This window comes from Eleutherodactylus coqui, chromosome 2 (assembly GCF_035609145.1).
Source record: "Eleutherodactylus coqui strain aEleCoq1 chromosome 2, aEleCoq1.hap1, whole genome shotgun sequence".
In the NCBI taxonomy this organism is placed as follows: domain Eukaryota; kingdom Metazoa; phylum Chordata; class Amphibia; order Anura; family Eleutherodactylidae; genus Eleutherodactylus; species Eleutherodactylus coqui.
Genome location: NC_089838.1, coordinates 304,998,063 through 305,142,241, shown reverse-complemented (window position 1 = coordinate 305,142,241; position 144,179 = coordinate 304,998,063). Strand labels below are relative to the sequence as shown.

General features: G+C 44.2%; 1 protein-coding gene across 1 annotated transcript; it reads right to left on the bottom strand.

Annotated features, from left to right (window-relative positions):
• Positions 1-59,392: 59,392 nt before the first annotated feature.
• Positions 59,393-124,422, bottom strand: LOC136610252 (olfactory receptor 1G1-like). The gene is made up of 3 exons (XM_066589490.1): positions 124,342-124,422; positions 62,339-62,491; positions 59,393-60,343 (listed from the first exon to the last, which is right to left on the bottom strand). The coding sequence occupies exons 1-3, from the start codon at positions 124,420-124,422 to the stop codon at positions 59,393-59,395; spliced, it is 1,185 nt and encodes a 394-aa protein (XP_066445587.1).
• Between the last annotated feature and the right edge of the window lie 19,757 nt (positions 124,423-144,179).

The following is a 144,179-nucleotide window of genomic DNA, read 5'->3' as shown; positions in this document are numbered from 1 at the left end:
TCCACATTCTGCCACGGTTTGATGGAGCGCATGAAGTGAGTTTTTTCTCTTCCCTAATGCACATCATCTGGAAAATGCTTGCCCTTCAAAAATGACTTCAAAGTCCAATGGTGCGAGGTCAGGTGAATAAGGGGGATGCCGTAGAATTTCATACCCGCAGCAGCGTGCTTCCATCTGGGCAACATGTGAGTTATGAACTAGGGCATTGTCTTGCACAAGGTGGACAGCTTTAGTGAGAATGCCGCATCTCTTAGTTTTGATAGCCTCCCGCAATGTCTGCAGTAGTGAAGCATAGTAAGTCCCAGTAAATTATTTCCTTTGCTAGGAAATACATCAAGACTACTCCGTGCTGGTCCCAAAAAACTGTGCGTATGACCTTGCCTGCGAAGGGTTGGATACGTGCCTTCTTTGGAAGCAGTGAGTCCAGATGCTTCTATTGCATTGACTGGACTTTAGTCTCTGGATAATAGTGATGGACCTAGCTTTCATCCTGTGTGATCAGTCTGCTGAAAAAGTCCTCTTGGTTTGCATGGCACATCATCAAAAGATTCTGGGAGCATTCAACTCTTTCCTGCTTCTGGAAAGGTGTGAGCAGCCAGGGAACTCAGTGAGCAGATACCGTATGCATTTGAAGATGGTTTTGGATGGTTTTTTTTTTTCTATGGACCACTAATCTTGAAATTTTGGGCTAAGTCATGAATGGTTATGCAACAATTTTCCAAAATGGCAGCCTCCACTTGCTGAATTGTGTATTCATCGATAGCGGAGTGGGGTCATACTGCAAATGAAGCCGTTTCCACCGAAGTCCCACCACATTTGAATTGATTATGCCAGTTCTTGACTACATCATTTGATGGGGAATCCTTCCCATAAACCTTTTTCATCTCATCGAACGCCCCCCTTGGTGTGCAGCCATTCAAGTAAAGGAATTTGATGACTGCTCTGTATTCCACTGGGTCCATTATCAGACCTTGCATCACTTCAGCACTTGTAAAAGAAAGACCGATATCAGTTCAGAGTTACAAATTGGCATGTAACCTATAGAAACTTTTATCATTACACATGTGCGGTTTCATCATCCTGCAATAATAGGAAATGGGTCAAGGGACATCTTTAATGAATGCCCCTCATAGAGGACCTCCTATTTATTTGGGAAAGTGAGAGCATCTGGTTGCCATGCCAGATTTACTTTCCCATCTGAACAACAACTACATGAATCTAAATTTTACATAGAATCTGTGAGCAGGAAAAATTCCTTTTCTTGACTTAATACTTATAGACAATGTGCAATGGTAAAAATTGCAGTAACTATACAGGAAACAAGTTACTGGTAATTCATTGTTAGATGCAGAAAGCAGTTACCCTGCTTATATTGTGAAGAACTTGCCTGTAGGGGAATTTATATATGCCAATATATTACCAGGCAAGTTCCGGTAATATATTGGCAAATATATAAATTGGCAGATATTCTGATCTATTGATCCAACGTAGACAACAAGTTGCATCAAATCATTATAGAAAAGGTAATTTACAGTTATCTAAAATTAAAAACAATGGATAATATGCATGTGATATACCCACATTTACAATGCAATATTCCAATAAAGTAATTTTCATAGTCAAGAAATATTTAACTATCCTGCATACAGATGATAAATGAAAAGTTATATTACAATCAGGCTGTAGTTTCTCTACGATCCTGTATTAAGATGGTATATGAAAATGAATGCCGGAGATTAAAATAGAAGAATTAGTCCGTGGCCAGTGCAAAAATCTTCTAGACAAAGAGAAGGAGGAACTGTTGCCCTCCTATGGAAGTCTGTATGGGAAGACTTGACCACCCGCCCTTGTCATTGCTCACTTGGTAGGAATTCTACCTACTTCTCATGTACCCCAGGTACGGCCAGAAGAAGAAGAAAGGGAAGGGGGAGGAGAAGGAGGAAGAAAGGGAGGGCCACAGACATAGACCCAGACGGGGAAGGGTTCACACCACCGGAAACAAGCCTTCATAAAATTGTAGCAAGATGTAAGAATGCAAAGCCCATATTCCCCTTCTGAGAAACTCTTACTGCAGATGGATATACAGCTTTCTTATATGTCCCCTTCACCAGTTCCAACCTTCTGAACTTGAAAAACAGCACTTCTCATTCTCTGAAAAACCGCAGACAATGATAAAGCTGTTGGAAAGTATCATGGGGACTCATAGGCCCACTTATAGTGATTATTAACACCTTCTTCGTATCATGTTCAGTACTGAAGAATGTTGCTGTATTGATGCAAGTATCAGGGAGTACCTGACAGAGCACATTCCACATGATGTAGCAAATCCAGCTACTCATATAACTGCCATATATCCTGATATTGCAAACAAAAATTTGGGGGGGGGGCTCAAGGGGCCACTAGGGTTAATTTGCAACCAATCCCATCACAGCCTTTTCCATAAGCTAAAACCCACAGTTGGGTCCCCTTAAAAGGTAACCTATATTGATATGTAGTAAAATATGTTGTAGCAGCAATTAATTCATCATCTCTATGAGGCTGGATAGAAACTCTGCAAAACTCAGAGATTTCCTTGGAGCTGCTGGATTCTACAGAATATGGATACCTGGCTTCGCTGATATGGCCAAACACTTCTATGAAGTCACAAAGGGAGTTGAAGATGCCCCCTTCTGCTGGCAATAAGAACACACAAGGGCCTATGACAACATCAAGCAAGCTCTCCTAAAGTCACCCACACTTAATCTGGGGAAACCATTTATTCTGTATGTCCATGAAAAGAAGGGACTGGTGAATGGTGTTCTCACCCAGATGATGGGATCATGGCATCAAGCTTGACAATGGTGGCCATGGGGTGGCCTCCCTGCCTAAGAGCACTGGCAGCAACAGTGGCCTTAGTCACAGAAGCTGACAAGCTTACCCTGGGCCAAGATCTCACGGTATGAGTTCCACATTCGGCCCTAACATTAAAAGATGCCAAAGGTCACCACTGGCTGACCAATGCCTGCATGATTAAGTACCAAGGCCATCAATGTGAAAACTCAAGACTGAAGTTGGAAGTGTGCACTAGTCTAAATCCTGCGACCCTGCTGCCTACCAGAACTACAGCCATCTGACCATAACTGCTGTGAAGTGATGAGTGAGGTCTTCAGCAGCCGTCCTGATCTACAAGACACACCTCTTGAAGCTCCTGATGTAGAATACTACATAGATGGTAGCAGCTTTGTGGATGGAGGTTTTATGATATGCTGAATATGCAGTGGTCACCTTACAGACTACTATAGAAGCAAAGCCACTGCCCAAAGGAACTTCAGCTCAAAGGTGAGAGTGTATTGCACTTATTAGTGCCCTACAGCTGGCAGCTGGGGTGAAAGTCAAAATCTTCGGTTAAGAAAATTGTAGATCAATGTATCAGTTAATTGTTCTTTTGTTGGATTGTAGACTAGAAAGATATAGCATGATGCTAGTATAGTAGTGAAGGAGTTAAACAAAACCTTTCTATACCCATGCATGGTGCTGGAGAGACTGACAGAAGATAAGAGTCTCCCAGACCCACCCTTGCATTCCTTTTCACTAAATTCATAACGGTTTCATTGTATGTTATAGTGTAACATATATTAATCATTTTAGTCGTACCCTACGGTGTATTACTATTAATCTTGGAGGTATATACTTTCCTGTGATGTCATTTATGATATATAAACCACATACACCTTAGAATAAATTAGAAATCATCTGATACTGCAAAAAGGCTGGTGTGATTTGTATTTCTCCTGGGTCCAGACTTCTACACAAAATCTGGGATTGTCTTCTCTTTGATAAACACATAAATTCTCCTTACATTTTTGGTCCTTCGAGACGGAAAAACTCACTGCAGAGGGAAAGGACAGTCTGGCTGTGAAAAGGTGGGTCTGAAGTAGTCTCCGATCATTAAAAGACCTCCGTCTTGCTTAAACGTCATTAGAGGTCAGTCGGGCATCCTGTCTGAAACAGTGATGTTTTTTCGAACTAGCCTGAGAATTTAGAAGCCTTCCGGACAGCGTGTAGTAAGTATAACAATGGTTAAACTTTTCTTCTCTCTTCTTCTTTTTCTTCTTCTGTATACTTTAGTGTTAGTAGAATTTACAATGTGTATTGTAAATGGGAAGCAAGTATAGACGAATGGGTTGTCAAGGGGCAATAGCAGTAATTTATGTGAGACCATAGCCATTGTGAGAAGGCTACAGAAAATAATTACTCCGTGCAGCACATTAAAGAAGAGGTTAGATGACATCATGGGACACAGGGGTGTCCAGAAACTTTACTTTTTATCTTCCTACTACTTCTTTTTCTTTCATATGGTGTTATAGAGTAACTAAGAATATATAAAGAGGGCGGCCGCCTACTAACATATTGTAATATTTGTATTGTTGTCTTATACTGCATGAAGCGTTTGTGTGAGTAATTGAGATAAGCGGTTCTGATAAGTGGGGACTGACCTCTTGCACACATTAAGGGCCAACCTCGCTGTGCAGGTTGTTTTCGGACAAGCCCGCTATTGTGTTCAATGTTCACAGGCCCTACTCGTAAAGGCAAGAAGGAGTCTTCATGTATATAGTGAAGCACTGATTCTGGTCAGGAACCTTTGCGTTTTCACTATATATTTTAGTGGCCAAAGTCTTGTTTTACATTGTTTGTCTTTTGAATCAACGTCAAAAACATAATTACTAACAATGGGAAATACAAACTGTAAGGCATTCTCCTGTGCATGTATCTGTTGTTATCAACTACAGGAAGTCTTTGAAGGAGTTAAGAAGTACATGCATAAGTTAAATCCTGACTATGTCAAATATTGTGACAAGTGGGAAAAAAAATATAGTTTGAAAATAAATTAGAAGACCCTAGTTGTAAAAATAATGTGATAAAATATGGACAAAATCAGCTAAAGATTAGCAGAAATACGGATTAACCGCTGCTGAAGCCTGGTTAAAAGAAGCCCCAAACTGTCACGCCCATATAAAAATAAACCCCCGACAGTTTGATGAACAATTCAAAGGGTTAATGAGGAGTTACAAATTGAATGAAAAAAAAAAATAGAGAGAGCAGCTAGAAGAATTCTAGGGGCAGATTGAAGTTCTGCAGAAGGAAATTAGAATGGAAGGGGAGGAGATGGTGAACCCCTTCCATAGGATAATCAGGGGTAAGGAGATGATCCTAATGCTGCATATAATCAGCCATTAAAGAATGCGTTTGTAAGTGGAGTAAAGAAGGAAATAGGAGGTTATATAATGAAACATATGGTTACCCTTGGGACGGGATCATTGCAGGATGTTTTGGAATATGCAAAACATGCAGAAAAGTTTTACAAAGAAAAGGGTGAGAAAGTAAGAGTTTTTATACAGGGAGAAGAATGTGATACGATGGTTCAGGACAGTCAAAGAGGTCATTGGACAGTGAGAGGACGTGGAAGTAGAGGCAGAGGAAGAAGCAGAAGTGGGATGCAGCTCGGGGATTTAAATGTGTGTTTGAATTATGGGAAATTTGATGATTTTGCCCGAGAATGTCCTGAGAAACAATGTTCTCAGGCACCTTAGGGAAAAATGACTAGGAGGGGTGGATGTACAACACTTGGAGGATGAACCTCTGCCTGCAGCTGACAGGATCCAGTGGGATGCGCCCTCTGAGGAAGTCTTTGTCAGGTTAAAACAGACTCTGGTGGGCACATCAGTCTTGGGGGCTGCCGAACAACAACAAGCCCTTTGCACTAACTGTTGACTCAAGGGAAGAATATATGACCTCTGTGTTAACTCCGCAACACATTGGGAAACAGACCGCTGGCATACTACTCTTGCAGACTAGATCCAGTGGCCGAGCATTCCCACCCTGTGTACAAGCGGTAGTAGCGGCAGCGGAAGCAGTCAAACCTTCTGCCACTATAGTGCTGTTCCCCCCACTCACACTGAAAGTACAGCACGCAATTAGTTATACTCATATCTTAGTCCTTCTAGACATCCCTCCTGCATGACACTACTGGTCTCACAGCCACACCTGACAACTGAGGGATGTACTGCACTCCATCCATCTACCTTACTGCCTATTTCCTCAGACGGTCCTCCATTCAACTGTCTAGGAGAGATGGCACATAAAGTGTTACCCAGACCAGATCTGCAGGATGTATCTCTTGTAGATACTGAATAAACTCTCTTTGTAGATGGGTTGTACATCTCCACATAAAAAAAAATATCTTACCTAAATCTTTCTTCAGATATGCAGCAGTTTTGAGCCATGTCCTGTGTCATGTCTCAACGGGGGGGGGGGGGGGGGGGTTGTAGCACTCATATCTAAAGTATTCACAGCCTATGGGTTTACAAACTACTCTAATTTTTTAAAATTTGTTTTGTATTATTTGTGCTAAACACAATGCACAAAGGAATATGAAACCAAGGAGGGGACACTGTCCTATACCTCAGTATCCCTTCCAACATATTTGTATGGACTACATAGAATTAAACAAATGTGAAGGCAAGAAATACTGCCTAGTAGAGATGAGCGAACACGCTCAGATACAGCAGTTACTAGAGCGAGCATCGCTCTTCTTGAGTAACTACTTACTGGTCTGAGCAGGAAATGGTTTGCAGTGGCTTAGGAAATATTACAGTACTGTTTTGCAGTGAGACCTCTGTCTAATGCACTGCAGATTGACAACGGTATAACTGTAATGCTCTGCATAGGCCTAGATGCTTAAAAAAAAGGGTGCACTGCTGCTCCCAGCCAGCCACAACTATAATGCACACAGCGAGGAGTAGCCCTAAGAAGGACTGTTGGGGTTCTTGTAGAGAGGATCCTGACTCTAAAACTTTCGCTATCTCAGCAGCTCTGTCCCTAAACTCTGCGTAATGCACTGCAGACTGACAATGGTATAACTGAAATGATTTGCAGTGGCCCAGGAAATATTATAGTACTGTTTCACGGTGAGACCTCGGTCTAATGCACTGCAGACTGAGAACGGTATAACTGAAATGATTTGCAGTGGCCTAGGAAATATTATAGTACTGTTTCACGGTGAGACCTCGGTCTAATGCACTGCAGACTGAGAACTGTATAACTGAAATGGTTTGCAGTGGCCTAGGAAATATTAGAGTACTGCTTCACAGTGAGACCTCTGTCTAATGCACTGCAGACTGAGAATGGTATAACTGAAATGGTTTGCAGTGGCCTAGGAAATATTAGAGTACTGTTTTACGGTGAGACCTCTGTCTAATGCACTGCAGACTGAGAACGGTATCGCTAAAATGGTTTGCAGTGGCCTAGGAAATATTAGAGTACTGTTTTACGGTGAGATCTCTGTCTAATGCACTGCAGACTGAGAACGGTATAACTGTAATGCTCTGCACAGGCCTAGATGCTTTAAAAAAAAAAAAAGGGTGCACTACTGCTCCCAGCCAGCCACAACTATAATGCACACAGTGAGGAGTAGCCCTAAGAAGGTCTGTTGGGGTTCTTGTAGAGAAGATCCTGACGGTAAAACTTTCCCTATCTCAGCAGCTCTGTCCATAAACTCTGCGTAATGCACTGCAGACTGAGAACGGTATAACTGAAATGGTTTGCAGTGGCCCAGGAAATATTAGAGTATTGTTTCACGGTGAGACCTCGGTCTAATGCACTGCAGACTGAGAATGGTATAACTGTAATGCTCTGCACAGGACTATATGCTTTAAAAAAAAGGGTGCACTACTGCTCCCAGCCAGCCACAACTATAATGCACACGGTGAGGAGTAGCCCTAAGAAGGACCGTTGGGGTTCTTGTAGAGAGGATCCTGACTGTAAAACTTTCCTTATCTCAGCAGCTCTGTCCCTGAACTCTGCCTAATGCACTGCAAACTGAGAATGCTATAGCTGTAATCCTTTGCAGAGGGATAGATGCTTTAAAAAAAAAAAAAAAAATTAGTGCACTACTGCTTCCAGCCAGCCACAGCTGTAATGTACACGGTGAGGAGTAGCCCTAAGAAGGACCGTTGGGGTTCTAGACGAGAGGATCCTACCCTAACACTATCCCTGTATAAGCATCAGCACTTTCCCTAGCCACCGCCTGCATGCGTCTGAGGCGAGCCACGGGAGGGCCCAGTTTAAGTACTCGGCGGTCACCTGATTAGCACAGCCACTCACTGCTGTTGGCGGGCAGAGGGCTGGAACATCACAGCAGGAAGTGGTAATGCCTTCCCCACATGTTTATTGGCTAGAAAAGGGCGCTAAACATGCGGGGAAGAAAATGCAATTGACTCGAGTACCGCGTGGTGTTCGTCTCAAGTAATGAGCATCTCGAGTACCCTAATACTCGAACGAGTAGCAAGCTTGGAAGAGCATGCTTGCTCATCTCTAATCCTCTGGTTTATCAAAGAAATGGGTACTATCATTGTTAACCACTAAGTTCAGCCAGGTACGGCATTGTTTAAACCAGTTGTCTAGTGCACAGGAAATGCTTTACCTCCGCAAATCTCTGCCAATGCTTCTGCATCTCTAGGTAGTAGTCAGGGAAGATTCTCACAAGTTGCCCTTGAACTTTTAAAGGATCCAGACTGCGATTTCTGAACATCCGCACATAGCAGACCAAAATCAGGCTATAGAGCATCAATCTTTCCGGTGAGTGCAGATCGACATTCCATTATGGTCCTAAGTATGTCCACAATAATTAAACTAGGAGTGGTGGGTCCAAGGGGAGACCCCTAAGGTGTATTGGATGCACTGGGCTGAGCAACTTTCATAGCACCAGGTCTCACTTGCACTCTATTAGTGAGCTTAGTTTCTTTAGTAGGGACCATGCAAACAATAGACGTACACGAAATACAAAGAAGCTTAGTCAGAAGCAGAGATGTCACCTGGCCAAAGCTGTTATAGTGTCACAGGGAAGTCCTTAAATGAAGAACTGATTACTACATCATAGAGTTCTTGCACTTAGCAGAGTGTAAGGTATGTATCATTATGAGTCTATCACTTCTGCAGTCATTCACTCACGAGCTATAATTTCAAGAATAATGCTCTGTAAAAAGATATACTGAAGGATATGTCATTTTAGGATAATATATTTTGGTCCCTTTTACTGCTGCAAGCGTCACTGTGCAAGCTGCGCCGCTGCTCTTTGGGCCCGGGTCATGGGAGAACCAACTTCCCCTCCTAGTGATAAGGGGGTATTCCTTGGGATTAAGTCTGCTGCCCTGGGTAGTTAGGGGAGCAATAGGATGTCCTTTCTTCACAGATGAACACTCTGTAGACCCTGCTAGCGGCATCCAGGGCTATGGATTTCAGGACTAAAGACCCACTGGAAGGGCTTCTCACCTCCTCATCCACATCAGAGGGTCACTACAATGGCCTAATCAAGCTGTACAGCAGCTCTGGCATCTCCTGATCTGTGTTGTGATCGTCCATGCGGGACTGGCCGCAAATTTAGTGCGCAGCTCAGCAGGCCTTGCTAGGCCACGCTAAGCCACAGGCTCCCATGGCATCCAGTCAGTCTGCAAAGCCACTCATTCCTCTTCCCAGTGTCGAGTAAGCGGTGGTGGTGGTGGTGAGAGCTACAGATTCTCAAAAACACCAGATCTTCAAACTGTTGTTTGTTAGCCAGGCCCCCAGGGAGTGGTTAATAGATATTTGTAGATAGGATGTGATTTATTACTCTTACTGCTAGTCAATGCTAGTGATTGCACTGTAGAAAGTTACGACAAAGATGAATGGGAGAGATGTGCTGATGAGATGTTGGAGCACATGGATAAATAGTGACAAACTATTGAAGATCATCAGCTCCCTTCGTGTTATGGGAACCCAATTGAATAATAGGCCACTGACTTGTGATTACAGGCAGTGCTTTATGTAGCAGATGACAGATAGCATAAGGGCTTTACTTTCCTCCATAACTGGAAGGGGGCCATTATAAACCAGTTTATTGCACTGCCAGACAGTGATGTAGGCCATCTGCAAGCAAAATGGTTAGTGGATAAAATGACACAATGAATAGTGATCTGCCTCGACTTGAGAGATCGCTTGATCCACTATATACCCTAAGACAAGGATAGTGCAATCTCTTTGAAACATTCAGAAACAAATACATATCTACCTCCTATAATGATCATAGTGTTTTATACTATACTGAACATAGCCCCCCGATGAGACTTGGTACAGTTGAAACGCGTTGGTACCATTCCCATGGTATATTTACAGTGTGATATCTATCTATGAGGGTTTTTGTGTCTAGAGTCCTGCTAAAGCGCCTGTTTTCTATACCTGAATAGAATACCCTCTCTCACCTCAGATTTTTGCTGATATGATACGGGTTGGAAATATCCAGGGGATAACACTATGTTTTTTTGTATGTTCAATGTAGTGCCTAGGACATGGGTTCTTTTAAAGTATTTCATAAAAGTTATATTTTATTTTATATATTTACCCACTTTCTCAGTGAATCTGGGAAATAGACTAAGGATAAATAAAAAATTGTGACTGGTGGGGGCTCCAGTAAAGGTGGAAGGATTGTAACCCCAAAAGTTTTTTGAGGGATGACTGAAATCAACTATTGGGGAAGATACTTTGCTCGCTTTCTTTGTCGTGGAAAAGACTCATAGAGTTCCTGCTAAACTATCTCCAACTGGTGCCATGCTGAAAATTGTTTTAACCCTTTCAGGACCAGGCTGTTTTGTACCTTAAGGACCAGACACTTTTTAGGGATTCTAACCATGTGGTAGTATTACTGCTCTATTTTTTTTCTTTTAGCTACCAAAATTATTTTTGCTGCATTTTTTTCCTGTGACATATAGGGCGATTTTTTAAAATATCTTTTTAACTGACTTTTTTTCTCCGTTTTTTAGTTTTATTGGAGGCAAAAAGCTAAATTTATTTTAAAACATTTATAGTTATCTTTTTCAATTTAGTATATTTATGCTAAAATAAAGTATGGAAACGGGTTCCTCTATTTGTTTTGGACGTCTTGATATATAATATGTATGGTTTTGGATTACAGGGCGCATACGTCTGCGGTTTTGGGTTATTTTCTTTCTTATGTATGTATTGTTTTATTCTGTAATTTTGTTTTACTTATGTATGTAATTATGTTTTTTACTATCTATGTCCTCCATGACGTAAGCCAAGTCTTTCCAGACTCCAGTCTGGCAATTGGAAGAATTCCTGGATCAACAATCCTTTGAAGTTATTAATGATTATAACATAGAATATTGTATTGCTCTAGAAACATGTCCAGGCCCCTCTTGAACTCTTTTATTGAATTTGCTATCACCACATCCTCAGGTTCCATAGTCTCACTGTTCTTACAGTAAAGAACCCCCTTTTATGTCCTGTAGAAACCTTCTTTCCTCTTGACACAGAGGATGACCCCTTGTTACTGTCTCAGTCATGAGTATAAATAGATCATGGGAGAGATCTCTGTATTGTCCCTAATATATTTATTAGGTCACCACTCAGCTGTCTTTTTTCTAAACTTAAAGGGGTTGTCCCGTGAAAGCAAGTGGGGTTATATACTTCTGTATGGCCATATTAATGCACTTTGTAATATACATCGTGCATTAAATATGTGTCATACAGAAGTTATATATTCACCTTCCCTGCGTTGGCCTCCCCGTCGCCATGGTCCCGCCTAATTTCTGCGTCTAATCTCCTGATTAGACGCGCTTGCGCAGAAGGGTCTTCTCCCATCTGCTCTGTCCCGGCACGAGCGGCGTTCTGGCTCCGCCCCTTGCACGCGTCATCGCGTAGCTCCGCCCCCTCATGTGTGCTGATTCCAGCCTCCTGATTGGCTGGAATCGGCACACGTGAGGGGGCAGAGCTACGCGATGACGCGTACAAGGGGCGGAGCCAGAACGCCGCTCGTGCCGGGACAGAGCAGATGGGAGAAGACCCTTCTGCGTAAGCGCGTCTAATCGGGAGATTAGACGCAGAAATTAGGCGGGATCATGGCGACGGGGAGGCCAACGCAGGGAAGGTGAGTATATAACTTCTGTATGACACATATTTAATGCACGATGTATATTACAAAGTGCATTAATATGGCCATACATAAGTATATAACCCCACTTGCTTTCACGGGACAACCCCTTTAATACTGAAGTCCACCCATTCCATTTATTACTTTAGTTGCCCACCTTTGTACCCACTCTACCTCTGATATGCTTTTCTTTATGTGTTTCAACTAGACTTGGTTATAGTCTAGTTTTTATCTCATTTGCATGACATTTAGCTTGCTGTGAGGTGGGAGAGTTGTAATACCTATATAACAATGAATTTGAAAACTAACTTGATCAGTTTACATACCTGAGGAAAAGTGTAGTCCAGACTACAAATGCATTGTGAAGTGTTTACTAAAAAAAAAGACATAAATCTATTATGGGTGATTCCAGTGTAGTCCACAAATTGGTGGCAGCAGGTCCTAGAATCATAGAATAGTAGAGTTGGAAGGGACCTCCAGGGTCATCAGGTCTAACTCCTTGCTTAATGCAGGGTTCACTGAATAATCTCATGCAGATGTCTGTCTAGCCACTGTTTGAAGACTTTCATTGAAGGAGAGCTGTTTTCTAATATGTAATCTGTGTCTCCTCCTTTTCAGTTTCATCCCATTGCTTCTAGTCTTTGCTTTTACAAATAAGAATAGGCCTGATTCCTCTGCACTGTGACAGCCCTTCAGATATTTGTAGACCACTATTAAGTCTCTTCTCAGCCTCTATTTTTGCAAGCTAAACATTCCAAGATCCTATAACCATTCCTCATGGGACATGGGACAGGGTTTGCAGACTCCTCACCATCCTGGTAATTCTTCTATGAATTTGCTCTTGTTTGCCAATAACTGGGCACAATATTCCAGATAAGGTCTAAATAAAGAAGACTAGAGGGGAATAAGTACTTTACATGGTCTAAACTCTGTGCTTTTAATACATCCCAGAATTGTGTTTGCCTTTTTCCTACTGCATTGCATTGTTGACTCATGTTCAGTCTGTGATCTATTAATATACCCAAGTTCCCATTCGGCATGTGTTTTTTTTTTTCATATTTTTGCCCAGATGTAGTATCTTACATTTCTCCATGTTAAATACCATTCTGTTAGTCACTGCCCACTGTTCAAGCATGTCTAGATCTTAAACAGTTGACTCTACATTATCGGGAATAGAACCACCATTGGTACTATCAAAAATGGTTTGAATCTCAGTAAGAGGTTTTTACATCAGTGGAGATTATGAGATATGAGAAACCCAGAGCAGAGGTAAAATGCTAGCCTGTTGACCCCCTAAAATCAATTTTGAGACTATAAACTTTCACATTCCTTGTCACTGAAATAATTATTTACTGCTATGGTCACCCCTCCCTGGTATTTATCTAAGTACTATTAGTTACAATGCCTGTGCCCTCTTACCCAGTCTCTGGTATTTATCTAAAAAAAAAAAAATCATAGAGGTGAGAGAAAAAATAAGGACATTATTCCCGTGTGAATTTATTATATTTAACAGTGAGATAGCCTAGCTTCTGACAGATGAGTGGTGGCCTTGCCGTTGGCCCGCCAGCTTATGTGTCTTGGCAAAAATGCAGAACTAACACCCACATTTATCAGTAATTATCAGTATTTTTTGCATGCAGTTTGCTATACATTTGGGTGAGCCCAAGATGTCAGCCAGTGTGACCCACTGTGGAGATACAGGGTGATCCACTACTTTGCCAGTAGGGGTTGCACTCCTGTATAGTGTGGCACACCTATCTGTGGTTGGTGTCTTTGGTATCCGTTTACATGTGCAGAATATGTTTGTTTTCAGACCCTCCTCCCTAATCTGGGCTGGGTTGAGTGAGTGGCTTACATTATTAGTCTGCATTGAACAAGTAGCTCCTTCAAATTATTGTATGGCCCACTGCATTCTACTAGGGTCTATGGCGATTGTGCCTGGCCTGCAGTCTATCAGGTGTTGCATTACTGGCTTCCTTTTCAGTGAATAACTGGTATTTATCTGAGTGCAAATTAAGTTCACCATGGTTGTGCCTTCCCATGTAATCATATGTATATGTTTTAATATAAATACATATTTATATTTGTTCCATTATGCCTGAGGAAGAGTCCTGAGAGGTTCGAAATCTGGTTATAACAATGTGTATTTGTTTTACTTGGTTTCTCTTACTGAGAATAATGAATCTATATATATAAAGGTGAAAGCCCTCACTGACTGACTCACTGACTGACTCGCCACTAATTCTCTAACTTCTCAATGTCGTATAAACATGAAATTTGGCAGGAGCATTCTTTAGGTCCCAAATAGGAAAAGTAAAGGGGTCGCAACTTGATTAATCAATGCTAAGTGCAACATTATTAGCACCCCTATGTAATGTAACTTCCCAATGTTGTACAAACATGAAATTTGGCCTGACCATTCTTTAGATCTTAAATAGGAAAAGTAAAGGAGTCACAACTTGACAATTCAATGCTAAGTGCAAAAGTATTGGTGCCCCTGTGTAAAGTACCCAATCTAATTCTCTAACTTCCTGGTGTCGTGCAAACCTGATATTTGGCACAACCATTCTTTAGGTCCTAAATAGGAAAAGTTATGGGGTCACAACACAATTATTCAATGCTAAGTGCAAAAATATTGGCACCCCTATATAATGAACCTAATCTAATTCTCTAACTTCTCGGTGTCATGCAAACATGAAGTTTGACATGACCATTCTTTGGTCCTAAATAGGAAAAAGTAAAGTAATTTCACAGAGGCAGACCAATCTACTATAATTTAGAACCCTTCACATAGTAGACATGGTTAAAACTTATACTTTATTAATACTATTAAAATAGGGCTCAAGACAAACACATAACGAAAAACCGTCGCATAAAAATGTGGCCGTTAATTGGGAAAGAGAGGCTAGTATTATAAGGTTTTGGATGTCCCTTAAATTATAGGGGAACCATACACCTTCACATTTCCCAATAACTGTAGAAGACTTTAGAAAAAGTTGAACTAACACCCAAGGGAAAAAAAATTCGTATAGGGTGTTTCTTATCAGACACAAGTAAATGATAAGTGATTAATGGTTCGTGGTTTAAGAAATAGTTCGTAGTTTGCAGTTTAGTAGTTCGTAGTTTACGGTTCTACGCATTTTGCTGATCATGTAGCAACTCATCAGGAACCATTAAGAACGGCAGAAAAAAGAATAATATTTTTTTTGGAATCAAGTATCAAGTTGTGGTCACCGGAAATTTTTAAGAGTAAAGAGCTGCCTCATTAATAAGAGGACCAGCACATTGATACGAAGAAAAATATACAGCGTTGCCATGGTCTAAGAAAGGACCATCCAGATTGGGGAAATGGTAATACAATGCATTACCCCATGAGGTCAAAAGCATGCAAAAAATTATGCCATGCAAGGACGACAACCAAAGAGCCAAAGTCTTTGTCTAGTATTAAGTTCAAAATTCTAATCTAGCAGCAGCTGTAGAAAATCTCTATCTAAAGTCTATGATGCAAAGCGATACAAAAATAATAAACGTAGAGTCTAGCCGTGTAACCCTGATGGTGGGTCACAACTCAATTATTCAATGCTAATTGCAAAAGTTAGTGCACCCCTGTGTAATGTAACTTCTCGGTGTTGTAAAAGCATGACATTTAGCACGAGCATTCTTTACCTTCTAAGTATGAAGAGTGGGAGGAGCAGAACATTCTGCAGAAGGACATTGGTACGTGCAGCCTGAGGATAATCTAATGCTCCTCTATGTGTATACATATTTAATTCTCCATTACTCTAAAGTAAACTTGACTTCATAAAAATTTCTGTGCAAACAGCACATTAACTCGGGCGAGGCCGGGTATATCAGCTAGTATCTAATAAAGTTGATTTTAGTATCTAAACTGTGAAGGGGCTAATTCTGAACATAACCACATCTATAAATATAAGAGTATGTTCACACTTATGCAACCACATCATTTAAATTGCTATTTTTATTTTTACACCCTAAATTAATTCCTTTTTAGTGTTTCTTGTGATTTTTTTGACAAATTTTCTAACCGCTCCCAAGACTTCTTTGTTCCTCAGGCTATATACAAATGGATTTAACATTGGGACCACAGCCATATATAACATTGAGAGAAGTTTTTCTTCTGTGTCAGATTGCTTAGACTCAGGTTTCAAGTATATAAAAATAATTGGTCCATAGAATAATAAAACAGTTATAATATGGGATGAGCAACTAGAAAATGCTTTCAGCTGACCTTTTGCTGAGCGGATTGCTAAAATTGAGGAGAAAATTCTTGCATATGAGATCAAAATAAATAGAAAAGTAAAAACTACAAAACAGATGTTTTCTGCAAAAAAGACAATTTCTCTGCCTGTGATGTCACTAGAAGAGAGTGCCGTTAAAGCTCTGGACTCACAAATGAAATGGTTGATCTTGTGAGAGTAACAGAATGATAATGTAGATATAAGTAATATTAACATTAGGGAATTCAAAGCAGTGAGAACCATGCAGGAAGTCACTATAAGAAAACAAACTTTCCTTGTCATGATCAAAGAATAATGTAGAGGAGAACAAACTGCCACATAGCGATCATAAGCCATAGAGGTCAAAATAGAATCCTCAGCAGTAGTGCAGAATATATAAAAGTACAGTTGAGTGATACATCCGTAGTAGGAAATTGTCTTGTCTTTTGTTACAGTGATAGATAAAATCTTTGGGATGGTAGAAGAGACAGACATGATGTCAACAGAAGACAGATTACACAAGAAGAAGTACATGGGAGTGTGAAGTTGGGGTGCACTACATATCAGGAAAACGATAATCAGATTTCCCACCACTGCTAGCAGATACATGAATAAAAACCCAGTAAATGTAAGAATTGCGTTAATTTTGGAGGTGGATAATGGGGTCAGGGAGAATTCCGTCACTGTCATGTTTCCACATAAATCCATTGTGCGAAGTTGCAAAAAAGAGGACATCCGAATAAACTGTGTTGAAGTTATCTGATTAAATCTACGCAGTTCAATCAATCAATCAATTGAAATCAATATGTCGTTTAAAATATCACATTTCATTCATTGCGAGTTTGTGCATTTTGTCCAAAACTCATGTTTATTATTTATGTATAACATGATTTTAAAATGTTATAAGAAATTGTGGCAAATTAGTATAATCTGTTAAATGACATAATCTAATTAACATGTTTTTATAATTCCTAGAATAAGTGTTAGACATATTTTTAAATCAAGTTTTATATTAAACCTAATTTTTAAAATATTATTTTTTTAAAATATTTTACTATGATCCGAGCCTGATTCCGGGTCTATTGATCCAATCTAATAGCTTCATGAAAAGTTAGAACTTTATTTTTGTTCTGTGAAACTGGTTTTATGCTTATTTCAAAAACATTATAAGGCTGCCTGTCCACGGGCATTGCGATATCCCAAGGCGAAGATCCGCCACCGGGGAGCAGGAGCCAGCTGACGGATCTCCGCTCTAAACCTATCTGACAGATAGGCTCATCGCGGAGAATCACGGCAATTCGCAGCATGCTGCGATTTGCCGCCCACAAGCAGAGAATTGCTATGATTTTTCACTCATGGACAAGGGGGGTGCTGCGCTTTCCACAGCAACGCTATGACCGGATTATCGTCGCGGGGAAAACAATGCTAAAACGCCTGTGTACAGACAGCTTAAAGGTACCTAAGAATTTGTGGTATAAGATCTTGACAAGGAAATTAACTTTAACAGTTGACAAAAACCTGTGAAGATGATAGACTTGCCGAGGACACTGAAGCACACGGCCACCGTTATATCTCATCATCGGATACCACTTTAGAAGGAATTCTTGACATAGTCCTTTCCTGCACCCAACACATATGGATTCGGATAGATATTTTTCAGTTTGTTCATGATTATAAAGGTGTGTGAATACCTTAGAGAAAAAATTAATATTTCTCCTGTGGCATCTTATCTAATTTTAACTAATATAATCTAGTTATTAAAAACAATATTTAGAATAGATCTAAAAAATGTATTGTAAAATGTAGATCTTTCTAGAAGAAGTAAAAAAAAAAAAAAATTAAACCTGAATATGAATTTAGAGGGATTGTCTGGTTACTCGACAACATACACCCTGATGTGAATGAACCCATAACCCCTTAGTGACCACCCCATAGTGTTTTTACTTCCTAGCTTGCTGGGCTTTAATCCCCAGGGACGTGAAACATTCTCCCTGCGGGGATTCAAACTCTGCAAGCTTAGGACGTGACAGCTTGCAGGGTTTGGGGTAGTCAACAACCTGGAGCTGTCATCCCGCGCCACAGTAAGCCCCCCTTGGTCATGCAATCGCTGGTACCCACAGGATACCGGTGATCGTGTTAAAGTCGATGAGAAGTTTAAAAAAAGTTAAAATTTCAGTTTGGATTGGATCCATAAGGGGAGCTGAGCATACTCACCCCATCGCTTGTGATGTCCCACAGCATTCTTGTCCTCCAGGACTTGACACCGGCGTCTGTGCATGTGCACCAAATGGCGTTACATCACGCGTATGTGCAGAAGCCCGGTATGCCCAGGAAACTAACAAACTCCCTACTCCTGGGTAGTATGAGTAGCCGAGAGTACGATGCTGTCACCGGGAGCTGCTGTATGCGGTTCCTGATCACATGATCACTGTTATCCAATGGATAACAGCAATCATGTAAAAGTTAAAAAAAAGTGTAAAAAAAGAAAAAAGTTTGATTAATCTCCGCTAAGCTTTTTTCAGTTTCGGCCCTTGCGCCTGTTGTCAAAGTGGCGAAACGCAAGTGCAGAAGCTGGGGTGGGCCTGGGAAATTTAAAATCTCCTTGCTCCTGGATAATAAATGTAGCAGAGAGCCTGGAGCAGTGACCGATGAACGGGGTGAATGGTCTCTGGTCATGTGATTGCTGTTATCCAATGGATAATGGTGATCACATAAAAGTTAAAAGACAGTTGAAGTTTGATGCTCCATTGAGTTTCGGCCCCATTGTGCAGCCAGACATAGGATTAGGGCCACAGTGGGTATGTTTCTGAACACAGGACAAATACAGGTAACCATTCCTGGGTGAAAGTCTTCATTCAGATGTGTGCTGTAGAAAGAAGACTGTTTTTAAAATTGCCAAAAAAGTGTAACTATTTTCCTTCGGCTTTGCTTAGATTCATTCAAAAAAGGTGGTGTCAAAATACACAGTTAGCCCCAGATGAATTCGTTAAGGGGTCTAGTTTTCAAAATGGGGTTATTTGTGGGGGTTCTCTGACATTTTGGCTGCTCAAGGGCGCTACAAGTGTGCAATGGGGCCTAAATCACCTTCAGGCAAAATGTCTATTTTGAAAGCCACATGCTGCTCCTTTCGGTTTGGGCCCCGTTGTTCACACTGGCATAAGATTAGGGCCACAATGGGTATGTTTCTTAACAAAGGACAAACGTGTACTATAGAAAATAAAACTGTCTTTAAAATGACATTTTCAAAAATATGAATCTTTATTTTTTTCTCTAAATTGCATTAATTCCTGAAAAGAAACTGTGGGGTCAAAATACTCATGACCCCCCTGAGTGAATACATTAGAAGTGTAGATTTTTTTAAATGGGATCATTCCTGGGGGTATCTATCATCCTGACACCTCTGAGTCTTTGCAATCTTGGCCTGGAGTAGGAAAACAAAATGTTCCTCAAAATGTTAATACTGTAATGAATGTTACATTTGCACGTCTCCTAAATAATTAAAAAAAACAACAAAAGTTTTTTAAATGTGTGCCCAGAATAAAGAAAACAGATTGAGATATGTATCTCATTAAAAATTTGTACAGTATGTTTGCACATATTTGAGATATTGCATTTGAAAATGTGAAAAAAAAAAAAATTAAAACATTTCCCAATTTTGGCACTTTTAATAAATCATAGAATAATAAAATGTTATAGTTCGAAGGGACCTCCAGGGTCACCGGGTCCAACCCCCTGCTCAGTGCAGGATTTACTAAATCATCCAAGACAGATATTTCTTCAGCCTTTGTTTGAACACTTCCATTGAAGGAGAACTCACCACCTCCCGTGGTAACCTGCTACACTTATTGATCACATATACACAAATTCTATTGGTCTGTTTCTACCACCTGAATGAAGTAAAATATGTGGCAAAAAACAATGTCAGAATCACTTGGCTATGCAAAACCTTTACAGAGTTATTCTATGTTAAAGTGACACGTCAGATTTCCAAAATTTGGCCTGGTCATTAAGGCGCAAACAGGCTGTGGGGGGGGGGGGGGGGGGGCACTGATGCTGCTGCGACTACTATGGTGGGGATATTGATGCTGCTGTGGCTTCTATTGGGGAGGGCACTGTTGCTGCTCAGGGCTACTATTGTGGGGGCACTGATGCTGCTGAGACTACTGTCGTGCGGGCACAGATTCTGCTGGGGCTACTATTGTGAGGGCACTGATGCTGCTGCAGCTTAAATTGTGGTGGCACTGTTGCTGCTGCAGCTACTGTTGTGGGGGCACTGATGCTGCTTGGGGCTACTATTGTGGGGGCACTAATGCTGCTGCAGCTACTATTTTGGAGGCGCTGATGCTGCTGTGGCTATAATTGTGAGGGCACTGTTGCTGCTGCAGCTATTGGTCTGTTTTTACTACCTGAATGAAGTACAATATGTGACAAAAAAAAACAAAAAACAATGTCAATATCACTTGGATATGCAAAACCTTTATGGAGTTATTGTATGTTAAAGTGACACATGTCAGATTTTTAAAATTTGGCCTGGTCATTAAGGCGCAAACAGGCTTGGGGGGGCACTGATGCTGCTGTGACCACTATCGTGGGGATATTGATGCTGCTGTGGCTCCTATTGTGGGGGTACTGATGCTGCTCAGGGCTACTATTGTGGCGACACTGCCGCTGCTGCGACTACTATCGTGGGGGCACTGATGCTGCTGTGGCTACTATTGTGGGGGCACTGATGCTGCTGTGATTACTATCGTAGAGGAACTGATGCTATCGTGGGTGCACTGATGCTGCTGTGGCTATAATTGTCGGGGCACTGTTGCTGCTGTGGCTACTATTGTGGGGGCACTGATGCTGCTGCGGCTACTATTGTGGGGGCACTGATGCTGCTGTGGCTACTATCGTGGGGGCACTAATGCTGTTGCGGCTACTATTGTGGGGGCACTAATGCTGTTGCGGCTACTATTGTGGGGGCACTGATGCTGCTGTGGCTACTATCGTGGGGGGCACTAATACTGCTGCGGCTACTATTGTGGGGGCACTGATGCTGCTGGGGCTACTACTGTGGGGGCACTGATGCTGCTGGAGCTACTATCGTGGAGGCATTGATGCTGCTTGGGGCTACTATTGTGGGGGCACTGACGCTGCTGTGGCTGTAATTGTGGGGGAACTATGTTATGTGGGGGTACTGTGATGGAACACCATGTGTAGGCACTGTGGGGGCTCCATGTGTGGGCACTGTAGGACCACCATGTGTGGGCACTATGTCGGAGTACTGTGTGGGGGCCTTGTGGGAGCACCATATGGGGGCCTTGTGGAAGCACCGTGTGATGGCACTGTGCGGGAGCATGTGGGGTCGCTTTTTATTACTTTCAATGGGAGGGGATCATGATCTTCTGCTACAGCTATGACAGCTGTAGCAGGAGATTCCTTCATCTCCGTGGCATGTCCCCATATCACTGGACACTGTGAGCTCATTGTCAAAGTGTTCAGTGATGAGGGGACATGCCAGGGAGAAGAAAGAATCTTCTGTCAGAGTAGCGGCAGGAGATCGCGTTCTTTTATCAATATTTTTAAAGGCAGAACATCGGGGTCTCGTGCCACTGCTGGTGACAGCTCTGACAGGAGATTCCTTCTTCTCCATGGCATGTCCCTTCACCACTGAACATTGTGACAATCATGTCACAGTGTCCAGTGATATGGGGACATGCCATGGAGAAGAAGGAATCTCCTGCTAAAGCTGTCACAGCTGTAGCAGGAGATCGTGATACTTTCCTATTGCGATCGCCAGTGGGAATTTTTTGTTAATTCCCGCAGCATAAATTTGCAGGTGAATCACGTATTGTCCGTGGCCATGAGCCCTTAGTGCGTTGCACCATGTGTGGTTATTTCATTATGGTGGAATCTTTGTTGGGGTCACTTTCAGTATGGATGGCACCATGTAGGGGAAACATTTGGTTATGAAGGCGCTCTTTTTGGAAATTAATAGGGCTAACACCTTGTTGGCTTCTAATACTTACTATGGCTGCCAGCATGTTTGGTAATTCTTAAAAGGTCTTGCTCTGCCTTACGTAATATTTACTATTGATAGCACCATATGTGGATCATTGTTACCAATGATGCCACCACCACTGGTGTAAACACAGGTGTTCGAGTCTCTCTTGTCGCCACTGTTGAGGACACTGACACTCGTGGTGACATTGATGAGAGTCTTCTCTTGGTAGTTCAATGGTAGTTGTGAGTCTTATGCTAACATGTAGCTTAGCTTCAGGTGTGCGGTGATAAACAGCTTTCTTACCTCCGCTCTTGCAAATTGTGCTATGCTACATTCTCATACTTGGCTTTTGTACGCAATTATATAGTAATGAATTTGTAACATTTAGCAGTTTTGATGCAGAGTTTTAACTTGGTTTAAAGACCATACCGGAAACATATTGCCAACTACATAGGAAATTTTAATGAAAAGGTTGAAAATAGAAACCAAACCAGCTAGAACATTCTCTTGAAAAAAAAAATTACGGTTACCAAATACCAGTAGCATATGTTTGAAGGGGTAGTTTTAATAATTCAGTTGTAAATCGACTGCACACCTCCGGATTCCAAGGCTATCCTTTGTGACACTGTCGGATGAGTGGTGTATGTAAAACTGTTGGTCTAGACATTGTCTTCTCACTAATGTTGCTGCTTTAGAGAAACAATTATTATTATGACAAGAAAGCTGTACACTGTCACTCCTGTGGCCAATAATGGGGAACCTATCAGTATAGGTTCTCAGTAGAGATGAGCGAGCACACTCATCCGAGCCTGAGATGCTCGTTAATTGAGACTAACACCACGAGGTACTCGAGTCAATTGCATTTCCTTCCCCGCATGTTTAGCGCAATTTTCTAGCTAATAAATATGCGGGGAAGGCATTACCACATCCTGTTGTGCCAGCCCTCTGCCCGTCAACAGCAGTGAGTGGCTGGCAGGATCAAGTGACCGTCGAGTACTTAAAATGGTCCTGCCCGCGGCTCGCCTCAGACGCATGCTGGCAGAGGTTAGGGAAAGTGCTGCTTCTTATACAGGGATAGTGTTAGCGTAAGATTCTGTCGTCAAGAACCCCAACAGTTCTTCTTAGGACTACTCCTCCTAGTGTGCATTACTGTTGTGGCTGGCTGGGAGCAGTAGTGCACCAATTTTTTTAAGCATCTAGGGCTGTGCAGGCGATTTCAGCTATACTGGTTTGTGTGTGCAGTGTATAGCGCAGAGTTTAGGGACACAGCTACTTATATAGGGAACGTTTTACTGTCCTGATCCTCGATACAAGAACCCCAATGCTCCTTCTTAGGGCTACATCTCACTGTGTGCATTACAGTTGTGGCTGGTTGGGAGCAGTAGTGCACCAACTTTTGTATTACGCATCTAGGCCTGTTCCCAGCCTTTCAGTAATAGAGTTCTCAACCTGCAGTGCCATACAATGAGCTCTCACCGTGAAACTGCACTCATTTTCTAGCCTGATGCAAAGTAGTTGTTATACCGTTCTGTGTGTGCAGTGCATAACGCAGAGTTTAGGGACATAGCTGCTTCTATAGGGAAAGTTGTACAGTCCTGATCCTCCATACAAGAACCCCAAAACTCCTTCTTAGGGTTACATCTCACCGTGTGCATTACAGTTGTGCCTGGCTGGAAGTAGTAGTGCACTAATTTTTGTATTACGCATCTAGGCCTGTTCCCAGCCTTTCAGTAAAAGTGTGCACAGCCAGCAATGCATTACACCGAGGTCATTTAACACTAAACTATTTCAGCTCTGCCACTGTGCAGAGCGTCTTACGATACCCTTTCCTGTGGGGGTTGAGATAGCCACAGTTACCAGCACTATCCAGTGGCTTTACTGTCTTCTCCCACTACATATAGCCTCTCTTATCTACAACTCTCTGTGAGCGGTAAATTACCCCTAGGTATCAGCGCAAGACAGCGGGTTAATTTTTCAAGTCACAGCATAGAGCCTCCGCTATCTACATGTCTCTGTGTGCGGTGAATTAGCCACAGTTGTCAGCACTGTACAGTGGGGTAATTTATTTGGGCCTTGCTCTATTCTTAATCCACCATGATGAGAAGTTGGGGTAAGGGTCGAGGACGTGGGCGTCCAAGTGAGAGTGTGGGCACAGGCCGAGTTCCGGGCGTGGCGAATCACAGTCGGCTGCTGAGGGATTAGGAGAGAGGTAAGTTTCTGGGGTCCCCAGCTTCATATCACAATTTGCTGGTCCGCATGGTAGACCTTTATTGCAAACTTAGTAGTGCGAGCAGGTCTTGTCATGGATGGCAGAAAGCGCATTCAGCAATGTATTGACCACCCAGTCTTCTACGCAGTCCACTACTCCCGGCCTAGGGACTGCAACTCTGAATCCTCTGGCTGCTCCTCCTTCCTCCAAGTCTCCTCACTCCATGAAAATGACATATTCTGAGCAGGCAGACTCCCAGGAACTGTTCTTGTGGCCCTGCCCTGAGTGGAAAAAAATGGTTCCTCTCTCACCAGAGGAGTTTGTCGTGACAGATGCCCAACCTTTGGAAAATTCAGTTGAGGCTGGGAACTTCCGGCAACTGTCTCAAGAGCTTTCTGTGGATAAGGATGATGAGACACAGTGGTATGTCAGTGAGGTAGTAGTAAGGGCAGTAAGTCCGAGGGAGGAGCGCACAGAGGATTTGGAGGAAGAGCTGCTCGACGATGAGGTGACTGACCCCATCTGGTTTGCTTAGCCTACTGAGGACAGGGCTTCAGAGGGGGAGGCAAGTGCAGCAGCAGGACAGGTTGGAAGAGGTAGTGGAGTGGCCAGGGGTAGAGGCAGGGCCAGAGCAAAGAATCTTCCAACTGTTTCCCGTGGCAAGCCTCCATGCAGAGGGCTAAGTGTTCAAAGGTGTGGATGTTTTTTAGTGAGAGCGCGGATGACCAACGAACAGTGGTGTGCAACTTATGTTGCACCAAGATCAGCAGTGGAGTCACCACTACTAGCCTCACCAACAACAGCATGCGCAAGCATATGATGGCCAAGCACCCCACAAGATGGGATGAAGGACATTCACTGCCTCCGGGTCACACCACTGCTTCTTCCCCTTTGCCCAAACCTGCCACACAGATCCAATCCCCCTCCCAGGACGCAGGCACGAGCACCTCTTGGCCTGCACCCACACCCTCACCTTCACCGTCCTCCACTCCATCCAGCAATGTCTCTCAGCACAGCATTCAGCTTTCGCTAACACAAGCGCTGGAGCGAAAGCAGAAATAGGCCACCACCCACCCGCATGCACAAGCTTTAAACGTGCACATTGCCAAATTGATCAGCCTGGAGATGCTGCCGTACATTCTTGTGGAAACGGAGGCTTTCAAAAACATGATGGCGGCGGCAGTCCCACGCTACTTGGTGCCTAGTCGCCACTATTTTTCACGGTATGCCGTCCCGGACCTACACCAGCACGTTTCCCGCAACATAAATTGTGCCCTCACCAACGCGGTTACTGGGAAGGTCCACTTAACCACGGACACGTGGACAAGTACTGGCAGGCAGGGCCACTATATCCCCCTGACGGCACATTGGGTGAATTTGGTGGAGGCTGGGACCGAGTCAGAGCCTGGGACCACACACGTCCTACCCACACCCAGAATAGTGGGTCCTACCTAGTTGCTGGTATCTGCAGCGTTTTATGCTACCTCCTCCAAATCCTCCCCCTCCTCCTCCTCCGCCAAGTCTACCTCTCAATTAAGAAGTGTGAGCACGTTGCCAGCAGTCGGTAGCATATGGCAGCACAGCGGTGGGTAAGCGTTAGCAAGCCGTGCAGAAACTAATCAGCTTAGGTGACAAGAGGCACATGGCCCCCGAGCTGCTGCAGGGTCTGACAGAGCAGACAGACCTCTGGTTTTCGCTGTTGAGCCTCCAACCGGGCATGGTCGTGTGTGACAATGGCCGTAACCTGGTGGCAGCTCTGCAGCTTGGCAGCCTCACGCACGTGCCATACCTGGCCTACGTCTTCAATCTGGTGGTTCAGCGGTTTCTGAAAAACTACCCCCACTTGTCTGACCTGCTCGGCAAGGTGCGCCGCATCTGCGCACATTTCCGCAAGTCAGCCACGGACTCTGCCACCCTGAGGGCCCTGCAACATTGGTTTCAGCTGCCAGAGCACCGACTGCTGTGCGACGTGCCCACACGCTGGAATTCTACGCTGCACATGTTGGCCAGGCTGTACGAGCAGCGTAGAGCAATAGGGGAATACCAGCTGCAACATTGGCGGTGGAGTGATAGTTTAGCCTCCCCAATTCTTTACTGAGGAGTGAGCATGGATGGCAGATATCTGCCAGGTCCTCGGAAACTTTAGGAGGAGTCTACCCAGATGGTGAGCGGCGATGTGGCAATCATTAGCGTTACCATCCTGCTGCTTTGTCTGCTGAGAAGTTTGCTGCTAAGCATAAAGGCCGACGCTTTGCGGTTGGAACAGGAGACGGGGGATGATGGTATGTCGCTTGATAGCCAGACCACCCTAATGTCTATATCTCAGCGCGTTTTGGAGAAGGAGGAGGGGAGGGACGAGGAGGAGGGGAAGAGACAGCTGGCCACACTGCAGAGGGTACCCATGCTGCTTGCCTCTCATCTGTTCAGCGTGTATGGGCTGAAGAGGTGGAGGAGGAGGATCCTGATAGTCATCTTTCTAGTGAGGACAGTAATGTGTTGCGTACTGGGACCCAGGCACACATGGCTGACTTCATGTTAGGCTGCCTTTCCGGATTACTGGGTGTACACCCTTCTAGACCCACGGTATAAGGTGAACCTTTCCACTCTCATTCCCGAAGAGGAAAGGGGTTTGAGAGTTATGCAATACCCCAAGGCCCTGGTGGAAAAAGTGATGCTAAACTTCCCATTTGACAGCCCTAGTGGCAGAAGACGCAGTAAAGATGAACAAAGGCTGGATATCCCCAGACTTCTCTTCTCCACTGTCGGAAAGCAGCGGAACCTAATGATTCTTTTCACTACAACAGGAGAAAAATGTATCCTCTATCACCACTAAAAAAGGGGGAATTAGCTTCGTCAATCACTCTCGCATATTATTACTCCTCCTACTACTACTCCTCCTCCTAAAACAGCATGTCATCACACTGAACTGCCAATTTTTCTGCGGCCCAAAAGGCTCTGTTTAAAAGTTTTTTACAATTTTTCAAAGTTTCAAAAGTATTTATACTTTAACGTAAACCAATTTTTTTCACAGGGCTGCCTCCAGGCTCTGTTACAAATTAAGCAACAGCGAGCTATAACTTTAAAAAAATGTTTATGGGTTTCACCTGCCTTCGCAGTTGAGCAATTTTTCAGGGGGAACACTTGTACTCTTGGTACACCAATTTTTCAGGCCCTTGCCTATACTGTTATTTAACAAATTTTTCCGGCCTTCGCCTACACTCTTGGTAATCAAATTTTTTCAGCTGTTCGCCTATACTCTTGCTACAGAAATGTTACAGGGGTCCGCCTATACACTTGGTACTGAAAGGCATGAGGGGTTAACCTATTCTCTTGCTACAGAAATGTTACTGGGGTCCGCCTATACACTTGGTACTGAAAGGCGTGAGGGGTTCACCTATACTCTTGCTACAGAAATGTTACTGGGGTCCGCCTATACTCTTGTTACAGAAATGTTACAGGGGTTCGCCTATACTCTTGCTACAGAAATGTTACTGGAGTCCGCCTATACTCTTGCTACAGAAATGTTGCAGGGGTCCGCCTATACTCTTGCTACAGAAATGTTACTGGGGTCCGCCTATACTCTTACTACAGAAATGTTACTGGGGTCCCCCTATACTCTTGCTACAGAAATGTTACTAGGGTATGCCTCTACTCTTGCTACAGACATGTTACTGGGGTCCACCTATATTCTTGCTACAGAAATGTTACAGGGGTCCGCCTATACTCTTGCTACATAAATGTTACTGGGGTCCGCCTATACTCTTGCTACAGAAATGTTACTGGGGTCTGCCTATACACTTGGTACTGAAAGGTTTGAGGGGTTCACCTATACTCTTGCTACAGAAATGTTACAGGGGTATGCCTATACACTTGGTACTGAAAGGTTTGAGGGGTTCGCCTATACTCTTGGTACAGAAATGTTACTGGGGTCCGCCTTTACTGTGGGTGCACAAAGGTTTCCCATTGTGGTGTTCAGTTGCCTGAGACATACACAGAATGAAGTGTGTGGGGACACATGGATATCCCATAGCTATTTAACTCACGGCACTTTGGGTTACTCAAGGTGGAGGCTGGGAAAGAGCCTGACCCAGGGCACGCTCACGTACTTCCCACTTTCTCGGCCTTATTATGCCACCTCCTCCTCCTGCTTGGGCTCTGGGGATCAGTGCTGGGCAACATGTATTTTCTCTCGTGTTACCACAGTTATCTGAGACACTGGTTTGGACCAAACAAAAGGAGCGTTACTGCGTTAATGAGAAGTTCACAGCTGCACTAGCATCCGAGTCCGCTTACGGGCCCACAATTACTGAGGGTGTGGGCAAAGACCAAGGTCCTGGGAGGGAAGAATTAACTGCACCAGGTTTGGCCTGTGGAACTTCTTTGTGGTTCATCCAGTCTTTGGAGCGATGAAAGCAACCGTAACTGATTTAAGAGACGTTCACAGCTGTACTAGCATCCAACTCCGCTTTATGCTCATGATTATTGAGCGTGTGAGCTTAGGTCGAGGTCCTTGGTGGGGTGAAACTGCCTTGTTTGGGCGCTCTGATTTCTTTATGTGTAATACTTTTCTTGGGTTCCAGGGGCTCGAATATGCTGTGGGTGCACAAAGACGTCCGATTGCGTTGTTTTACCTGTCTGGCAGAAATACACTGACTGACTTGGCTAGGGTGCAGATGGCTTTACCATTGCGGTGATTTACCTATCTGGCAGAAATACACTGAATGACTAGGGCAGAAGTGTGGGCTGAGGTCCTGGGCGAAGTGAAACTGCCATGTTTTGGCACTCTGATTTCTTTAGGTGTAATACTGTCTTTGAGTTTCATGGGCTCGCCTATGCTGTGGGTGCACAAAGGCTTTCCCATTGCATTGTTCAGCTATCTGACACATACGAAGAATGAATTGGGCAGAAATGTGGGCCAAGGCGGAGGTCCTGGGCAGAGTGAAACTCTGCCATGTTTGGACACTCTCTTTTCATCCTGTTTATTACTGTCCCTGGGTTACAGGCGTTCGTCTATACTGTGGGTGCACAAAGGCTTCCCCATTGCATTGTTCAGCTATCTGACACATACTAAGAATGAATTGGGCAGAAATGTGGACCGAAATCAGAGTGCCATGTATGGGCACTCTGATTTCCTTATGTGTAATACCATGTTTGAGTTCCTTGGGCTCGCCTATGCTGTGGGTGCACAAAGGCTTTCCCATTGCATTGTTCAGCTATCTGACACATACGAAGAATGAATTGGGCAGAAATGTGGGCCAAGGCGGAGGTCCTGGGCAGAGTGAAACTCTGCCATGTTTGGACACTCTCTTTTCATCCTGTTTATTACTGTCCCTGGGTTACAGGCGTTCGTCTATACTGTGGGTGCACAAAGGCTTCCCCATTGCATTGTTCAGCTATCTGACACATTCTAAGAATGAATTGGGCAGAAATGTGGACCGAAATCAGAGTGCCATGTATGGGCACTCTGATTTCCTTATGTGTAATACCATGTTTGAGTTCCTTGGGCTCGCCTATGCTGTGGGTGCACAAAGGCTTTCCCATTGCATTGTTCAGCTATCTGACACATACGAAGAATGAATTGGGCAGAAATGTGGGCCAAGGCGGAGGTCCTGGGCAGAGTGAAACTCTGCCATGTTTGGACACTCTCTTTTCATCCTGTTTATTACTGTCCCTGGGTTACAGGCGTTCGTCTATACTGTGGGTGCACAAAGGCTTCCCCATTGCATTGTTCAGCTATCTGACACATACTAAGAATGAATTGGGCAGAAATGTGGACCGAAATCAGAGTGCCATGTATGGGCACTCTGATTTCCTTATGTGTAATACCATGTTTGAGTTCCTTGGGCTCGCCTATGCTGTGGGTGCACAAAGACTTCCCATCGTGGTGTTTTACCTGTCTGGCACAATACACTGACTATAGGGCAGAAATGTGGACCGAGGCTGAGGTCTTTGGCGGGGTAAACTCTGCCATGTTCGGGCACTCTTATTTCTTCCTGTGTAATACCATCTTTGTGCACCCACAGCATAGGCAAGCCCAAGGAACTCAAATACTTCCTATTGGGGTGTTGAGCTATCTGAAACCTAAACAGAATGAATTGTGTGGGGACACATGGATTTCCCATTGCTATGTAACTTGCGGCACCTTGGGTCACACAAGGTGGAGGCTGGGACCGAGCCTGACCTTGGGCCTGCGCACGTGCTTCTCACACAATGTATTGCTGCATTGTGGAGATGTGTAGAAGTGCTGGCACTTGAGTCACCTTTATGCCCACGTTTTTGGCTCCTGACAATTTAGTGATGAAGGTGGCACGGGACTGGAGTGATGATCGTACATCAATTTATCATCAATTTTAAACAGCACTGTGGGCTAGCGCCCACACTTTCAAGGAGGGTCGCTGCCTAGCCCTGCCAACCCACTGCAGTGTGTGCCTCCAGTTCCTCCTCATCCAGTACGCACTTATAAATAGACAAGAGGGTGGTGTGGCTATCAAGCGAGTGTGTGGCATGAGGCCAGCTGAACGCTGTGCAGGGACACTTTTGTGTGCGCTGTGGACGCAGGGTTGTGCGGGGGGGGGGGGTTGGACTGCAATGCCAGCATGTAACCCAGGAGAAAAGGCAGTGGTCTCACCCGCAAGCAGTGATTGTCCTTGGTTGCAGGTAATGTGGTGCTTAGCTAAGATATGCCAGCACGTGTGCCTTGATAATGAGGGTTTGTCCCAAGTAAATTATTAGGGGGGTGACCGCCAAGCTCTTGCCCCCATTTTGGCTTAATAGTGGGACCTGGGAGCCTCAAATGCAGCCATGCATACTGCCCCTGCCCTTACCTATCCATTTCTGTGGTGTTTCTATGACTTTTTGATGTTTTCTGGTGTTTCACAAGTCATCACCTATGCAGAGCATCGGTCCCATACAAAAATGCTCGAGTCCCCTATTGACTTCAATGGGGTTCGTTACTCGAAACAAGCTCTCGAGCATTATGAAAAGTTCGACTCGATCAATGAGCACCAGAGCATTTTGGTGCTTGCTCATCTCTAATGCTTACCTGTTTTTGTAAGGTGCAACCCGTCTCTAGCAAATAGTCCATCATATAGGTAATTTACTCCATGGTCTAGAAATCCAAATCTTTGCTGATGGTACCATCGACGTAGCCAGTTGCTCACCTCTAGAATCCTGTTTCATCTTCTCATTCCATGGCCATCCACTGAGAGGATGGATGAGAAGATCACCTGTGGTCCTAGTTCCTTCACCTTTTTTCCAAGGCCTTCAAAGCCTCTGGAGATAGTTGGAAGGTCCTTTTTTGCAGTGTTTGTCCCTACATGTATTATTAGGAATAGGTGGTATTCTGTAGGACTAAAGAGTTTTGACAGCCTATCAGACACATCTTTGATTTGTGCACCTGGAAGACAGCACACCTCTCGTGAGGTCTCAGGTCTGCAGACAGCAGCCTCTGTTCCTCTCAATAGGGAATCCCTCACAACACAACTTTCCTTTTCTTCTTCACAACAGTATTTTTCTTTTCTCCATTCAAGAGGCCTCTGTGTGCTGTAGCAACACGGGGGTTACTGAGTACGCCAAGGGTCACTTTTACTTCTCTGTTAGTTTATTCAACGTAAGTTTTAGCAGAACAGAAACGTCTGGGTCTCCAAAAAAATAATAACATTTGCAAAGTCCTTTCAATTTAATCCTCTACAGTCCCCAGGAGGAGCAATTTAGTCCACAGCTGCCAAACAGTAACAAGTCTGTTCACCTTCACAGACCTGTAGTAGTCCAGAAGCGCAGCTCATCGCTATGCCGTAGTGTTTCCAGATCTCAATCCCAGGGTCAGAGTTCCCCAAGCAGCTCTCCCCAGTCACAGCGTCTCTCTCTGCTTACAACAGGAGTCAGTTTAACCAGAAGTCTGGTCACAACACAAGTCTGGTTCTCCCAGACACACACACCTTCAGCCTCACTTCCACTTGTCTCTTTATATAGCTTGCTGGTTCAGATGGAAGATCTGGCCGGGAGTAATATTGGACCGATCTATATCACAAAAGCTAACAACCTCTGTGACATATATCTTCCATTCCATACCATACCTGTGGATGTTTTTCCTTTTTCCCCCGACACCAGAATGCCTGTGTATTGCCCCCTACAGGCCATTCCTATAGTGCACCTCTACAGTGCTTACTACACAGTTCTTTATGGGTAAAGTCATTTTTTTGCTGTACCTCTTTCTTCTCTGCTCTGTTCTTTGTGGGTAGAGTTGTTTCTTGCTGTACCTCTTTCTTTTTCTGCTCAGGAACCTGTACCAGGCCCCCCTGCGTGAGAACCTGGTGCCGATTCCCGAGCAGTATGGGTGCTGTCTGACCCCTGATTCTCCTCCTTCTTTGATTATGGGTGATTCCACTGTAGTCCACAAATTGATGGCAGAGGATGCTAGAATCATAGAATAGTAGACTTGGAAGAGACATCCAGGATCATCTGGTCTAACCCCTTGTTCAATGCAGAATTCACTAAATAATCCCATGCAGGTGTCTGGCCAGCCTCTGTTTGAAGACTTCCATTGAAAGAGAACTGTTTTCAAATATCTATTCTGTGTCTCTTCTCTTTTAGTTTCATTCCATTGCTTCTAGTCTTTCCTGGTGCAAATGAAAATAGTACTGATTAGAGATGAGCGAACGTACTCGTCCGAGCTTGATACTCGTTCGAGTATTAGCGTGTTCGAGATGCTCGTTACTTGTGACGAGTACCACGCGATATTCGGGTTACTTTCACTTTCATCTCTGAGACGTTAGCGCGCTTTTCTGGCCAATAGAAAGACAGGGAAGGCATTACAACTTCCCCCTGCGACGTTCAAGCCCTATACCACCCCCCTGCAGTGAGTGGCTGGCGAGATCAGGTGTCACCGGAGTATAAAAATCGGCCCCTCCCGCGGCTCGCCACAGATGCGTTGTGACATAGAGGAGGGAAAGTGCTATCTTGGTGGAGCTGCTATAGGGAGAGTGTTAGGAGTATTTTAGGCTTCAAGAACCCCAACGGTCCTTCTTAGGGCCACATCTAACCGTGTGCAGTACTGTGGAGGCTGCTTTTTGCAGTGTTGCACATTTTTTTTTTTGGGTATATCGGCCGTGCAGAGCATTGCGCCCTGCAGTAATTAGATATAGTGCAGGGCCAGTAGTGGTGAGGCAGGGACAGAAGACATATATTGTGAGGCAGGGACAGAACACATATATTGTGAGGCAGGGACAGAAGACATATTGATTGAATATAGGCAGTGGGTCTTTGCAAAAACATTTGGGGAAAAAAATCTATTTGGGCTGCCTGTGACTGTCCTCAGTGTTTTGGGTCTGTGCTGGGTGTAGTAGTCCTCCTAATTCATACGCAGCCAGCTAAGTGTTACAGCAGGCTTGCGCAAAATTATTTCCTGGCTCTGTCGGGGCTGTTAAATCACCACTGTATTGCAGTCCACAGTGCAACACTCTGCAGTTCTTTGACATACTCCAGGGCCAGAAGCGGTTAGGCAGGGACAGAAGACATATTGATTGAATATAGGCAGTGGGCCTTTGCAAAAACATTTGGGGAAAAAAATCTATTTGGGCTGCCTGTGACTGTCCTCAGTGTTCTGGGTCTCTGCTGGGTGTAGTAGTTCTCCAAATTCATACGCAGCCAGCTAAGTGTTACAGCAGGCTTGCGCAAAATTATTTCCTGGCTCTGTCTGGGCTGTTAAATCACCGCTGTATTGCAGTCCACAGTGCCACACTCTGCAGTTCTTTGACATACTCCTGGGCCAGAAGCGGTTAGGCAGGGACAGAAGACATATTGATTGAATATAGGCAGTGGGCCTTTGCAAAAACATTTGGGGAAAAAAATCTATTTGGGCTGCCTGTGACTGTCCTCAGTGTTCTGGGTCTCTGCTGGGTGTAGTAGTTCTCCAAATTCATACGCAGCCAGCTAAGTGTTACAGCAGGCTTGCACAAAATTATTTCCTGGCGTTCCGTAAGCGAAGTCAGCCTCCAACCACAGGCCAATAAGCGGCACATTTAATTACAGCGTTCTGTTTCTGCATTACTGGTAATACAGCATGCTGATGGGTAGAGGTAGGCCTAGAGGACGTGGACGCAGCCGAGGACGCGGGGGCCCAAGTCAGGGTGTGGGCACAGGCCGAGCTCCTGATCCAGGTGTATCGCAGCCGACTGCTGCGGGATTAGGAGAGAGGCACGTTTCTGGCGTCCCCACATTCATCGCACAATTAATGGATCCACACGGTAGACCTTTATTAGAAAATGAGCAGTGTGAGCAGGTCCTGTCGTGGATGGCAGAAAGTGCATCCAGCAATCTATCATCCACCCACAGTTCTGCGCTGTCCACTGCTGCAACTCAGAATCCTCTGGCTGCTGCTCCTCCTTCCTCCCAGCCTCCCCACTCCATTACAATGACACATTCTGAGGAGCGGGCAGACTCCCAGGAACTGTTCTCGGGCCCCTGCTCAGATTGGGCAGCAGTGGTTCCTCTCCCACCAGAGGAGTTTATCGTGACTGATTCCCAACCATTGGAAAGTTCCCGGGGTCCGGGAGATGAGGCTGGGGACTTCCGGCAACTGTCTCAAGACCTTTCAGTGGGTGAGGAGGACGATGACGATGAGACACAGTTGTCTATCAGTGAGGTAGTAGTAAGGGCAGTAAGTCTGAGAGAGGTGCGCAAAGAGGATTTGGAGGAAGAGTAGCAGGACAATGAGGTGACTGACCCCACCTGGTTTGCTAAGCCTACTGAGGAGAGGTCTTCAGAGGGGGAGGCAAGGGCAGCAGCAGGGCAGGTTGCAAGAGGCAGTGCGGTGTGCAGGGGTAGAGGCAGGGCCAGACCGAATAATCCACCAACTGTTTCCCAAAGCTCCCCCTCGCGCCATGCCACCCTGCAGAGGCCGAGGTGCTCAAAGGTCTGGCAGTTTTTCACTGAGAGTGCAGACGACCGACGAACAGTGGTGTGCAACCTTTTTTGCGCCAAGATCAGCCGGGGAGCCACCACCACCAGCCTCACCACCACCAGCATGCGCAGACATATGATGGCCAAGCACCCCACAAGGTGGGACGAAGGCCATTCACCGCCTCCGGTTTGCACCGCTGCCTCTCCCCCTGTGCCCCAACCTGCCACTGAGATCCAACCCCCCTCTCAGGGCACAGGCACTACCGTCTCCTGGCCTGCACCCACACCCTCACCTCCGCTGTCCTCGGCCCCATCCACCAATGTCTGTCAGCGCACCGTCCAGCCGTCGCTAGCGCAAGTACGCCGCCACGCACCCGCACGCTCAAGCGTTAAACGTGCACATAGCCAAATTTATCAGCCTGGAGATGCTGCCGTATAGGGTTGTGGAAACGGAGTCTTTCAAAAGTATGATGGCGGCGGCGGCCCCGCGCTACTCAGTTCCCAGTCGCCACTACTTTTCCCGATGTGCTGTCCCAGCCCTGCACGACCACGTCTCCCGCAACATTGTACGCGCCCTCACCAATGCGGTTACTGGCAAGGTCCACTTAACAACGGACACATGGACAAGCACAGGAGGGCAGGGCCACTATATCTCCCTGACGGCACATTGGGTGAATTTAGTGGAGGCTGGGACAGAGTCAGAGCCTGGGACCGCTCACGTCCTACCCACCCCCAGAATTGCGGGCCCCAGCTCCACTAAACCACCCTCCTCCTCCTCCTCCTACGCAACCTCTGTCTCGCAATCAAGATGTGTCAGCAGCAGCAGCACGTCGCCAGTAGTCGGTGTCACGCGGCGTGGCAGCACAGCGGTGGGAAAGCGTCAGCAAGCCGTGCTGAAACTACTCAGCTTAGGAGAGAAGAGGCACACGGCCCACAAACTGCTGCAGGGTCTGACGGAGCAGACCGACCGCTGACTTGCGCCGCTGAGCCTCCAACCGGGCATGGTCGTGTGTGACAACGGCCCTAACCTGGTGGCGGCTCTGCAGCTCGGCAGCCTCACGCACGTGCCATGCCAGGCCCACGTCTTTAATTTGGTGGTTCAGCGCTTTCTGAAAAGCTACCCACGCTTGTCACACCTGCTCGGAAAGGTGCGCTGGCTCTGCGCACATTTCCGCAAGTCCCACACGGACGCTGCCACCCTGCGCACCCTGCAACATCGGTTTCATCTGCCAGTGCACCGACTGCTGTGCGACGTGCCCATACTGTGGAACTCTACGCTCCACATGTTGGCCAGGCTCTATGAGCAGCGTAGAGCTATAGTGGAATACCAACTCCAACATGGGCGGCGCAGTGGGAGTCAGCCTCCTCAATTCTTTACAGAAGAGTGGGCCTGGTTGGCAGACATCTGCCAGGTCCTTAGAAACTTTGAGGAGTCTACCCAGATGGTGAGCGGCGATGCTGCAATCATTAGCGTCACCATTCCTCTGCTATGCCTCTTGAGAAGTTCCCTGCAATGCATAAAGGCAGACGCTTTGCGCTCGGAAACAGAGCCAGGGGAAGACAGTATGTCGCTGGATAGTCAGAGCACCCTCCTGTCTATATCTCAGCGCGTTGAGGAGGAGGAGCATGAGGAGGATGAGGAGGAGGGGGAAGAGACAGCTTGGCCCACTGCTGAGGGTACACATGCTGTTTGCCTGTCATCCTTTCAGCGTGTATGGCCTGAGGAGGAGGAGGAGGAGGAGGAGGAGGATCCTGAAAGTGATCTTCCTAGTGAGGACAGCCATGTGTTGCGTACAGGTACCCTGGCACACATGGCTGACTTCATGTTAGGATGCCTTTATCGTGACCCTCACGTTACACGCATTCTGGCCACTACGGATTACTGGGTGTACACACTGCTTGACCCACGGTATAAGGAGAACCTTTCCACTCTCATACCCGAAGAGGAAAGGGGTTTGAGAGTGATACTATACCACAGGACCCTGGCGGACAAACTGATGGTAAAATTCCCATCCGACAGCGCTAGTGGCCGAAGGCGCAGTTCCGAGGGCCAGGTAGCAGGGGAGGCGCGGAGATCAGGCACCATGCACAGCACAGGCAGGGGAACACTCTCTAAGGCCCTTGACAGCTTCATGGCTCCCCAGCAAGACTGTGTCACCGCTCCCCAGTCAAGGCTGAGTTGGCGGGAGCACTGTAAAAGGATGGTGAGGGAGTACGTAGCCGATCGCACGGCCGTCCTCCGTGACGCCTCTGCCCCCTACAAGTACTGGGTGTCGAAGCTGGACATGTGGCCTGAACTTGCACTGTATGCCCTGGAGGTGCTTGCTTGTCCTCCGGCTAGCGTCCTGTAAGAGAGGGTGTTTAGTGCGGTTGGGGGAATCATCACAGATAAGCGTACCCGCCTGTCAACCGACAGTGCCGACAGGCTTACACTCATCAAGATGAACAAAGCCTGGATTTCCCCAGACTTCTCTTCTCCACCAGCGGACAGCAGCTATTCCTAAGCAATACGTAGGCTGCACCCGCGGATGGAAGCATCGTTCTCTATCCCCATCAAAAACGGGGACCTTTTTGCTTCATCAATCTGTGTATAATATTCCTCCTCCTCCTCCTCCTGAAACCTCACAGAATCACGCCGAACGGGCAATTTTTCTTAGGCCCACAAGGCTCAGTCATATAATTTTTGTAAACAATTTTTATACGTTTCAATGCTCATTAAAGCGTTGAAACTTTCACCTGAACCAATTTTTATTTTAACTGGGCTGCCTCCAGGCCTAGTTACCAATTAAGCCACATTAACCAAAGCGATTAATGGGTTTCACCTGCCCTCTTGGTTGGGCATGGGCAATTTTTCTCAGGTACATTAGTACTGTTGGTACACCAATTTTTGGGGGCCCTCGCCTACAGTGTAATCAAATTAATTTTTAGCCCACCTGCATTACAGCTGACGTTACATCACCTGTGTTGGGCACTGCAATGGGATATATTTATGTACTGCCGGTGGGTTCCAGGGAGCCACCCATGCTGTGGGTCCACAGGGAGTTGTAACTGCATGTGTCTACTTCTAAAGAACCCCAGTCTGACTGGGGCATGCAGTGTGGGCCGAAGCCCACCTGCATTAAACATGACATTACCTCAGCTGTGTTGGGCACTGCAATGGGATATATTTATGTACCGCCGGTGGCTTTCTGGCACCCACCCATGCTGTCGGTCCACAGGGAGTTGTAACTGCATGTGTCCACTTCTAAGGAGCCCCAGTCTGACTGGGGTATGCAGTGTGGGCCGAAGCCCACCTGCATTAAACATGACATTACCTCAGCTGTGATGGGAAATGCAATGGGATATATTTATGTCCGCCGGTGGCTTCCTGGCACCCACCCATGCTGTCGGTCCACAGGGACTTCACAATAGGGAGTTGTACCTGCCTGTGTCTATGAATTAAAAACCCCGGTCAGGTTGGGGCATGCGGTGTGGGCCGAAGCCCACTTGCATTTAATCTGACGTTAGCTCAGCTGTGATGGGCACTGCAATGGGATACATTTATGTACAGCCGGTGGGTTCCAGGGAGCCACCCATGCTGTGGGTGCACACGGAATTCCCATTGCGGAGTTGTACCTGCCTGTGACTATTTATAAAAAACCGCGGTCTGACTGGGGCATGCAGACACCTTGACAGAATGAATAGTGTGTGGCACATAGGTTCCCCATTGCTATGCCCACGTGTGCAGCTCCAGATGGAGGTGGCACAGGATTGGATTTCTCATTGCTTCTGTACAGCATTGTGGACTATCGCCCCGCCCCTTTTAAAGAGGGTCGCTGCCTAGCCGTGCCAACCCTCTGCAGTGTGTGCCTGCTTTTCCTCTGGCAGACGCACTTATAAATAGACATGAGGGTGGCGTGGCAGGAGGGCAGCTGAAGGCTGGGCAGGGACAGTTTGGTGTGCGCTGTGGACACTGGGTCGTGGGGGGGGGGGGGTTGGTCAGCATGTAACCCAGGAGAAGTGGCAGCGGAGTGTCATGCAGGCAGTGATTGTGCTTTGTTGGAGGTAGTGTGGTGCTTAGCTAAGGTATGCATTGCTAATGAGGGCTTTTCAGGAGTAAAAGTTGTTGGGAGGGGGGGTGGCACTCTTGCCGCTATTGTGGCTGAATAGTGGGACCTGGGAACTTGAGATGCAGCCCAACATGTAGCCCCTCGCCTGCCCTATCTGTTTCTGTGTCGTTCCCATCACTTTCTTGAATTGCCCAGATTTTCACAAATGAAAACCTTAGCGAGCATCGGCGATATACAAAAATGCTCGGGTCGCCCATTGACTTCAATGGGGTTCGTTATTCGAAACTAACCCTCGAGCATCGCGAAAAATTCGTCCCGAGTAACGAGCATCCGAGCATTTTGGTGCTCGCTCATCTCTAGTACTGATCCATCTGCACTGTAACAGCCCTTCAGATAGTTGTCGACAGCTATTAAGTCTCTACTTAGCCTTCATTTTTGCTAGCTAAACATTCCCAGATCCCTTAACCATTCCTCATGGGACATGGTTTGCAGACCACTCACCATCTTGGTAACTCTTCTCTGAACTTACTCCAGTTTGTCAACAGCTTTTTTAAATCGGGGTGCCCATAACTATACACAATATTCCAGGTGAGGTCTGACTAAGGAAGAGTAGAGGCGAATAAATACTTCACGTGATCTAAACTCTATGCTTCTTTTAATACATCCCAGAATTGTCTTTGCCTTTTTCCTGCTGCATTACATTGTTGACTCATCTTAAGTCTGTGATCTATTTGTATACCTAAGTTTTTTTGTGCTGCTGCTTAGCCCAAATCCTCCCATTGTGTATGTGCTTTTTACATTTTGCTAACCCAGATGTAGGACCCTACATTTCTCAGTGTTAAATACCATTCTGTTAGTTACTGCCCATTGTTCAAGCTTTTCTAGATCCTTCTCTGCTTTTTGAATCCTTCTCTCTCTTCTCAAGTGTTAGCTGTCTCTCCTAGATTGTGTCATATACAAATTTGATCAGTTTCCCCTCAATATCCTCCTCTAGGTCATTTTTAAAAATGTTAAACAACACTGGGCCCAAGACAGAGCCTTGTGGTACCCCACTTGATACATTGTGATAAGTGGATGTGCAGCCATTTATGACCACTCTTTGAGTACGATTACTTAGCCAGTTGCGAATCCACCACAATTGCCTTGTCAATCTCATATTTGGTCATTTTTTCAATAAGTATGGTATTAGATACTTTATCAAATGCTTTACTAAAGTTAAGATGTACTATAGCTACGGAATTTTCCTGATCAACACAGTCTGTGATTTTGTTAAAGAAGGAAATTAGATTCATCTGGCATGACTTGTTGTAAACCCATGCTGGCTCTGGTTAATTACCCCATTTTTATCTAAGTACTTGCAGATATGCTGTTTAATAATGTGTTCAAAGATCTTTCCTGGTATAGAAGTCAGGCTCACAGTCCTGTAGTTTCCTGGGTCCACTGTCTTCCCTTTTTTGAAAAAAGGATTAACATTTGCCCTTTTCCAATCTTCTGGGACTTCTCCTGTTCTCCAGGAATTTTCAAAGATTATGGCGAGTCATTTAGCAATTACCTCTGCTGCTTACTTTACTATCCTAGGATGCAATTCTTCTAGACCTTGAGACTTGAATTCAATTAAGTTAGCTTCCTGTTCCTTCACCATTTCTCTGCTTATAGAGAACCTGTATTTTTGTAGTCCCGCAATAGCACAGGGAAGATCAGCTGATGTTATACTCTCCAATCCAACTAATATCAGTGATGACAAACTACATGTCATCAATCTATCAAAATGCATCCTGACCTCGGGAGAGGTTAGAATATTGGAGAGGGGTCTGTCTTTTGTTCCGACAACTCGCTTTGATCGATTTGTCTGGACTAAGCACATTGCCCTGTTTGTCCAAAAACTCAGGTGGAGAAAAAATATTTTGCCATGTGGTACAAAAACACTGCCGCTGAACTAGGTCTCCACATGAATGGTCTACTTGGGCTACATACCCTTCAAGATCTAGAAAACGAATCATCTAGACCACTTGGTCTAGGTCCCTTCACAGAACTTAAACCTAAAAATGTGACTAATCCCCCTCCAATTCATTCACCTCTGGTTGATGTTTTTGAGAAATTCGTTTTTGCTGAACTAAAGAAGCTCCCTTTGCCTCGGAACAAATTTTGCAGTTTGCCCCAAACTGGAATGGCTGCTCTTGATTCTCTAGAGTCCGATCTAAACATAGTCATTAAACCCTCTGATAAAGGAGAGAACATCATGATCATAGAGTTACACACTACATCATTTTTTGTAAAAGTTTACTACTTATTGCATTCTGGATATGGACCCAACAGTGATGTTCCTCACTGGTCTAACAAAAATCCTGATGTTGGGGAAAGAGTCTAGTTGCATCAGTTGTTCAGAACATCAATTTATGCTCCCATGCACTCCATGTAGCCACATTTTATGCACTCCCAAAGATTCACAAAGGGGTCAATCCGGTGCAGGGTAGACTTATCATGTCAGGAGTCAATAACCTTACACACAATACCAGCATTTACATCGATAAGATACTCCCCCCTTCTCACATCTTTGCGTTTATATGTTCATATGTTGGGAATATAGGTTTATAACCACCTTTGGTACTATCAGAAATGGTATGAATCTCGGAGAGGGGTTTTTACATCGGTGGAGATTATAAGATATGAGAAACCCAGAGCAGAGGTAAAATGGTAGCCTGTTGACCTCCTAACATCAATTTAAAGACTATAAACTTTCATACTCCTTGTCACTGGACTAATTATTAACTTTTATGGCCATCCCTTCTTTGTATTAATCTAAGTGCTATTAATCACAACATGTCTGTGCCCTCATACCCTGTCTATGGTATTTATCAAACTGCAAATTAAGTTCACCATGGTTGTGCCCTCTCATGTGATCATGTGTATATGTTTTAATATAAATAGGTTTTAGATTTGTTCCATTATGCCCGAGGAAGAATCCTGAGAGGTTTGAAAGCTTGCTATAACATCATGTATTTTTGTTAGCCATTAAATGGTATCATATATACAAGATTGGCTTCTCTTACTTAGGACAATGAATATCTAATAAAGTTGATTTTAGTGTCTATACTGTGAAGGGGCTAATCCTGAACAGGACCACATCTTTAAATATAAGAGGATGTTCACATTTATGCAACCACATTATTTCAATTGTTATTTTCTTTCTATCCTAAATTATTTCTGTTTTAGTGTGTCTTGTGATTTTTTTGACAAATTTTCTAATCGCTCCCAAGACTTCTTTGTTCCTTAGGCTATATACAAATGGATTTAACATTGGGACCACAGCCATGTATAACATTGAGAGAAGTTTTTCTTCTTTGTCAGATTGTTTAGAATCAGGTTTTAAGTATATAAAAATAATTGGTCCATAGAATAATAAAACAGTTATAATATGGGATGAACAGCTAGAAAATGCTTTCAGCTGACCTTTTGCTGAGCGGATTGCTAAAATTGAGGAGAAAATTCTTGCATATGAGATCAAAATAAATAGAAAAGAAAAAACTACCAAACAGATGTCTTCTGCAAAAAAGACAATTTCTCTGCCTGTGATGTCACTAGAAGAGATTACCATTAATGCTCTGGACTCACAAAAGAAATGATTGATCTTGTGAGAGTAACAGAATGATAATGTAGATATCAGTAATATTACCATTATTGAATTCAAAGCAATGAGAACCATGCAGGAAGTCACTATAATAAAACAAACTTTCCTTGTCATGATCAAAGAATAATGTAGAGGAGAACAAACTGCCACATAGCGATCATAAGCCATAGAGGTCAAAATAGAATCCTCAGCAGTAGTGCAGAATATAGAGAAGTACAGTTGAGTGATACAGCCGTAGTAGGAAATTGTCTTGTCTTTTGTTATAGTGATAGATAACATCTTTGGGAGAGTAGTAGAGACATAGATGATGTCAACAGAAGACAGATTACACAAGAAGAAATACATGGGAGTGCGAAGTTGGGTTGCAGTGCATATCAGGAGAATGATAATCAGATTTCCCACCACTGCTAGCAGATACATGAATAAAAACCCAGTAAATATAAGAATTTCATTAATTTTGGAGGTGGATAATGGGGTCAGGGAGAATTCCGTCACTGTCATGTTTCTACATAAATCCATTGTGCGAACTTGCAAAAAAGAGGACATCTCAATAAAAGGTATTGAAGTTATCTGATTAAATCTACACAGTTGCTCAGTCAATTAACAGAACTCAATATGTCGTTGAAAATATCATATTTCATTCATTGTGAGTTTGTGCATTTTGGCCAAAACTCAGGTTTATTATTTATATGTAACATGATTTTAAAATGTTGTAAGACATTGTGATAAATTAGTATAATCTGTTAAATGACATAATATAAAAGACATGTTTTAAAATTCCTAGAATAAGTGTGAGACGTGTTTTTAAATCAAGTTTAATATTAAGCCTATTTTTAAAAATATTCCGAGATTAATGATCCAATCTAATAGCTTCATGAAAAGTTAGAACTTTATTTTCCTTCTGTGAAACTGGTATTATACTTAGTTCAGAAATATTATAAAGGTACCTGAGAATTCATGGTATAAGATCTCGACAAGGAAATTAACTTCAAAAGTTGACAAAAACCCATGAAGAAGATAGACTTGCCAAGGATGCTGAAGCACACGGCCACCGTTATATCTCATCATAGGATACCAGTGTGGAAGGAATTCTTGACATAGTCTTTTGCTGTTTCCAGTACATATAGATGTAGATAGATATTTTTCAGTTTGTTCATGATTATAAAGGTGTGTAAATACCTTAGAGAAAAATTAATATTTCTCCTGTGGCATCTTATCTGATTTTAGCTAATATAATCTAATTATTTAAAAAAATATTAAGAATAGTGTAGCATGGCAGTATCAGAATGGCCTATGGAGGATGCTAAATAGGCAGTCTGATACCTGGAAAGGGCAAAAGAGGGTTAACACCTGATGGGTGTAGCAGGAATTGGTTGCATATAAGCCAGTTCCTGCCAGAAGCAAAGGGGAGAGACACAGCACAGCAGGGCTGAGGTGCTACTGGCTGGTGGTCAAATAAAGGCCTGAGTCCGACAGGGATGACAACCCTGGACTCATACTCAAGTCGGGGAGATGTTGGCTGAGAGAGCCAGAGGAACAGCTCAGTGGAGCTAGAAGAACTGCTAGCCTAAGGTCTGGTGCAGACCAGGAAAGGCAGGAGTCAGACAGGGACTACAACCCCTTACTCACACTCAGATGGGGTGCTTATATGACCTTTATGATTTGCTAAAGGATGTCATATAGACTATGTTTACATTGATGCTGTGAATAAATACTGGCAGGCGCCAGATTATAAAAGAAAGATCACGTCTCAAGAGTCTTTCTACACGGTTGGTGCCCGATCCGGTCTCAAACTTGGCGATCCACAGAGACAAGTGAACCCCGCTTGCTTACAATAGATATAAAAAATATTGGAAAAGGTAGACATTTCTTACAGAAAGAAAAACACCACTTTTTATTGAAACCTGAATATGAATTTAAAGGGGTTGTCTGGTTACTCAACCACATACCCCCTTAACGTGAATGGCCCCTTCAAGGCTTTGGTGCCACTTCATTCAAAACATATTTTCTAATGTTTTGACCTAGTACAATATATTCCTATGTAGAAGGAAATGCACTCCTGGCTTCATGGTGCCCACAATGTGAGCGTAGATGGCAAGAGAATGAGCAGTGATGCTGCAGCTTCTGTCACAGCAAATGCCGTGACTACAGTGGGGCTGCAGCTCTGGATAGCAACGCCAGAGGATGGATAAGCACACAATTTTTTCTTTTTTAAGCACAGTAGGCACTAAAAGAGGCATGTTGTCTGGTAATCGTACCACTTATTTAACCCATTTAGGACCAGCCACTGTATATATACGGCGGCTGGTCCTGGGCTTAGAGGACCGCTGATAGTAAAAATACGGCGGTGCTCTAAGTCTCCTGCCTCTGCAATCAGTCAGAGGCAGGAACGGGTTATCAGCTGTTAGTGACAGCTGATAACCTGGAGCAGAAGGTAGGAGGGGTTTTTAACCCTTACTGCCTTCTGCTTCCCCGATATACAGTGCTCAATGAGCACGGTATAGGCAAAGTGAAAGTAAGAAGTACTTTCAGTACGGGAGCCTCGGGGGGTCATGTGACCTCCTGGGATTCCCTGCTATGCAGAGCTGGAGGGTCCGACTTAGACCCTGGCAGCTCTGCAGGTGACTAATGTCACCACACGGGTTGCTTTCCCCTATAATTAGGGCTCCTATGGACGTCCTAGCTATAGTGGGAAAGTGTCACATAAAGTTAAAAAAAAAAAAGGGGAATGTCCCCTAGAGGTCTTATATGACGTCATGGGGGACATAGATAGTAAAAAACACAATTACATAAATAAATAAAACAAAACAACAGAATAAAACAACAATACATACAAAAGAAAGAGAATAACACAAAGCAGACGCCAATAAAAACCATCGCCGTATGCGCCCTGTAAACCAAAACCATACATACTATATATCAAAACGTCCAAAATAAATAGAGGAACCCATTTCCATACTTTATTTTAGTGTAAATATAAAAATAATTTTTAAAAAAACTGTAAATGTTAAAAAAATCATTTTTTAAGCATTTTACCCCCAATAAAACTAAAAAACGGAAAAAAAAGTCAGTGAAAAAGATATTAAAAAAATAGTTCTATATGTCGCGGGAAAAAAAACGCAGCAAAAATAATTTTGGTAGCTAAAGGAAAAAAATGGAGCAGTAAAACCGCCACATGGGTAAAATCCCTAAAAAGTGTCTGGTCCTTAGGCCTTAGTCAGACGGGCGATTTTTCGCGTGATTTGCGCATGCGGCCGGCGATTTTATAAAACCATTGCTTTGCAATGGTATCGGACACATGAGCGCTTTTTATGCGCTCGTCCGATAAATTATAGAACAAAAAATCGCAGATCGCACCTATCTGCGATCTGCGATTCCTGTTCTCTTCTCTATATGCGCTCAATGGGGCCGGCGGCAGCAGCGCCGACCCCATTGAGAACATATAGAAGACAAATCATTCTTCTCTGCCACAGCTGTAACAGCTGTGACAGAGAAGAACGATGTTTGCTCATTGAATTCAATGGAGCGGCAATACAGCCGCTCCATTGAAAGCAATGGGCTGCCGGCGTGCGCGGGGTGAATTGTCGGGAAGGGGTTAAATATATAAACCCTTCCCTGCAATTCATTCTAAAATGTGTTAAAATAAAAAAAAATTGTATACTCACCTTTCCGCTGCAGCCGGAGTCCAGCCACGGCCGCTGTCAGTTCTCCTGAACTGCTTCTTGGCACTATTCAGCTGGCGGGGCTTTAAAATCCCCGCCTGCTGAATGATCTGCCTCTGATTGGTCACAGCCCTGACCAATCAGAGGCTGGTTTCACTCACACACCCATTCTTGAATTCATGAATGGGTGAGTGACTGCTGCCTCTCAGCGCTGAGCCAATCAGGGGCAGGTCTGACTCACATCCATTCATGAATTCATGAATGGGTGTGAGTGAGGCATGCCTCTGATTGGCTCAGCGCTGAGCCAATCAGGGGGCAGATTTGACTCACACCCCCTTCACACCCACTGCAGGACGGCCGCACGGAGCTCCGGCTGCCGGCAGAAGGTGAGTATACAATTTTTTTTTATTTTAACACATTTTAGGATGGATTGTAGGGAAGGGCTTATATATTTAAGCCCTTACCGACAATTCATCCCGGGCTTGCCCGCAGCGCATTGCTTTCAATGGAGACGGCTGTATTGCCGTCTCCATTGAATGCAATGCGCTGGACAGCTCCGGCCCGTTTCTAATGAAACGCGGCTAGGAGCAGATTTTCGGGCGATTTGCGGGCGACTTGCGCACCGGTCACGTGATTTGCGGATGCGCATCCGTCATGCGATCCGCAAATCCCGCGAAAAATCGCCCGTCTGACTAAGGCCTTAAGGTACAAAACAACCTGGTCCTTAAGGGGTTAAACTAATATCATTGTAATACTAATATCCAGATGTGTTACAATATACTCGTAGGAAACTGGCCTAAATCATTTTTTTTAGTTTTTCTAGTATGTAATGTATATGTATTTTGATTTTGGTGCTTTTTTTATATGATTATTCACATGAAAATGGCAAATTTTGAAATATGGCAGTTTTCATTGTGCCCACTAGAGCAGTCACAATAGACTGATACTTCTTATTTTGTATGACTCTCTTGTCAGCTTTGCTGTATATAGGTCCAATGTACACATGCAGATTTTAATTATAAAATCTGCACATGTATCCCACATTGGAGATCCATAGCTCCAGAAGCCCATAGGGCAAATAAATGCATGCAGATGTGATTTTTGTTCTGGTGTGCGGATCACACGCATGGGAAGAAATCGTAGCATGCTACATTTTCCTGCGAATCTCCTGCATGGACGGCTTTCGCGGCTTCCATTGATATCAACAGCTGTCATTGTGCTGTGCCACGGGACAGCAGGAGATTAAAAATAGTGTGCACGGCGCATGCGCGTGGCATGCTGCCAGCGTGCTGAGCACATCCGCCGGGCAGAAGAAAGAAGATCCCGCAGTGACAGAGGGAAGACCTGCAGCATCCGGACGGGTGAGTATAATGACATTTTTGGCCTCATGTCCACGCCGAAAATCAGGCCCGCTACGGATTCTCCATGGAGAATCCGTAGCGGGTCCCTCCTGCCCCGTGGACATGAGGGCTGAAAATAAGAATTACTCACCTCTCCGCACACTCCGGATCTTCCCTTCTTCACGGCCTGATCTTCTCTCCGTCGCGGCCGGATCTTCTTTCTTCAGCCTGGCGGATGTGCACATTCACCGGGCCGAAGAAAGAAGATCCGGCCGCGAAGAAGGGAAGACCCGTACCGTCCGGAGCAGGTGAGTTTAATTCAGGTGCGGGTCTCCCGCGGATCCGGACGGCTTCCATAGGCTGCAATAGAAGCCTGCGGGAGCCGTCCCCGCGAGAGACCCGCACTAAAATGGAGCATGTCCGGATTTTTTCCTGCACACGGGACCCGCGCCTGACGGGAAAAATGACATCCGCAGGTATTTAACTACCTGCGGGTGTCTAATGCATCGCTATGAGGCGCAGATCCGCGTGCAGGAAAAACGCTGCGGATTGTAATTCTTAATTTGCCCGTGGACATGAGGCCTAAAACAGGTTGAAAATAATCTGTTTATTATTAGACAAACACAATCTAACTAAATAAATAACACCTAAACAGTTGTACTGTACATGTCTTTTTGAGTAATCTGAGTAAACATCCACAGTGCAAGAAGAAAAAGTAAGTGAACCTGTGTGTTAATATCTTCGCTAAGAGCTACTGGGAAAAAGGTGTTTCTCTTAGGCCTCATTTAGATGAGCGCTGTTTTAGCGCATGCGTGGTGCGCATAGAAAGTGCTTCTGTAGGATCCAATGGCCTACATCTAAGGTCATCCACCCCTCTATTAATGCTTTGTAGCCCTACCCCTCTCTAGCCCCTCAGGGATCCCCATAGAAAGGAGAGCCAGAGTGGGGCTATGGGTTAATCCCTTATAGCAGGGAGAGAGAGCGAAGCTATGGGGAATTAACCCATAGCAGGGACAGACAGAGCAGGGGTTAATCCCCCATAGCCCCACTCTCTCTCTCCCTGCTATGGGAAAGTCCCAAGCCCTGCGGGGCTTCTTCTCGCTCTCCTCCTGGAGAAGCTGCCCATTCACACGATTTTAGTGCAGTATAGATGCGATTTTTTTCGCCCACCTATACTGCGCCAAAACAGCGCTCGTGTGAATGAGGCCTTAAGGAGATGAGATTGGAAGTGAAAGTTTCACAAGTGCTTTTCCTGTTTAATGAAGGCACACACAGCCTGGTGAAAAAAAAATGTGTTTCTTGGTTACTATGAACCATGTTACAATGGAAACAACTTTAAGAAGACCTTAGAAAACATGTTACAGATATGCATGAAGCTGGTAAAAGTGCCGTTGCTCAAGACCTGGGTATACCTCAACCCATGGCTAGACAAGTTATCTACAAATAGAGAAAATTTAGGATTGTTGCTACTCTTCTTAGAAGTGAGTGTTCTGTTAAGATTTGTCTATCAGCAGAAAGTTCCACAAGCTGCAAAAATCTTTGTTCATGTGTCCACTATTAGCAAAACATTGAATGAGAAGAGTGTACATGAAAGGACACCAAGGTCATTACAAAGGAAGCTGGTAGAGTCCAGAAAAAAACCTTTGCAACCCATCTGAAGTTTGTCTCAGTACAGTCTCTTAAATTTCCTTAAAGGGGTATTCTGTTTACACAAAGTTACTATCAAATCAATGCTAATAGAAAGTTATTAAAGTCTGCAATATGGTTTTGCTTTGGATTTTCTGTTTGTAGCTTTAAGAACCTTTAACTTCTCCTGGTACTTCAGAAGTCTTTGTTCATAGGTTGCCCTGGGTATGACCTGATGGCATTTGTTTTCAGCTCTTGGGACCAGATTTCTGACCAATAACAGAGCAGGGCTTAGTGGGGACATGCACAGGATGGAAATATAGAGCAGGGAATTGTGCTAAGTATAATTTCAAGCTTTCATATCTGGAATTTTTAAAAATTCACTTAATCACCAGAGTATCACTTTAACTTGTTGGTGATTGACAATCAAGGCTGGTCTTAGTAATGCAGAAACTATGGAGACATGAAAAAAATGTATGCACAGGTAACCTGCTTTTTCACGCCTTACAAGAATGTTGAGTGCATATGCCTTTAAGAGAATTGCACTTTTTTGGCTGTATATATACACCCATTTCTCCAGTGGAGTTATTGGGGTGAGCTCGTGTGCAGCTCTCTGGATCTATAGATATATTGTGGGACTGAGGATCAAGGCTTGTCCGGACTTCAGGTGCCAGAGGGTGGGCTCATTTCATTGGGACCCATTTCTCTGGTGCCAGGTGAGTCTTCTTTCATATTTGAAATATGAAGGTGCTGCCCATCTGATTTGTATTTTGTTTTCCTGTAAGAGAAATGTAACATTTTGCTATGGTCAATATAGGGACAGATTTTGCAAGATCTACTTAACAAGCAAATGGGATGAGTATCCAATGAAGAAACCATTTAAGCTCTTCCAGTCTGGAATTAAAACATACTATTGGCTGGCTTTCAGATGGAAGTAGGCAAACACTCAAGAAGTGACTTGAATCCACGAACCTTTGCTTAGGAGAGCATTGTCTTATTTATTATGCCACTGGGCTGGGCATTTTGTGCAAGTTTTTTTTTTTTAATGTGGTTTTCTGGACTAAGATACTGATGGTATATCCTCCGGATAGGCCATCATTATCAGATCCTTGGGGATCTGCTTCTCAGGACCGACAATAATCAGTTTATTAAAGAGTTTGCAGTGCTCAGATGAGCGTTACGGCCTTTTCTCAGGCATGTTACATCACCTTCATCTGTCACAAAGCCAACAAACAGCTTTTAGGACTGAGTACAGACAGTCCTACTTAACTAGAGCAGCTTTGAGGACTGAGCACAGTCACTCTGAAATGTAGAGTGCAGCATTTGGTATGCAGTGCAGTGGCCGTGGTGCTGTAGCCACTTCAGATAGCTGATCAGCAGGAGTCACAAGTGGCAGATACCGTGATCTGATATGGATAAACTACACTGAGGATATAAATGCTTGAAATACAAGCTCACCAAACCAGTACTGCAGTCACTTAGGCAGGAAATCAATGAATGCATGGTCAGCTTGATGACTGTACAGGTAACAAGAAACTCCAGCACCTCCACAGTTAAAATTAAAATATTCTTATTCCATATTTAAAAATGGTAGTGGAAAGAGTCCATTTGATATTATGTACTCTACATGCTTTAAGCTGCCACTGTTCCTGTTCATAGCATAAGTACATATCAGACTGAATCCCATTTAAAACAACAATAAGCCAATTGTGGTAACACAATGAGGCGAAACCCCAATTAATTACATTCAATAAATATACCAATGCGTTGTGACTACAAAGATACAACTTAGTGAACGCAAAGGCAATTCACAAGAAAGGAACTGAATTTGATTCCTGATGAAAATGTGTTCTGCTTTATTATAAGAGTGCCATAAAATCAGGAGAACGCGTTTCGAACTCTACACTGAGTTCTTGTTCACCTCAATGTTCCTTATTCACGGGATTTCTTAAATGGACAAACTAAACATATTAATTAAAAACAACTTCATAAGGGTTTTTTTCCCCCTCTACTTCGTCCCATAGTTGCAGGGATCGATTCACCCAGTGAGCACCTTAGCCCGTGGGTGGATTGATCCCTGCAACCATTTGTTAAACATGTTCCAGGTTTCCTGCAGGACAGCAAAGATGTTGTGCAGCAGCTGAGTAATTTAAAATGGAAAAATAATTTTGGATGGGTGAACAAGAACTTAGTGTAGAGTTCGAAACGTGTTCTCTGTATCCCTATTAATCATCCGTGGCCTGTTTACCTATTCTGACAAGCATTGCTGGATATTCAAATGCATATGTCTGAAATCAGATTCTGTTTAAAGTGCCCTCCTAGCTCTAGATTCTTCTCATACAAGGTTAGCCTATACTGTGTGGTGCAGATAATAACTGTCAGCACTTAAGATGTTATTGCCTATCATCAGCTTGTAGTATAAGGAGGTAAAAACCTAATCCAAATCCACATTTCTTGCTAGATTGATTTCCAATAGACTACACAGGAAGAGCTTATAGTGCCCATGATTTTTATATTATACGGGTTGCTATTAACATACCCTAAAAAGTCCAAAAGCCACTTCTCAACATCCACCGGACCATCATGGCTGGATGCCATATCATGACCTTAATGCAACAGGATGTTGTTGATGTAGCATATGATTGGTTCATTGTTTCTTTAAATGGGATTCAGTCTTATATTTACTTATGCTGTCACCCATGGCAGCTTGAAACATGTATAAGTGCACACTGTCATTTGGACTCTTTCCTGTACCATTTTCAAATAGAGAATTAACAAGAATTGCAATTTAATTGCGGTGGTGCTCAATTTTCTTCTTTCCTGTATATCCCAAGGACAGGTCATGAAAGTCTTAGTCCCAGAAAACAGCTTTACACAAAGCAAACATTTACTTGTGAATCAATTATCATAATTCGTCTTCTAGTGTTTGCATTCCAAATAGAAAAGAATCTTAAATGGGCATCCAATTTTCAGAAGTTGATGGCCTTTCTTCAGGATAGATTGATAGGAATCATAAAAATTTGTGGACATGGAAGTGCAACTCTCATGAAATCGTATTCAAGTAGGTAGTTTTACCTGGCTGTTCTTCATTAAAAGTTTTTAAAAAACAGCCAATATTTTGGGGACGCAGCCCTTTCTTTTGGGTATCTGTTGTTCTCCAGAAAGGTAGCGAGAATAGGAAAAACCTCTGCTGTATTTTGCAGCCATTACAATCAGTTCTAAGGAACTCATTGAATATTGGCTGTTTTATTAAATGTTAGGCCACTCTCACACACACCACTTTCTACCACGATAACCATGTTAAACCGCTCCCATTGATTTTAATGAGGCTTCCCTGACCAGCGTTCGAATGTGGCGTTTGTAATGCCATGATTTTCTAGCACTGTCTGTTCTATCTTTCAGTGTTTTTGCATTGTTATAGAGACCCGTATAAAAGGTCTGACATTGATTTAAAGGAATGCTGCCATCCAATAGGTTCCAAAACATTTTTCCAAAAAAAATCACTCTAAGGCCCGTATGTACAGTTTGTTGTTATATGTTATTCCTTTCGTTTTAACTGCATATTGTTTTGTATTGTCTGGCATGTTTAGGCTTGAAAAAGACCTCGAATGGTCGAAACGTTGTCTTGCAATTTTAAGATGAAACAATAAAGTCTGTGTTTTTCTATGAGGCCTCGGTCACACGGGCGATTTTGCGCGCGATTTGCGCATTCGACTGGCGATTTTATAGAACCATTGCTTTGCAATGGTATCGGACACATGGGCTCTTTTTATGCGCTTGTCCGATAAATTATAGAACAGAAATTGCAGATCGCGCCTATCTGCGATTCCTTGTGTTCTGTATATGCGCTCAATGGGGCCGGCGGCAGCAGCGCTGACCCCATTGAGGACATATACTACACAAATCATTCTCCTCTGCCACAGCTGTAACAGCTGTGGCAGAGAAGAATGATGTTTGCCCATTGAATTCAATGGAGCCGACAATACTGCCGGATCCATTGAAAGCAATGGGCTGCCGGCGAGCGCGGGATGAATTTTCGGGAAGGACTTAAAAATATAAGCCCTTCCCTGAAAATCATCCAAAAATGTGTAAAAAAAAATAAAAAAAATTGAATGACAGCTGAGAGCTGCCCCTGATTGGTCACAGCCCTCACCAATCAGAGGCAGCTCTCACTCACCCATTCATGAATTCATGAATGGGTGAGTGAGTGCTGCCTCTGATTGGCTCAGCGCAGGGACCAATCAGGGGCAGCTTTCAGCTGTCATTCAATTTTTCGGCCCCGGTCACGCGATTTGCGGATGTGCATCCGTCATGCGATCCGCAAATCGCGGCAAAAAATGCCCGTCTGACCGAGGCCTGATGCTGTAAAGCACCATCTATATGCTGCCGCCTTTTTTGCCTATATAATTATCCATTCTTTGGTTGAAGATCCACAACCTATTTGGTGGCTTTGCATACTTTGTCGCTTTTTTGACACACTTTTCCCTCCCTCCTTACCTTGACTTGCTCAGTTAGGGTTATTTTGAGTGCTGCTGGCTTGTCTGGTTGTCTACTCTTTTATAAAGTAGATGTAACATCAACTTGTGCTATTGGGGAATAAAAGAATGCAGAGTATCTATAAGCAAAGAGCTGGTGAGGGAACACTTAGCTAGCTTAAAGGGGTTGTCCCGCGGCAGCAAGTGGGTCTATACACTTCTGTATGGCCATATTAATGCACTTTGTAATGTACATTGTGCATTAATTATGAGCCATACAGAAGTTATAAGAAGTTTTTCACTTACCTGCTCCATTGCTAGAGTCCTCGTTTCCATGGAGCCGACTAATTTTCGGCGTCTAATGGCCAAATTAGCTGCGCTTGCGCAGTCTGGGTCTTCTTCTTTTCTCAATGGGGCTCCGTGTAGCTCCGTGTAGCTCTGCCCCGTCACGTGCCAATTCCAGCCAATCAGGAGGCTGGAATCGGCAATGGACCGCACAGAAGCCCTGCGGTCCACCGAGGGAGAAGAATCCGGCGGCCATCTTCAACCGGTAAGTAAGAAGTCACCGGAGCGCGGGGATTCAGGTAAGCGCTGTGCGGTTTTTTTTTTTAAGTCCCTGCATCGGGGTTGTCTCGCGCCGAACGGGGGGGGGGGTTGAAAAAAAAACCCGTTTCGGCGCGGGACAACCCCTTTAAATTAATTCAAGTCTCAAGGTCCAGATGAATTACATGCTTGGATACTAAAGGAAACATGTAGTGCTGAACCACTTGCCGTAATCTTTGAAAGTTCCAGGAGAACAGGAGAAGTCCCAGAAGATTGGAAATGTTGTTCATGGCTTCAAAAAAGGGAAGAAGTTGGATCCAGGAAACTACAAGCCTGTGAGCCTGACTTCTATACTAGGAAATATCTTTGAACAAGTTTCTAAACAACATGTTTGCAAGTACCTGGATAAAAATGAAGTAATTACCCAGAGCCAGCATGGGTTTGTAACAAACAAGTCATGCCAGGCTAATCTAATTTCCTTCTATGACAGAATCACCGACTGGGTTGATCAGGCAAATGCAGTAGATATAGTATATCTTGACTTTATTAAAGCATTTGACAAAGTATCTTATACTATACTTATTGAAAAAATGACCAAATATGGGATTGACAAGGCAACTATAAGGTGGATTCACAACAGGCTGAGTGATCGTACTCAAAGAGTGGTCATAACTGGCTGACCATCCAAGTGAATGAATGTATCAAGTGGGGTACCACAAGGCTCTGTCCTAGGCCTAGTGTTAGTCAACATTTTTATAAATGATCTGGAGGAGGTAATTAAGGGGAAACTGATCAAATTTACCAACGACACAAAGCTAGGAGGAATAGCTAACACTAGGAAAGAGAGTGTATTCAAAAGAATCTAGAAAAGCTTGAACAGTGGGCGGTGTCTAACAGAATGGTATTTAACGAGAAGAAATGCAAAGTCCTACATCTGGGCAGGAAAAATGAAAAAAGCACATTCAGAATGGGAAAAATTGGGCTAAGCAGCAGCACATGTGAAAAAGACTTGGATATACTAATAGATCATAGACTGAACATGATTCAAGAATGTGATGCAGCAGCCAAAAAGGCAAACACAGTTCTGGGATGTATTAAGAGAAGCATAGAGTCTAGATCACATGAAATAACTATTCCCCTCTATTCTTCCTATGTCAGACCTCATCTGGAATACTGTGTCCAGTTCTGGGCACCCCACCTTAAAAAAGACATTGACAAACTGGAGCCAGTTCAGAGAAGAGTTACCAAGATGTTGAGCGGTCTGCAAATCATGTCCTATGAGGAACGGTTAAAGGATTTGGGAATGTTTAGCTTGCAAAAAAAGAAGGCTGAGAGGAGACTCAATAGCTATCTACAAATATCTGAAGGGTTGTCACAGTGCAGAGGGATCAGCCATATTCTCATTTGCACAAGAACAGACTAGAAGCAATGGGATGAAACTGAAAGGGAGGAGACACAAATTAGATCTTAGAAAAATCTTTCTGACAGTGAGGGTGATCAATGAGTGGAACAGGTTGCCATGGGAGGTGGTGAGTTCTCCTTCAATGGAACTGTTCAAACGAAGGCTGGACAAATATGATTTAGTAAATCCTGCGCTGAGCAGGGGGTTGGACCAGATGACCCTGGAGGTCCCTTACAACTCTACCATTCTATGATTCTATTTACATTTAATTGTGTTGATAATCATTCTCATACTATTTGTTGTTGCTGTTCTTAGTACTGCAGCCTTGTCCCATTCTTTTGAATTGGATACATTGTAAAGGAAAGAGCATCACTAGAACATACTGCACAGGACACCATCCAACCTGAGGCCATGCCTGTTGGAAGGGAGCTCGTAATGTTTGTAGTCTATAATATTTTAAAAGGGTTGTCTCATCTATGAAACTCCCTGTCTATATCTCTTTAAAAGACATTTTGAGAAAAAAGATCCAGCAGCACTCAATGCAGTCCCCAAAAGGGGAAGGTGGATAGATGCAAGCCATTACAATAAGAGTCTAAGCCTCAGGACTCAACAGACAATCCCAAAGAAAATGAAGGAAGTGGGAGCATGCATAAATCTCATAAAATAATTATGATCTTTATTATTCCATGATGATTCCATTAAAAAAGAGTAGGGTATGTTTTGGCCCACATGAGGTCTTTTTTAGCTACCCAATACATACATGGACATGTCTTAAATAACAAGAGAACAACAGTTTGCACAAATCACAGCACAGTACACACCCACATTAGTAGACAAGGATAATCAGGCGTAGATAAAAAATACAAACCATATATAGACAGGTAGTGCATTCAGAGCCGAACATGGAGCACCCTTTGCTATGTCCTGCGTCATGGCGTCTGCAGAGATCCACTGCACATGCGCGAAAATAGGTCAATATCGCGGTACTCCCCCGGATTGAGAAAATAATAGACTGCGCCTGTGCCACAACCATAGTAATGGTGATGCCATACAGGCATCATGACACAGCGCGGGGCAATTATATGGCAAGGTCATGCGGTACAAATGATCACATGACACAGATCCCAGACAAAACATCAAACTGGAGAAAATACAATCTAGTAAAAATAGGAGGCTCCATTTAAACATTACCCCAAGCAAAAATAACTAAAACAAATAAATTATGAATAATTTGAAAAGAAACATAACATAAATCAAAAACAAGGATCAAAAATAAATGAATTTAATCAATTTATAGAAAAAAAAATCTTTATTTAAATAGCCCTTCACAGTTTAAAACACACGCTGGGGCACTAACACATACCTTATCTCCAATATTTATAGTGATACATTTTTGAAGAAAAATAAACAACAAAACAACACAACACAAATGCTCTATATAGCCGTGGGTATACACCAAATGGGTGAGTGAGTTGGATCCACCTAATTCTGTTTTGGATGGCTGTATCTTGTGGACACCCACATGGAATCCCCTCACAGTATAACCACAGTGAGCCACGGAACTAGTGTCAATAGAGCTGATTCAAAAAGTCTTTCATAGATCTATTTTTCACTATCAGAGGCAAATGATGTCGCTCTATGATAGGCTTATCAAATGAATAGTGTACTTATCAACTAAAAGAGGGCTCGTTTTTCTGTCATTTATAGATGATATTGTTACTTTATACTTTTCTCTTTCAAGCTCAATGTTGAATTTTTTTAACATATATTGCTATTTTTCAAATGTTGTATCTTTCGTTATTTTTAATAATATTTTGTCTTTTTCCGATATTTCATTCTCAGATTTTACTAATTCAATTTTTTTTACATATAATACTATTTGTTTCTCAGATGTTGTTTCTCATGATACTATTTGTTTCTCAGATGTTGTTTCTCGACGCGTTTCCCCGCCCGGTACTGGCGGTTCATCAGGAGTAAACAATAAATAGTATATCTATATTTAGGATATTGTGTAAATCTTCTAATCAATTTCAACTTATTAGTCATTTAGCCCAGGGTGGTTAAGGAGGAATAATATCACACCTTCGTCGATAGGAGAATCTCTTACAGTAAAATATATTGCACATATACATGGTCCGTAAGATAGTGTAGGTGCATGTATACATTAGTCAATGAAATATCTGCAATAAGCAATATTGAATTCATGCGTTATCGATGCAAATTCTTGCGTGAAATTAATTGTTTCAATATTGTCATCTTAGATCAAGTGCACTTTATCATCCTATATAGATGCAATAACGATGTAATTCAGCCTTGAGGCCTATTGCATCAATATGCTGCAAATACTGACAGCTGTGCTGGAAAAAATATTGTTGGTGCAGCTCCAGCCTAATGGATATTATATCAATAGGCTGGTATTTCAACTTTACAGAGAGACCCTATCTTTCTTATATGGATAAATAGCTTGTCTTTTCTTTAGATTTCTAATATCTCTGATAAGGGTGATCGTCAGTTGGGCTAAATGTGAAAATGATAATTCTGCTCTTTTTCTAACAGCTTAGAGGTTCATTTTTAGATCTAAGTCTAGTCTGATAGAAGAATGAATGATAGGTGAGACATAGCCTCCAGCCTGAATGGTAGGTCGGGGCGGTATGATTTAAATAGCAATATATTAAGTGCATAGTATTTTTCCATCTTTAATTTTTTTTAAAAAAGGACATAGTAGAGGACACGTCCAACCAAACCAGAGCACAAAAACCTGTAAAGAATAATAAATATGTATTAATAAAACCTATCATAAAAGCATAAACAGTAAGAAAAAAGGGGGATTGGGAAAGGAAATGAGGGTGGGATGGGGAGGGGATGGAGAAAGAGGGGGAAAAGAGAGTAAGATAGAAGGGTGGAAGGGAGAAAAGGAATGCTTACCAGGATCAATCATATATAGAACATGTAAGGATATTCCAAATTTAATCTATGTGGTCTCAAGGTATTTAAATTATAGATCCATCTTATTTCTTTCTTTTTAAGAATTGACTCCCAATCACCACCTCTTTGCAATGGGGGTATGTGGTCAGAGACCCGAAAATGGAGTTGGACATAACATAATGTAAGACATTTGGACATAACAGAAAGGATTCTTCAATTCGGAACTCACCTTTATGATTCAAAATAGAGAGATGCTTCTACTCTGGTGGACTACTCCATCCATGTAGTACATGGACAGCCATTTGTTTGAATAACTGCCATACAATGCTATATTATTTCTCCTGTCGTCGCTCCAGAAAAAAAATGGCTAGGTAGGCAGAGTTTATAGAATGCAGACCTTTGGCAATTGATGGCACATCCAATAAATGTTTTTTTTTTCTTTTTGTCAAAAATGTTTAATTCTACTCCATATTATTTTGGCTGTTTTTCTAGCAGCTCCTAGAACATCTTTGTTCCTCAGGCTATATACAAATGGGTTTAACATTGGGACCACGGCCACGTAAAGCATTGAAATAATTTTGTCCTGTTCCTTAGAATCTTCAGAATCAGGCTTCAAATACATGAAGATACTTGGTCCGTAAAATAATAAGACAGTAATGATGTGGGATAAGCAGCTAGAAAAAGCCTTAAGCTGCCCCTTAGAGGAAGGAATCTTAATAACTGTGGAGATAATTCTCACATATGAGGTCAAAATAAACAAAAAGATCACACTAGCAAACAGACTTTCCAATGAGAGGATCATTTTCATGTTGTGGGTATCACTAGAAGAGAGTGCCATTAAAGGAGTTATGTCACAGAAGAAATGGTTGATCTTATAAGAGTAACAGAATGATAATATAGATGTCATTATGGTTAACATTAGGGAATTCATGGCACTTATAATCATGTAGGAAGTCGTTAAAATAAAACAAACCTTTCTTGTCATGATTAAAGAGTAATGTAGAGGAGAACAAACTGCCACATAGCGATCATAAGCCATACAGGCCAGGATATAATTCTCATTTAGTGCACAGAACATGAAGAAGTACAGCTGAGTGAGGCACCCTAGGAAGGAGATGGTCTTGTCTTCTGTTATAATGATGGACAACATCTTTGGGAGAATAGCCGAGACATAGATGGCATCAACAGAAGACAGATTACACAAGAAGAAGTACATGGGAGTGTGAAGTTGGGGTGCAGCACAAACCAGGGCAACGATAATCAGATTTCCCACCACTGCTAGCAGATACATGAATACAAACCCAGCAAATATAAAAATGTCACTAATTCTGGAGGTGGAGAATGGGGTCAGGTAGAATTCAGTCACTGTAATGTTTTCACAGTCATCCACCCTGATCTGTGATAAAAATAAGGAAAACAAATTTGTTTGTTCTACAAGGACTTCTCTACTGAAGATACTTGAATTCAGTCACTGTAATATTTGTTGAGGTCATCTGTATGAAAGGGTATTCTGAAACTTTTAAAAAGGTAGCTAAGGGCAGAAAACCAGACACAATAACAAACTACTGTATGTAATACTCACTAAATCTGTCTGTTCAGCTCAGCCACTCTGGTCCTGTTCCTTTGGTTCCAAAGGCTTAGTGGTCAAATGCCATACATTGTAAGAGTTTGACAATTGCAGCCAATCATTAGTGGTCATGTGCCATTCATGCACACATCACTTCTGAGGTCGGTGATTAGCTACAGCAGTCATATGACTGAAGAACAGTGGGGCATATGGTATGGGGAGTACTATGTAGTTTATTGTAATGTTTCATTCTCTTCCCATACCTATTTTTTATAATCTTCAGACATATCCTTTAAATGAATAGATTTGTGAGTATAGGTCAAAATATGGCTGATATGTTGACCCCTTCCCATACGGTGCATGTCAAGTATTTGTGAATGTAATGGGCTTGGTAGCCAAGTACCTGAACGGCTCTTCTGCAGTACAATTGGGGGTTCTGTTCAGTTGTCATGGCAGCCTGGGGCCTTCTGAAAGCCTCCAGGGCTGTCAAAAATGATGAGTGCCAACTGTGGCTGTGGCACGTCTTGATAGACTCCCTGTCAGGATTTGGTATAATGGAATACTATGGTATTGCATTGTATGCATTCTGTGAGTGATGTATGAGCTATGCTATTGCATTGTAAAAGCGATCAAATGATTGCAAGTTCAAGTACCCTAGGGGACTGAAAAAATGTAAAAAATAAGTTAAAAAAATATTATTAGATTTTAGAAAAAGGTAAAAGCAGTGAAAGTTTTTCCCAGTTGTCTCATTAAAAATAAAAAAAAATATGCAAATTTGGTATAATTGCATCAGCAAAATACCATATTATTAAATTTGCACTGTGAAAACCATCAGAAAAAAATATACACATTGCAAAAATTGTGTATTTTGGTCATCCCATATCCAAGCAAAAATTTAATAAAAAGTGATCTAACGGTCGTATGAACCTGAAAATTGTATTAATAAAAATGACAGGTCATTGCAAAATAAATAATATAGAGATACCAGGCCAAAGTCATCAACATACCACGGTACCTGATGCTAAGTTGCTGACACTATAAACATTATTATTGATTATTATATTATTATTAATGTTAAATGGACAAATTGAAGAGTTAGCATTTTTTGAAAATGGTGAGGGAAAAAAAACAAAATGAAAAGGGCTGGAGCAGGAAGAGGTAAAGATCCTCTCTCTCTGTGTACCAGTCTGTCACACATTTGGTTCACGTGTATTGAACTTGCTTTTTCTTCTGTTATGTACTTAAATCCTGTTTTATGTAGAACTCCCTGGCACTTTAAAATGAATAATATTTTAAAGAAAATAAAAAATCTAATGTATTTGGTAGAAAAGCACTATGACTGCAATAAGTTTGCTTCAGGGTAATCAAAATCAGCCTGGGGCTACCATGATTCAACTTTTTTTTCTTTTGTTGAGAACTACATGTGATTAGAGATGAGCGAACCTACTCGTTTTGAGTAATTACTCGATCGAGCACCGCGATTTTCGAGTACTTCCGTACTTGGGTGAAAAGATTTTGGGGGCGCAAGGGGGCGGGGGGAGGCGTGGCGGGTAGCAGCAGGGAACAGGGGTGAGCCCTCTCTCTCTCCATCTCCCCCCCACTCCCTGCTGCAACCCCCCACTCACCCACGGCGCCCCCCGAATCTTTTCGCCCGAGTACGGAAGTACTCAAAAATCGCGGCGCTTGGGTGAAAAAGGGGCGTGGCCGAGTAGGTTCGCTCATCTCTACATGTGATGTATTTGTGAAAATGGTGTACATGTCAATATTTAGTACAAATTATATGACTCATTTTATGCACTCTATATTGTATTAGACCTGTCTCACATAAGAGTAAAACACCTGCAACTCCTGCTCTGGATCCAGGTCTAATAATTCCAAACTAACAGCATCCTGGGAATCTTGACCCGTATTGTACTCTTGTGAAACTGGACTTATTTCAAAAAGATAATAAATACCTGAGAATCCATGATTTAAGATCTTGATATCAAAAAGGAATTCAACAGTTGACAAACGTCAGTGAAGATAAAAGACTTGCCAAAAACACGAGAGCACACAACCACCTTTACGTTTCATGATAGGCTATCAGTGTAGAAGGATTCCCTGACATAGCCCTTTGCTTCTCCCCCAGATATGTTTTTCCAGTTTGCTCAGGATTATAAAGACGAGTGAATACCTTAGAGACAAGATGAATATCTCTCCTGTGGCATCTTATCTGTTTTTTTTTAATGTGTTTTATGAATTAAAAAAATGGAATTGATGCAGAAACCATATTGGAAAATGTAAAGCTTCATTATATAAATAAAGCACTTAATTTGCTAAACGTGAATAATTAATCATATCCCAGAGTGTTAAGGCAGCAGAATGCAGTCATAAACTGTCACTCACAACCTGGAGGTGGCGAGTTCAATCCCTGCGTGGTTCAGGTAGCCGGCTCAAGGTTGACTCATCCTTCCAAGGTTGGTAAAATGAGTACCCAGCTTGTTCAAGGAATACAATTGCGAGAAAAAGTAAATGAACTGTTAGCATTTACCTGTTTTTTTGAATTTGAAAAACAGTTGAGAAAAAAATGATTATGGAGCTGTACTCCAGCACTTCCTGGATTTATTTAATTAAGTATATTTAGACATCCCTGACACTTGATTGTAAATGTTACGGCAGCCCGATGGCTATTGTAGCAATAGTAAAGGCAGTTGGCACTAAGGAAAGGCTATGACCTAATCTAAAAGAGGGTCTACCTCAAGAGGGACACTGTGTCTGTCACTATTATGCAGGAACTGTGCCTATCACTGATATGAAGAGAGCCTGTAATGGGATAATTGTTATATTCCCCTTGCCATTAAGGACTGTGCATATTACTTTGAAAGACTACTTTTCTGTTTTGTTGTTGCTTTGTACATATATTTCAAGTATGATATATACACTGACATGCCAAAAGTGACGGGACAGCAGTATGTAAATTGATTATAAAGTGGCATTACCTTTGGTGATGGTTTGGGAATGCCCACACCTGTATAAGTTGTGAGATGTTATCTTGTGAGTGAGGTTGAACACTAGCATGGTCATGGTATTTTGGAAGCTATGTGGGCATTTAACCAGGGTTTCACCTGTGTACCTGGAGAACATTATTAAGGGCATCACCACCCACAGTACAGTGGCTGCCAATAGGTGCTAAATTATCACAACTGGCGGCATCTGGCTAGAATTGTCCACGAGAACAGACAAGCGACTGTGGTAGAAATCAAATCCACATTCATTGCAGTAGGCCCACATGCATATCTCACAGGTCAGTGTACAATTCTTTATCTGACATAGCATGTGGGAGCAAAAGACCCACCAGAGTCCCTCTGTTAACACCTTGAAAAAAGACACAGCACCTCACTTGGGTTTGTGAGGTTGTTACATGGCCCCTGGAGGACTGGAAACATGTGGCATGGTCCAATGAGTGACGTTACCAATTATTCTGGCTGATACAAAAGTTTTCATGTGGCGTAGTCATGGACCCCAGTTGTCAAAAAGGCACTGTGTATGATGGTGGTGGTTCCATGCTGGGGTGGGGTGTGTTCTCATGGCATGGGTTCGGTTCATTCTTTGACCTAAATATGTCATTGATCAAGGCCTGATGCATATCAGTGCTTGATGACCATTTGAAACCTTTCATGGAATTCAAGTACCCAACATGGGATATTTTAGCAGGATAATGCACCCTGCCATTGCGCCCAAGTTGTTCAGAATTAGTTTGAGGAACATTTTAGAGAGTTTTTACAAATGGTGTGGCCTGCACATTTACCCAACATGATCCCTATCAAGTATTTAGGTGATGTGGAGGAGAGATGCATTCACACCCAGGGTCCCGCACCTATAAACTTCACGAAGGTATAGGTGGTGATTCAGACAGCCTGGCTCAAGATCCCTCCAGATGTTTTTCATTCATATGTAAAATCGATGCCTTTTTGGGTTGTTGCACTTTGCCGAGTTAGAGTGGGACTTACAAGTTTAGTTCATATCCCATTACTTTTGGCATTTCAGTGTATATGTGCATTAATATTAGACTTTGATGTATTATGCCCCAAATATTCTGTGTACCATGAAGTCAGGGCTTGCACGCATGCACTAGTAGGCGGGGGTAAACAGTTGTGTTGGAACATCCTCTCACTGCTAGTGACTGCAGAAGCTTTTGAAAAAATGTAGCAAGCTTGGATTTCTTGTGATTTTCCTGTTGTAGGTGGAGCAACTTGTAAGTTGGTAGCATTCACCATATCTAATTCTGTATGGTGGTCACACACGCACAGATTACCCTAAACTTAGGATGCCATATTAGTAACTATCACTGTTATTCACTACAGATTATCTGGTAAGCAAGCCAAGGGCAAGGAAATTGAGGGACAGCAGTAGCCCCAGCCTTAAACCCAAAGGGTTACTAATATTTCAGACAACTTATTTCCTCTACTTGCTAGTGTTAGTATCATCATTTCTGTAATATACTTGCATCAAAAATGTTGTTGCTTTACCACTATGGTGGCTGTCACTAGGGTCTCCCCTACATTTTCTCTGCAATCCACTCTGCAGTGTGGGAAGTAAGTGCAAGGAAGTCAGGACAGGGAATTCCAAGCAATATGCTAAGTTTGCTACCCCTCCTAAATGTGTATTGCTAACAGCAGAACAGCAAAAAAATGTTGAAGACCAACTGAAAATTGTAGCTAACAGACACGAAACAGTCTGCAAAGCAGCAGCAAATGAGAGGGTAAGGAGAACCTGGTTACTTTAGAAAACTTGTTGAAAATGTAGGTATGCTTTAATAATAAAACTGTATATGGTGAGATTTGGAGCTCCTGCTAGCGGGGACAGACGCTAGGTAGAATTTTATCAAAAAAATTACTCCTTCCCCTAATGACCCATAATTTTACGTTTTTAATCCTTGCCTTTTTAGAGTCTTGCCATTTTTATTAGTCTGTTACTATCGGGCATTTTTGTGGGGCAAGCTATATTTTTAATGGAACAATTTTAAAACTTTTAAACATTTTTAAATGAAGTAAAATAGAAATTATGTGTTAAAAATGACTTGCTAAGTTTATTCTGAAAGTCAGGATAATTAGAGATTCAAAATTTATATAATCTTTTATGTTTTGCAACTTAAAAAAAAATCTTTTTTTAATTGCTTTGTGTCACTATATTCTGAAACTCCTTTAGTTTTATTTTTTCTGTTGTGGGTTTTTTTTTTGCTTTTTTTGGGTGCATAAAACGTATATATTCAATTTTTTTAGGAGGTGGGGTAAAAAAATGTATGCAAGTAGATAATGTGATTTTTTTTAATAGTTTTGATTTACTAAGATGTTTTATCTGAAAAATGGGAAAAGGTTTTTAAACTTATTATGCTTATTTTTATATTTTTAGTGCTAATGAGAGACTTCAACATTCACTGTATTGCATTGTGGGCACCAGCAGTAATATAAAAAAGCAAAACTTGATCCAGTGCTCTGGGTAAAAGACCAACCAATCTTTATCAGCAAAAAAAAATTTAAAAATGCTGTACTTCACATGTGAGTCCTGTGCACAACCCAATCACCCTCGGCGCTTGCTTTGATGCAGTCTTTCCACCAAACTACTGGCATATTTAAGGGAAATCTAAGGCACCATAGGTAGCCACATAAAACATAAACATCTACTCATCTCATCCTTTTAAATAAATGCACTTTTTATGCCACATAGGACCTTATTCAAGGCAAAATAGTAGGACAAATGTAAATACAGAGCTCAGAATATAAAAGAGCATCCAATCTTTATTAGAAGAAAAAGTAAAAACTATTGAACATTAGAGATGAGCGAACACCAAAATGTTCGGGTGTTCGTTATTCGGAACGAACTTCCCGCGATGCTCGAGGGTTCGTTTCGAACAACGAACCCCATTGAAGTCAATGGGCGACCAGAGCATTTTTGTATTTCGCCGATGCTCGCTAAGGTTTTCATGTGTGAAAATCTGGGCAATTCAAGAAAGTGATGGGAATGACACAGAAACGGATAGGGCAGGCGAGGGGCTACATGTTGGGCTGCATCTCAAGTTCACAGGTCCCACTATTAAGCCACAATACCGGCAAGAGTGGGCCCCCCCCTCCCAACAACTTTTACTTCTGAAAAGCCCTCATTAGCATGGCATACCTTAGCTAAGCACCACACTACCTACAACAAAGCACAATCACTGCCTGCATGACACTCCGCTGCAACTTCTCCTGGGTTACATGCTGCCCAAACCCCCCCCCCCCCCCCCACAGCGCACACCAAAGTGTCCCTGCGCAGCCTTCAGCTGCCCTCATGCCACACCACCCTCATGTCTATTTAGAAGTGCGTCTGCCATGAGGAGGAACCGCAGGCACACACTGCAGAGGGTTGGCACGGCTATGCAGCGACCCTCTTTAAAAGTGGCGGGGCGATAGCCCACAATGCTGTACAGAAGCAATGAGAAATAGAATCCTGTGCCACCGCCATCAGGAGCTGCACACGTGGGCATAGCAATGGGGAACCTATATGCCACACACTATTCATTCTGTCAAGGTGTCTGCATGCCCCAGTTAGACCGGGCTTTTTAATTCATAGACACAGGCAGGTACAACTCCCTATTGTGAAGTCCCTGTGGACCGACAGCATGGGTGGGTGCCAGGAAGCCACCGGCGGTACATAGAAATATCCCATTGCATTGCCCAACACAGCTGAGGTAGTAATGTCGTGCGTAATACAGGTGGGCTTCGGCCCACACTGCATGCCCCAGTCAGACTGGGGTTCTTTACAAGTGTACAGATGTGTTAAAAACTCCGTGTGCACCTACAGCATGGGTGGCTCCCTGGAACCCACCGGCGGTACACAAAAATATCCCATTGCATTGCCCAACACAGCTGAGGTAGTAATGTCGTGCATAATGCAGGTGGGCATCGGCCCACACTGCATGCCCCAGTCAGACTGGGGTTCTTTAGAAGTGGACACATGTAGGTTAAACTCCCTGTGGACCCACTGCCTGGGTGGGTGCCAGGAAGCCACCGGCGGTACATAGAAATATCCCATTGCATTGCCCAACACAGCTGAGGTAGTAATGTCGTGCGTAATACAGGTGGGCTTCGGCCCACACTGCATGCCCCAGTCAGACTGGGGTTCTTTAGAAGTGTACAGATGTATTAAAAACTCCGTGTGCACCTACAGCATGGGTGGCTCCCTGGAACCCACCGGCGGTACATAAAAATATCCCATTGCATTGCCCAACACAGCTGAGGTAGTAATGTTGTGCTTAACCCTTTCCAATCCAATTTGTATATGGTTTTCCTAGGGGGCTTACTCTTTTTCTGCCGTTATACAACGGCGCTATATGCTGGCTAAAGCCAGTACTGCATGAGCTGACACGTAGGATAGGCTCCGACAGCAGAGAGGCTGGCAATATACAGTAATAGAACCCCGACGGACGTCTACCAACAACGGAGCTGTACAGCCTTAAACCCTAATGTCTTCACAGGTCACACAGTGGACTGGAAAGGGTTAATGCAGGTGGGTTTCGGCCCACACTGCATGCCCCAGTCAGACTGGGTTTCTTTATAAGTGGAAACAGATGCATTTATAATTCCCTGTGGACCCACAGCATGGGTGGGTGCCAGGAAGCCACCGGCGGTACATAGAAATATCCCATTGCATTGCCCAACACAGCTGAGGTAGTAATGTCGTGCATAATGCAGGTGGGCTTCGGCCCACACTGCATGCCCCAGTCAGACTGGGGTTCTTTAGAAGTGGACAGATGTATTAAAAACTCCGTGTGCACCTACAGCATGGGTGGCTCCCTGGAACCCACCGGCGGTACATAAAAATATCCCATTGCATTGCCCAACACAGCTGAGGTAACGTCAGCTGTAATGCAGGTGGGCTAAAAATTAATTTGATTACACTGTAGGCGAGGGCCCACAAAAATTGCTGTATCAACAGTACTAATGTACATCCCAAAAATTGGCCATGGCCAGCCAAGAGGGCAGGTGAAACCCATTAATCGCTTTGGTTAATGTGGCTTAAGTGGTAACTAGGCATGGAGGCAGCCCAGTGTAACGAAAAATTGGTTCAAGTTAAAGTTCCAACGCTTTTAAGCGCATTGAAACTTATAAAAATTGTTCAGAAAAATTATTTGAGTGAGCCTTGTGGCCCTAAGAAAAATTGCCCGTTCAGCGTGATTACGTGAGGTTTCAGGAGGAGGAGCAGGAGGAGGAGGAGGAATATTATACACAGATTGCTGAAGCAGAAATGTCACCGTTTTGGATGGTGATACAGAACGATGCTTCCATCCGCGGGTGCAGCCTACGTATTGCTTAAGTATCACTGCTGTCCACTGGTGGAGAAGAGAAGTCTGGGGAAATCCAGGCTTTGTTCATCTTGATGAGTGTAAGCCTGTCGGCGCTGTCAGATGACAGGTGGGTACGCTTGTCCGTGATGATTCCCCCAGCTGCACTAAACACCCTCCCTGACAAGATGCTAGCCGCAGGGCAAGCCAACACCTCCAGGGCATACAGCGCGGGTTCGGGCCACGTGTCCAGCTTTGACACCCAGTAGTTGTACGGAGCAGAGGTGTCACGGAGGACGGTGGTACGGTCGGCTGCGTACTCCCTCACCATGTTCTTACAGTGCTCCCTACAACTCAGCTTGGACTGGGGAGGTGTGAGACAGTCTTGCTGGGGAGCCATAAAGGCCTTGGAGAGTGTTCCCCTGCCTGCGCTGAACATGCTGCCTGATCTCCGCGCCTCCCCTTCTACTTGGCCCGTGGAACTGCGCCTTCTGCCACTAGCGCTGTCAGATGGAAAGTTTACCATCAGTTTGTCCACCAGGGCTCTGTGGTATTGCATCACTCTCAAACCCCTTTCCTCTTCGGGAACGAGAGTGGAAAGGTTATCCTTATACCGTGGGTCAAGCAGTGTGTACACCCAGTAATCCGTAGTGGCCAGAATGCGTCTAACGCGAGGGTCACGAGAAAGGCATGCCTAAATGCCGTGTGTGTACCTGTACGCAACATATAGCTGTCCTCACTAGGAAGATCACTTTGAGTATCCTCCTCCTACTCCACAGGCCATACACGCTGAATGGATGAGAGGCAAGCAGCATGGGTACCCTCTGCAGTCGGCCCAGCTGTCTCTTCCTCCTCAGGCTCCTCCCCCCCTCCTCCTCCTCCACCATGCGCTGAGATTTAGACATGAGGGTGCTCTGACTATCCAGCGACATACTGTCTTCCCCCGCCTCCGTTTCCGCCCGCAAAGCATCTGCCTTTTTGCTTTGCAGGGAACTTCTCAACAGGCATAGCAGGGTAATGGTGACGCTAATGATTGCAGCATCGCCGCTCACCATCAGGGTGGACTCCTCAAAGTTTCCAAGGACCTGGCAGATATCTGCCATCCAGGCCCACTCCTCTGTAAAGAATTGAGGAGGCTGACTCCCACTTCACCGCCCATATTGGAGTTGGTATTCCACTATAGCTCTACGCTGCTCATACAGCCGGGACAACATGTGGAGCGTAGAGTTCCACCGTGTGGGCACGTCGCAAAGCAGTCGGTGCACTGACAGATTAAACCGATGTTGCAGGGTGCGCAGGGTGGCAGTGTCCGTGTTAGACTTGCGGAAATGTGCGCTGACCCGGCGCACCTTGCGGAGGAGGTCTGACAAGTGTGGGTAGCCTTTCAGAAACCGCTGAACCACCAAATTAAAGACGTGGGCCAGGCATGGCGCGTACGTGAGGCTGCCGAGCTGCAGAGCCGCCACCAGGTTACGGCCGTTGTCACACACGACCATGCCCGGTTGGAGGCTCAGTGGCGAAAGCCAGCGGTCGGTCTGCTCTGTCAGACTGTGCAACAGTTCGTGGACCGTGTGCCTCTTCTCTCCTAAGCTGAGTAGTTTCAGCACGGCCTGCTGACGCTTGCCCACCGCTGTGCTGCCGTGCCGCGCAACACCGACTGCTGGCGACGTGCTGCTGCTGACAAGTCTTGATTGCGAGGTAGAGGTTGCGTTGGGGGAGGAGTAGGAGGAAGGTTTAGTGGAGGTGGCTTACACCGCCGCAGATACCAGCACTGATCTGGGGCCCGCAATTCTGGGGGTGGGTAGTACATGAGCGGTCCCAGGCTCTGACCCGGTCCCAGCCTCCACTAAATTCACCCAATGTGCCGTCAGGGAGATATAGTGGCCCTGCCCGCCTGTGCTTGTCCACATGTCCGTTGTTAAGTGGACCTTGCCAGTATCCGAGTTGGTGAGGGCGCGTACGATGTTGCGTGAGACGTGGTTGTGCAGGGCTGGGACGGCGCACCGTGAAAAATAGTGGCGACTGGGGACAGAGTAGCGCGGGGCCGCCGCCATCATGTTTTTGAAAGCCTCAGTTTCCACCAGCCTGTATGGGAGCATCTCCAGGCTGATCAATTTGGCTATGTGGACATTTAAAGCTTGAGCGTGCGGGTGCGTGGCGGTGTACTTGCGCTTTCGCTCCAACGATTCTCTTAGCGACAGCTGGACGCTGCGCTGAGAGACATTGCTGGATGGGGCCGAGGACAGCGGAGGTGAGGGTGTGGGTCCAGGCCAGGAGACGGTCGTGCCTTTGTCGTGAGAGGTGGGTTGGATCTCATTGGCAGGTTGGGGCCCAGGAGGAGAGGCAGTGGCGCAAGCTGGAGGCGGTGAACGGCCTTCGTCCCACCTTGTGGGGTGCTTGGCCATCATAAGCCTGCGCATACTAGTGGTGGTGAGGCTGCTGGTGGCTGCTCCCCGGCTGATCTTGGCACGACAAAGGTTGCACACCACTGTTCGCTGGTCGTCCGGTGTCTCCGTGAAAAACTGCCAGACCTTAGAGCACCTTGGCCTCTGCATGGTGGCTTGTCGCGAAGGGGTGCTTTGGGAAACAGCTGGTGGATTATTCGCTCTTGCCCTGCCTCTACCCCTGGCCACCCCACTGCGTCTTCCAACCTGTCCTGCGGCTGCAATTGCCTCCCCCTCTGAAGACCTGTCCTCAGTTAGCTTATCACACCAGGTGGGGTAAGTCACCTTATCGTCCAGCGGCCCTTCCTCCAAATCCTCTGTGCGCTCCTCCCTCGGACTTACTGCCCTCACTACTACCTCACTGATAGACAACTGTGTCTCATCGTCATCGTCCTCCTCACCCACTGAAAGCTCTTGAGACAGTTGCCGGAAGTCCCCAGCCTCATCCCCCGGACCCCGGGAACTTTCCAAAGGTTGGGCATCGGTCACGACAAACTCCTCCAGTGGGAGAGGAACCATTGTTGCCCAATCTGGGCAGGGGCCCGAGAACAGTTCCTGGGAGTCTGCCTGCTCCTCAGAATGTGTCATTTTTATGGAGTGAGGAGGCTGGGAGGAAGGAGGAGCAGCAACCAGAGGATTCAGAGTTGCAGCAGTGGACGGCGTAGAAGACTGGTTGGTCGATAGATTGCTGGATGCACTTTCTGCCATCCACGACAGGACCTGCTCACACTGCTCATTTTTTAATAGAGGTCTACGACGTGGACCCAAAAATTGCGATATGAAGCTGGGGACTGCAGAAACTGTCCTCTCTCCTACTCCCGCAGCAGCCGGCTGCGATTCACCTGGACCAGGAACTCGTCCTATGCCCACACCCTCACTTGGGACTCCGCGTCCTCGACCGCGACCGCGTCCACGTCCTCTGCCCCTACCCCTACCCCTACCCCTCAGCATGCTGGATTAAGAATCGAGCAGAGACAGAGCAGTGTAAAAATGTTTGTGAATTATTGCCGCGCAGTTGGAGGCTGCCAGCGGTAATATAACGCTAAATGAAGCCAGAGATAAATTATAAGGAAGGCTGCACTTAGTCCTTGCTGTGAACTATGCAGTTTGGATGGACGTGAAGTCCCACAGGCTACACAGGCAAATGCACTGGGTCTCCGGTAGCCGTAAAAAGTAATTTAAAAAAAAATCTCCTTATTTTTCTATGCAATGCAGGCTGAGGCTATGCAGTGTGTATTGCACTTTCAATCTATGGGCGTCGGGCAGACCGTGAACTTCTGAGACAGCACATGTATAACACAGAGCGTTGTAGAAAATGTGTGGTTTCTTGGTGTACACTTAGAGGCAGAGTGCAGTGAGGCAATGCAAAGTGCGGACAGAAATATGTTTAAATGAAGGCTGCACGCAGGCCTAGCTGTGAACTATGCAGTTTGGATGGACGTGAAGTCCCACAGGCCACGCAGGCAAATGCACTGGGTCTCCGGTAGCCGTAAAAAGGAATTTTTTTAAAAAAATCTCCTTATTTTACTATGCAATGAAGGCTGAGGCTATGCAGTGTGTATTGCACTTTCAATCTATGGGAGTCGGGCAGACCGTGAACTTCTGAGACAGCACACGTATAACACAGAGCGTTGTAGAAAATGTGTGGGTTCTTGGCATACACTTAGAGGCAGACTGCAGTGAGGCAACGCAAAGTGCGGACAGAAATATGTTTAAATGAAGGCTGCACGCAGGCTCTGCTGTGCAATACAGAGCTACTACAACTCCCAGCAACCACGGAGTTAAATGCACATGGTCACAGGTTGCCCTAAGAAGAACCATTGGGGTTCTTGTAGACAGGATTCTACACTACCACTGTCCCTGCCTGACCAATACTGCCCCTATACTCAAGTACAGACTGCAGTCTGAGAACGCTACAGCCTGCACGCTTGATATACATAAAAAAAAATTTTGTGCAAAACTGCTCACAGCAGCCACAACAGTAATGCACTAGGTGAGCTGTGGCCCTAAGAAGGACCGTTGTGGTTCTTGAAGACGCTAACACTGTCCCTATAGCAGCAGCAGCATCAGCATCAGCAGCACTGTCCCTGATCTCTCTTAGCATGTGTTTGTGGCGAGCCGCGGGCGGGGCAGATTTAAATACTCGGGGGTTACTTGATCTCGCCAGCCACTCACTGCAGGGGGGTGGGATAGGGCTGGAACGTCACAGGAGGAAGTTGTAATGCCTTCCCTGTGTTTCTATTGGCCAGAAAAGGGCGCAAATTTCTCAGGGAAGGAAATGTAATGGAGTGGAGTGCCGCGTGGTGCTTGTCTCGAGTAACGAGCATCTCGAACACCCTAATGCTCGAATGAGTATCAAGCTCGGACGAGTGCGCTCGCTCATCTCTAGAGGGCACCTATTTCTCAGAACCTGTACCCTTCATCTTTAAAGACTCTAGCAATTACCCTGGCTGCTAGTGCTGCATCATTAGGGCTCTTAAAAGCAATTTAGCTAAAAGTCACAGATGCACCACGGCCGATCACTATGAAGAGAAATTGCACAGAGAGGCTCCAAACCAAACTTCTCAACCTGAAATAGTCCCTAAAAACTGTTCTTATGAAAGGGAGGCCCCAAAATTCGCATGGTGCTAAGTCATTTCTGAGAACTGTGTTTGAGTCACATTGCACAATAATTCACTTGTGGGATATTTCTAAAAATTACAAACCCAGAGTGATAAATATTGGGATTTAACTCCTGTTGTGTTACAGAAGAAGTATTAGAACTGAACATCTGGAAAAAATACTTAAAGGGGTTGTCCCGCGCCGAAACAGGTTTTTTTTTTTTTTCAATAGCCCCCCCATTCGGCGCGAGACAAACCCGATGCAGGGGTTAAACAAGAAAACCGCACAGTGCTTACCTGTATCCCCGCGCTTCGGTGACTTCTTACTTACCGGTTGAAGATGGCCACCGGGATCTTCTCCCTCGGTGGACCGCAGCTCTTCTGTGCGGTCCATTGCCGATTCCAGCCTCCTGATTGGCTGGAATCGGCACGTGACGGGGCGGAGCTACAAGGAGCCGCTCTCCGGCACGAGCGGCCCCATTCAGAAAAGAAGAAGACCGGACTGCGCAAGCGCGTCTAATCTGGCGATTAGACGCTGAAAATTAGACGGCACCATGGAGACGAGGACGCTAGCAACGGAACAGGTAAGTGAATAACTTCTGATAACTTCTGTATGGCTCATAATTAATCCACAATGTACATTACAAAGTGCATTAATATGGCCATACAGAAGTGTATAGACCCACTTGCTTTCGCGGGACAACCCCTTTAAATACTTAAAGAGTTAACAGACTTTGTAAATGCCGTTTTGAATACTTTAAGCAGTGCAGTTTATAAATATGGTGATTTATGGGGATTTCTAATATATGGGTTCCTTTAGCCCTTCCCGCTCCAGGACGTACATTTCTACTGGCTGCAGGGAGGTGATTGCTATTTTTTTCTTACTACACATTTTGTCCCCTCATTCCCACCAATGATTACTATGTCGGAGAACCACTTTAACCCCTTAATGACGTGGCCCACCCTTTTTTTTCCATTTTACTTTTTTCCTCCCCCCTTTTAACAAATCTTAACTCCCTTATTTATTCATTGACGTCGCTGTATGAGGGCTATTTTTCAATGGCGCTACTCGTGGTGAGTCCCTTTCTCCCTGGACACTGTGACAATGCTGTCACAGTGTTCAGTGATGAGGGGACTCCCCGTGGAGATGAAGAAATCCTCTGCCACAGCTGTTACAGCTCTTCCAGAGGATCGCGGTCTTCACTATATGTTCTCAATGGGGCTGGCAATGTTGCCGCCAGCCCCACTGACCACAAGGTGTTTCACATCCAAAAAATCCTGAATGTCGCAGTTACTTGCGTTTTTAAATCCACTGCCCTATATTGACCGGTGCGAATTTTTGTGGGCAGGTAAAAATCGGACATTTGACCACTGCCATTGAAAAGCATTGGTTCTAATAGATGTGAATCGCAAACGCAAAAAAACATGTGCAGCTAAAAAACGCCCATCTGACTAAGCCCTTATAGCAGTGTTAATGCCCATTTAGACACAACGATTATCGCTCAAAATTTGGTAAAATAGCCATCTTTTGAGCGATAATCATTGTGTGTAAATGTGCCTATCCTTCACTGTTCACCCAAACAATGGAACTCAGTTCTGCCTGAAAACTATCATTCAGCAGAACAGCTGATAAGCAGGACCGCATGCTGTGCTTTGCCCGGGTGAGAGCTGATAACAGCTGATTGCTTTGTCTCAGCTATTTTCAGCTGTCAGCTCTGATGCAGAATAAAGCAAAAGTAATCAGGGAACAGAGGTTGGTGTGTTCTCTGATTACAGCTCCCGGCGGCTCACATGCTGCTACTTGGGACTAATAGGAATTAGCCCCAAGTAGTAGTTAATGCAAAATGATCACTCAAAAGCCATCTTTTGAACGATCATCTTTGCAGTGTAAATGCACCTTATGTTGGTATTTGTGTTTAGCCCTGTTAAGTCATATTACATCGTGATAAGTTTTACTTATTTATATTGTTTTCTCCTTTGTGTTTTGTTATATTTATATCTATTCGATTGGTTGATGCTTTGTAGAGTTTTTAATCTATATATATAAAGGTAAAAACCTTTGCGAAATGACTCACTCAATGACTGACTCGCCACTAATTCTCTGACTTCTCGGTGTTGTATATTATTTGGCATGACCATTCTTTAGGTTCTAAATAGGAAAAGTTAAGGGGTCGCAACTTGATTATTCAATTGTAAGCGTAGAAGTAATTAACCCCCTATTTTATGTACCTAATCTTAATCTCTAACTTCCCAGTGGCATGGAAGTTTGAAATTTGGCACGACCATTCTTTAGGTCGTAAATAGGAAAGTAAGGGCTCACAACTTGATTATTTAATTCTAAACAACAAAGTAAGTGACCCCCTATGTAATGTAACTAATAACATATCTGTACCACACCTAAATAGTAAAAGTAAAGGGGTTGCAACATGTTTATTCAATTCTATGTGTGAAAAACTTTGTGAAAATCCATGATACATGACATAGTTCTTTTATCAAAAACCATAAATCCTAGGGAAATGATTTGCATAGTGAGGAGAATCTACCTTACGTCTATGTGTATATACTGAGGAGAATCTGCCATACCTATATGTGTAAATATTGAGGAGAGTCTAACTGACCTCTGTGTACATATACTGAAAGGCTGTAAAGTACATAAGGAAGCGGCCATGGACTACAGATATGGAGCATGCCTTTAAGGCTGAGAAGGGGCTGCAACCTCCACTCTGGAGGTAAATTTGAATAAAATGGGGCACTACCTTTTAGGGTCAAGAGTGAGAAGAGTGGGAGGTAGCACATTCTATAAAGAGATATTGGTACATGCAGTCTGAGGGGAATCTAACACTCCTCTATGTGTATACATATTTTATTCCTTGAAGTAACCATGACTTCATAAAATTTTCAGTGTGAACAACAGGTTAATACCTGTACCAAATTAACTCAGGTGAAGCCAGGTATATCAGCAAGTGTTTATATATACATCAATGGATATTTTGTTACAATGTTCAATTTATGGAAACAGCTTGTCAGTCATTTGTAACAGCGTATCCTTATCATGCCCCTGTCCCACCCCCTCCGATTGCAAACACCCGGAGGGGAGGAGAGAAGAGGAGAGAAGAGGGAGGGAGTTTAGCAGTCACACTGCTAAACTCCCTCCCACCTCCCTTTTCTGGCTGCTGTCATTGGCTCCCACAGAAGACCATGCAGCAGCTGACATATTCCGGACAGAAAGATAGTTCCAGGACTATCTTTTCGTCCCGGCATGAAAGCGCCTGGCGCTATATTGGCCTGGTCGGGCAGTTTTATGCTGTGGGAATATGGCCATGTGATCTGATGCATTGGAATTCAATGAATCAGATAGTATATCAGCCAGCTGTGAAAATGGCGGCCGATATATGCTCATGTGAAAGAGCCCTCAGGTTTATCATCCTGGGTGAGTATTGGGAGATATTTAAAAAAGATGTTTCTAATATATTTGAAGTTGTTACAGTATGGATTTGAAAATACCATGCCTACTTCCTCAAACCAATCAACTCAGCTTTGATGGTTGGATAGGAGCATTTCCTGAGCTGTAAATGTTTTGTTGCCCTATGAGTCATCCATGGCCCGTAGCACTGTTCTGAAAAGCATTGCTGGATATCCAAATGCATATGTAGGAAATCAGTTTCTGTTGAATGTGCCCTCCTAGCTCTATTTTTTCCCTACAGAGATTTCCCTTCACTCTGTGGTGCCGGTGACAATCGTCAGCACTTAAGATGGTATTGTAAGTCATCAGCTTGGGATAAGGAGGTAAAAACCTTAACAAAATCTGCATTTCCTGTTAAATTGATGTGCAAAAAGAATACACTGGAACAGTTTATGGAGCCTGTAAATTTATTATTATACAATTTTTTATTTATATACCCTAACAAGTCCAAAAAGCACTTCTTACTATCCACTGGACCATCATGGCTGGATGCCACATCAAGACCTCAAACTACAACAATATTTTCGATGAAGCATCTATACTTTAGGTTTAATCCATTGTTATTTTAAATGGGATTCAACCTTTTTATGTACTTATGCTGTGAACAAGACCTATAGCAGGTTTGAATGTGTTTGACTGCACACTGTCATTTGGACACTTTCCTGTACCATTTTCAAATAAGGCCTCATTCAGAGGAGCACTGTTTTAGAGCTTGAGAGGCAGGTGAAAAGAGCACTTCTGTAGGAACCAATGGGTTCCTATAGAAGCGTTCACATGAGCGTTTGTTAGACACTCTGAATTAGCACATCTAACAAAGATAGGACATCTGTGGCTACAATGCCTGCATCTAAGGTCCGTGCTGTGTGAAAAGATACGACCTCACCTATCTTTGGTGCGAGAAGAAGATTCCCCGCTGCTTACAGCAGGACATTTAATATGTGCTACCCTGAAGGACATTTTAAATATCCCACTGTAAACTTCTGTTAGGGCTTAGTCACACGGGCGCATCGATGCCCGTGTTACTGCAGGAAGGAGACGGCCGCACTTCAGGACGGACATCTCTCTGCAACCCCCGGAGAAAAGAACATGTGACAGGCCTCATTGCCTGTCATGTGTTCTTTCTTATGTGCTACGGGGCTTCCTTTTGGACCAAAACACCTAGGTCCTTAAAGGATCAACAGACACCATAGAAATCACAATGATGGCAGATCCACTGAAAATATGTGGATCGGTCAACAGAAATCTCATACTAGATCCAAATCAAATCTGTCAACAGACAAAGCCAAACTTTTGCCGAAAATTTTGGTCAAGTAGTATAGTGTGTAAATTTTTGTTTTGGATTTTACTGAACATTTAATATTTTGTCATTCGATAAAGCTTTAGAGAATCTTGGATTCCAAACCATGAGCACTTTATAAATCCTTTACAGATCATCTCTAGTCACACTCCTTACCATTTCACATTTGTGAAAATATTTATATGCATTCAAATTAAGGAATTACTTTAATAAATGATGTACCAGATTATAGAAATTTTACTGCATTTGTATGTTTAAAATTTCAAACTCAGCATCTTTCCAGTATTTTTTGTGATTTTTTTGGCAACTTTTCTAATCGCTCCTAGGACTTCTTTGTTCCTTAGGCTATATACAAATGGATTTAACATCGGGACCACAGCCATATATAACATTGAGAGAAGTTGTCCTTCTTCTTCAGATTGCTTAGATTCAGGTTTTAAATACAAGAAAATAATTGGTCCATAGAATAATAAAACAGTTATAATATGGGATGAGCAGCTAGAAAATGCTTTGAGCCGACCGTTGGAGGAACGGATTGTTAAAATTGTAGAGAAAATTCTTGCATATGAGATCAAAATAAATATCAAAGTGAAAACTACCAAACAGATATCTTCTGCAAAGAAGACCATTTCCCTGCCTGTGATGTCACTAGAAGAGAGTGCCATTAAAGCTCTGGACTCACAAAAGAAATGGTTGATCTTGTGAGAGTAACAGAATGATAATGTAGATATCAGTAATACTAACATCAGGGAATTCAAAGCAGTGAGAACCATGCAGGAAGTTACTATAAGAAAACAAACTTTCCTTGTCATGATCAAAGAATAATGTAGAGGAGAACAAACTGCCACATAGCGATTATAAGCCATAGAGGCCAGAATAGAATTTTCAGCAGTAGCACAGAATATGGAGAAAGACAGTTGAGTTATGCAGCCATAGTAGGAAATCATCTTGTCTTCTGTTATAATGATGGATAACATCTTTGGGAGAGTGGAAGAGACAGAGATGATGTCAAGAGAAGAAAGATTACACAAGAAGAAATACATGGGAGTGTGAAGTTGGGGTATACTATATACCAGAACAATGATAATCAGATTTCCCACTGCTGCTAGCAGATACATGAATAAAAACCCAGCAAATATAAAAATTTCATTCATTTTGGAGGTGGAGAATGGAGTCAGGGAGAATTCAATCTCTGTAATATTTGCACATAAATCCATTGTGAGAACCTGCAAAGAAGAGGACGTCCACATAAAAGGTGTTGAAGTCATCTACTTAAATCTACACAATTGCTAAAAAAATCAATATGCTCTTGAAAATAACACATTTCATAAAATGTTAGCATATTTTAGCCAAAATATCAAAAACTGCCTCATTTTTATTATTTATAAAATGCTATAAGAAATTTGTGACAAATTAGTATAATCTGTTAAATAACAGAATATAATTTACATGTTTAATACTTCATCGAATAATTGTTAAATTTATTTTTAATTCAAGTTTTTATATTAAACCTATTTTTAAAAAATATATATATATATTTTTTTTTATTTTACTTTAGTTCATTTGGAACTAAAAATCAATAAGAAATGGATTAATAATTTTAATTAAAAAAAAACGAAGTGCAAAAAGATTTGGTTTCAAAGTAATGAAAATAAGACTGGATGATACCCCTAATTCAATGTTTTCTTGTTGAGCACTAGCTTAGATATATTTTTGCAAATAATGTACATCCCGATATTTAGCTGAAATTAATTGACTTACTTTGTGCTTTCAACATTTTCTCTATTTCACTTTAAAAAAAAATACATTATTTGAAAATATCATTTAAGCGGACTCACATAAATGTAACACGGACTTAAATCCGAGCTCATTCCTGGTTTAATGATTCAATGATCAGCTTCATGGAAAGCTAGAATCTTATTGCGCTTATATGAAACTTGTTTTATGCTCATTTTAAACACATTTTAAAGATACCTGAGAATTCATGGTTAAGATCTCCACAAGGAAATTAACTTCAACAGTTCATAAAAACCTGTGATGTTAATAGACTTGCCAAGGACACTGAAGCACACGGCTACTATTACATCTCATCATAGGATACCAGTGTAGAAGGAATTCTTGACATAGTCCTTTCCTGCAACCATCACATATAGATGTGGATAGATACTTTTCAGCTTGCTCATGATTATAAAGATGTGTGAATACCTTAGAGAAAAAATTAATATTTCTCCTGTGGCATCTCGTTATCTGATATTTAATGTACTCTATTTACTAAAACGATATTTGGGATAGATGCAGAAAATATATTTAAAAATGAAGACCTTGCTTATAAAAGTTATAAAAAAAACTTTTTTTGCTGAAACCTGAATATGAATTTAAAGGGATTCTCTGGTTACTGGACAACATACCCTTTAACACCCACAATGCTAAAACAAGAGAAGGAATCATTTAATTATGTTTTAATTCCATTTCTTTGCTTCACAAATGGAATAAAGAAATGTAAATCCCTAATGATGTGAACGCGCCCCTACAGGTCTTTGTGCAACCACAGGAAAAACATATTTTACAATGTTTTCACCTGGTATGATACTGTTGTGGATTTCCTTTTGTGTCCACCGACTTGATCAATTTGGAATGTTGCAAAAAAATTGCAAAACAGATTAAAAAATATAGCGTGTCTATGTTAAGTTTCATCTTGTCAGCAAAGTTTGAGAAAAAGATGTTTCATTACAGGAAGTAGAGCTATTGCACAGATGTAAGAACATATTTCTATATTTGTATCAGAACAGAAGGCAAATTCACAAATGTCCACTACCAAAGGCCCACAGTCCAAAATATTGAAATATTGGGTTTCCACTACAGACCCCCCCTTGAAACTATCTGTTTCACTAAACTCGCCCTGCTCCGTCCCACCCCAATCCCCCACCGCTGACCCTAGACTCGCATTGTGTTGTAGACGACTGGGGCTACCACTGCCATGGGGGTATAGGATGGTTCGACATCATCATATTCTGGATCCATGATGACGACGTTTGCGCTGACAGTGGGCTTTTTGTTGGACATCATAGTGAGACAGGTGGACCAGGCAGTCATCAGGGTCAAAACACACTGTATGCAACAACAAACAGAAATTAGGATGACTATAAAGGTGACAAATATAATTGATAACTTTATCAGTATAGACTCTAGTGTAGAATGTTTTGAAGACTCAGTAGAGTGGCGGTCTTTCACAACTGTCGCTTAGGCTGTAAATGCCCCTCCGATACCTAGCTGTGGGTTCATGGCAATCGGGTCTTTGGTACATGTGGAGGTCTAGGCTATCACCTGGGATCTCGAGGCATTAGGTTAGGAGAGGTGCGGCTTTTACTATTTCAGGTAAACACTGCATAACTTGTGTAGAACCCGCCTTCTTGATGCTACCTCGATTCATCGACAAAGAGTGCAAAATTAGGACTATCTAATGACTGATCAACATGACTAAACCTTTGTCTCATTAGTAAGTGCATGATCATATCTATCAGTCTGGAAGGAAAGAGCTACAAGGTGATTATTCCCACTTCCCTTTTCCAGAGGAGGCAAGGTAACAGGACCAGGGGCGTTGTAACACCGGCATGTTGTGTGGCATGAGCAGAGTGCACTGCAGATAAAATAAAGCAAAATCTTAGCGAAAACCTATCAGTGTTCTAAATACACAATATTTTAAAACTGATTTTTTCTGTTCTGCTGTTAGGTATGTACCTAACTGAGGAAGCAGACTAAGGTTAGCTCTTTTTAGTTAGTGCGGTCAGCTTCTTAATGGCAACTGCGTCTTTACCTGCGGGTCACGTGTTGTCTGGAATGTAGGTACAAGTCACCCCTATCATCTTACAGACACTCCCTTTTTTGGCTAAAATCGTACCTAGTGGCATTCTATTTTGAAAAGTTATAGTCGAGGTAGGTCCTATTGGTCGACTAGACCCTATAAGGCATCTCTACTATAACTTATAAATAGCTGCTAATTATAATAAACATAATTAATCTGGTCAACATTTTATTTACCATAATGATCAGGAAAATGGACTCGAAACTAGCTTTAACGTGGTCTCTAATTTTTTAAAAAACTCGTCAGGTACCCCCCTTGGCTGTCCTATGACGTCAATGTACACGTGCAGGTCAAAACTATCACCAGTGTGCTGTTACAATACTAGTAATATGCACAGGTACGCACAGCGTGGGACTCCCTGATCTTCACCCACACCAATGTCCCTCCTGGAGATAGCCCAGATGGTGGACACGTCCAGGCCGCCTACACTGACCCTACTCTACCTAGTGACAAGACTGGAAGGAATCGCCGTACCTATGCAGAAAACAAGGATAGACCAACATGACAGGATAACTACAGAACACAGCAGAGTTGGATCAAAATAGAGTAACCATTGGGGGTAACCTCATTATCCTCAATGCTGTCTGACAGGATGTGGAGGAGCATAAGGGCTTTACTAAGGCACACTCCCCTGTCCAATTACTTTCCAGACATGATGTCACATTATTTCACCTATGAAGTGTGTACCTACGTTTACCTCATTCACTTCCGGTACCCTGTATCTGCAGATTACCACATTCATGAGCTTCTGGGTGGTTACCTGCTCATTTACCTTAGTATCAGGGTGGGCCTCCAACCTGAAAAAGACTCGAGCAACAACAAGCACATATTTATACTCCCCAACAGGTGTGAGCTGAATGTGGTCAAATTGGCAATCTCTGAAATGGGTAGAGTGGTCAAGGCAAGTGTTATATGGCCACCTTACTTCTGTCCTGACTCGCACATGGCAAAGATCATGTTAACTGGACAAATGATGCAGCAGCTACAGAGAACCTAGGTGTCGCCCATTCTTGTTCAGTGTCGACGTCATTGCTGCTTTTGATTCTGTGTACCAGTTGGGCCATCATGGGGGACAGGGACCTCTGTAGGCAAGTTCTGCTGATTGTTCGCCATACACCGTCCTGTTCTGTTGCTCCCGTCTTTAGACCATTTTGCTTTCCTTCCTCGTTGGCTTGTAACTGTAAAGTCCTTGACATATCAATGTCCAAAGTTTTATCAATGTCCAAAGTTTTTATCAAAGTCCAAAGTTTTTGCCACTGACTCATGCTGTCAGTATCTATTCTTCTTTCTTCCACGGCTTGAGGGCCGCTGCCTTTGCTGTGCTGTCGGCGAGGGTGTCGTCTCTCGCTTCTCCATTGTAGAAATCGGTGTGAGCTCTCCATTGCCAGGTAGTAGTAGTAGGGTTTCCATGAGACTCTGCACCGCTGCACCATTCTTATTTGGCTGTCCTACCGAGATAAGAAGCTGTCTGGCCTTCCATATTGGGCCATAATCATGAGCTATGCCAAATGCATTCCAGGAGTCAGTGTAAAGAGTTGCCGTCTTACCTTCTACCACTCTACACGCCTCAGTGAGGGCCTTCGGTTCCGCTTCTTGCACTGAGACATGCGGAGGCAGAGCTTCTGCGTTTAGGACATCTTATTGTGTGACCTCTGCATATCTGGTTCAGAGTCATCAATCCTCACCCTGGTACCATCTACAAAAGAAAACTCAAAATATGCATCATTAACAGTGGATTCTAATAACAGTTTTTGTCAGAATCTTGTTGCAAAGAATTTGAAAAAATTTAAAAAATAGCTGATCTGCCATACTCAGATCACCTATGCCTCCCCTCCCGTTTGAACCAGAATACCTGATTAAAAGAAGAGTAGCCGGGTTCAAGGTAGTACAACATCAGAAAGAAATATTGCGGGAGGCATGGAAAGAGCACATTGTAGCCGGATCTAATAGGCCAGAGATAAGTGCTTGGGTTGCACTTGCATGAGTATGTTCTGGATGTCATTTTGGGTGTGGACCACTAGGGGGTAGTCCAATACCAACTTAGAAGATTTGTCAACCATTGCCTGTACTGCTGCCGCCGCACAAACACATGAGAGAGCTCCTCGAGTCACTGGATCTAACCTCATGGAGTAGTATCCCAGTGGCCGTGGTTGTCCTCCGTGCTTTTGTGTCAATACTGTCGTATGGGCGGCAGTATGAAACAAGGCCCAGAAAGGTGCGGAATTTGGCAATGGGTGTAGGTACAGGTATGGCCTGGCCAGGAGAACAACCTTTCTTGCAGAACTTGGTTAGTCTTGGAGGCCTCCAGGCCTTACAGCCATCTTCTGCAAGGGAAATTAACAGTGAAATTGTGGCCGGTCGGCAGTTTTTCCAAAGCATTAGCACACAGCAGCTAACATGTGTGGCTGACCCTTCACCCCTTTTTATTTATTTATTTTTTTTAAACTAGTGGGATACTGTTTGACCAAGGGGTGTGTATCTGGGTCTCGTATATATTATCATGGTGGGTACATGCAATTTCCCTATGCCTGTCTTGTGGGTGTAAGGAACCGTGGAAAGCTGAGTTTGAGACAGGAGGAAAAAAAACAAACCTTTTTTTCTGGCTATCTATGATTCTTACCCCCTCCTTGGATAAGAGACCCATGCATCATCTAGCTTCACCCCTCTGAATTTGGCTGATCACTTACTTCCTCATTTTCTCATTCAACTTTTGCAGGCCTCGGATACAGTTTCCGGCTCGAAGGACCAATACACATCACAACCAAATAAAGTGTTATGCATCACACAATTTACATTTTACAAATTATGGGTCAACCTGCCCCGTACCTCCTGTTGATACCTGGCCTTATATTTACCTGCTTGTTTCCCATTCTTTGGCTTCTCTGCTTAACTTACTTCCTTTACACCTTGCTCCCTGTAATTTATTTTAACTTCTATATTGTCTGCGAATGTACCTTACTGGTGCTGGGACTGCAGCACCGGTAACTTCCTCTTTTTACAATCTCTCTGTCCCGTGACAGCCCCTCCCTTTTCTAACACAGAATGGAAAAGGCACAGAGACAGGATTATAATGGAGAACGTGGCTAATTTACTTTTTCAACAGTTTTTGTCCCAGACTTGTTCCTGGTCGTCCTTCCGGCGACCGGGCAGATGCAGTCTTAGATGCCGGGCATCTCCATCTGATTGGTAATGTACTGCAATTCTCCCTATTTACTGAACTGTTATACAACTTAACTGTTATATTGAACGCTGGCGTCCTTGGCATGTGTTGGTACTGACGCCATTTCAGCCCGCCTTCTCTTCCTCTGACTGACATACTATGTTGTAACTTTGTATTCTTAAGAGCCCCCTCAGGATGTGAGTGGCATATAACCTTTTACATTTGTATGACGGACGTATAACAAAGATTAGATTACATAACAAGACATACGAACAGTAGTTGTTTTGTCACAGCACATGAATTTGCTTTCGCTTCTATTCAGTGTTACAACACTTCCTCTTTTTAAATGAAGTAAGCAGCCCTTTTTTTTTTTTCCTCATTAAACAAATTCAGTTAACCCTTTTTATATATTCACTTACGGGCACAAGCCTATACTTTCAACGTTTAACAACTCACAGTTTAGCAGTCCGCCTTTATTAGAAGGGATCCAATCATGAACATCTAACCTATAAAGTCCAAACTCACAGCGCGCCGCTGTGTACGGTGTATTAATCTTGGCTATAACCCAGCCAATGCATTCTCACTGCCGACAATCCCTTCTTACAGTTGAGCAGGACTGATACTAATTCTATATGACAGACAAACAGACTATTTCTATATAAACAACTCAGCAGGATTAGCTCTAGACAACAGACAAGCACACTAACTTTATATAAAGGACAGGTAGGACGTTTTGAGCAATCTACCCTCAGACAGAGGGATCTACTCATGAACGTTCAAACGATAAACAAATATTTGTGGACACACACAAATAGACAGAGCACCAGTACGGCTGGTTTAGTCTCACTGCCCCTCGGGATGCTGTCTGGCAGTTCCCTCTCTCCTAGGTCTCTTACCAATCACAAATATAGATCCGCGCCACCACACAAATGAACCGAAGTAAAGGGGATTTTTACTCACCTGGTGCACAGCGGGATTCTTCGTGAACGCAAAGAACCCGCTTGCACCGATGATCCCCGTTTGCCTGTAGAAATAAAGATGTTTCTTCTTGCAAAAAAAGATCCCCAGTGATCCTTAAAGGAGATGCAGCAGTAGGAAAAAACCCCAGTGGGTGATAACACCTTACAATGGGGAAAATACAATCTGTAGAAGACAAAAAATCCTCCTGCGCTCTTTGTTTGGGGCTTTTTGCAATCCGAAATAGGGACTTCCAAATCACCAAAATATACAGTCAAGTATATTTTATTTATACAAAAAGGACTATAAAAGTCTTGCAACGCGTTTCGACGCTATTCAGAGCGTCTTTTTCAAGCATGACATAACACAATCATAGTTGCTTTATATAGAGTCACTTACTTTTCCTCCATGTGCGGAGTCCGGGGCTCGTGGCATGGGACGCCGGTCTCGTCGCTGCTGACGTAACCATTCAAGCGACGGCAGTTTTAATATGACGGCTCTAGTGAATGAAGTTACGCTATTGGCGTAGCTACGTTAAAAACTTACGTAGTTTGCGTAACTCCGTCCCTATGCGCTGGGCTCCGGACTCCGATAGGAGAGCATACATTTATAATTCCGCTGTCTGCGGTTTTACCTTCTAAACAATAAAAATAGGATTACATCACAACAATACTCTTGATTATGTATAAAACATATTTTTTTTAAAAAACATTAATTTAAAATAACATCTATATATATATATATATAAATATTTTATCTCTATTTTTTAAAAACTAATCACAGAGAAGGGAAGTATAGTTTTTTTATGGGTCTACATTTGATCATCTTACGAGGGTACCTATGAATTAATATAAAAAAACAATCCTAAAATGATATCAAATAACATATAATTTATTTTTATATACTAAAAAAGACCAAAAGAATATATATATGTACAAAATATAAAAATAGAAAAACCCAAAAATTATTTTTTATTCATAAAATGTAAATAAATATTATTAAGTATTGCTATTTTTTTAATAATTTTTTTTATATTTTTTCTAATACTTCATTTAGCCCTACAGGTATTAATGAATCCATCCTATAGATCCAGAACATTTCTCTGGCTCTTAATTTCGAGAAGGAGTGTGTGCGGATATATTCCAAAGGTGTAATGCGTAAATTGTTTGGATTTTTTTGATGTTTTAACGCAAAATGTTTTGAAACACTATGTTTCATATACCCTTTAGAAATATTAAATCGATGCTGATTTAGTCTGGAACTTAACGTGTTTGTAGTGCGACCAATATATTGTAGTCCACATGAGCATTCAATCAAATAAATTACAAAACGGGAACAACAATTCAGAAATTGGTCTATTTTTATATTTTTCTTCTCTCTATTACAATAGACCTCTTTTCTTCCTTGTACAATATTGTCGCAACATTTACAACGTTTTCTTCCGCATTTGTATACTCCTACTATTTTCGGTTTCTCGTACACTTCTTCTTGGAATTTTTTTAAAGGGTTCGAAGGGGCTAATGTATTTTGTAGGGTTTTATTTCTACGGTACACTATTTTTGGTTTATTTTGGATTGCTTTATAAAGTATGGGGTCTTTCATCAAAATTTCCCAATTTTTCTTAATAATTTTTTCGATCATATTACATTGTGAGTTATACTTAGTGATAAATAGAATGTTTTTTTGAACATCTAATTTATTTTCTTTCTGAGTTTTTTCTGCACAAAAAGGATCACTATAAGCTTTATTATAGGCGGCTTCAATAAGCTGGGGGGGGGGTAACCTCTATTTTTGAAACGTTCCTTTAGAATTTTTGCTTGAGAGGCATATAGGTCTATAGTGGAACAATTCCTGCGTATTCTTCTAAACTGACTAAAAGGGATATTTGTTTTCCACTCTTTTTTGTGGCAGCTAGAAAAATTTAAAAAGCTGTTACAGTCAGTGGGTTTAAAATGAGTACGCGTCTGTATTTTGCCTTCTTTAGCCATTAGGACCAAATCTAAAAACACTATTTCGGTTTTATTTATGTTACATTACAATGTAATATGATCGAAAAAATTATTAAGAAAAATTGGGAAATTTTGATGAAAGACCCCATACTTTATAAAGCAATCCAAAATAAACCAAAAATAGTGTACCGTAGAAATAAAACCCTACAAAATACATTAGCCCCTTCGAACCCTTTAAAAAAATTCCAAGAAGAAGTGTACGAGAAACCGAAAATAGTAGGAGTATACAAATGCGGAAGAAAACGTTGTAAATGTTGCGACAATATTGTACAAGGAAGAAAAGAGGTCTATTGTAATAGAGAGAAGAAAAATATAAAAATAGACCAATTTCTGAATTGTTGTTCCCGTTTTGTAATTTATTTGATTGAATGCTCATGTGGACTACAATATATTGGTCGCACTACAAACACGTTAAGTTCCAGACTAAATCAGCATCGATTTAATATTTCTAAAGGGTATATGAAACATAGTGTTTCAAAACATTTTGCGTTAAAACATCAAAAAAATCCAAACAATTTACGCATTACACCTTTGGAATATATCCGCACACACTCCTTCTCGAAATTAAGAGCCAGAGAAATGTTCTGGATCTATAGGATGGATTCATTAATACCTGTAGGGCTAAATGAAGTATTAGAAAAAATATAAAAAAAATTATTAAAAAAATAGCAATACTTAATAATATTTATTTACATTTTATGAATAAAAAATAATTTTTGGGTTTTTCTATTTTTATATTTTGTACATATATATATTCTTTTGGTCTTTTTTAGTATATAAAAATAAATTATATGTTATTTGATATCATTTTAGGATTGTTTTTTTATATTAATTCATAGGTACCCTCGTAAGATGATCAAATGTAGACCCATAAAAAAACTATACTTCCCTTCTCTGTGATTAGTTTTTAAAAAATAGAGATAAAATATTTATATATATATATAGATGTTATTTTAAATTAATGTTTTTTAAAAAAAATATGTTTTATACATAATCAAGAGTATTGTTGTGATGTAATCCTATTTTTATTGTTTAGAAGGTAAAACCGCAGACAGCGGAATTATAAATGTATGCTCTCCTATCGGAGTCCGGAGCCCAGCGCATAGGGACGGAGTTACGCAAACTACGTAAGTTTTTAACGTAGCTACGCCAATAGCGTAACTTCATTCACTAGAGCCGTCATATTAAAACTGCCGTCGCTTGAATGGTTACGTCAGCAGCGACGAGACCGGCGTCCCATGCCACGAGCCCCGGACTCCGCACATGGAGGAAAAGTAAGTGACTCTATATAAAGCAACTATGATTGTGTTATGTCATGCTTGAAAAAGACGCTCTGAATAGCGTCGAAACGCGTTGCAAGACTTTTATAGTCCTTTTTGTATAAATAAAATATACTTGACTGTATATTTTGGTGATTTGGAAGTCCCTATTTCGGATTGCAAAAAGCCCCAAACAAAGAGCGCAGGAGGATTTTTTGTCTTCTACAGGTCTCTTACCAAACTTTACCAAAGCAGCGGTACCTGTCCAGACGTTTGACAGTTCCCTGACTCTTAGGTTTTGTAACCAAACCCAGACCAAAGCAGGAACACCTAGTCAAACTACCCTGACAGGTCCCTTACTCTGACCCGAGCAGGGACACCTGTCCAGGGTCTTCCTTTCCCTTAGGGCAACTTACTGACCTCGCCAACCGACCAGTACTCTCAAAACAACAGGCATGTGAACATTCCTTTTATATCTTATGACAGGTTCTTATCACGTGATCAAGACTTAAAGAAATACCTGTCGTCGTACGGGTCCAAACCGATCGGCCTTGACACAGCACACAGACAAGCCTGAACTCAGCCACACAGGTATAGATAATTAATTTATCTTACCTTGTTCTGATGGTTTTGTTGGGCCCGCCAAGTCCAAGGTTGCCTATGTCCGTGTCTTCGGTCAGAGATGTTTGGAGCCTATCAATCACGTCCCATCTGGGTCGCCAACTGTCATGGATTTCCTTTTGTGTCCACCGACTTGATCAATTTGGAATGTTTACACCCTTCCATATTAATTCTGAATTGATAATGCGCATAAGAAGTTTTCACACTAACACAGGTTCAGCATGTATAAGGTTCCTCAATTCTGCTTTAATGTTGGGCGCGCAGCCTCTTTTAAAAGAGTTTAACATATCTGCCCATCTGGGCAGGTCAAAAGATTACATAGATACAACGTATTGTTTAATTATTGGATAAGCATCTTGCAATTCTTCCATCCTCCAGTCATCTGTGATTGGCCATCAGGTGGTGGATGGGATGAGTGGGTTGTCTTGGACCCACGTGTGGTTCCTTCGATATGATGGATGTTACATCATGAATTCGTAACTGCCTAAATCTCCCATGTTATTTGCATACGTTTCCAGTAAAATTGCTTGGGTAATTATTGTGGTATCTAAAAGCGGTACTTGTCTCAAGTGCGGTTATCTATGTCTGATCCTACTTCTAAAATTGCAAAACAGATTAAAAAATATAGCGTGTCTATGTTAAGTTTCATCTTGTCAGCAAAGTTTGAGAAAAAGATGTTTCATTACAGGAAGTAGAGCTATTGCACAGATGTAAGAACATATTTCTATATTTGTATCAGAACAGAAGGCAAATTCACAAATGTCCACTACCAAAGGCCCACAGTCCAAAATATTGAAATATTGGGTTTCCACTACAATACATTCAGGCCTTAGTCAGACGGCGTTTTTTTCACGCGATTTGCGCATGCGCATGCGTCCGGCGATTTTTTAAAACCATTGATTTGCAATGGTATTGGACACATGAGCGCTTTTTATGCGCTCGTCCGATAAATTATAGAACAGAAATCGCAGATCGCACCTATCTGCGATCTGCGATTCCTGTTCTCTTCTCTATATGCGCTCAATGGGGCCGGCGGCAGCAGCGCCGACCCCATTGAGAACATATAGAAGACAAATCATTCTTCTCTGCCACAGCTGTAACAGCTGTGGCAGAGAAGAACGATGTTTGCCCATTGAATTCAATGGAGCCGGCAATACAGCCGGCTCCATTGAAAGCAATGGGCTGCCGGCGATCGCGGCATGAATTGTCGGGAACGGCTTAAATATATAAGCCTTCCCTGCAATTCATCCAGAAATGTTTAAAAAAAAAAAAAATATATATATATATATATATACTCACCTTGTCCCGGCAGTCAGAGTTCAGCGTGGCCCGCCTGCAGTGGGTGTGAGTGGGTGTATACCAACGGCCCTGTATACCTGTGCTCTATCATTATTATCTGTACTCATCAGCCCAGAGCATCTGTTGCCATTAGAGATGAGCGAACGTGCTCGTTTAGGGCAATTACTCGAACAAGTATTGCTTTTTCAAGTAACTGCCTACTCGGGCAAAAAGATTCGGGGAGCGCCAGGGAGCGGGCAGGGTGGAGCTCTCTCTCTCTCCCCCCCCCCCCGCTTACCCCTTGCCACCCCCCGCTTACCCCCCGAATCTTTTCGCCCGAGTAGGCAGTTACTCGAAAAAAGCTATACTCATTCGAGTAATTGCCCTAAACGAGCACGTTCGCTCATCTCTAATGGCAACAGATGCATGATGTGTCTTTCACCTGCTGCACTAATTTCCTTGGGCGAAAACTACATCTATAGTCCTCAAAATTGTCAAAAGTGCTTAAACACCACATCTTGAAACCCCAGTCTGCTTTGAAATCTTTGCTTGGAAGAGACCTTGTGTATATCTACCTTGCGTTTTCTTACTGTGCTCAGGCTTGCAAATGTGCCACAATTTCAACTTTGTAGCATAGTGTGGCTGTTCATCACCATGCTTTAAGCCTCCTACACAGCTGTTTCTGTTTTAGTTAATATTAGTTAATATTTAGTTAATAGTTAATATTTCAATCAATATATGAAAGTAACAATCAAAATCACCTGTTTGGTATAAGTGGTTAATCATACACCTGACCATAAATCTACAAAATTCACAATTTTCTGCAAGTGTGCCTAAAAGAATTAATATTGTTTATAAGACAAAGGGGTGGGGTGGTGGTGGGGTGAGGGGGTCACACCAAACACAGATAGGATTTAGATTTCTCTTTTGTTCTTTCATTTTGAATTTTATTAATTGACACAAATAAAATATTAATACTCCTTTTTTGAAAGCATTCTTACTTTGCAGCATTTTTTCTATACATGCCTAAATCTTTATGAACTGTACTGTACAATAAGTTAAAACGAAAAACGTTTTGTACGGTGTTAGCCAGTAGAGCAGTAGAGCAAAATGTGATTGTTCTCTGCCAGAGAAACTGCATAATCTTGTAGATATGATACCTTTTAAGGGTTCATAAAGACGAACATCTCACAAAACATTGGGCCCAAAAGATAGCTCTGAAACTATTTTTTGGGCCGGAATACGTCGGCCGATGCATCCGAAGGTGGGAGGGAGTTTAGCAGCGTGACTGCTAAACTTCCTCCCTATTTTCTCCTCCCCTTTGGCTGATCGCAATGGGAGGAGGCAGGATGGGGGCGGAGCTAAGCGCTGCCCCATCCTGCCTCCTCCCGTTGCTGGCTGAGGACAAAGGGTGGGACAGGGGAGCTAGGCTCTGCCTCTCGCCCCTTGCCCGCAGCCAGCAATTGGAGGAGGCGGGGCAGGGTGGCATTAGGCTCCACCCCATCCCACCCCCTCCTATTGCAAAGAATGAGGGGAGGAGAACATTCAGCCATTGTGTTTTTTTGTGAAGAGTTTTACAACATCTGAGACATGTGAATGAACCTTTTCAATTCCTTTGAGGTCTTCTTCAGTTCAAGTTTTAAGCTTATGTACAGTACTGTGGAAAGGTTTTAGGCCACCTGCCACATGGCAGAGCTGGATTCCACATGTGGGGGCCTGCAGCAGAATCTGGCTCCGGCCCCCTGCCAACGGCCCTGTATACCTGTGCTCTATCATTATTATCTGTACTGTGGGATGGTCTGGACAGATACAATTTTTTTTATATGTTTTTTTTATCTGCCACCTATCTGCAATGTCAGTTGTGGAAGGGCCACGGGTCGGACGGCTTCCATTAACTTTAATGGAAGCCCTCCATGCTGAATCTGCACTAAAATGCAACATGCTGTGATTTTTCCTCCAGAAGCGGAACTTGCAATTGATTTCCGCTTGTATGCAAGAAGAAGTACTTTTCCATAGCATGTTACAAATGGTAATTGCTCTGAATCCGCGGGTGCAGACGCTTGTCGCGGATTTCGCAATGCAAATCCATTTGTGTGCAGCCAGCCCTACACTGGTGTAGAACAAATGTCGTAAGTAAGAATGCTTTCAAACATTCAAAGAAGTATTTATAGTTTATTTTCGTCAATTAAGAAAATACAAAGTAAATGAACAAAAGAGAAAGCTAAACCAAATCAATATTTGGAGTGACCACCATTTGCCTTCAAAACAGTATCAATTCTTCTAAGTATACTTGCATACAATTTTTGAAGGAATTCAGCAGTGAGGTTATTCCAAAAATCTGGGAGAACTCACCACAGATCTTCTGTGGATGTAGGCTTGTTCAAATCCTTCCATCTCTTCATGTAATCCTAGACAGACTCGATAATGTTGAGATCAGTTCTCTGTGTGATGCTAAATATCTCACTTCCATCATCAGTTCTTCTTATTCTTCTTCACGCTTAAGACAGTTCTCAATGGGATTGGCTGTATGTTTGGGGTCATTGTCCTGCTGAAGAATAAATTTAGAACAAATACGATGCCTCTCTGATGGTACTGCACGATGGAAACGTATTTGTCTCTATTTCTCAGCATTGAGGGTACCATTAATACTGACAAAATCAACAACTCCATTTGCTCAAATCCATTCCCACACTTGCAAAGAACCTCCACCATGCCTCACGTTTGCATGCAGACGCTCATTATTGCACTGCTTTCTAGCCTTACGGTGAACACATTGGCTTCTGTCATAGTCAAATATTTCAAATTTCAACTCATCAGCCCAGAGCATCTGTTGCCATTAGAGATGAGCGAACGTGCTCGTTTAGGGCAATTACTCGAACGAGTATTGCTTTTTTCAAGTAACTGCCTACTCGGGCAAAAAGATTTGGGGGGCGCCAGGGAGCGGGCAGCGGCAGGGTGGAGCTCTCTCTCTCTCCCCCCCCGCTTACCCCTTGCCACCCCCCGTGCACCCCCCGAATCTTTTCGCCCGAGTAGGCAGTTACTCGAAAAAAGCTATACTCATTCGAGTAATTGCCCTAAACGAGCACGTTCGCTCATCTCTAATGGCAACAGATGCATGATGTGTAGAGATGAGCGAGCGTACTCGGAAAAGCACTACTCGCTCGAGTAATTTGCTTTATCCGAGTATCGCTGTGCTCGTCCCTGAAGATTCGGGTGGCGGCACGGAGCGGGGAGCTGCAGGGAAGAGCGGGGAGGAACGGAGGTAAGATCTTTCTCTCCCTCTCTCCCGCCCGCTCTCCCTGCTCCCCGCTGCGACTCACCTGTCAGCCGCAGCGGCACCCGAATCTTCAGACCCGAGCACAGCGATACTCGGATAAAGCACATTACTCGAGCGAATAGCGCTTTTCCGAGTACGCTCGCTCATCTCTAATGATGTGTCTTTCACCTGCTGCACTAATTTCCTTGGGCGACAACTACATCTATAGTCCTCAAAATTGTCAAAAGTGCTTAAACACCACATCTTGAAACCCCAGTCTGCTTTGAAATCTTTGCTTGGAAGAGACCTTGCGTATATCTACCTTGCGTTTTCTTACTGTGCTCAGGCTTGCAAATGTGCCACAATTTCAACTTTGTAGCATAGTGTGGCTGTTCATCACCAGGCTTTAAGCCTCCTACACAGCTGTTTCTGTTTTAGTTAATATTAGTTAATATTTAGTTAATAGTTAATATTTCAATCAATATATGAAAGTAACAATCAAAATCACCTGTTTGGTATAAGTGGTTAATCATACACCTGACCATAAATCTACAAAATTCACAATTTTCTGCAAGTGTGCCTAAAAGAATTAATGTTGTTTAGAAGACAAAGAGGTGGGGTGGTGGTGGGGTGAGGGGTCACACCAAACACAGATAGGATTTAGATTTCTCTTTTGTTCTTTCATTTTGAATTTTATTAATTGACACAAATAAAATATTAATACTCCTTTTTTGAAAGCATTCTTACTTTGCAGCATTTTTTCTATACATGCCTAAATCTTTATGAACTGTACTGTACAATAAGTTAAAACGAAAAAAGTTTTGTACGGTGTTAGTCAGTAGAGCAGTAGAGCAAAATGTGATTGTTCTCTGCCAGAGAAACTGCATAATCTTGTAGATATGATACCTTTTAAGGGTTCATAAAGACGGACATCTCACAAAACAGCTCACTACCTCACCCAAGATCTGCTTAGGGTTATCATCCAGGGTGAGTAACTCTGCCTCAATGATTGGATAGGAGCATTTTCTGAGCTGTAACATTTTGTTGCCCTATTAATCATTCATGTCTTTTATCCCTGTTTTGAAAGCATTGCTGGACATCTAAATGCTTATGTCTGAAATCAGATTCTGTTGAACACACCCTCTTATCTTTTTCTCCTACAGGGATAGCCTATAGTGGGTGGGTGACAACTGTATACACTAAAAATGGTATTGCAGGCCATTAGCTTGTGGTATGAGGAGGTGAAACTTTCCCCAAATCCTCATTTCTTGCTAGATTGATATCCAAAAAGACTACACTGGGAGAGTTTATGGAGCCCATGAATTTATTATTATATAAGTTGTTATTAGTTTATCCTAAAAAGTCCAAAAGGCACTTCTCAATTTCAAGTGGACCATCATGGCTGGATGCCCCATCACGACCTCAAACCAATAGGATGTAGCTGTTAAACCGTTGCTGTTTTAAATGGTATTCAGACTTAGGCCTCGGTCAGACGAGCGATTTTTGGTGCGATCTGCGCATGCGATCACCGTTTCTATAGAACCATTGCTTTGCAACGGTATCGGACACATGAGCGCTTTTTATGCGCTCGTCCGATTTATTATAGAACAGAAATCGCAGATCGCACCTATCTGCGATTCCTGTTCTTCTCTATATGCGCTCAATGGGGCCGGCGGCAGCAGCGCCGACCCCATTGAGAACATATACTACACAAATCATTCTCCTCTGCAACAGCTGTAACAGCTGTGGCAGAGAAGAATGATGTTTGCCCATTGAATTCAATGGAGCTGGCAATACAGCCGACTCCATTGAAAGCAATGGGCTGCCGGCGATCGCAGGATGAATTTTCGGCAAGGGCTTAAAAATATAAGCCCTTCCCTGAAAATCATCCAAAACTGTGTAAAAAGTAAAAAATATATACTCACCTTGTCCCGGCAGACGGAGTTCAGCCGCGGCCGGCCGGCAGTTGTCCTGAACTGCTCTGAGTAGTAAATAACAACTGCTCTGTTATTTAGCTGAGAGCTACCCCTGATTGTTCCCTGCGCTGAGCCAATCAGAGGCAGCACTTACTCACCCATTCATGAATTCATGAATGAGTGAGTGAGAGCTGCCTCTAATTGGTGAGGGCTGTGACCAATCAGAGGCAGCTCATTCAGCAGGCAGGGATTTTAAATCCCCGGCTGCTGAATACTACTCAGAGCAGTTCAGGAGAACTGCCGGCCGTCCGCGGCTGAACTCCATCTGCCGGGACAAGGTGAGTATATATTTTTTTTAACTTTTTACACAGCTTTGTATGATTTCCAGGGAAGGGCTTATATTTTTAAGCCCTTCCTGAAAATTCATCCTGAGATCGCCCGCAGCCCATTGCTTTCAATGGAGCCGGCTGCATTGCCGGCTCCATTGAATTCAATGCGCTGGACAGCGCTGCACTGCTCCGGCCCGTTTCTAAGGAATCACAGCTAGGAGCAGATTGTTTGGGCGATTATTCGGCCCCGGTCACGCAATTTGCGGATGTGCATCCGTCATGCGATCCGCAAATCGTGAGAAAAAAACGCCAGTGTGACCGAGGCCTAATGCTGTGAACAAGAACCATGGGAGCTTGAAACTCTTAGGCCTCATTCAGACCAGCACTGTTTTTGTGTTTTTAGCAGTGCACAGAACGTGTTTATTTTAATAGGAACCAATAGGTTCCTATAGAAGCGTTCACATGAGAGAATGTTAGGTGTGCTGAATCAGTACACCTGACAAAAGATAGGACATATGAGTGCAAACTCGCATGTCGGCTCTGAGGTGCACACAAAGATAGGACATGTGCTATCTTTTCTACATGCTTTCCATAGGCTCCTATGGGAGCCTTGAAGACACACAGCACACACTTTGGATCGTGGGAACGGGCTACTTCAAGTCGCTTGAAGTAGCCCATTCATGCGATCTTTACAGTACTGTAGCCATGATTATTTTCTCGTGGCTATAGTGCGCGACAACAGCTCTCATCTGAATGAGGCCTCAGGAATACACTCTGTCATTTGGACTCTTTCCTGTACCATTTTTTAAAAGGGAATAAAGCAGAATAGAATTTTAATTGCGTTGCTGTTGGATTTCCATGTTTCATGTGTCTCCTGAGGATAGGTCATCAATATCTTAGTCTTGAAAAACAACTTTACACAAAGCAAACATTTACTTGTACCATTTGCTTTACCGAATAATAGACAGTGTTTACCAAATAAAGATAGAAATCGCAGATCATCTTCAGTCATTCTTACCATTTCATTTCTTAAACATTAACTTTTTAGTGTACTGCGCAGTTCAGAGATACAATTTACAAGTCTTAAAACATTAATGATTCTTTCAAATTATACATTCTCATTGGTTTTACCACTTGTCCTTGTTGTCAGAATGCAGTATTTTATCACACATAAGAAAAAGAAAAACTGAAATTATTCAACATTTTTCATGAGAAGTAGACATGAATTCTTAGTTAAATTATTCTTTAACATTCGATGGACATAAGATGTAGGATATATGGTTAGGGTTAGCTCTCCGTGGTTAGCTCCTATCAGATGTTGTTTCAGTCAGGGGTTCCACATTTCTAAATATTTGTGCATGCTGTTGTTGCGTATGGCAATAGTTTTTTCAAAAACACTATGCTCTGATACCAGGTGAACTATCTCGGTGAGTGTAGGTGGAGTGGATGATCACCAATGTCGGGCTATTAGAAGTTTTGCCAAGAGGAGAATGTGGACCACCCGGTTTCTATATATCAACGGGATCATATCCATGTCCATCAAAACCAGGCCCAATCCCGGGTCTCTGGGAATTGAGAGCCCAGTAATTGACCTCAACATTAAGAACACCACATTCCAATATGACAGCAGTTTTTGGCAGGACCAAAATATATGTTTTAATGATCCAGGTTGACCACACATTCTCCAGCACATGCCATCCCGATTTGGATCTCTCCTTGAAAGCACGGCTGGAGTAAGATACCATCTCGTGATGAGTTTTAGATGTGATTCTATTAAAGAGGCTCCTTTTGTTACCTGGTTAATTCTTTTAGAGGCCAAAATCCATTTATCTACTTGTACCTCCATCCCCAAATCTTTCTTCCAATTTATTATATGTGGTTTATTCGCTTGTCTCAAATTCCCTACAAGCACCATTTCACATTTCCGCTTCTATTTTTTTTGCATTCAAATTAAGGAATTATTTTGACAAATTCTTAACTTGATTATAGAAATTTTATTGCATTTATATGTTTAGAATCTAAAACTAGAATATTCTAGTATTTTTTGTGATTTTGTTGATACATTTTCTAATAGCTCCCCAAACTTCTTTGTTCCTTAGGCTATATACAAATGGATTTAACATCGGGACTACAGCCATATATAACATTGAGAGAAGTTGTCCTTCTTGTTCAGATTGCTTAGACTCAGGTTTCAAGTATATAAAAATGATTGGTCCGTAGAATAATAAAACAGTTATAATATGGGATGAGCAGCTAGAAAATGCTTTGAGCCGACCTTTGGCGGAATGGATTTTTAAAATTGTGGAGATAATTCTTACATATGAAATCAAAATAAATATCAAAGTGAAAACTACGAAACAGATGTCTTCTGCAAAAAATACAATTTCTCTGCCTGTAATGTCACTAGAAGACAGTGCCATTAAGGCTCTGGACTCACAAAAGAAATGGTTGATCTTGTGAGAGTAACAGAATGATAATGTAGATATAAGTAATATTAACATTAGGGAATTCAAAGAAGTGAGAACCATGTAGGAAGTTGCTATAAGTAAACAAACTTTCTTTGTCATGATCAAAGAATAATGTAGAGGAGAACAAACCGCCACATAGCGATCATAAGCCATAGAGGTTAGAATAAAGTCCTCAGCAGTAGTGCAGAATATCGAGAAAGACAATTGAGTTATGCAGCCATAGTAGGAAATAGTCTTGTCTGCTGTTATAATGATGGATAATATCTTTGGGAGTGTAGTAGAGACAGAGATGATATCAAAAAAAGAAAGATTACACAAGAAGAAATACATGGGAGTGTGAAGTTCGGGTACACTACAGACAAGGGCAATAATAATCAGATTTCCGGCTGCTAATAGATAGATGAGTAAAAACCCAGTAAATATAAGAATTTCATTAATTCTGGTGGTGGAGAATGTGGTCAGGTAGAATTCAGTCACTGTAATGTTTGCACATAAATCCATTGTAAGAACCTGCAAAGAAGAGGTCATCCAAATAAAAGGTGTTGAAGTCATTTACTTAAATCTACACAATTGCTCAAATCATTATGTTATAAAATGCTATAAGAAATTGTGACAAATTAGTATAATCTATTAAATGAAAAAATATAATTTACATGTTTTATACTTCATAGAATAAGGGCTCAGTCACACAGGCGTTTTTACGGGCGTAAAGAAGATCGCACTGCGTGCGTAAAAAAGAACGCGTAACCACGTCCATTGCCACCCATAAGATCTGTCTTTTGTCCTTTCAAATTTTGTAAAATTTGCACATGTGACAGCTGCCATTGGAAAGCATTGGTTCTATATAGTGCCATGTTTTTTAACATGCGAATAATCGCACGTTAAAACACCCGTGTGACTGAGCCCTAAGTGTTAAACTTATTTTAAAATCAAGCTTTTATATTAAATCTAATTTTAAAAATATTTTTTGGTTGTTTTTTATTTGACTTTAGTTCATTTGGGACTAAAAAATAAGAAGAAATGGATTAATACTTTCAATGGAAAAAACCTGAATGCAAAAACATTTGGTTTCAAAGTAATGAAAATAAGACTCGAAGAAACCCGATTCAATTTTTTTTGTTGAGCTTTACCTTAGATATATTTTTGTAAATATTGTACATCACAATATTTGGTTAAAATGAATTGACTTATTTTGCACTTTCAACATTTTCTCTATTTCACTTGAAAATTGTTTTAATATTTTAAAATGGTAATTAAACGGACTTACATAAACGTAAAATGGACTTGAATCCTTCCCTCATTTCAGGTCTACTGATCCAAAGTAACAGCATCATGGGAAACGTGACCCATATTGAACTTTTGTGAAACGGGAATTATTTCATAAAGATAATAAATACTTGAGAATCTATGATTTCAGATCTTGATATCAAAATGAATTTCAACAGTTGACAGAAGGCAATGAAGGTAATATACCTGCCAAAAACACTGGAACTCGCAGCCACCTCTATGTCTCATGATAGGCTATCAGTGTAGATAGATGTACTGACATAGCCCTTTGTTTCTCCTTCGCTCAAGGTTAATATAGATGTGCGAATACCTTAGAGACAAGATGAATATCTCTCCTGTGGCATCTTATCTGGTTTTAGATATTCTGTTTTATAAATTAAAAAATTGAATTGTTGCAGAAACTATTTTAGAAAATGTAAAACTTTATTATATAAATAAAACACTTTATTTGTTGAAACCTGAATAATTCATCTTTTCTCTCCCATTACTTTCCCATTATTGACCCCAAACTTATAAACTTTGTAAACATTGTTTAACCCCTTAATGACATGGCCTATTTTGGCGTTGAGGACCAAGCGATTTTTTGGTATTTTTCCATCTCCATTTTTCAAAAGCCATAACTTTTTTATTTTTCCGTGGACGCGGCCGTATAAGGGCTTGTTTTTTGCGTGGCGATCTGTAGTTTTTATCGGTGCCACTTTTGGGTATATAGACAATATCGTAAAATTTTTTTTTTTTTTTTTTAATGATAACAGGGAGAGAAAACGCATCAATTCTGCCATAGATTTTATTTTATTTTTTTACAGCGTTAATCATGCAGCATAAATGACACACTAAATTTTTTCTGCGGGTCGGTATGGTAACAACGATACCAAAATTGTTATATTTTTTTTAGGTTTTTACACTTTTTTGCAATAAAACCCCCTTTCTTTGGAAATCTTTTTTTTTTCTCTATAGCTGCATTCAAAGTCATGTAACTTTTTTATTTTTCTATGTACGGAGCTCTTTAAGGGCTTATTTTTTGCGAGACGAGCTGTAGTTTTTATTGGTACCATTTTGGGAAATGTACGGCTTTTTTGATCACTTTTATTGCATTTTTTGTGAGGCAAAATGCTAAAAGTTAGCATTTTGCATCTGTTTTTTAGCGGTTTTTTTTACGCTTTTTGTCGTACAAAATAAAAAGCATGTTCAACTTTTTGTACACGTCGTTACGGACGCGTCAATATCCAATATGTGGGGTTTTAGTTTTTTTTCCCTTTTTTTATGCTAATATTAGAAAAAGCATAAAAAAGGGGTTTTTTACATTTTTTTTTTACATTTTTCTTTTTTTTACACTTTTCTTTTCTTTTTTTTATACTATTTGAGTCCCTCTGAGGGACTTACATCACTGTGCCTATGATCGCTGTCATAAGGCATGGCAAAGCTACTGCTCTGCCATGCCTTATCGCTTGTACAGCGATTATAGGCACAGGCAATACAGGACGCCAGTGTCTGTTGCCATGGTGACAGGCCGGGCTCTCGCGATAACATCGCGAGTTCCGGCCGGAGACACACAGGGATCGCGATCCCTCTGTGAACTCTTTCCCTACCGCGATCTACTTAGATCGCGGCAGGGAAGGGGTTAACAGCGGGGAGCGCATCTCCGATGTCCCCCCGCTGTTGGAGCGGAACGCCGGCTGTGACTGACAGCCGGCTCCCGCTGCGGGATAGCACGGGATCTTATGTGATCCCGTGCTATCTCCAGGACGTACCAGGTACGTCATGTTGCGGGAAGTACCAGGCTGCCATGACGTACCAGGTACGTCCAGGAGCGGGAAGGGGTTAAATATCATTTTTTTAGTTTAACAGAAAAAAATATTTTGATAAAAAACCTGAAGATGTTAAATTAGAAGGAGACATATCAACAGAAAATGATATAATTAAATTATGTTTTTTTATTATATACCAATGTATTTTTAGTTTTTGGTGGTGTTTTTTTTCTTCCTTATGTGACTAAGCGTGAACACCTACTTGCATTTTTTTTTTTACGCGATAGCCAATGGGACTTTCTGATATTAAAAACGCATTGCACAAAAATGATAAAGCACAAACTTGCAATGCGTTTTGAACATTAGAAAGTCCCATTGACAATCACGTTAAAAATACAGAGCGATATCACAGCGTTAAAAAAACACAAGTGGGTGTTTTCCCTAACCCAGATAATCACCTACATACTAATCACTGCTTTAACAGTGGCTAGTAGAGCAATCACAATAAGCTGATGCTTCCTGTTTTTGTGTAGCTCACATATCAACTTTGCTGTATAGATTTTAGGCCTCATTCAGATGAGAGCTGCTAGCAGCAAGAAAAGTTTGCGGCTATAGTGCTGTAAAGATCGTGTGAACGGGCTACTTCACATGATCCGAGGTGCAGGCTGCTTGCTTTCCAGCTCCCATAGGAGCCTATGGAAAGCAAGCAGCAAAGATAGGACGGGTCCTATCTTTGCGCATACCTCGGAGCTGACATGCAAGTTTGCATTCTTATGTCCTATCTTTGTTAGATGTGCTAATTCAGTGCGTCTAACAAGCGCTCATGTGTACACCTCCATAGGAACCCATTGGTTTCTATAGAAGCGCTCTTTTCACGTGCCTCTCAAGCGCTAAAACAGCGCTCGTCTGAATGAGGGCTTAGAGTGTGGGTGAGTGAATTCCTGTTCTATTATACTGTTTGAGAAATACAATTGTGAGAAAATGTAAAGGAACCATTGGGATTCACTTGTTTTTTTTCATTTGAGAAGCAGTTGAGAAAAAATGATTAAGGGACTGGACTCCATCACTTCCTGGATTTATTTAACTAAGTATATTTAGACATCCCTGACACTTGGTTGTCAATGTTATGGTGGCCCTATGGCTATCATAGCAATTGGAAAGCATTATAGCTGTCATTCCTATAGGGAAAGTTAGTTCGCTCTGAGAAAAGGTTATAACTAGAGATGAGCGAGCACCAAAATGCTCGGGTGCTCGTTACTCGAGACGAACTTTTCGCGATGCTCGAGGGTTCGTTTCGAATAATGAACCCCATTGAAGTCAATGGGCGACCCGAGCATTTTTGTATATCGCGGATGCTCGCTAAGGTTTTCGTTTACGAAAATCTGGGCAATTCAAGAAAGTGATGGGAACGACACAGCAACAGATAGGGCAGGCGAGGGGCTACATGTTGGGCTGCATCTCAAGTTCACAGGTCCCACTATTAAGCCACAATAGCGGCAAGAGTGGGCCCCCCCCTCCCAACAACTTTTACTTCTGAAAAGCCCTCATTAGCAATGCATACCTTAGCTAAGCACCACACTACCTCCAACAAAGCACAATCACTGCCTGCATGACACTCCACTGCCACTTCTCCTGGGTTACATGCTGCCAAATCCCCCCCCCCACGACCCAGTGTCCACAGCGCACACCAAACTGTCCCTGCCCAGCCTTCAGCTGCCCTCATGCCACGCCACCCTCATGTCTATTTATAAGTGCGTCTGCCAGAGGAACCGCAGGCACACACTGCAGAGGGTTGGCACGGCTAGGCAGCGACCCTCTTTAAAAGGGGCGGGGCGATAGTCCACAATGCTGTACAGAAGCAATGAGAAATCCAATCCTGTGCCCCCTCCATCTGGAGCTGTACACGTGGGCATAGCAATGGGGAACCTATGTGCCACACACTATTCATTTTGTCAAGGTGTCTGCATGCCCCAGTCAGACCGCGGTTTTTTATAAATAGTCACAGGCAGGTACAACTCCGCAATGGGAATTCCGTGTGCACCCACAGCATGGGTGGCTCCCTGGAACCCACCAGCTGTACATAAATGCATCCCATTGCAGTACCCTGGACAGCAGAGCTAACGTCAGATTAAATGCAGGTGGGCTTCAGCCCACACTGCATGCACCAACCTGACCGGGCTTTTTAATTCATAGACACAGGCAGGTACAACTCCCTATTGTGAAGTCCCTGTGGACCGACAGCATGGGTGGGTGCCAGGAAGCCACCGGCGGTACATAAATATATCCCATTGCATTGCCCATCACAGCTGAGGTAATGTCATGTTTAATGCAGATAGGCATCGGCCCACACTGCATGCCCCAGTCAGACTGGGGTTCTTTAGAAGTGGACACATGCAGTTACAACTCCCTGTGGACCGACAGCATGGGTGGCTCCCTGGAACCCACCGGCGGTACATAAATATATCCCATTGCATTGCCCATCACAGCTGAGGTAATGTCATGTTTAATGCAGGTGGGCTTCGGCCCACACTGCATGCCCCAGTCAGACTGGGGTTATTTAGAAGTGGACACATGCAGTTACAACTCCCTGTGGACCCACAGAATGGGTGGGTGCCAGGAAGCCACCGGCGGTACATAAATATATCCCATTGCATTGCCCATCACAGCTGAGGTAATGTCATGTTTAATGCAGGTGGGCTTCGGCCCACACTGCATGCCCCAGTCAGACTGGGGTTCTTTAGAAGTGGACACATGCAGTTACAACTCCCTGTGGACCCACAGCATGGGTGGCTCCCTGGAACCCACCGGCGGTACATAAATATATCCCATTGCAGTGCCCAACACAGCTGATGTAAGGTCAGCTGTAATGCAGGTGGGCTAAAAATTAATTGGATTACACTGTAGACGAGGGCCCCCAAAAATTGATGTACCAACAGTACTAATGTACCTGAGAAAAATTGCCCATGCCCAACCAAGAGGGCAGGTGAAACCCATTAATCGCTTTGGTTAATGTGGCTTAATTAGTAACTAGGCCTGGAGGCAGCCCAGTAAAACTAAAAATTGGTTGAGGTGAAAGTTTCAACGCTTTAATGAGCATTGAAACGTATAAAAATTGTTTAGAAAAATTATATGACTGAGCCTTGTGGGCCTAAGAAAAATTGCCCGTTCGGCGTGATTATGTGAGGTTTCAGGAGGAGGAGGAATATTATACACAGATAGATGAAGCAAAAAGGTCCCCGTTTTGGATGGTGATAGAGAACGATGCTTCCATCCGCGGGTGAAGCCTAGAGAAGAGAAGTCTGGGGAAATCCAGGCTTTGTTCATCTTGATGAGTGTAAGCCTGTCGGCACTGTCGGTTGACAGGTGGGTACGCTTATCCGTGATGATTCCCCCAGCCACACTAAACACACTCTCTGACAAGACGGTAGCCGCAGGACAAGCAAGCACCTCTAGGGCATACAGTGCGAGTTCAGGCCACGTGTCCAGCTTCGACACCCAGTAGTTGTAGGGGGCAGAGGCGTCACCGAGGATGGTCGTGCGATCGGCTACGTACTCCCTCACCATCCTTTTACAGTGCTCCCGCCAACTCAGCCTTGACTGGGGAGCGGTGTGACACAGTCTTGCTGGGGAGCCATAAAGCTGGCAAAGGCCTTGGATAATGTTCTCCTGCCTGCGCTGTACATGCTGCCTGATCTCTGCGCCTCCCCTGCTACCTGGGCCGCGGAAATGCGCCTTCGGCCACTAGCGCTGTCGGATGGGAAGTCTACTATCAGTTTGTCCACCAGCGCCCTGTGGTATAGCATCATTCTCGAACCCCTTTCCTCTTCGGGAATGAGAGTGGAAAGGCTCTCCTTATACTGTGGGTCGAGCAGTGTGTACACCCAGTAATCCGTAGTGGCCAGAATGCGTGTAACGCGAGGTTCTCGAGAAAGGCATCCTAACATGAAGTCAGCCATGTGTGCCAGGGTACCTGTACGCAACACATGGCTGTCCTCACTCGGAAGATCACTTTCAGGATCCTCCTCCTCCTCCTCCTCCTCCTCTGGCCATACACGCTGAAAGCATGACAGGCAAGCTGCATCTGTACCCTCAGCAGTGGGCCAAGCTGTCTCTTCCCCCTCCTCCTCATGCCCCTCCCCCTCCTTCTCCCCCTCCTCCTCTGGCCATACACGCTGAAAGGATGACAGGCAAGCAGCATCTGTCCCCTCAGCAGTGGGCCAAGCTGTCTCTTCCCCCTCCTCCTCATGCTCCTCCCCCTCCTCCTCAACGCGCTGAGATATAGACATGAGGTTGCTCTGACTATCCAGCGACATACTGTCTTCAACTGCCTCCGTTTCCGATTCCAAAGCGTCTGCCTTTATGGTTTGCAGGGAACTTCTCAAGAGGCATATCAGAGGAATGGTGATGCTAATGATTGCAGCATCCCCGTTCAGCATCTGGGTAGACTCCTCAAAGTTTCCAAGGACCTGGCAGATGGCTGCCAACCAGGCCCACTCTTCTGTAATTGAGGAGGCTGACTCCCACTACGCCGCCCATGTTGGAGTTGGTATTCCGCAATAGCTCTACGCTGCTCATAGAGCCTGGCCAACATGTGGAGCGTAGAGTTCCACTGTGTGGGCACATCGCACAGCAGTCGGTGCACTGGCAGATTAAACCGATGTTGCAGTGTCCGCAGGGTGGCAGCGTGCGTGTGGGACTTGCGGAAATGTGCGCAGAGCTGGCGCACCTTTCCGAGCAGGTATGACAAGTGTGGGTAGCTTTTCAGAAAGTGCTGAACCACCAAATTAAAGACATGGGCCAGGCATGGCACGTGCGTGAGGCTGCCGAGCTGCAGAGCCGCCACCAGGTTACGGCTGTTGTCACACACGACCATGCCCGGTTGGAGGCTCAGCGGCGCAAGCCAGCGGTCGGTCTGCTCTGTCAGACCCTGCAGCAGTTCGTGGGCCGTGTGCCTCTTATCTCCTAAGCTGAGTAGTTTCAGCACGGCCTGCTGACGCTTGCCCACCGCTGTGCTGCCACGGCGCGCGACACCGACTGCTGGCGACGTGCTGCTGCTTCTGACACATCTTGATTGCGAGACAGAGGTTGCGTAGGAGGAGGAGGAGGGTGGTTTAGTGGAGGAAGCATACACCGCTGCAGATACCACCACCGACCTGGGGCACGCAATTCGGGGGGTGGGTAGGACGTGAGCGGTCCCAGGCTCTGACTCTGTCCCAGCCTCCACTAAATTCACCCAATGTGCCGTCAGGGAGATATAGTGGCCCTGCCCGCCTGTGCTTGTCCACGTGTCTGTTGTTAAGTGGACCTTGGCAGTAGCCGCGTTGGTGAGGGCGCGTACAATGTTGCGGGAGACGTGGTCGTGCAGGGCTGGGACGGCACATCGGGAAAAGTAGTGGCGACTGGGAACCGAGTAGTGCGGGGCCGCCGCCGCCATCATGCTTTTGAAAGCCTCCGTTTCCACAAGCTTATACGGCAACATCTCCAGGCTGATCAATTTGGCAATGTGCACGTTTAACGCTTGAGCGTGCGGGTGCGTGGCGGCGTACTTGCGCTTGCGCTCAAACAGTGGCACTAGCGACATCTGGACGCTGCGCTGAGAGACATTGCTGGATGGGGCCGAAGGACAGCGGAGGTGAGGGTGTGGGTGCAGGCCAGGAGACGGTAGTGCCTGTGTCCTCAGAGGAGGGTTGGATCTCAGTGGCAGGTTGGGGCACAGGGGGAGAGGCAGTGGTGCAAACCGGAGGCTGCGAACGGGCATCGTCCCACCTTGTGGGGTGCTTGGCCATCATATGCCTGCGCATGCTGGTGGTGGTGCCTCCCCAGCTGATCTTGGCACGACAAAGGTTGCGCACCACTGTTCGTCGGTCGTCAGGCGTCTCTGTGAAAAACTGCCACAACGTAGAGCACCTTGACCTCTGCAGGGTGGCATGGCGCGAGGGGGCGCTTTGGGAAACAGTTGGTGGATTATTCGGTCTGGCCCTGCCTCTACCCCTGGCCACCGCACTGGCTCGGCCTGTGCCCACACCCTGACTTGGGCCTCCGCGTCCTTGCCCGCGTCCACGTCCTCTAGGCCTACCCCTACCCCTCAGCATGGTGTATTACCAGTAGTGCAGAAACAGAACGCTGTAATTAAATGTGCCGCTTATTGGCCTGTGGTTGGAGGCTGACTTCGCTTACGGAACGCCAGGAAATAATTTGGCGCAAGCCTGCTGTAACACTTAGCTGGCTGCGTATGATTTTGTAGAACTGCTACACCCAGCACAGACAGACCCAGAACACTGAGCACAGTGACAGGCAGGCCAAATAGATTTTTTGCCCAAATTTTTTTAGCAAAGGCCCACTGCCTATATTCAATCAATAATATTAATATGTCTTCTGTCCCTGCCTGCGCACTTCTGTCCCTGGAGTATGTCACAGAACTGCAGAGTGTTGCACTGTGAACTGCAACACAATGGTGATTTCAGAGCCCAGACAGGGCCAGGAAATAATTTGGCGCAAGCCTGCTGTAACACTTAGCTGGCTGCGCATGATTTTTGTCTCAGAGATGAAAGTGAAAGTAACCCGAACATCGCGTGGTACTCGTTACGAGTAACGAGCATCTCGAACACGCTAATACTCGAACGAGTATCAAGCTCGGACGAGTACGTTCGCTCATCTCTAATAAAGAGCAATGGTGTCTGCATAAAAACTTGCCAGACTCCTATTTCAATGACTAGTATCAAGAGACAGTACTGTCTATGTGCATAGCAGCACTAGCACTGCTTTAATAATACTGAAAGCCGGTAAGACAATGAAGTCACCGGTATAATAAGTTGCTCAAACAACCTAGCAAAGTAACAGAACAGATGGTAGAGACAGAGCTTCTGGCCTTGACCATCAGAAGTTCTGCAAAGTTAATGCAGATATTGTGCTATTTATGTATAACAGAACAGATTAACAACTGTTCTGCATTGTACAGTATGCATATCTATTTTTATTCTCAAAGTTTTTGGGGTACTTTGTGATAAATGAAGATGGAAAGTATATCTTTTATAAGCAGATGTTTTAAGAAATAGAGCTCATCATACTCTTGATGATCCGCTGACATCAAGCGGTGAAATGCGTTGAAATACACGAAATACACAAAGAGCCTATAATTGTCAGAAACATCTGAACTTTAATTAAAAGTGCAATTATCGTAAACACAAAAACGTTTATGGTAAAGGGAACTATGAGCAAGTTATAGCCACCATGTTCTTAGATTTGTCCACATGTGACACTAATAATCCCCATACCCTGGATGAACTCAAGGAAAACATCACATATAGCAAAGACAATGGTTAGGCCGCATCCCTCAGTTCTATTCAGCCCAGCAAGGCTTTCTTTATTCTTGCGCAAACACTAGCAAGACAGCAACGTTTCGTTCCTCTGCAAAGGATCTTTCTCAAGCTAATGACCCACTAGTAACACCAACATTAAATACAAAAGATACACACCCTCTCCATTAGCCAGTCCAGGATCTCATAAATTAATAAAGAACATGTGTGTAACTGCAAATAAAGCGTCTTATAATCGCTTACCCCTTCTGTGAGGTCCGTGTCACATAAAGCAGCATGTAGGCACTCGTACTGTGCATGTAAGTGACACACACCCTGCGTCCGACGTCTATGCACTGCACATGCACAAGAGAACAAAGTGCCCGCGAGTATATGCTAAAAGGGCCTAGTGACGTGATCTTCCCGGTCAATGTTTTACCAACATTGATCCATTGCTGCGCAAGCGCAGGAATTGTGAGCAATTGCGTGAGAATAGTGAGGTGAATGCCTAATGAGGTCCGATCACGTGATCATAATCAAGGAAAACATCACAAATAGAGATGAGCGAACGCGTTCGTCCGAGCTTGATATTCGTGCGAATATTAGGGTGTTCGGGATGTTCGTTATTCGTGACGAACACCATGCGGTGTTCTGGTTACTTTCACTTCCTTCCCTGAGACGTTAGCGCGCTTTTCTGGCCAATTGAAAGACAGGGAAGGCATTACAACTTCCCCCTGCAACGTTTAAGCCCTATACCACCCCCCTGCTGTGAGTGGCTGGCGAGATCAGGTGTTCGCCTAATATAAAAGTCGGCCCCTCCCGCGGCTCGCCTCAGATGCGGTGTGAGTTAGATGAGGGACAGTGCTGTTTATACCGGAGCTGCTGTAGGGAAAGAATTGGTAGTTAGTGTAGGCTTCAAGACCCCCCAAAGGTCCTTATTAGGGCCACTGATAGCTGTGTGTTGGCTGCTGTTAGCAGTGGGATTTTTTTTTCTTTCTCAAAATCGCCTCTGCAGACCGTTGCACCTGGCATTAGGGACAGAAGTGCTGCATAGGCAGGGAGAGTGTTAGGAGTGAGTGTAGCCTTCAAGAACCTCAACGGTCCTTTCTAGGGCCATATTTATCCGTGTGCAGTACTGTCCAGGCTGCTGTTGGCTGTGCTGCATTTTTTTTGGGCTTCTCAAAATCGCCTCTGCAGAGCATTGCACCCTCCATTGATACTGCAGGGAAAGAATTGTATAGGCAGGGCCACAACACAGTTATTATTCATAGAATATACGCAGTGCTGCCTGTTGGTGGGAAAAAACTGAAAAGAAATCTATTTGTCCAGCCTGTGTCCGTCCTTACGCCTGTGGAGACGTGTGAGCTGCGTGAAAAACATTGCTAAATCATACGCAGCCAGCTACGCTTTACTGCTGGGTTCGCCATTTGCTTTCCTTAATTGGGGAAAAAAATACCTGCTCTCCAAGAGTTATAATAACTCTGCTACCCTCACGTTCTGTGACACATAAGCAGGGACACAGCGCAGTTATTAAACTTCGCAGGTTCATTGAATATACGCAGTGCTGCCTGTTGGTGGGAAAAAACTGAAAACAAATCTATTTGTCCAGCCTGTGTCCGTCCTTACGCCTGTGGAGACGTGTGAGCTGCGTGAAAAACATTGCTAAATCATACGCAGCCAGCTACGCTTTACTGCTGGGTTCGCCATTTGCTTTCCTTAATTGGGAAAAAAAATACCTGCTCTCCAAGAGTTATAATAACTCTGCTACCCTCACGTTCTGTGACACATAAGCAGGGACACAGCGCAGTTATTAAACTTCGCAGGTTCATTGAATATACGCAGTGCTGCCTGTTGGTGGGAAAAAACTGAAAAGAAATCTATTTGTCCAGCCTGTGTCCGTCCTTACGCCTGTGTAGACGTGTGAGCTGCGTGAAAAACATTGCTAAATCATACGCAGCCAGCTACGCTTTACTGCTGGGTTCGCCATTTGCTTTCCTTAATTGGGGAAAAAAATACCTGCTCTCCAAGAGTTATAATAACTCTGCTACCCTCACGTTCTGTGACACATAAGCAGGGACACAGCGCAGTTATTAAACTTAGATAATTCATTCACTAGAGGCAGTGGGGCCTTTCGTTTTCCAAAAAGGGCAAAAATTATATTTGGCCTGCAGTCTTGCGCCAATTTATTTCCTGCCTGGGAAATCTAATCACTGGTAATACAGCATGCTGAGGGGTAGGGGTAAGCCTAGAGGACGTGGACGTGGACGTGGCCGAGGACGCGGAGGGCCAAGTCAGGGTGTGGGCACAGGCCAAGCTCCTGATCCAGGTGTGTCGCAGCCGACTGCTGCGCGATTAGGAGAGAGGCACGTTTCTGGCGTCCCCACATTCATCGCCCAATTAATGGGTCCACGCGGGAGACGGTTATTAGAAAATGAGCAGTGTGAGCAGGTCCTGTCCTGGATGGCAGAAAGTGCTTCGAGCAACCTATCGTCTACCCGCAGTTCTGCGCCGTCCACTGCTGCCAATCCGAATCCTCTGTCTGCTGCTCCTCCTTCCTCCCAGCCTCCTCACTCCACTACAATAACACCTGCTCAGGAGCGGGAGCACTCCCAGGAACTGTTCTCGGGCCCCTGCTTAGATTGGGCAGCAGCGGTTCCTCTCCCACCAGAGGAGTTTATCGTCACTGATGCCCAACCATTCGAAAGTTCCCGGGGTCCGGGGGAAGAGGCTGGGGACTTCCGCCAACTGTCTCAACAACTTTCTGTGGGTGAGGAGGACGATGACGATCAGACACAGTTGTCTTGCAGTGAGGTAGTAGTAAGGGCAGTAAGTCCCAGGGAGCAGCGCACAGAGGATTCGGAGGAAGAGCAGCAGGACGATGAGGTGACTGACCCCACCTGGTGTGCAACGCTTACTCAGGAGGACAGGTCTTCAGAGGGGGAGTCAAGGGCATCAGCAGGGCAGGTTGCAAGAGGCAGTGCAGTGGCCAGGGGTAGAGGCAGGGCCAGACCGAATAATCCACCAAGTGTTTCCCAAAGCGCCCCCTCGCGCCATGCCACCCTGCGGAGGCCGAGGTGCTCTAAGGTCTGGCAGTTTTTCACAGAGACGCCTGACGACCGACGAACAGTGGTGTGCAACCTTTGTCGCGCAAAGCTCAGCCGGGGAGCCAACACCAACAGCCTCACCACCACCAGCATGCGCAGACATATGATGGCCAAGCACCCCACAAGGTGGGACGAAGGCCGTTCACCGCCTCCGGTTTGCACCCCTGCCTCTCCCCCTGTGCCCCAACCTGCCACTGAGATGCAACCCCCCTCTCAGGACACAGGCACTACCGCCTCATGGCCTGCACCCACACCCTCATCTCCGCTGTCCTCGGCCCCATCCAGCAGTGTAGTTCAGCGCACCGTTCAGCCGTCGCTTGCGCAAGTGTTCGAGCGCAAGCGCAAGTACGCCGCCACGCACCCGCACGCTCAAACGTTAACCGTCCGCATCGCAAAATTCATCAGCCTTGAGATGCTGCCGTATAGGGTTGTGGAAACGGAGTCCTTCAAAAGTATCATGGAGGCGGCGGCCCCGCGCTACTCAGTTCCCAGTCGCCACTACTTTTCCCGATGTGCCGTCCCAGCCCTGCACGACCACGTCTCCCGCAACATTGTGCGCGCCCTCACCAACGCGGTTACTGCCACGGTCCACTTAACTACGGACACGTGGACAAGCACAGGCGGGCAGGGCCACTACATCTCCCTGACGGCACATTGGGTGAATTTAGTGGAGGCTGGGACAGAGTCAGAGCCTGGGACCGCTCACGTCCTACCCACCCCCAGAATTGCGGGCCCCAGCTCGGTGCTGGTATCTGCGGAGGTCTATGCTTCCTCCACTAAAGCACCCTCCTCCTCCTCCTCCTCCTCTGTCTCACAATCAAGATGTGTTAGCAGCAGCATGTCGCCAGCAGTCGGTGTCGCGCGGTGTGGCAGCACAGCGGTGGGCAAGCGTCAGCAGGCCGTGCTGAAACTACTCAGCTTAGGCGATAAGAGGCACACGGCCCACGAACTGCTGCAGGGTCTGACACAGCAGACGGACCGCTGGCTTGCGCCGCTGAGCCTCCAACCGGGCATGGTCGTGTGTGACAACGGCCGTAACCTGGTGGCGGCTCTGCAGCTCGGCAGCCTCACGCACGTGCCATGCCTGGCCCACGTATTTAATTTGGTGGTTCAGCGCTTTCTGAAAAGCTACCCACGCTTGTCAGACCTGCTCGTAAAGGCGCGCCGGCTCTGCGCACATTTCCGCAAGTCCCACACGGACGCTGCCACCCTGCGCACCCTGCAACATCACTTTAAGCTGCCAGTGCACCGACTGCTGTGCGACGTGCCCACACGGTGGAACTCTACGCTCCACATGTTGGCCAGGCTCTATGAACAGCGTAGAGCTATAGTCGAATACCAACTCCAACATGGGCGGCGCAGTGGGAGTCAGCCTCCTCAATTCCTTTCAGAAGAGTGGGCCTGGTTGGCAGACATCTGCCATGTCCTTGGTAATTTTGAGGAGTCTACCCAGGTGGTGAGCGGCGATGCTACAATCATTAGCGTCACCATTCCTCTGCTATGCATCTTGAGAAATTCCCTGCAAACCATAAAGGCAGCTGCTTTGCGCTCGGAAACGGGGGCGGGGGAAGACAGTATGCCGCTGGATAGTCAGGGCACCCTCCTGTCTATTTCTCAGCGCGTACAGGAGGAGGAGGAGGAGCATGAGGAGGATGAGGAGGAGGGGGAAGAGACAGCTTGGCCCGCTGCTGACGGTACACCGGCTGATTGCCTGTCATCCTTTCAGCGTGTATGGCCTGAGGAGGAGGAGGAGGAGGAGGAGGATCCTGAAAGTGATCTTCCTAGTGAAGACAGCCATGTGTTGCGTACAGGTACCCTGGCACACATGGCTGACTTCATGTTAGGATGCCTTTCTCGTGACCCTCGCGTTGCACGCATTCTGGCCACTACGGATTACTGGGTGTACACACTGCTCGATCCACGGTATAAGGAGAACCTGCCCACTCTGATTCCCGAAGAGGAAAGGGGTTCGAGAGTGTTGCTATACCACAGGACCCTTGCGGACAAGCTGATGGTAAAATTCCCAGCCGACAGCGCTAGTGGCAGAAGGCGCAGTTCCGAGGGCCATGTTGCAGGGGATGTGCGTAGATCGAGCAGCATGTACATCCCAGGCAGTGCAACAGTCTTTAAGGGCCTGGCCAGCTTTATGGCTCCCCACCAAGACTGTGTCACCGCTCCCCAGTCACGGCTGAGTCGGCGGGAGCACTGCAAAAGGATGGTGAGGGAGTACGTAGCGGATCGCACGACCATCCTTGGTGACGCCTCTGCCCCCTACAACTACTGGGTGTCGAAGCTGGACACGTGGCCTGAACTAGCCCTGTATGCCCTTGAGGTGCTTGCTTGTCCTGCGGCTAGCGTCTTGTCGGAGAGGGTGTTTAGTGCGGCTGGGGGAATCATCACCGATAAGCGTAGCCGCTTGTCAACCGACAGTGCCGACAGGCTAACACTCATCAAGATGAACAAAGGCTGGATTTCCCCAGACTTCTGTTCTCCACCAGCGGACAGCAGCGATACGTAAGCAATACGTAGGCTGCACCCGCGGATGGAAGCTACGTTCTCTCTCACCATCCAAAACGGGGACATTTCTGCTTCATCAATCTGTGTCTAATATTCCTCCTCCTCCTCCTCCTGCTCCTCCTCCTGAAACCTCACGTAATCACGCTGAACGGGCAATTTTTCTTAGGGCCACAAGGCTCACTCAAATAATTTTTCTGAACAATTTTTCTAAGTTTCAATTAGCTTAAAAGCGTTGGAACTTTAACTTGAACCAATTTTTCGTTACACTGGGCTGCCTCCAGGCCTAGTTACCACTTAAGCCACATTAACCAAAGCGATTCACCTGCCATCTTGATTGGGCATGGCCAATTTTTACTGAGGTACATTAGTACTGTTGGTACACCAATTTTTTGGGGCCCTCACCTACAGTGTAATCATAGTAATTTCTATGTTCTTCGCCTGCACTCATGGTACAGAAAGGTGTGTGGGGTTGGCCTACAGTTTAGCTACATAAATGTCACTTGTGCCTTGGCTATACTAAGGCTACTGAAATGGAACGAAGACTGCGCTCCCGCTATACTGCTGCTTCAGAATTGTTACTGGGGCCTGTCTTGAGTGCTACTATTGCTTACATGGAACGAAGACTGCGCTCCCGCTATACTGCTGCTTCAGAATTGTTACTGGGGCCTGTCTTGAGTGCTACTATTGCTTACATGGAACGAAGACTGCGCTCCCGCTATACTGCTGCTTCAGAATTGTTACTGGGGCCTGTCTTGAGTGCTACTATTGCTTACATGGAACGAAGACTGCGCTCCCGCTATACTGCTGCTTCAGAATTGTTACTGGGGCCTGTCTTGAGTGCTACTATTGCTTACATGGAACGAAGACTGCGCTCCCGCTATACTGCTGCTTCAGAATTGTTACTGGGGCCTGTCTTGAGTGCTACTATTGCTTACATGGAACGGACACGTGGAGAGGACACGTAGTGCCTCAAAAACATCCCCCTCCTCCTCCAACAGGGAAAACATTGTTGGCAAATGCCTTTGCATTGGTTCGTCTGGCGGCAGTCCAAGAATTTCACCTTTACCGACACTACTAGAGAGCCCCCCCACCATCCCCCCGCCACGGCCCACTTAATCCTGGCCACATTCCGAAAACCAACAAAATACAACCGTGGTACTAGGTCCGCAGTCACCACCACATTACCACCAACGCGGTTACTGTTAAGGTGCATATAACCACGGACACGTGGAGAGGACACGTAGTGCCTCAAAAACATCCCCCTCCTCCTCCAACAGGGAAAACATTGTTGGCAAATGCCTTTGCATTGGTTCGTCTGGCGGCAGTCCAAGAATTTCACCTTTACCGACACTACTAGAGAGCCCCCCCACCATCCCCCCACCACGGCCCACTTAATCCTGGCCACATTCCGAAAACCAACAAAATACAACCGTGGTACTAGGTCCGCAGTCACCACCACATTACCACCAACGCGGTTACTGTTAAGGTGCATATAACCACGGACACGTGGAGAGGACACGTAGTGCCTCAAAAACATCCCCCTCCTCCTCCAACAGGGAAAACATTCTTGGCAAATGTCTTTGCATTGCTTCGTCTGGTGGCAGTCCAAGAATTTCACCTTTACCGACACAACGAGAGCCCCCACACCATCCCCCCGCCACGGCCCACTTAATCCTGGCCGCATTCCGAAAACCAACAAAATACAACCGTGGTACTAGGTCCGCAGTCACCACCACATTACCACCAACGCGGTTACTGTTAAGGTGCATATAACCAGTCTGACTGGGGCATGCAGACACCTTGACAGAATGAATAGTGTGTGGCACATAGGTTCCCCATTGCTATGCCCACGTGTGCAGCTCCTGATGGCGGTGGCACAGGATTGTATTTCTCATTGCTTCTGTACAGCATTGTGGGCTATCGCCCCGCCCCTATTAAAGAGGGTCGCTACCTAGCCGTGCCAACCCTGTGCAGTGTGTGCCTGCGGTCCCTCGTCGTGGCAGACGCACTTCTAAATAGACGTGAGGGTGGTGTGGCATGAGGGCAGCTGAAGGCTGCGCAGGGACAGTTTGGTGTGCGCTGTGGGGGGGAGGGGGTGCGGTTGGGCAGCATGTAACTCAGGAGAAGTGGCAGTGGAGTGTCATGCAGGCAGTGATTGTGCTTTGTTGGAGGTAGTGTGGTGCTTAGCAAAGGTATGCCATGCTAATGAGCGCTTTTCAGAAGTAAAAGTTGTTGGGAGGGGGGGGGGGCCCACTCTTGCCGCTATTGTGGCTTAATAGTGGGACCTGTGAACTTAGGATGCAGCCCAACATGTAGCCCCTCGCCTGCCCTATCCGTCACTGTGTCATTCCCATCACTTTCCTGAATTGCCCAGATTTTCACACATGAAAACCTTAGCGAGCATCGGCGAAATACAAAAATGTTCCGGTCGCCCATTGACTTCAATGGGGTTCGTTGTTCGAAACGAACCCTCGAGCATCACGGGAAGTTCGTTACGAATAACGAACACCCGAACATTTTGGTGTTCGCTCATCTCTAATCACAAACACTATCAGCAGCATCACCATTGAAGAGCTTCAGGCAATATCAGCCAACATGTTGCAACATGCCCAGAGGTGCATAGCAGTGAATGAGGACCACTTCCAGTATCTGTTGTAACATGTGAGTAAATCAATAAAACTTTGGGGAAAAAAACAATCCACTTGCTCATTCTTGCTTTGGCAGTATTGTTAGCAGAAGACTATTTTTCCAAGGCCCACCCTGTATAATCATCTTGGCTAGACTGTCACACAGCTTAACTGTGTATTGGCACATTTCAATTGCCCTGGGACTTGATCCATCTCACTCTAAGTTCTCTTCCTCTTTTTGACCAGCAATTGCCTAGTGTGATGAAACCCTGAAAGACAACCTTGAGAAAGAATATCTATCCTGACATTTTCCAGCTCTCCACTATGTTACTACTCCTGGGCAAGTCATATTTGAAAATTTGTATGGTGGAGAGAGTCTGATGTGTCCGGATAGTGAGCTCTAGAGTATGACAGATACATGTCAGATGATGATTGTAGCAGCAGACAAGAGAAGAACAGAGAAGTTTTAGGAGCATTGCAGATAATTTGTGGGAAGGAATTTGAAGATTAGAGGAGAGATGGAAGTGACAGGTTGTGGACAGTCTTGGCTGTCGTTGTTAGTATTTGACATACATTTGCTGTCATACATGTAAGTTCTACTGGGGGGGGGGGCCTTGAGGATATACAGGAGCCGGGTTTAGCAGATACCCTCGCAGCATCACCTTCAGTGGAACAGGAGGCCACCACTAAAAAGAGAGGCGGTGGCTCCACTTGAGACCCTTTCAGCCGGCAATTCCATCCACGGACAACCTACAGGCATGACCAGTTGTTGCCCTTTAGTGCAGAGGAATCTCCGCTTCCATGGATTGTCATCCACAGGGCCAATAGGCCAACACTTTTATACCCCCAGGGTTGCATCCCTATATAAGGGATTTTGAGGACCCGGGGGTACAAGATTATTTCAGTGCTGGAGAGCACCTACTACTCTGGAGACAGCTATGTCCCCCTTCGTTGCTAGAGAGGAACCTGGCCCGGTAACCACACCACCCAGGACAGTGACTCGGCATGTGAAATATTAGAAGCAGCTTCACTTGGACCTCTATTGGTATACTGTCGAATATGTACTGAACATATGATGAATTACATATAAAGAAACTTCTTAGGGTACATGTACATGGACTGTGTTTCTGTCTGATTTTTGGACCAAAGAATCTGTTTGAAAAAACGAACAGAAATAGCAATCGTTTGTTTGAATGTGTGTATGCACATGTTTTTTTTTACTCTCCTCTCTCTCCTGCTCTCTCTATTCTCTCTCTCTCTCTCTATGTCTTCTTCTCTCTCCTTTTTCTCCTTCTATCCCTTTCCTCTCTCTCTCTCCTTTACTTTATGTCTCTTTCTCTGTCTCATTCTCCATCTTACTCTTTCCCTTCTCTCTCTCCTTCCCAGAGTACACAGGGTGCCATCTCTGCTTTACATTTTGAGGTGAAAGGGAAGTTTTCTAGGCCTTTCACTTGTCCATATTTCCTCACCGTGTTGAGGTTAGAAAACCTCCTATATATATCCTCCCAATATCAGCAGGCATTACACAGCTTTTGAAGCCAAAAACAGAAGTGGATAAAAAAAGAGATAAAAAGAAAAGTGCTCTCTGTTCTTTATAGGCATTAAAAGGTATCATATCTAGAAGAGTATTTTCTTTCTCTCACTGACTGCAATAATATTCTGTCTTATCTATTCTCTCCTTTTAGGATCCACAAATGATTTTGGCTTCAGAAACTGCATCAAAAGATCTGAACAAAATCTGTACTTTTGCTGGCACCTTAAATATCCCCATTTTACAAGTGATTTCTACCAGTGTGTCTTTTATCCATAATTATTTTAATTTAAATAATATAAAATTTACTATTTGAGTTCAAAAAGTGCAATATTAATAGTAAATGGCTGATACTTACTGTGCAAGCTGTTGGCACATCAAGAAGGAATACTTCATATATCATAGCACTGGGTAAAGGAGGATTACTCACTCTTTCCTGAGGGTTTTAAAGATGTACGATTGCTCTTGAGACAGGAGATGTTTTTTCCCCTGTGGTATATTATCTCAATTCAGCCTAAATATTTTAGTATTTTGCTAAGATATTCAGCAGGGAATGTAATTTCTCTAGTGAAAACTATATTCATCCTATCAATAATAAGGCTTAATTCCTCCATCTCATTATAGAGGATATACACACACACACACACACACACACACACACATATATATATATATATATATATATATATATATATATATATATATATATTTATATATTTATTCATAGTGACCCCTTTGATATACACGGAAAGGCCACAAGTGTACAACTAAAAGTCAGCTTTCCGTAGGTCTAGGGATTTCCATTTTCCTTCTGCCTTCGAGGAGCCATTTCTGGCCACATAATTGTGGCACTACCGGAGGTCCTAGAACTCACTAGGACTACCTCTGTGTGCTGGTGCTATATATGGGTGCCTCCAAATCACATGTCAGTGGCCATCTTAGCATATAGTTTTAGTATAGTGTGTATGGCATCAGCGGGAAGTGACAGAGCAGCAGAGAGATGCAGCCAGTGAGTGAGAAGCAGACAATGTGCGAGAGCCCAGGGTGGAGAGCTCAGGGTGCATATTCCAGAAAAAGTGCACAGAGGCTGTTATATTATTAGCTGAAGTGCTAGACAGAAGGGATAACTGAAGTGGCAGCGATCTTATCCACAGACCAGAGAGTGACCTGGAGGCCATGGTGAACTATGAGTGGCACAAGGTGTGGATATTGCTAGATCCCCACACTTGGAAAGCGGTCTGGGTAGCAGCAGTGTCCCTAAGCTGGGGTCCAGTACAGGCATCAACATAAAGGCCCTGATGAATGAAGGTGAAGATGATGGACTTAGAGGGCCCTGATGACTGAAGGTGAAAATTATGGATTTAGAGGGCCCTGAAGACCAAATGGCGAAAGGTTCCAGATCAGTTGCCATCCAATGAGACTGAGCAGTTGTATTATGGCCCTAGTGTGGAGGGGACGGTTAGGGACGCTCCATTTGCCTGAAGGACATAAGTGAAGCTCGACCTCAGTTTGGTGTGCATTAGAGATGAGCGAACGTACTCGTCCGAGCTTGATGCTCGCTCGAGTATTAGGGTGCTCGAGATGCTCGTTACTCGAGACGAGCACCACGCGTTACTCGAGTCAATCCCATTTCCTTCCCTGCATGTTTAGTGCCATTTTCTGGCCAATAGACATGCAGGGAAGGCATTACAACTTCCTCCTGTGACGTGCCAGCCCTATCCCACCCCCCTGCAGTGAGTGGCTGGTGAGATCAAGTGACCCCCGAGTATTTAAAGCAGTCCCGCCCGCGGCTCGCCACAGACACACGCTGGCACAGATTAGGGAGAGTGCTGTTCCTGCTATAGGGAGAGTGTTAGGCTACTGTTAGCGTCTTCAAGAACCCCAACGGTCCTTCTTAGGGCCACATCTGACGTGTGCATTACTGTTGTAGCTGCTGGGAGCAGTTTTGCACAATTTTTTTTTTTTTTTTCATCTTGGGCTGTGCAGGCTATAGCGTTCTCAGTCTGCAGTCAATTATACAGAGTATAGCGGCAGTATAGGTGAGGCAGGGACAGTGGTAGTGTTGAATCCTGTCAACAAGTACCTCAAAAAAGCTCCTTCTTAGGGCTACCTGTGACCGTGTGCATTTTACTGCGCGGCTGCTGGGAGTTGTAGTGCCTCACTATTACCCAGCTAGGCCTTTTTGCAGCCTTGCGTACAATTTTTTGGGGACTGCAGTGTGCATTACATAACCGCTGTCAGCCTCCAACTGCAGGCCAATAATTGCATATTTTTTTACACCGCTCTGTGTGTGTCATCAACTTCATGCACAGCGTGCGGCGACAGCCCCTGGTAGAGGGAAAGTCATATACGCGCTCTCTAGGCTGTTAGCTTTTTCAAAAAAATTTGAAAAAAAGCTCCTTCTTTGGGCTACCTGTGACCGTGTGCATTATACTGCGTGGCTCCTGGGAGTTGTAGTGCCTCACTATTACCCAGCTAGGCCTTTTTGCAGCCTTGCGTACAATTTTTTTGGGACTGCAGTGTGCGTTACATAACCGCTGTCAGCCTCCAACTGCAGGCCAATATTTGCTTAATTTTTTACACCGCTCTGTGTGTCCTGTCAACTTCACGCACAACGTGCGGTGACAGCCCCTGACAGAGGGAAAGACATATGCATAATTATTCAGACCACTCTGTGTCTGCTCTATTCGTAATCCACCATGCTGAGGGGTAGGCCTAGAGGACGTGGACGTAGACGCGGGCGAGGACACGGAGGTCCAAGTGAGGGTGTGGGCACCCGAGTTCCTGGTCCAGGAGAATCGCAGCCGGCTGCTGCGGGATTAGGAGAGAGGCAAGTTTCTGGGGTCCCCAGCTTCATATCACAATTTTTGTAACAAACCTTTATTACAAACTGAGCAGTGTGAGCAGGTCCTGTCATGGATGGCAGAAAATGCATCCAGCAATGTATCGACCACCCAGTCTTCTACACCGTCCACTGCTGCAACTCTGAATCCTCTCGCTGATGCTCCTCCTTCCTCCCAGCCTCCTCACTCCATGAAAATGACACATTCTGATGCGCAGACAGACTCCCAGGAACTGTTCTCGTGCCCCTGCCTTGATTGGGAAAAAATGGTTCCTCTCTCAGCTGAGGAGTTTGTCGTGACCGATGCCCAACCTTTGGAAAGTTCCCAGGGTCCGGGTGATGATGCTGGGGACTTTCGGCAACTGTCTCAAGAGCTTTCAGTGGGTGAGGAGGTCAATGATGATGAGACACAGTTGTCTATCTGTGAGATAGTAGTAAGGACACTAAATCCGAGGGAGGAGCGCACAGAGGATTCGGAGGAAGAGCCACTGGACGATGAGGTGACTGATCCCACCTGGTTCGCTAAGCAAACTGAGGAGAGGTCTTCAGAGGGGGAGGCAAGTGCAGCAGCAGGACAGGTTGGAAGAGGCAGTGGGGTGGTCAGGGGTAGAGGCAGGGACAGAGCGAAGACTCCCCCAACTGTTTCCCAAAGCACCCCCTCGCGCCAAGCCACCCTGCAGAGGCCTAGGTGAGGATGTTTTTCAGTGAGAGCGCGGATGACCGACGAACAGTGATGTGCAACCTGTGTCGCACCAAGATCAGCCGGGGAGCCACCAGTACCAGCCTCACCACCACCAGCATGCGCAGGCATATGATGGCCAAGCACCCCAGAAGGTGGGACAAAGGCCGTTCACCGCCTCCGGGTCGCACCATTGCCCTTTAGCCCTGTGCCCCAACCTGTCACTCAGATCCAAACCCCCTCTCAGGACACAGGCACGAGCGCCTCCCAGCCTGCACCCACACCCTCACCTCCGCTGTCCTCGGCCCCATCCAGCAATGTCTCACAGCGCAGCGTCCAGCTGTTGCTAGTGCAAGCGTTGGAGCACAAGTGCAAATACGCCGCCACGCACCCGCACGCTCAAGCATTAAACGTGCACATTGCCAAATTGATCAGCCTGGAGATGCTGCCGTACAGGCTTGTGGAAACAGAGGCTTTCTAAAACATGATGGCGGCGGCGGTCCCACGCTACTCGGTCCCCAGTCGCCACAATTTTTCCCGGTGTGCTGTCCCAGCCCTACACCAGCACGTCTCCCGCAACATCAATCGTGCCCTCACCAACGCGGTTACTAGGAAGGTCCACCTGACCATGGACACGTGGACAAGTACTGGCGGGCACATTTTGGTGGATGCTGGGACCGAGTCAGAGCCTGGGACCGTACATGTCCTACCCACACCCAGAATACCAGGTCCTTCCTCGGTTCTGGTATCTGCGGCGGTCTATGCCACCTCCTCTAAACCATCCCCCTCCTGCTCCTCCTACGCAACCTCTACCTCTCAATTAAGAAAAGTGAGCAGCACATCGCCAGCTGTCGGTATCGTGTGGCGCGGCAGCACCGCGGTGGGCAAGCGTCAGCAGGCCGTGCTGAAACTCCTCAGCCTAGGTGACAAAAGGCACACGGCCCCCAAGCTGTTGCAGGGTCTGACTGAGCAGACCGACCTCTGGCTTTCGCCGCTGAGCCTCCAACCGGGCATGGTCGTGTGTAACAACGTCCGTGTGATCAACTGCCAGTGCCGACATGCTTACACTCATAAAGATGAACAAAGCCTGGATTTCCCCAGACTTCTCTTCTCCACCAGCGGAGAGCAGCGGAACCTAAAGATTCTTTTCGCTGCAGCCGCAGATAAAAGCACAATTCTCTATCACCAGGAAAACGGGGCATTTAGCTTTGTCAATCTGTCTCTGACATTAGTCCTCCTCCTGCTACTCCTCCTCCAGAAACAACATGTCATCGCACTGAACAGCCAATTTTTCTGCGGCCCAAAAGTCTCATCTACATCTACCAATGTTTTTACAATTTTGCTAAGTTTCAAAAGTATTGAGACTAAAACATGAACCGATTTTTTCAACAGGGCTGCCTACAGGCTCTGTTACAAATTAAGCAACAGTGAGCTGTATCTTTAAAAAAATGTTTATGGGTTTCACCTGCCCTCTCGGTTGATAAATTTTTCAGAGGTACACTTGTACTCTTGGTACACCAATTTTGGGGGCCCACGCCTACACTCTTATCCAACTAATTTTTCCGGCCTTCGCCTACGCTCATGGTATCCCAATGTTTCAGAGGTAGGCCTATACTATTACTAGAGAAATTTTACTGGGGTCTGCGTGCCTGCCTACACTTCTGCTACAAGAAAGTTACAGGGGTCTGCCTATACTGCTGCCACTTACATGTTACAGGGGTCTTCCTATACTGCTGCCACTTGAATGTTACAGGGCTCTGCCTATACTTCTGCCACGTAAATGTTACAGGGGTCTTTCTATACTGCTGCCACAAGGATGTTACTGGGGTCTGCCTATACTGCTGCCCCATTAATTTTCCAGGGGTCTGCCTATACTGCTGCCACAAGGATGTTACTGGGGTCTGCCAATGCTGCTGCCACGTTAATGTTACAGAGGTCTGCCTATACTTCTGCTACAGAAATGTTACTGGGATCTGTCCATAGTGTTACTACAGAAATATTACAGGGGTCTGTATATACTGCTGCCACGTACATTTTACAGGGGTCTGCCTATACTTCTACTACAGAAATGGTGCTGGGGTCTGCTTATACTGCTGCTACAGAACTGATACTGGGGTCTGCCTATACTGCTGCTACATAAATGTTTCTTGGGTCTGCCTATACATCTACAACATAAATGTTACAGGGGTCTGCATATACTGCTGCTACAAAAATGTTACTGGAGTCTGTCTATACTTCAACAACAGAAATGGTGGTGGGGTCTGCCTATACTGCTACTACAGAAATGATACTGGGGTCTGCTGATACTGCTGCTACATAACTGTTACAGGGGTCTGCCCATACTGCTGCCACTTAAAGGTTACATGAGTCTGGCTATACTTCTGCTACAAGAATGTTACTGGGGTCTACCTATACTTCTGTCACATAAATGTTACAGGGGGTCTGCGTATACTTCTGCTACAAAAATGGTACTGGGGTCTGCCTATGCTATTGCTACAGAAATGTTACAGGGGTCTGCCTTCACTGCTGCTACATAACTGTTACTGGGGTCTGCCTATACTGCTGCCACATAAATGTTACTAGGAGGTCTGTGTATACTTCTGCTACTAAAATGTTACTGGGGTCTGCCTATACTTCTGCCACATAAATGTTACATGGGTCTGCCTATACTTCTGCTAATGAAATGTTACTGGGGTCTGTCCATACTGTTATTACAGAAATGTTACTGGGGTCTCCCTAGACTTCTGCAACATAACTGTTACTGGGGTCAGCTTATACCTTTGCTACAGGAATATTACAGGGGTCTGTGTATACTATGGGTGCACTAAGCCTTCCCATCGCGGTGTTCTACCTATGTGGCCCCCAAAAAAACCACGACTGACTAGGGCATGGATTGTGGGCCGAGGCCAACATGTATTTCCTCTCACGTAACCTCCGCTATCCGGGGCACTGCAATGGGATTTCTTTATGTACCATCTGTGGGTTCCTGCTAGCCACCCATGCTGTGGGTGCACACAGACTTGCCATAGCGGAGTTGTACCTGCCTGTCCCCAAAACACTGACAGACTTGGTTAGGGTGCAGAGTGCAGATGGTTTACCCCTTGCGTTGTCGATGAGGTATCCAACACCCAAACAGAATGAGTAGTGTGTGGACACATGGAGTCCCCATTGCTATGTCACTCGCAAGGTGTTTGCTGGGACAGAGGCTGACCCAGGGCCCGCTCACATACTTCCCACACTGAGTATTGCTGCATTGTGGAGATGTGTAGAAGTGCTGGGCTGGCAGTGGAGTCTCCTTTATGCCCACGTTTGCAGCTCCTGACGGAGGTGGCACAGGATTGGAATGAAGATCGAACGTCAATCTATTATCAATTCTCAACAGCATTGTGGTCTATCGCCCCCCCCCTTTCAAAGGGGGTCGCTACCTGGCCCTGCCAACCCTCTGCAGTGTGTGCTCCCTTTCCACCTCATAGCAGACGCACTTATAAACAGACATGAGGGTGGTGTGGCTATGAGGCCAGCATGTGGCATGAGAGCAGCAGAACGCTGTGCAGGGACACTTTTCTGTGCGCTGCAGACGCACGGTCGTGCAGGGGGGTTGGGCAGCATGTAACCCAGGAGAAGAGGCAGCGGTGTGTCCCGCAGGCAGTGATTGTGCTTTGTTGGAGGTAGTGTGGTGCTTAGCTAAGGTGTGCCTTGCTAATGAGGGTTTGTCCGAAGTAAAAATTGTTTGGGGGGGGGGGGGGCACTCTTGCCGCTATTGTGGCTTAATAGTGAGACCTGGGAACTTGAGATGCAGCCCTGCATGTTGCCCCTCCCCTGCCCTATCCGTTTCTGTGTCGTTTGCATCACTTTCGTAGGTTTTGCAGATTTACACAAATGAAAACCTTAGTGAGCATCGGTCATATACAAAAATGCTCGAGTCGCCCATTGACTTCAATGGGGTTCATTACTCGAAACGAACTCTCGAGCATCGCGGAAAGCTCGACTCGAGCCACAAGCACCCGAGCATTTTGGTGCTCGCTCATCTCTAGTGTGCATACCATATGACTTTAAATTATGCGCTGGCCTGCAATAGGGAGAATGGGTTTATAATAGTGGGGGAGTTATGTTTCTGTACTGTTGTGATGTTTAGGATGTAAAACACCAGTAAAACACCTGCAGTACGTAAAGAGAAAATGTGAGATAGCCAGGAATATACCTGTGAAATATTTATATACCGTACTTGATGTCTACAATGTTATGTGTCTTGGTAGAAGAGACCAAGCCCCTATAGGTCAGGAAATCATATAGAGTACATAAAGCAGTGTTTGGTTCTGGCTAGTGACCAGCTGAAGTAATCAGTTGAGTTGCTGCAGCCCACATCGAGTCAGAGTCAATGTACCACAAACATTTGATATTGATGTATGTTGGCATAACTGGTATGACTGTTCCAATATAATGTTTTAATCCAAATGGCAAACACAATTTTCTGTTAAGCAATTTTCAAATATCACATACCCTTCAATGGAATGAAAAGAGAAAAGTCTTTGAAAAAAATGTGTGCTGCCTCTTCCTCTGTAATGGTCTGTCACTGCCATGTCATGCACTTACCACCTACCAGCTTCACAGAGGCCTTGGCAATGTTTGGAGAGAGACCCAGACATACTTAGTCACACCATCTTTGCTATTGATTGGTGAAAGCAAGTGCAGAGAATCACACTTTTAGGAAATTAGAAGTAGCTGATACTTGGCCCTAAGATCTTGAGAAGGGCATGAAGAGGGAAACAAACACCAGGCCTTCTCTGCCCAGGGTGGCAAAATATAGCACCATAATTTTTACATATGCCACAGCCTTTTAGACAACTCTATTGCCCTAAATTTTGCTTTGTGTCTTTGTGAGGTGACAAATATGTCCATCCAATGGTATTAATAACAATTAGATGGAAATACAAGGCCATCATCCACATGGCAAGAAAGATCAAAAAAGGTATGGCATAGTGCAGAAAGCTTGTGCACACAATCTTCAATTTAGAATAATAGTACCTTTGGTTGTTGTATGGATAGTAGAACAACAGTCACTGTTGCCAGCCCCAATGGACTGGCATTGCCACTGTGACATAGTGAAGAAGTCAGTTTGAGGGCTACAAGGAGAATAACACTGTTTGAGAGGAGAGCAACAGCATGGAAGAGGAAACTCAGCAGGTGTTTTTGATGCTTTATTGATGAGGGCTGTGTGTTTCAGCACCAGAATGGTCTGTACAGCCCAATAAAGGTGGCATTTCCATGGCAAAACACAGTTTGATTAGACATTCAAGTATAAGAGTATAACATATATAATTATAAAAGTATATGAGTATAAAATGTTATCTTAGTGTCCATCCCAACTAGTGGAGGGTTCCATTTGATTCTCGGAATGAATGTGTTCAGGAGATTGCAGAGTAAACTGTATTGGGTTCAGAGTATAAAGCTAAACATTGAGTAAAAGGACCAGTCTATAGACTATTTCAGCAGGTGCAACAGCAGTGCAAGAATGAAGGTAGGGAATCATACTCCAGGTAGGGTAGGAATGGTTTGAGCCCCTACAAGCCCAAGGAGGATATGCTATGGAGTATAGCAGCTGAAGGTCTTGCAGCTTGCGCTTGATCCCAGTAAATAAGCTATTTGCTTTTGAAAGTCCGCAAAGAAGTCAGGGAAGACCAACATTGATGCACTGTCTTGGCAGATCGGACCGTGTATATGGGCCCCTCTTGCAGGATCACATTTCAGTCTCTGCATTTAAGAAGTCATGCCAAGAGGAGTCTCGGGGGGGGGGGGGGTTCTCCAAGTATAGGAAGACACATGGGAAATCGACGGTGAAAAGCTTGGATAAAAGAGCCTCAGGAAACTGCTCATGCAGCCAGCTCTCCATGGTCTGGAAGGCCTACAATTTGGAGATTGTTGGGCTTGGAGCGATTCTCCAGGTCATCCACTTTTTGCTGCCATGTCTCAGCCTTTTCGTTGAGCTCCCATACTTTGTTTAACATTAGAGGAAGGGGGGGGGGGGGGGTAACATCTTCTTTATTGGAGAATCTGTCCTCCACATGGGTCACACAATCCCTTAAATTTTTCTGATCTTGTCACAAGAGGCCAACATCTACTTTGACCACAATTTTCCTTGTGAGTGCCGTGGTGGATGCATAAATGGCCGACAGCAGTTATTTAGACAATTGGTGTAGAGTCAGACCTGTACTTGCAGGAGATTTGACAGGGCTGGGGGAACCTAAGGCATTGCTGATTGATGTTATTGGAGATAAATCTGGACCCAAATCGTTCTGAGGTCCTCTTCTAGTGAAAGCTTTAAGCCTGCCTATGGAGGGGGTTTGTCTCATGGGACCCATATCGGGCCGATTTCCACTTTTCTTTGCTTTGAATGGGATCTTGGCTCAAGGATTAGAGGCCCTTCAGCAGACTTGTAATACCTTGATTTGTACGGAGAGTTATAGGCCTGATATCCTCTGGGTTGTTACTGAGTCTTCAATGCACACAGTAGCTGTGCATACTATATATATATATATATATATATATATATATATATATATATATATATAGTTATTTACCGCTTTATATATGGCTTCTGGCAGTAATGGCTTTCCTGCCGACCTTCTTCCCTAAGCCAATGTGCTCAGAAGTTCAGCAGCTTTGACACCATCGCAGCCCAGCTCTTTTCAACAGGTTCTGCTTCTCCTGTGTGGCTTCGCCTGTGTGGTTTAACCTTTGTGGCTTCTCCACTTTTCAGGTGACTCAGCACCACCATGGTCTACCAGCAGGAGAACAATGTCTCTTCAAAGCTGCAGTGTTTGCACCACCGAGCGCTCTCCTCTGCTATGTCAGGTCCTCTCTCCCTATTCTGACTTGCCCAGGGGGAGACTTTCATCTCCATTAGCTGTCACCCCATGGCCCGGCTACCGCTGGCAGAGGCTTCTAGTGCTGGATGCAAGATAGCGGCGCCCACACCACCACAGCACTTTTGGTAAGCACTGCCAGCAGAGGAGAAGGCAGGGTGAGTGTCCCACTATGCTGTGTTGCAGTGGGTCCCCAGGATCGGCTTGGGATTATATTTAACAGTGGTCTTCAGTGGAGCTCTTAGACCATGCATCCGGTCTCTCCCTTGGCTAGCCACACCTGTGGATTTTTAAATGGAGTAAAATAGAAATAATGTGGTAAAATGACATGTATTTGATGGGTGTTAGAGAATATATAGAATTGTGTGACAAGGCCAACTCCATCTTTATATCTTTTATTTGATCAAAATTGTAAGTGTAGCCGTCACATCCGTGCAGCACACGAGCACCCCGCTCAACAAAGATCTAGTGTGATGATAACCACTACAGCAGCTGAAAGACTCTTGCATTGAAGAACAGCATGCACCACAACTCAAGTACATAACCAAGATGTAAGGCCCGTGCGACACCAGAGTACAACACTCAGCATGGCGAGAGGGAATGTACACAAGGAGGAAAATAGCCGCACACCACGCTATGCTGAATGGTAGCACCACTCCAGGGAGAAGGAAGCCTGGCCCTAACCTAGTAGGGGAGGTGAAGGGTCCGTGCCTAAAAGTGGAGTATTAGTCACAATAGAGACGGCCCCACAGTTTTCATTCTGGGCCCTGACTGTGCCTGAAGAGACCCCTGGAAAGATGAACCAAACAGCAAAGCAAAACAGAAATGAAAAGCAAAAATACAACTGAAAAGCAACCAGCAGCTCCAAATTCCAAGTTCTCCACTATAGAACAGAAAAGCAGCACTGATCACCAGGAGGGGTGGGGATATAAAGCCACTCTGCACCTGAAAACTGGCAGAGGGAATAGAAAACCACACCTTCACCCAAATCCCAGGCATGACTAATCTAGCATGCATCCATGCAGTAAAGACAGAAAGCATCAGCAGTCTCTGCACATGGTGCCTTAACCCTTAACCTGCATAACAAGACGACAGGTCTTTGCCAGTGTCAAGGCCACCATGACAAGAGTTAATGATGTGGCTGACCTTGAATTGCAGATTCCCATCAACCAACACTGGCGGAGGAAGTGACAACCCAAGTCCAGGATTCACCACCTTAAGTAATGACTTATGGAACAAATTGGTGATTTTTAGTGATCTGGGAATCTCCAATCTGAAGGACATCAGGTTAATCCTCTCAGTAATCTTAAAAGGACCAATGAACCATGGACCCAGCTTAAAAGATGGCTGTTTAAGCTTGATGTTTCTTGTGGACAACTAGACCAAGTCACCCACCTGAAAGCTAATCCCCTCTGACCTATAGTTATCCGGCAGCCTCTTGTAGCTTCTAACTGATCTCTTGATATTTCGCTGCATCTCCTGCCAAATTGCTTCAAGGCAGGATGAAAATTCACTCTCTTGTGGTACCTTCGACATGAATTTAGTAAAAGAATCAAAACACGGATGGAACCCATAATTGCAAAAGAAAGAAGATGTTCCTGTAGACTCTAAAGATCTGTTGTTAAGAGCAAACTCTGCCAGAGGTAAGTAACCAGACCAGCAATCCTGAATTGCAGATACTGCTCGGGACTCTGGTTACACCTCTCCATTTGGCCATTTGTCTCAGGATGATAAGCAGACGAAAAAGATAGTTGTATGCCTAACTGGCGACACACAAAACGCCAGAACCCAGATACAAACTGCACCCCTCGGTCAGAGACAATGTTAGATGGTACCCCGTGTAACCTAATAACATGAGCTATGAAGAGCTTAGCCAATTTCTTAGCGTTAGGTAGGCCGGGCAGAGCCACAAAATGACACATCTTACTAAAACGATCAACCACCACCCAGATTACTGTGTTTCCCTTGGAGAAAGGTAAGTCTGTGAAAAAATCCATGGACAGATCAGTCCAGGGTCTCTCTGGCACCAGTAGGGCCACCAACTTCCCAGCATAGAGATGCCGAGGTGAATTGGCTCTAGCACAGACCTTGCATGCTGACACAAAAGAAAAAACATCACATCTTAAAGATGGTCACCAAAAAGCTTGAATTATTAACTTACGAGTATTATTGATGCTAGGGTGACCTGCCAGAACAGAGCCAGAACAAGCATTTCCAAAAGTACTTGAACAAAAAGTTTATCTTTAGGCAAGCCAGCAGGTGCCAGATCTTGTGCCTTTGGAATCTGCTCCTCAAGATCCAGGGACACCGCAGACACCACCACCTCCTGGGTTCCGGGGGTTCATCAGAGACCACCGGAACAAAACTCCTAGAGAGAGCATCTGCCCTGATATTATGACTGCCAAGTCAGTATGTGACCACAAAATCAAACGGAGCAAAAAACAACGACCACCAGGCTTGTCTAGGGTTAAGTCTTTTCACTGATTCTAAATAAATTAAATTCTTGTGATCGGTGATGACTGTCACCTTATGTTGAGCTCCTTCCAGAAGATGTCGCCATTCCACAAACGCCCACTTAATGGCTAACAACTCTTTGTCCCTAACATCATAGAGGTAAACCTTCATGAGAAAAATGCATAAGAACGAAGATTCTTTAATTTCCCAGTGCTTTGAGACAGAACAGCCACCACCCTGACCTCTGAAGCATCCACCTCAACAACAAAAGGCTTGGACGAGTCTGGCTGTACAAGAATCGGGGCAGATGCAGAACACATCTTCAAAGTCTCAAGTGCATGAATTGCGTTAGGTGACCATTCAGAAGTAAAAGACCCTTTTTTCATCATATAGGTCAAAGGTTTGACTCTCTCCAAAAACCTGCGTATAAACTCCAAGGATCTTTGAAGGGCCATCAAATTCTTAGGTTGAACCCAGCCCAGAACAGCTTGGACCTTCCCCGAGTCCATTTTAAATCCCTCTTGGGTTATAATATGCCCTAGAAAAGAAATCTCCTGTACTGCGAAAGTACACTTCTCTCTTTTGATAAATAGGTTGTTCTCATGAAGAGCTTTAACGTGCACAATATGACAATCATAATCAGGGGAAAAAATAAGGATTTCATCCAAATAAACCAACACAAAATGTCCGATGAACTTCTGAAGAACCTCATTTATGAAAGCCTGAAATACTGCGGGGGCATTTGTCAAACCGAACGGCATCACAAGATTTTTAAAATGACCTTCTGAAGTATTGAAAGCTGTCCTCAATTCATCCCCCTCTCTGACTCATATTAAGTTGTATGCCCCCCGCAAGTCCAGCTTGGAAAACCAGCGGGCGCCCATTAACTGGCTAAACAAATCAGGAATGAGTGGTAACAAATAAGGGTTGCGCTTAGTGATCTTGTTGAGTTCCCTAAAATCCAGACATGGTCGCAGACCCCCATCTTTCTTCTTAACAAAAAAGAAACTGGCAGCTACTGGCGAATTGGATGGGCGTATGTGTCTCTTTCTCAAACTGTCCGTGATATACTCCTTAAAAACATGCCTCTCTGGACCTGACACATTATACATGCGACTCTTGGGTAACTTGCAACCTGGAATGAGGTCAATAGTGCAGTCCCCCCACCTATGAGGTGGTAACTTATCCACTCCCTCCTTAGAAAAAATATCAGCAAAATCCTTGATGTATACAGGTAAATCCTTGGTTTGTACCGCAGAGACATTAACTGACATTCAATTCTGTCTACAAGAAGGATTCCACTGCACCACATCTCCCTTTTCCCATTCTACCACTGGGTTGTGCAACGTCAGCCATGACAAACCCAACACCACCTATGTAGGAAGTGATTTCATGACAAACATTATTTTCTCTGCATGGAACAACCCAACCTTAAGACAAATGTCTGAGACAAAAAATTTTAAGCACTTCTGGGACAGTGGAGCAGAATCAATGGCTGATACAGGTATCAGGTAATCCAAGGATCTTATATCAAGTCTCAGCCATTTGGCAACCTCATAATGAATTAAATTGACCACAGACGTAATCCTGGTAAACTGAGGCCTAAGGTTCCTGAGATGCCTTCAAGAAGGGGAAGTACTGTTATGTTGGTGTGAGATACTTTGCTGGATGTTTGAGTTCTCTGTGTACTGGATTATTGATGGAATGGGTTTTGTCTATGTTTCTCGTTAAAGGGGTTTTGTCATTTAAAAAAAAAAATATCTAAACTTACCTATTCCTTCCCTGTCTGTCTCCTTATCACATCTTCTCCTGGTTGGAAAGAATATTGTAAAAATTACCAGCGCTCCAGTGCTAAAAATAGTAGATTTAGAACAATAAAAAGGATACTCTTTAGGAAGAAGCAAGATTCACCACTTACTTTACTGGGGTGCTTTGTAATCAGCATCCCTGAATCCCAGAATGCAGGCAAAGATAATTGAATATGGTAAGAAATAATCTTTAATCTGCGACGCGTTTCGACCAAATCACGGGCCTTTTTCAAGCAAATGCATTCTGGGATTCAGGGATGCTGATTACAAAGCACCCCTGTAAAGTAAGTGGTGAATCTTGCTTCTTCCCATAGAGTATCCTTTCTGTTGTTCTAAATCTACTATTTTTAGCACTGGAGCGCTGGTAATTTTTACAATATTCTTTCCTGCTATGCTTATTCTGTGGTGATGTTTTTACCTCCGGGATTTACCATGGTGCTCTCCTTGAGGATGTCGTAATTGACCAGTGTGATGCTGCACATTCGGACCTGGGAAAATTCCTGATATTTGGAGTGACACGCGATCTTGGATTGTGACGTACCGGAGCCCCTATCTAGTGGCCTGGCGTCGCCGGGTGAGTCACTCCTTTTTTTGTCACATTCTTCTCCCACTCTCTGGAGCGCTATCCACTTCCTTACCATATAATCTTCTCCTGGTTGAGCTTCTCCAATGCCCCAGGTCAGCTCACTGCAGGCTGGGACCAGCTTGTTATGAGGGCTGCATATCTCAAATTTCTTACGGCTGGGTCAGTGAAGGTCACATCCCTGTGCTGTAGCTTCACTGCCTAGGAAGGAATTGTAATCTATTTCAGATATAGCTCTCTTGAACAATCTCTGAAGAAGATAGGCAGTCCTCCTGCTGGCCTGTGAGCTGTGATGTAACGTTCATTGGTTGGCAGGCAGAAGACTGCCAACCAAATGTACATAACCTCACAGGAAGGAGAGGAATTAGGCAGCTGGAGGTGAAGTGACCCCCCTGACTTCAGGAGATAGGAGAAGATAGGGGAGGTGAAGATCTGGTAAGTAGACTGATGGGGGAGAAATAGATAAGTATAGAATTTTTCTTTTTTAGTGGCAGCTGGGGGTTAATTGGGAGGGCTTTTAATCCCTCCTCACCCTTAGAGTTATGCTATTCAATTGTTTCTGCAGTCTGCTTCTGCATGTGCAGGAGAGCATAGCTGTGAGCAGCCGCTCGTCTGGTGCTTCTCTGCTTGGATTTTCTTCAAGTGTTTAAGATAAGTTCTGTGTTTTTGTTCTATGGTGGTTGTGATAGTGTTTTTGGTATCGCTAGGTCAGCGTGAGCAAGTACTCCTGGTTCTGGCGTAAGTGTGTCCTTATCGGGACAATCCACTCATTGTTTTGGTAGGGATCTTTCCCCTTTTAGAGTCCTATAGGGAGAGTTGCCATTTACTTTGGTTTCTCATTTTCCACCTACTGTTTACTTTCTGGGTTCAGTGGTGTGGACAGTCCCCGTGTGTTTATACCAGGACATAAGTTTTACCGCAGATGGTTGCGGACGCTACAGTATACTTGTTTCACAGACTTGCTGCGACATCATAGGTATCAAAACTAGGTACATGCAAATTATTTATTCAATTTTTAGGAGGTGGGGTAAAACATTTATGTAGATAATATAATTTTTTAAATAGTTTTGATCTCCTCAGATTTTTTTCCATGAAGATAGACAGTTTTTAAGTTTTTTTTTATATTTTTAAACTTTTATTACACCTATTTTTATGTTTTTAGTACCAACAATAAACTTCCATATCTACTGTATTAATTGGTGGGCATTGGGAGTAGTATGAAAGTGATCTAGGGAAAAATACCATTGAATCTTTATTAATAAAAAAATGTAAAATTGCTTTGCTTCACATGTGAGTCCCGTTCACCACTGAATCACCCTTGGCACTTGTCTCAGTGCAGTCTTTCCAACAAACTGCCAGCATATCATGATACACAAGGGAAATCCAAGGCACCAGAGGTAGTTAGATGAAACATAAACATTTACTCATCTCATCCTTTAAAAAAATGTAATGTTTCAGCTACCCAGGGCCTTTTTAAAGACAAAATAATAGGACAAATGCAAATACAGTGCTCAGGGTATAAAAGGGCATCTAATCTTTATAAGTAGAAAATGTAAAAACCACTGAACATCCAGAAAAATGACAGCTGCTCTGTGTTTTAGATGTCTCATACATCCCTAGCCATGGCCCAATTGTGTGCCTGAAGCGCATTAGAATTTGACATTTTGCACACTAGGACACTAGAGTCACATTGCACACTAGGGTCACTTGTGGGATATTTCTAAAAATTGTGGACTCAGTGTGATAAGTATTGGGATTTAACTCATGCTGTGTTACAGAAAAATTATTATAATTGAAAAATCTGAAAAAAGATGAAATTTTCCAATTTCTCCTCCATTTTGCTTTATTTCCTGTGAAATGCCTAAAGACTTTGTGAATGCTGCTTTGAACACTTTTAGAGGTGCTGTTTTTAAAATATAGTGATTAATAGGTGTTTCTAATAAACTGGTTTCTGAAAGTCACTTGAAAAACTTTAAAAAGTAGATTTTGGACATTTCCTTTGAAATTTGAAAAATTGCTGCTAGGTTTATAAGCTTTCTGACATCCCTAAAATAATTATATAAAAGGCAGCTTAACCCCTTAGTGACCAAGCCTGTTTGTGCCTTTATGACCAGGTCAAATTTTGGAAATGTGTCACTTTAACATAGAATAACTCACTAAGGCAGTGATTCCCAACCGGAGTGCCGCGGCTCTCTGGCTGGAAATCACGTCGGTAGTGGTGTATCAGGGAACAGAGCACAGCCCCGCTTTCGCGGGACATGCAACACGCTGCTAAAGGACCTTCAAGGACCTGGAGGAATACAGCCAATAGGGAGCTAGGGGCATGTCAGGGGTGTTCCTACATACCTGCCCTGTCAAACCCCTAGCTTCCTGGTGGCATCAAAATACACCAGTACCAGGAGGAGGTAAGTATATGGGTTGGGAGGTTAATGTTATTATTGGGGGGAGTTAATGTTATTACTGCAGGGTGGGGGTTAATGTTATTACTAGGGGGGGTTAATATTATTACTGGGGGTGAGGGTTAATATTATTACTGGGGGAGGGGGTTAATGTTATTACTGGGGGAGTTAATGTTATTACTGGGGGGGTTTAATGTTATTACTGGAGGGGGGTAATATTATTACTGGAGGGGGTAATGTTATTCTTAGGGGGAGGGGGTTAATGTTATTACTGGGGGGTGTTATTATGGGGGGGTGTTAATGTTATTACTGGGGGGGTTACTGTTACTGGGGGAGTTAAATATTTTTGCTGGGGTTACTGTGGGTTTAATATTACTACTGGGGCCACAATATGGGGTCGCTATAACTACTGGGGATGCTATTACTACTGGGGCCGCAATAGGGGTTGCTATAACTGCTGGGTTCATTATTACTATTGGAGTCGCAATAGGGGTCGCTATTACTACTGGGGCAGCAATATAGGTCGCTATTACTTCTGGGGTAGCAATACGGGTTGCTATAACTACTGGCGGTCGCTATTACTACTGGGCAGCAATACGGGGCGCTATAACTACTGGGGTCGCTATTACTACAGGGGCAGTAATAGGGGTCGCTACTACTATGGTTGACCGAAATAGGGGTCGCTATTACTACTGGGGCCGCAATAGGGGTTGCTATTACTACTGGGGCCGCAATAGGGGTCGCTTTAACTATTGGGGTCGCTATTACTACTGGGGCAGCAATAGGGGTTGCTAAAACTACTTGGGTCGCTATTACTACTGGGGTAGCAATAAGGGTCACTATCACTACTGGGGCAGCAATAGGGGTCGCTTTAACTACTGGGGTTGCTATTTCTACTGGGGCAGCAATAGGGGTCGCTATTACTACTGGGGCAGCAGAAGGGGTTGCTATTACTACTGGGGCTGCAATAGGGGTCACCTGTTACTGCTGGGGCCACAATACGGGTCACTTATTACTGCTGGGGCCGCAATAATTACTACTGGGGCCACTGTGGGGGTCGACATTACTATCGGGGCCACCAATATAGGGGGTCGCCATAACTGCTGGGGCCATCAATATAGGGGGTCGCCATTACTGCTGGGGCCATCAATATAGGGGGTCGCCATTACTAACGGGGCCACCAGAATAGGGGGTTGCTTTTACTAGTAGGGCCACCAACATAGGGGGGGACACTATTTCTACACAGGGTGGATTAGTTGTGGAATCCATAGTAGCTGTAGCAGCAAAGTGGATGAGATTTTGAAAATCATCCACACGGTGTGGAAACAATCTGCCCAAAACCCGTGTGGACACTGACATGAGGTGCAGGATTTAATTCCACATCATGTTAATTTTAAATATAATGTATATCAATAGCCCATCCAGCGCTCTTCCCTGTGTGTTTTTTTAAACAGCCCTGTCCTTTTTATAACGATGGAGGTAAAAGTCATGTGTGGTAATAAGCCACACCATAGCCACACAGCTAACCACACCCCCTTTTGGTAGGGGTGCTGCGCCGTAAAATTTTTTTCCCAGGAGTGCCCCAAGGCTAAAAAGTTGGGAAACACTGCCGTAAGGGCTCAAGCAGACGGCCGGGACAGATCCCTCTGGGAGAACTCTCACAGCGGGATGCGACCCGTGCTCCAGCAGTGACCCGCGGCTCACCTTCTGCGGTGTCTCCTTCATAGCTCTGCTATGTGCCGGCTGCCGCTCAGCCGGCACATGCGCAGAGCAGAGTTGGCATGTCAGCGGTAATGTTTCTGTGCGGGTTTCTACGAGGCTCGCGCAGAAATAGGACATACCGCAATTTGTTTGCTGCACCAGTTTTCAGATGGTCAAAGTCGCATAGGATTGCATAAACGAATGCAATCCTATGACAGTGTGCGTGGGCAGAAATTCTGTAGGAAATCCCGCTGCAGAATTTCCGCCTGTGTGCATTCACCTTAAGGGCTCAGTCACACGGGCGTTTTGTCACACAATTTTTTGTGCACATAACTGATGCGCTCAAAAAATCGCATGACCTAAGCGGGTGGCATGGTGTAAAAAAACGCTGCTAGCAGCGTTTATCTGCCCAAAGGGCTCAGTCACATGGGCGTTTGTATGCTCAAAAAGTGCGCTGCCCGCTATCCTCTGCCTCAGCTGCGCCATAGCTATCACAGAGGAGCGCGATGTTCTCCCATTGAATTCAATGGAGCCGGCAATACAGCCGGCTCCATTGAAAGTGATGGGCTGCCGGCAAGCACTGTAGTAATGTTTGGGGAAGAGCTTCAAATATAAGCCCTTCCCTGAAAACCATCATTAAAAAGTGTAAAACATAAAAATAAATCTATACTCACCTCTCTGCAGCTTCCGGGGCTCAGCTGCGTCCAGCCAGCTTTTCTCCTGAACTGCTCTCAGTAGTATTTCAGCAGGCAGGGATTTAAAATGGGCTGCCTCTGATTGGCTGAGCACTGTGACCAATCAGAGGCAGCTCTCAGCTATTGAATGACAGCTGAGAGCTGCCTCTGATTGGTCCCAGCACTCAGCCAATCAGAGGCAGCACTCACTCACCCATTCATGAATTCATGAATGGGTGAGTGAGTGCTGCCTCTGATTAGCTGAGCATTGTGGCCAATCAGAGGCAGCTCTCAGATGTCATGTAACTGCATTGTGTCCTATAATATTTGCCCCATGCGTTTGTGCGCACATGTGACCGCTCCCATTGCAAAGCATTGGGTCTATATAGATGCGGATCGCCAATGCAGCTATAATGAAAACAAAGATCTGGTACCGTGTTAGCCAGTAGAGCAAAATGTGATTGTTCTCAGCAAGAGAAACGACGTAATCTTGTAGATATGATACCTTTTAATGGCTAACAAAAATACATTATGTAATAATAGCGAGCTTTCGTACCAACGCAGGGTACTTCTTCCGGCTTAAATGGATTGGATCTGAAGAGGCATGCATATTTATACACACTTATAACATACATACTTATGACAAGGCACAGATATGGATGTGATTGGTTTGCACTTAAAAGGAATTCTGCAAACCAGAAAACAAACTTTTTTTGTCTAGGCACTGATAGCGGAGTGAAAGTTTTATGGTCCCTAAATTACTGTTGGAGGGGGGGAAAAAGGTCAACAGGCTCGAATTGTTATAAGAGATACACAAACATTTTTAGCTAAATACTGATAAGGGAGTGAAAGTTTATGGTCCCTGAATTACTGTTGATGGGGGTCTTATCTGTGCAATCAAGTCTCACACTTCCCATTCACGCATAAATCCTGGGGAATAGTTTAACCCAGTATTCAGCGTGTCAAAGGTTGTTATCAATTTATATTCCCAAATTCTTCTGTGGTTTTGTGACTTGAAACCACCCTTCAATATCAAAACTCTCATATCTCCTATGTCATGTCCATGGTTAGAGAAGTGTTCGGCCACAGGTAATTCTCTTCTTCTGTGTTCAATCGTGTGGCGATGAGATCTCATCCTGGCTTTGAGTTTCTGTCCTGTTTCTCCAACATAAAGACCCCCAATAGGACATTTACTGCACGTGATCAGGTACACAACATTGGACGAGGAACATGTAAATGTCCCTGGGATCTTATAGTCCTGCTGTGTGTTGGGGATCCGTATCCTGTCCGCAGTCAGTACATGTGAGCAGGTCTTACAGCTCCTTACATTACAGGGATAAGTTCCTTTTTGTGTGTCAGAGGGTAATGCACTCCTGATTATAAAGTTCCTCAAGTTAGGAGGTTGCCTGTAACACAGAAGCGGAGGGTCCGGGAATATGGTTTTCAGACGGTCATCCTTGTTCAGGGTATGGTGGAGTTTTCTTGCGGTTTTCCTTAGTACCTCTAGTTGCGGATTGTAGGTCACTACTAGAGGCACACGATTGTTTCTTTCCTTCTCCTTGTATTGGAGTAGTTGACTTCTGGGTATCCTGGTGGCTCTGGTGATTTGGTCATCAATTGAGGTGGGATGGTAGCCCTGATTTATAAATGTTCTTTTAAGATGGTACAAATGTTCCTCTCTGTCTGTTGGGTTGGAGCAGATCCGGTTGTATCTGATGGCCTGGCTGTAGACAATGGACTTTTTGATGTGTTTAGGATGGAAACTGTCCCATCTGAGGTATGTGGGCCGATCAATCGGTTTTCGGTACAGGGATGTCTGTATTGAGTTATTTGAAATCTTTATGGTGGTGTCCAAAAAGTTGATTTCTGTATGCGAGTAGTTTAATGTCAGGTTTATGGTGGGGTGGAATGCATTGAATCTTTCATGGAATTTTATTAATCCTGACTGCGGACAGGATACGGATCCCCAACACACAGCAGGACTATAAGATCCCAGGGACATTTACATGTTCCTCGTCCAATGTTGTGTACCTGATCATGTGCAGTAAATGTCCTGTTGGGCGTCTTTATGTTGGAGAAACAGGACAGAAACTCAAAGCCAGGATGAGATCTCATCGCCACACGATTGAACACAGAAGAAGAGAATTACCTGTGGCCGAACACTTCTCTAACCATGGACATGACATAGGAGATATGAGAGTTTTGATATTGAAGGGTGGTTTCAAGTCACAAAACCACAGAAGAATTTGGGAATATAAATTGATAACAACCTTTGACACGCTGAATACTGGGTTAAACTATTCCCCAGGATTTATGCGTGAATGGGAAGTGTGAGACTTGATTGCACAGATAAGACCCCCATCAACAGTAATTCAGGGACCATAAACTTTCACTCCCTTATCAGTATTTAGCTAAAAATGTTTGTGTATCTCTTATAACAATTCGAGCCTGTTGACCTTTTTCCCCCCCTCCAACAGTAATTTAGGGACCATAAAACTTTCACTCCGCTATCAGTGCCTAGACAAAAAAAGTTTGTTTTCTGGTTTGCAGAATTCCTTTTAAGTGCGAACCAATCACATCCATATCTGTGCCTTGTCATAAGTATGTATGTTATAAGTGTGTATAAATATGCATGCCTCTTCAGATCCAATCCATTTAAGCCGGAAGAAGTACCCTGCGTTGGTACGAAAGCTCGCTATTATTACATCATGTATTTTTGTTAGCCATTAAAAGGTATCATATCTACAAGATTACGTCGTTTCTCTTGCTGAGAACAATCACATTTTGCCAATGCAGCTGTCATACGCGTGTTCAAACACCTGTGTGACTGGGCTCTAAAGGTTTTACATATCCAAGTGATTCTGGAATTTTTATGCATATTGTACTTCATTTAGGTGGTAAAAAAAGAATGATAGAATTTGTGTATATTTATTAATAGGGCCAAAATTTGGGAAATATGTGCAAACATACTATACAAATTTTTGATAAGATACATATTCCCATCTGTTTACTTTATTCTGGAAGCATATTTGAAAAACTTTAGTTTTTTTTCTAACTATTAAGGAGTCATACAAATTTAACAATTATTACAATTTTGAGGAACATTTTGTTTTCCTACATTAAGCCAAGATTGCAAAGGCTTCAAGGTGTCAGAATGATAGATACCCCCAGAAATAAGCCAATTAAAAAAAAACTATATCCCTTATTATATTCACTGAGGGGTGTCATGAGTATTTTGACCCCATAGATTTTTTTTAGGAGTAATGCAATTTTGAGGAGAAAAAAAAAATTTCATATTTTTGCATCAGGGGACAAATCCGGGGGCCTTAGGCCGGTCTCACACAACTGGGTTTGAATTGTTGAATCCGCTATCAGCATTCGCATGGATGATCCGTGGCACTCGACAAACATTCACATAATAGAACATTCACATGTCCGCTCACATGAGTGGACATCGATTGCGATTTCCGCGAGTGGAAATAAAACAGCAGCATACTCTTTTTTTATAGCAGATTCCACACGGGCGGCTTTTATTGAAGTCAAGGGTAGCCATCGACCCACGTCCCATCCCCAATTTACATTGTGGATATGTTGCAGGTCCCCAACTCATCGCCTAGAAATATTTTAGAAAGAAATCTGCATTGTGCACGTCTGATGGCGGCTCGCCGCATCTGTCCGTGATACAGGATATACCCAGCCAGCCAGGGACAGGGCTGGATTCCGCTGCAGTCTCCTGCAAGAAGAATCTGACCCATCTGTGTGAGACCGGCCTTAGACCGGCGGCACACGAACGGGTTGGATTCTACATGCCGGAGCCTGCGGGGAATCCAACCCTGTGCCTAGCCAATGACTGCATGTACCTTTGTATATATTTATTGTGGATGGCTCCAGAGGCTTGTCGTTGGTCATGCGCAGTAGTGATGCTTTTTTAAATCTCTGGTTTTCCTGCACCATTTCACGGCGATGATGTGGGTTCCCACGTCCTATTTGCAATGTCAATTGCGGATGGGCTGTGAGTCGGATAGCTTCTAATGACTTCAATGGAGACCGCCTAAAAATCGAACATGCTGCCAATTTTTCCTCCACCTGCGGAAATTGCATTTAGTTTCCACCAGTGTGTAGGAAAAGAGTTTTTGGGGTGGTTTTTTGTTTGTTTTTATAGCATGTTTTGAACGGTATTTGCTGCAGATCTGTGTTGCAGATTGCGGATTCCACAATGCAAATTTGTTCAGGTATGATTCATGAAGGGAAATGAAACACTAAGTTTTTAAACTTTCTTTAAACTTTTTTTTAAACTTTACATGATCTCTGATATCCATACTGCAGCCAACGGTA

Excerpts from the sequence above, each read along its gene's own strand:
- LOC136610252 (XM_066589490.1), bottom strand. The coding sequence starts at position 124,422 with ATGTCGGCACTGGCAGTTGATCACACGGACGTTGTTACACACGACCAT. Across the intron at positions 62,492-124,341 it reads CTCAGCGGCGAAAGCCAGAG|ATCTTAAATCATGGATTCTC; the intron begins GTCGGTCTGCTC and ends TTTGATATCAAG. Across the intron at positions 60,344-62,338 it reads TGCAGGTGTTTTACTCTTAT|ATCAGGGTGGATGACTGTGA; the intron begins GTGAGACAGGTC and ends TTTTTATCACAG.